This window comes from Oncorhynchus clarkii, chromosome 1 (assembly GCF_045791955.1).
Source record: "Oncorhynchus clarkii lewisi isolate Uvic-CL-2024 chromosome 1, UVic_Ocla_1.0, whole genome shotgun sequence".
Taxonomy (NCBI): Eukaryota; Metazoa; Chordata; class Actinopteri; order Salmoniformes; family Salmonidae; genus Oncorhynchus; species Oncorhynchus clarkii.
In genome coordinates this window covers 65,039,557-65,141,462 of record NC_092147.1, presented here as the reverse complement: position 1 = coordinate 65,141,462, position 101,906 = coordinate 65,039,557, and the positions used below count along the sequence as shown (strand labels likewise).

The 101,906-nt window shown below is 43.6% G+C and overlaps 1 protein-coding gene across 5 annotated transcripts; it reads right to left on the bottom strand.

The window, feature by feature from the left end:
- Positions 1-735: 735 nt before the first annotated feature.
- On the bottom strand, positions 736-100,165 carry LOC139410554 (KH domain-containing RNA-binding protein QKI). Of its 5 annotated transcripts, none has more exons than XM_071155868.1 (8): positions 99,366-100,137; positions 63,364-63,506; positions 50,666-50,782; positions 36,041-36,184; positions 13,556-13,643; positions 12,458-12,745; positions 9,811-9,885; positions 736-784 (listed from the first exon to the last, which is right to left on the bottom strand). In XM_071155868.1, the coding sequence occupies exons 1-8, from the start codon at positions 99,505-99,507 to the stop codon at positions 771-773; spliced, it is 1,011 nt and encodes a 336-aa protein (XP_071011969.1). In that variant the 5' UTR covers positions 99,508-100,137; the 3' UTR covers positions 736-770. The 5 variants fall into 5 exon arrangements, with proteins under 5 accessions (XP_071011969.1, XP_071011955.1, XP_071011977.1 ...); XM_071155854.1 differs by lacking the exon at positions 736-784 and adding an exon at positions 5,164-5,747; XM_071155876.1 differs by lacking the exon at positions 736-784 and having other exon boundaries at positions 6,248-10,878.
- Positions 100,166-101,906: the final 1,741 nt, after the last annotated feature.

Genomic DNA, 101,906 nt, shown 5'->3' with positions numbered 1-101,906 from the left:
CAATGTCAGATAGTGTGAAGGAGGGTATTGATTTGCACTCCACCTCACATCTGTACCACACTGTGTTCCTGTCCGCTTCTACATCAGGGATCGGAGATCATTTTACCCCCCATTCGAAGCCCATTTTATGGTGTCCTTCATTGTATAAGATATATTATAGACTGGGTGGTTCGAGCTCTGAATACTGATTGGCTGACAGCCATGGCATATGACATCAACTCAAATCTAATTTTATTGGTCACATACACATGGTTAGCAGATGTTATTGCGAGTGTAGCGAAATGCATGTGCTTCTAGCTCCGACAGTGCAGTAAATATCTAACAAGCAATCTAACAATTGCACAACAACTACCTAATACACAACCATCTAAGTAAAGGAATGGAATAATATATACATAAAAAATATGCATGAGCAATGACTGAGAGGCATAGGCAAGATGCAATAGATGCTATAAAATACAGTATGCACATTAGATAAGTAATGCAAGATATGTAAACATTATTAAAGTGGCATTATTAAAGGGGCTAGTGATCCATTTATTAAAGTGGCTAGTGATTTCAAGTCTGTATGTAGGCTGCAGCCTCACTGTTAGTGATGGCTGTTTAACAGTCTGATGGCCTTGAGATAGAAGCTATTTTTCAGTCTCTCGGTCCCAGCTTTGATGCACCTGTACTGACCTCGCCTTCTGGATGGTAGCGGGGTTAACAGGCAGTGGCTCGGGTCGTTGTTGTCCTTGATGATCTTTTTGGCCTTCCTGTGACATCAGATGCTATAGGTCTTCTGCTGTAGGTATCAGACCGTATAATACGGGTAGGGCAAAACATGTATTTTTACTGCTCTAATTACATTGGTAACCAGTTTATAATAGCAATAAGGCACCTCGGGGGTTGATAGTATATAGCCAATATACCACGGCTAAGAGCTTTGTCCAGGCACTCTGCGATGAGTCGTGCTAAGAACAACCCTTAGCCGTGGTATATTGGCTATATACCACACCCCTGTGCCTTATTGCTTAATTCACCATTTTGTCAACTCACTAGGCTCATTTCTCATTGTTAGCCAGTGTTGAATATAAAATGTGGTTCTACACTAAGTAGTAGTTCTTGCAGTAATATTTCCTGAAGTTAAATTTGTTTATGACCCTTGACCTACCAAAATTGTTCCACACCCATTTTCCTCCATTTCCATAAACTTTCTAGGCCAATGAGATAGAGCTTCCTTCTCCTGGGATGTCCCTATGTTCTAGGATTCGATATGACTCCTCCATGAAACTTCAGAGTATCCATAACAAACTATGGAAAATCCTTTTGGGTTTTTACCCTGGATGTAGAGGGGAGTAGCAAAGTGAAGTCAACAAAGCCACCCTGAAAAACATTGACCTTAGCATCTCATATTTACTTCCAACTTGGGTATTTTATGGGGGGTTTGAAATGAAACAAAGATTAATACTTTGGCCTAAGAAAATAAATTCATGAGAAGTCATAGCAGGATTTTTCAAAACTATTTCAAGAACTCTGAAATTGAGGGATGTTGCATAAGTTACTATTAAGAGAACAGCATGTTTATAAAATAAGCATCTGCTATGTTTGATTGAATCAAATGGCCAAATGGTCTAAGAGGCTATATTCCTTCATAGATATGCTTCATGTGTCATCTAACATTTCATAGCTGCAAACTACCACTACAGTATACAGATGCATGATAATTAAGCAATGACCAGAGGAGGTGTGGTATATGGCCAATATACCACAGCTAAGGGCTGTTCTTTAAGCACGACGCAACACAGAGTGCCTGGACACAGTCCTTAGCCTTGGTATACTGGCCATATACCACAAACCCCTGAGGTGCCTTATTGCTATTATAAACTGGTTACCTACGTAATTAGAGTAGTACTCATAAATGTTTTGTCGTACCCGTGGTATACCACAGCTGTCAGCCAATCAGCATTCAGTGCTCAAACCACCCAGGTACATAATAACTCCTATAGCCTCTCTTTCTAAAATGATGCAGTGCCCTCAGAATGGTAATAAAACAGAACATCTTCATTAATACGTCTGTTTGGAATCATTTATTAAATAATACTGGCTAAGTCTAACACGTCACAACAAAACACGGGAGGAAAGGAAAAAGTTCAATGATCTGAATCAGTAATAGAGATAAGACTTTGTCAAGGAGTCAATTTAATGCAGTGTTTCTTAATCCTGGTCCTGGGGGCCCGAAGGGGTGCACATATTTGTTTTTGCCCTAGCACTAGACACCTGATTCCACTAATCAAAGGTTTTATGATAAGTTGACCGTTAGAGGAATCAGGTGTGCACCTCTTTGGTTCCCCAGGACCAGGATTAAGGGAGAAGAAAAAAAAAACAGATTTAATAAACTACAAAGAATCTCAAAATCAAACAAATAACGTAGCTGCTGTTGTCGTTTATGTAAGTCATTTAACTTTGTTTTTTCTTTCTTACACACATATAAAACAAGATAGAAAAATACATTATAAACTTGTAACAATGGCTGCAAATACACATATTGTTTTCTCATAGGAAATAATTTGGGTATGGTCGCACACCATCCATGGAGTAAATGCTAACAGGATCAGTTGTTCGACAGCATGGGGTCCTACAGAATAACACGCTTGATTTGCACACTCAGAAGAAGAAAAAAAACACACCAGGTCAAGAATAATGCTGTCAAAATGGCACAGAAAAAAAAAATCTCTGATAATAGCATAACAGTAACATTACTAAGGGATGGGATGCCATTCTATATTGGTTCTGATGTCTCTTCACTCACAACCAAGGAAACCATTTGTTTGCTACCATTCTTTTATCACCAGTACAATTATATGTAAAATATTCATATTCGCCTCGCTTCAAAGTCAATCCATTGTCTTATATAATAATGACTTCTGGTAACAATGATAATAACACGTATCATATTAATGATTGAGAATCCATACGTATTCATCATTTATAATGGATTATAATCATATGCAATTGCACTGCAGAATCATTTCGCAAACATAAATACTGTAACTGAAAAGAAATGGCACACATGAAGACAATCTGAGACACAGAAACTCTTCATACACCACCAGAGGCCATTCTGTTGCATAGTAAATAAAGAGGGGGATGTGGAGCAATCTTTTGGTGCAGACCAGGAAGTACACACAGGCTTTACAGTCAATCACTAGGTACCACAATCACATAAACCCTTCTCCTCCAATTAACACAGCACGTGTCGAGTCAGCAGTAAGACTACAGACCCAATACTCCTTTATAGGAAGTAAATCAGGAGGGCAGAAACAGACACGTCCTCATCTAATGGGATAGGTGGTAGAGAGATACATCATGGTAGAGGGATGTGGGATGTCAGCTCCACGGGTAGTGGGATGTCTATGCCAATGACAACTCCTACATAAGGCAGTCCAGAATGACACTTCTAACACTACTAACTGTAAAGACGATGCATGTCAAGATGTCCTTGTGTGTAAAACCTAGGAACTGGCATGAGTAGCATACTACTGGAAATAATAATTGGGGAACTCTGAGGCCATCCTCAACAGACAAAGACAACCGGAGTCTCAGGAGCGTCACAGTGAAATACTATAAGGCCAATCATTTTCTCAGTTCAGATACGAACTGGACATGTTACAGCTCTCTTTTATCATATATTTGTCCCTTTAGGACAGGGTTACCCAACTGGCGGCCCGCGGGCTGAATTTGGCCCACAGGGGATTTTAATTGGCCCCACAAGACTGTAAAAACAGGCAAATCACCTCCAAGTGATTTTAATTTTGGACATCTCTTCCAAAGTATTACCACGCATAATAGAGTGATATTGTGATCATATATAAATGTGAGCAAGGTTTGAAACTATTATGTTTTAGTCAAATATTATTTCTGTTTGGGCTTCTTGCGGTAGGTACATTTGCAGTCTACAAATTATTTGTATTTATGTCCCAGCCCCCTGACCATCCACTTAAAAATAAATTGTCACGTGGCTGAATCTAGTTGATGATCCCTGCTTTAGGACATTGCACCAAAGGGTCTAATGACCTAGACTCTGACACAATTGGTAGATTACTAATATATAACTGATATTACTACTCTATGGAGCCACCAAAAATAACTTGTGTACCTACCTAGAGTCACACTTAAATGATGGTGGAAGGAGACCTACTGTGTCTGACTAGTGTAGCAACAAGGCTGAGGTGACTGACTCCGTCTAAGGGCATCTCTGTGGCTGACAGACTGTGTGTACTGACCTGGCCTGCAGCTTAAAGGCTGAGGTGACTGACTCCGTCTAAGGGCATCTCTGTGGCTGACAGACTGTGTGTACTGACCTGGCCTGCAGCTTAAAGGCTGAGGATGACACATTCAGATATCAGAAACCATAATAAGGCACTTTGTTGTTTTTCCACTTCAGTTAAATGCTCAACCCCCGAAATCAAATGAAAGGTTGTTTTGGTCTTCACCTCTCCATCCACAGAAAGAAAACAGGATTGTTTTCATGACATAAAGGGTTTAATTTTTAATTTCTCTTTACAATACTTGAAGATATAAAAGACTATGTTTTTGAAAAATAGATATTTCTCTTTGCCATGAGCACCCATGTATAATAAAAGTGTCTATTTTCTTTACATAGGTGTTCTCTCCCCCATTTTTACACATGTATCTACAATTTCAATACATTTGTACAGCAGATAGGCAAGCATGGCTTTAACATCCTAAAAAAAACAGTTGACTGCAAGATCTTCCTTCATGGTAGAAAAACAACAACAATGCCAGGTAACGGGACAGGTACTCCACCTTCTATACGCTTGATACTCTTTTTTGACCCCTAGTCTCTCTTCAAGTCCTGCTAGAATGAACCCCCCCCCCCCAATTTCCATTTCATAACAGAACCAGGATTTCATAGAGAGTCAGTGAAGGGAGAGGGGTAATCAGTTGGCAAGGATATATGGGTGGACAGAGAGAGAGAGAGAGAGAGAGAGAGAGAGACAGAGAGCGACACAGAGAGAGAGAGAGACAGAGACAGAGAGACAGAGAGACAGAGCGACAGAGAGGGAGAGACAGAGAGACAGAGAGCGACAGAGAGAGAGAGAGAGAGACAGAGACAGAGACAGAGAGAGAGAGAGAGAGAGAGAGAGAGAGAGAGAGACAGAGAGCGACAGAGAGCGACAGAGAGAGGGAGAGACAGAGAGAGGTGCATGCACTCTGCTCGGGAAGGCCTCACCGCGCTGCTATACATTCAGAGCCAGCTCCGTTACCATGACAGTGGGAAAGTCACCTGGGCGACATGCGTACGGTGGGTTTGGGCGGTCGGAGGGGTGGGAGGGTGCCGACCTTCTTCATCTTCAGTCCGGATGAGGCGACCAGCCGTTACCAGGGTGTTTTAGAGTATGGTGTGGTGTGTTTGGAAGTTGCCTGGCTGGGGACTCGTTCAGTGATGCTCAGAGGGGGCATTTCAGACCTTATTGCTTAACAATGATTCAGTGCAGGTCTAGAGCCAGGGTCAGTCCCCCTATTAAGCAGACAGGGCAGGCAGAAGTGGCCCGCCAAGCCATTATAGTGTGTCCATTATTCGGCTGATGAGAAGCTGTGCCATGACTGACTGTAACAAGCCAAGGCTGCTTTATGTGTTCTTTCTTTCTACCGGAGAACTGATCTGCGGGCAGGCAATGGCCAGGTCATCATGTGTGAAGAGTTCAGAGGTCAGAAGGTCAGGGGTTAGTTGCCAGTGGCGGCTGGGGGACGGGTTAGGAAACAAACAAACAGAAAGGAGAGAAAAATAATAAAGGAGAGAAACAAAAAGGAAAGGAAAGAACAAAGATTGAGAGGAGATTAGTCTCGGCTAGTGACAGCAGGATGACAATATGATTTAACCAATCAGAGCTATACCTTGCATCCATTCAACCCACCATACGATTTCTCCATAACTGGGACTGACCAACTTACACGTGTCACAATGTGTTTCCATATCTTTCACAACACCTTTGACCAAAGCCAGAGCGCTGGAGCAAGAACGTTGTGTAAAAAAAAGGAGGAAAAAAAAAGGAATGCATTCTTTTGTTAGTATAGATACAGGACAATTCATATGGTGGGTTGATTGAATCCAATAATTCAGGAATAACTCTTCATCTATTTTAATACAGTGTCATAAAATCATGAAAGCATGATTTTACATAATATGAACGACAGCCCCCCCCCCCCCCCCCCATAGCTCAAATGTTAAAAAGGAGGAAATTTAAATAAGACAATAACAGTATGTCTAATTGTTAGTAGCAGTCAAGTGAATAGACAGTAAATCAAGGCAGAAGAAAAGATCAAAATGAGATGGAGGAAGGAATAGTCTTGGACAACAGTCAGTAAAATGATTGTTAACTGACTGTTAAGAGTCATTAGAGCCCTTCAGAGGTTCAAGAGTCAAGCGGCTAGTAGTGATGGAAACGAATATTAATAAGTCTTATTGTTATAGAATAAATGAATTTAGAGAGGATACAATGAGAAATTCAAGAAGACCACATCATTGTGGACAAAATCATTTAGGGCCAAAACAGTGTGTATAGTTTTTTTTTACTCAATATAATTTTTTATTGCCTTTTTAAAGTATGTTTTCTATTTACAACAAACATGAAAATCCTTGCCTTAATGGTACAAAGCAACACTACATGGTATTTTCTAGAATAGCACACTAGCCATGGAAGTTGAAGCCGTGAGCATGCTAAAGCTGTCACTTCAGCCGGTACCCTCAGCTTAGGAGACAATAGACATTTCACAGGACACATAATATAAAATGCACTTGCATATAAACACTGAAAAGGTCCTGTCTTTTGTATAAAGCCCTAAAATATATTCAAAAATATAGGACATTTTCTAAAGTGGTTCTATAAAGCTGCTATGTGTCTTTCCTACAAATAGCCCTCTAGAATAATCCTGGCTATTTCTTTGCAAAATACAAGTAAAATCTGACATTTCATATACATTCCTGCTTTATATTTTTAATATATATATTTATATATATATTTCAAGAAGCCACAAGTATATACTATTTTCTTTGCAACAACAACAAATAAAAAGAAGCTTACAGTAAAACGTTAAAAAAAATGTCTCAAGGTGATTTTTTTTCCCTTCTCAATAAATGCATTCATACTCTGGCAATTTCTCACCCATAAAGTGGAACCCTAGAATTCTCTTTCCACTCCACAGTGGTCCGTTTAAGACTTCTTCAGCTTAGATCATACATGTATTCATTTACTTATTTCATCGTCTGAGGTTTGTCGTAGTTGTCACTTTTTAAACATGTCTGCCCTTCTGACTGGAGCAGAAGAGATTTAAAAAAAAATAAAAATAATGCTTTTAACTTTTTAAAATCATTCAGTGCAAAATAAGTTCTGTGGCGTAAAGTCTCTCTTTTCAAACGAAGCAAAGTGCAACAGATGTAAAGAAAACAGAAAGGTGTGGCTTCTTCACCAGATTGACAAGAGGCTGTAAATCGTACTGTACTGAGAGTTTGAGAAAACATGTGTTTCGTTGAGAGCTGTTGTAAACGCTTTCAAATGCACTGTAAAATGTCCAGAGGAAAATCTAAATCGGAATATACTGTATAAATCTCTAGACCCAATTGATGCACTTATTTGATACTATACTGAGACTGTTCAACATCTTTGCCAACGTGAGCTGATAAAGAAACCCACATTTCAGATGCCATTTTACATCTGCCTCCTCCCCTGCCTCCATCAGAGACAGCCTGCCTCTAAACACACAGGTTTGACTGGTTGGCCTGCATTCAATCCACCTGCCTCATGGTTCACCATCCGAACCGCACTGAATCACAAATGTCAATCATATTATATTGTATTACCTTAATGTTTGGATAAAGTGTTGTCCAAACTCTTAATGTTGTAAAACTGTTAATCAGAGTATGGGGCCAAACCTATGAAGAGGTAGATTAAATACAGGCCTTTGTGCAATTGAATCTGATGTTGGTTTCTCATTAATTATGTCAGTGTTACCTATCCGTTACCATTATCAGATTTTGTTTTACTGTTGATTAAGGTTTGACCTTTTAGTAATAATATGCACTTCTTAAGGAACTCCATGTTACAGTTATTTTTGACATTACTTATTTGTTTTAGGGCAGATTCGGCCTGTAATGTTTTCAGAGGCAATTCACAGTCTGCTCTACAGTGAAATCTGAATATCCTTAGATACAGTCTGTATAATATACTGTGTGTATCTGATCACTGACTCATTACTGTGACGGGTCATGTTGATGATGGGCATAAATACGTTTTCTTTTTAAAAGTATAAGGATTCAAGCAATGTCCAACAACGTATAAAGTGCGACACTATGACTGTACATGATGAACATACAGTGCTATATGTTAAAGGGATAGTTCACCCAAATTACAAAATGGATTACTGTGGACACAGTGTCAGGGAAACTAAACCAAAACATGTGTTGCTGTGTCATACCTTGTCCGACGGCTGACAGGGTAAAGAAACCCATATGTTATTTTGTAATTTGGGTGAACTCTCTCTTTAATTGTTCCATATCATTTAGCAGCAAAAAAAAAAGGTGATTAATTAATTGGTTATTGAACTTTCATTTAATTTCTCTGGATTGTTCTATTTCAATGTATGTACTAAAATGTAGCCGTATTGATAAATACACTGCTTGTCGGCTGTTTTCAATTGGCATTGGCATCAAATCCCCTGGCACATTGCAACCGTTTCCTTGATTAGGTACGAGTAATTATCTGTAATGAAATGTAAATGTGATGATACACAGTGTGTGCATGTACAAGGCACACTTGTTGTTTGAAGCACTGAGGTCTAAGGATGAAAAAAGAGAAGACACTGTAGACTACAGATCCCGCAAATTCCTAGTTGCCTGTGTAACTTCACACATGGTTCCCTCTCCAATAACTTCCTCAATTATTCTCAATTATTCAGTAAGGGTAGTAAAAGTTCTGCATGGACTTAAAAAAAAGGAGGGCAGGAAATGGGTAGACTTCAGAGAGTAAAGGGTTTGGCAGTTGTGTTTGTTTACCTATCTGCAGAAGAAGCTATTTCCAGACTAAAGCCCACCACGTGTCCACCCCTCTCTACTCATAAGGCCGCTGTTGAGACTTTTGACACTAAATAAACAATTGAATTTTGTATCTAAATTACTGTAGTAAAAATGGGAAGCTACTGCAGTCCAATTAGACAGTGAAAACAAAAAACAAATAGGACATGACAGGTTTACACCCACTTTGTGTTGTCTTTGACAATAAAATGGGTCAGATTCTCCAAAAAGTAATTTCCGCAAACAAATAAATACAAATGGACTACTTGATCAATTATAGTGTTACATTATCCACTTAATAAGGAGTTGAAGACTTAAGTGCATAAAATTGCAAACTTCTCGTTCAACAGAGGGGGAAACTAAAACACAGATAATTGCATCTTCTTTCTTTTAGAAGGGGTATAGTCCATTATCTGTCATCAACATCATGTCAGATTCATAAAGTCATCGAAATAATGGAGTGGAGTAGTTTGTTTTATAAATGCAGGTATGCGTGTTTGTGTCTCTACCTAGATAGCAAAAGCATCGTTATCCTACAGTGTTGTGGTCACTATTCCTCAGAATCACCTAAATAAACCTTCTCAGAGGCCAAGAGTAGGAAGGGGGTGCAGTATGTTGCATCACATCACAAACTGGGACGACTAGCTTAACAATTTGTACATATTGCAAAACAGATCAGGACCAACAGTGAGCAGGCATTAGCAATAAAAACACAAAAGCATAGGAGCTAAACTAACCTCGGTCTGCGGTCACTATCCTTTGGTAAGGATGGACCCGCAGTTCGTGCCTTCGAACCTTAGTAGTCACTGCACCTGCTCGGATTGCAACAACATGACCAAAACAAGGATTAGGTCATTTCATCCTTCACCATTTCCATCAATTCAATTCATCATATCATAAAGGCTTATATATATGACCAAACATCTAACAAAATTAGGAAAAATCATTAGAAATACATGTTAAGGCACAAATTATACTTATATATTTTGTTGCAACAAGGAGAAATATTGGACTTAGTAACATCCATGACAATGGAGTAGCAATGACTGTAAGGATCCATTGTTTACTCGAGTCCTTGCTACAGATTCACAGACATTAGGCATTTATGCATTCACACACACACACACACACACACACACACACACACACACACACACACACACACACACACACACACACACACACACACACACACACACACACACACACACACACACACACACACACACACACACACACACACACACACACACACACACACACACAGAGGGGAGCTTTACTAGTCACATAATCTCAGGTTGAGCATCAGGAAGTGCATCTCTCTAGTTATTCGTTTGAAATATAATACTGATCACTCACTCTCTGGTTAAAGCCCAGAGACGAAAGCTTTTAGGCACATTTGCAGTAATAAAAAAAGTAACATCTCTTATTAAAAAAAAAGAAAGAAAAAAGGCAATGAATTAAGTGATTAGTAAAGCGAGACAGTATTTGTAGAGATTCTCAAGCCCAGACATAGCAGTCAGTGGAACAACATATACATGTGTGGCTGCATGTGTACAGGATGCACATACCACCACACACACATCATGCATGGTATAAAGAGCTGTGCCTCTTTGGGGAGGTTGGGCCAGTGTAAACATCAGTAGTGAGGGGGTCTGTCTGTCTGACTGCTATAGGCCTGACTCATGGTTCGATATACTAAGAGGCCGTTGGGGAAACAAAAGTGTCTGTGTGTTAACAGATCGAATGAGGGGCTCAGTAAGGATCCTTGAAATTCTTTTAGCCTTTCGTGGGGAAAGCCACACCTATAGAATAAAGGAAGGGAACCGGGAATTAGTGCCAGGAGTGTCCGGCGGCCCTTTGAGAAGCATCACCAGGCCCTATTCCAAAAGCCATTTTAGGACATTCCTTTTGAGTCGATACAAAAAACCTCGATACAAAAGGGCCATGTTGTTCACTCACTTCCTGTTGTTTCGAGTGGCTACACTTCAGCTGAAATAATAATTTGGTGAATATTATGATAAGAGTGAAGTAAAGACTGTCAGTGTTGGGACAGAAAGTCCTAAAATCCCTTTGTGAATAAAGCCTGTCAAGCCTACAGTAGATGCTTTAACCTCGTCACCAACACAAACCCACCACTCCCTTGGCTCCGTAACCCCTCTGTCCCGACCTCCGCTGACCCCTCACCTCATGTTACCTCTCCCGATGCCCCAGAACCACACCCAAGAGAGAGGGTGACGGGGGACCCCGGCCCAAGGGAGGTCTCCAGCAGTGTGGGGCTCAGTGCTTATTCTCCCTCATCATCATACACAGATATATCATCATCATCATCATCATCATCATCATCAGGACAGGAAATGAAAAAGGGTTGATCAGTAACACACACGTCACTTTGAACAGACGTTCAAAGAGGAAGGGCCGAGGCTTCCCCATGTGGCTTGTGGTTGTTCAGAGAGGGCCGATCCTCGACCAGTCCAACGTGTGGTGGCGGGGAGGGAGAGGGGGGGGGGGGGAGGAGGTGTGTGTGTGTTGTGTGAGGGGATGGAGGGAAGGAGGGAGGGAAGGGGGTGTTTCTTTAAAAGGGAGGCCGGTTGGAGGGCTCTCCTCGCTGCACAGTGATGGGAAAGTGACAGGTCTGAAACCCCAGGTAGAGGGGCAGCTCTTCGGCCTTTGAGGACGCTGTATTGGTTACACAAGAGAGAGAGACAGGGTGAAATCTTCGCCGGGCTCCGCCGCTCCTCGACCTCCACCCCCCGCCCCTCTCCTCACAGTAACACCCCATCTCCCTTCACCCAGACACACAGTTGGAGGCTTGGTCCACTGCACTGGGCAGAAAACTGGCTGCTATGGGCTGACACGGTACAGACGGACTATTTAGAATGTGCTCAACCCAATTGGACAAGCTGCTGTTGGCATTTTGATGCATTGATAGCAGTTCAGGTTTACACTGTGCCTTTGGGAGCATTCTTAATGGAGTCACGTTGTGTTGGTAATATGATATTTCTAATCTGATTTTCTAAAGTGGCTTTTTCAAAGCTATAGGGCCACGTGTGTATGCGGGGACCGGGAGAGAGGAGGGTAAGGACCTTTTCCCAAATAAAACAGCTCCCTCTTATAATTCACATCGAGCCAGTGGAGCACTTAACAGCCTATTTATTTATGCACACATTACTTAAAGGGCTTTTTAGATGAGAGAAGTGTCTCGTGACAGTGAAAAGAAAGATGCAGTAAAGAGCTGGAATGTTTTTTTCTGTTGCTGACTGGGGGGAGGGATTATTTAGGAGGTGTGGCGCAGGATCAGCGTGGGGGCGGGGTTCCACTGGCCGTGGGGGTGGTAGTGTTGGTGGGGGGCTGCGGGGCAATCGCAGGGGCACGCATTCTTACCTAACACCCCGCTGGAGTCGATGGGGTACTCCAGGATGGAGGTGGCAGGGGCCAGCGTGTAGGGGTAATCGTAGGGCGACGCGTATATGAGGCCCGCCTCGGGACCCTGGGTCATGACGCCCGGGTGGGGCGAGCCGTTGGGCATGCAGGTCTGGATCTGTCGGATCAGGGGCATTAGGGTGGGGCCGGCCGGGGTGGGCGTGCGCAGGGCATTCTGGGGCATAGGGGCGGGGCCGGTGATGATGCGGGGCGCCTGGGCGTTCGCTGCAAAAGAGAAGGCAAGGGCAGCTGGAGTGAGCAGGGAAGCACAGGAGGATGAGGTGAAGAGAGGGATGTGTGGAGAGACAGAGAGGGGAAGAGAGGGATGTGTGGAGATACAGAGAGGGGAAGTGACGGATGTGTAGAGAGACAGAGAGGGATGTGTGGAGAGACAGAGAGGGGAAGAGAGGGATGTGTGGAGAGACAGAGAGGGGAAGAGAGGGATGTGTGGAGAGACAGAGAGGGGAAGAGAGGAGGGAGAAAAAGGAGGAGACAAAACAGAAGTTAGCATCTATCACACATGTCATAGGACACAAAGCATATCAGATAAGTCAGAAACAGGAAAACAAGCTACATAAACAAACTGGTAGACACACTGGCCTTAGCATTTAGCACTATGTGAGAGAGCTATTCAAGGCTGGTCTCCATTCATCTCCAGTATTGAGTTAGAATCTGGCACAGCAGTGCTGGCCGGGATTTGTTTAGGACAAACACCATGTGATTGGAATGACGCACGCATCTCCCTCAGCGACACAAAATGGACGCCCAGTCATAGCCAGACCTCCTCTCTTCCCCCCTTCAAAGACCTCGACTCGACCGAGTGCCACCCAATAGGAGAATGCACCGAGGGGAATGCTGAACGTGGCCAAAAGCACCCTCCGTTCAGTTCAGCCACTGTGCATGGCACCACACACAACGCTCTTCACTTGTTGTGAGAGAAAAGGAGCAGCTTGAATTACACCCATGAGCTCCCGGACACACAAAGGGCTGTTCTACTGTGTCAGTCAGAGTCCGCCCCACTCCGGGGACTGGGAAGGGGAGCGGTGATGTCATCCTTACGTGACTTGATGTTGGCGTCTCGGTAGGTGCCGTTGAGGATGGCCAGTTCCATCAGCTGCATCCTCTTCAGGCTGTCCTCTCCCTCCGCCTGCAAAACACAGACAGACAAAACCTGATGAAGGTCTATGGAAACTGAAATGTCAATTTAATGGACAGATTTATTTGGTATGTGAGACATAAAGATCACCAGTGTGCTGGAATTACAGCAACACATATTGAATGGCGACTCACGTCTGAACACACGTGGATCACACTGCATAATCTTCTGACAACCGTACACAGTCACTAAGCACACACACACACACACACACACAGCATCCAAATCTACAGAACAACCCTAAATGGTATCCTCCCAGACTACACCACAGAGAGACAAACTTTCCCACCAATTTGAACTACCCAAATTGTTGAATTGTTTCCTTTGTGCTCCTTTCTGTGTACTGAAGCCATTGATTGGCAGTTTAAAAAGATCCAGCAGCAACCCAGATCTAGATTCAGCAGCAGCAGGGTAATCTGCCATAGCATCTTTAATATTTACAACCACTATAATCGGCTCATCTGCCAGAGTAATGAATTGGAGGAGAAACACTTTGTTCATCAGAGTCCAACTTTTTCACATCAGTGCGATGTTTAATCTCAACGCCTGGAGCAACAATTAACTTTTGAAAATGTAACGCAAAATGTTCCCTTTATCAGAACTTTGATTTGGGAAAATGCGGAAAAGAAGAGAAGATGAGGGGAAGGAAAAGGCTTTGACCTGAGATGGTACATTCTCAAGCCCCGTACTGTGTGTGTGTGCAGTGTCTATAGAATCACAGTAAAAGTACTTTCGGAAAACAATCTGAGCCGAGTCTCAAATCCCCAGGAGCCAAAAACAACAAATAACTCAAAGGCCTCCTGTATCGAAACATCAATACTTTAATAAGTGACGTCTGCAGTGATTAAAAGTCTCTGAAGAAAAGGCACTGCAGGACTAAATCACTCAGACGCTGTATTTAATCAACAGAGTGTACTAGTTCTGTCCTAGAGTGGTAGTGGTGTGTTCGATTCTCTTTGAGCAGCAGCGTAGCATCAATGTGATGTGTGTGTGTGTGTGTGAGTGTGTGTGAGTGTGTGTGAGTGTGCTTTTGGGATTGTTTCAGGACAAAACAGTGGCATACTCCATGCCTCTCCTCTTATATCCCTCAACACATTAGGGAGGTGTGGAGATTTTTCAATCTTGCACAATGGAAACCAGTGTGGATGTGCAAGTACTTTATTATCTAAATATTGAGGGTGTGTGGGGCGACGGAGAGAAACAAAATGGTGCAGTTTGAGGCCATGTGGCGGAGAGTGATGCAGAAGTGATGCAGAAGCTGGAGTTTGGGGTGTGAGCATGTGGGTCTGGGTAGGTGTGATGCAGTTGTGATGTAGTCTCACATACATATAGTATATACAGTATATATATATATATATATATATATACAGTATATATATATACAGTATATATATATATATATATATATATAGAGGAAACTAGAGTATATATATAGAGTATATAATATATATATATAAATAAAGGAAACTAGAGTGAATTACTATTAGTTTCTATTCTGCTTTAAGCTTGTTTTTGCTGGCCTTGGCCAGTGAGTGGTGCTGTGTTATCACTCATATCAGTGAGTCCACGGTGTCCATGGTGAGAGTCTGTTGACCATGACTGTCTGGCCCTCCCCTCTAGCTTTCTGTTTCAATGGCAGTAGCCAGGAATTGCATAATTTTGTACCAGAACAGAGTAAATGGACCGTCCTGGGGTGTTGAAATGAATGCCCAGACCTTCTGGGTCTTCTCCATCAGATACTGAACAGATGGCAAAGAGCAAATTGCAATGAACTTGTAAATCATGACAGTCAGTGAGAGCCTGGGACATGAACCGGACATTCACATCCATCAACAGTCAAAGGACAGAGGGGTACACTTGCTAGAACCTTCTCGCAGATCTGGTAGGGGCAAAGCATAGCTCTGTGCCCAATTCGCAAACACAGTTTTTTGTTGTTTCTCCTGCTGTTAGATGCTAGTGGAAACTAGCTAACGGAAAACTAGCATACCGGTAACAAGGGATTAACACCGAACTGTAGGGGGACCGCTCTTCACATTCCCCAGAATGTTGAATTTTTTTTTTTTAACACAATGTAGCACTAATGCAATTCCACAAAATACCCAACATGCGTAGCAGCAAAAAAATAAAATAGCACATTACCCAAACGGGTTGTCGCATGGAAGCCTTTAGTTTAGTGTATTTACTTCACACAAAGTCACCGTGAATTCAAAGCACACGCCTAAATAACACTGCCGGACTGCGCACGAGACCAGAATGCAGTTTATAGTTCTCATCAGAACTGAAAATTCGATCCCAGTCCGACCCAAGCCCAATGAGCTGAAGTCCGAACCTAGGCCTCATCTGACATCACAGAAATTAAATGTGCCCCAACCCAAAAAAAAGCCAGATTTGTAGAAAGAACACAGTTAACTGTAGTGATTTAAACTGGTATTGAGAACTACGCGGTGGCAGTGGAGTGAGTAGGCGAGGAAACATCCATTGTGCCTAGAATAAACGCAGAGAGAGGAAAACTCACCTTAGTTATGATCAACTGAATTATGAAAATATTGGATTAAAGTCGGCATGTATCAAATTCTTGCCTAAATTGAAACTCCCAAAAACATATCCAACCGTTACACTAATTTAAAGCAATAGTCGTGTGTGTTCACCTAGATTATAATTTCAGCATTTTTTTGATTTGGAAAGTGCCATCGCGCTGTGTTGATACAATCAATATCCGATTTTTGTTTATTCCGGGCAATGTTAGCTAAATTGATGCGAGTGCTAACGATCATCTTTATTTTAGTTTGCTTATACTGTATATTAGCTGATGAGAACATTTTGCTAGCATGTTATAAAAGTGGATATTGCTCTTCAGCCTGTCCTACACCCGACCAAAAGCCCGTGATTTGTCTGATAATCAACCCATATGATTCTGTTTCAATGAATCTCGGTCTATATATTTGGTTAATTGATCTCTGGCTGGACAAGAGGAAGTGGTAGCTCATTTATTCGTTTGCTCATCTATCCCCGATTAGAAACATTTAGCATGCAATAATGTAGCCTAAATCAACTGTATTATCTACCTATTGACTCACATAGTAGCCTTATACACGGAGCGTACAACACATTAAGAACATCTTCCTAATATTGAGTTGCACCCCCCTCCCCCCTTTGCCCTCAGAACAGCCTCAATTCCTCGGAGCATGGACTCTAAAGCTAATCAACAGGGATGGTGGCTCATGTTGACTCCAATGTTTCCCACAGTTGTGTCAAGTTGGCTGGATGTCCTTTGGGTGGTGGACCATTCTTGATACACATGGGAAACTGTTGAGCGTGAAAAACCCCAGCAGAGGTGCAGTTCTTGACACAAACCGGTGCGTCTGGAACCTACTACATTACCCCGTTCAAAGGCACTTCAATCCTTTGTCTTGCCCATTCACCTTCTAAAATGGCACACATACATGCACAATCCATGACTCAATTGTCTCAAGACTTAAAAATCCTTCTTTAACCCGTCTCCTCCCCTTCATCTAAGTGACATCAATAAGGGATCATAGCTTTCAACTGGATTCACCTGGTTCGTCAATGTCATGGAAAGAGCAGGTGTCCATAATGTTTTGCATAGCCTTTATATAAAGGCTATTTTCCTATCGTCCCAATCCTGACTCCTGTCTCGCATGAAAATCCCTAACTTCATTCTATAATCCATAGGCTGCATTATCAAAGCACCTCTGGCCTATGCACATCAACATACTTTTAACATATTACATCCATAACATTTCTCCTGCTTCTCTGAGCTGTCTCGTATTGCTGCACGCGAGAGCTTCGGTAGAGAATGTGTGCTCAACAAAAGGTATGAGAGTAGATATGGATATTTTTTTGGTCCCTGTTAAGATACCTTGATATTTAAACAATTTCCTCTCCTCATCTCCCCTGTTATTCATGAGCTGATCCGCTATCTGTATAATCATCAACTAGATTTTGCCAAATCTGAGATATTCTGTCATTCGTTGGAGGTCATCTAGCAATGGTAGCAACCTTTGGTCATTTGACTTTAGTTTGACTGGCGTTACAACGTTTGTATGATTCAGCAACGCTATAGCCTACAGTGTGCTTTGTGCGTTCTGAGCGTGCTCTGCGTTGAGATAGCCTATGCCTACAGCTGAAATGCGCTGAATTAAGTGAGGAACACAAAATTATGAACAGCCTGTTTCGCAATTCATAACAATGTCTTTGGCGATCAAAGTTACTCTGTCATTACTAAATATCAGTTTCACTTGCTGTGAAATCTTTACATAGTGGCACAGCCAAGCCAGCAATGTGGCACAGCAACAGTCTTAGCTGGGAGAAAACTGCCATAGTGACCATTATCTTGGTTTTAAACGCTTTAAATGGGAACTTCCGATTTTTGCATTATTTCCCGGCACTCTCTGAATAAATATGAATTATTCCCAGTATTGAAACTTGGTAGATTTTGGGGGAAATATTCATCCCTACCAGTAGCCAGCTTGCTAGCTCGCATGCCAATCAAGTCTAACTAAAGCTACTGGCGAGTTTATCATGCTTGTGACATTATGCTAACTAGCTATCCGCAGATCATTTGTTTTCACTTGTCACATTTGTGCTCGTTGCGTTTTCCCTGTGCTCGTGTCATCGATGGCACTTGTGAGTAGGCTGTGCACCACTCTGTGTGTCTCTTCCTAAATCGTCCTTGTACAGAGCCAGAGAACTAGCCACATGTATCACAAGGCACCAACAGAGTCAGGTAGACAAGTTGATTAGATTTCTCTTTCTGCCCAACATCCTCTTCTGGAATATATTACACTGCTACCGCTTCCTTATAAGTTGTTTCCCTCCCTCTGCTTTACTTTCTTTTGTTTCTCTATCTCTCTACTGCACTTCCTCTCTGCCTCCTGCTGTGACAGTGCTGCCATGGGCCCTTTCTGATCCTACAGCTAAACCCTGCCAAGCACAGACACAAATGCCCACTCTCTGTCTCTCTCTGCACAACTCGCACAGTAGCGCAGCAGCCAGCCACAGTGTGTGTGTTCCAGTGTGTGTGTGTTGTATGCTTCAATGTGTGTGTATGTGTGTTTGTATTTCTTTTTAAGCATTGTGTGTACGAGTGTGTGTGCGTGTGCGTATGATTGTGAGTAAACGGTTGTGCTTCAACGTGTGTGTATGTGTTTGTGTGTGCATGTGTTCGGTGTGTGTGTGTTTGTGTGTGCATGTGTTTGTGTGTGCATGTGTTCAGTGTGTATGTGTTTGTGTGTGTATGTGTTTGTGTGTGCATTTGTTCGGTGTGTGTGTGTTTGTGTGTGTGTGTGTTTGTGTGTGTGTGTTTGGTGTGTGTGTGTTTGAGTGTGCTTTTACAGTTTACACTTGCTCAGTTTCTCGTAGCTTGCAGCACACATCAATAAGGTCAATTTCAGTCAAATGCATCTGCTCCAGACGATAAACCCTTTTAATCTGGTTCTTGGTTTTGCAGTATTGCTTCCTATCCGTCCCTATCAGCACCTGCAGTGAGCCTACGGTTTGGAGTGCTTTGCATTATCCAATGTGGCGGGAAGGTAGAACCCATGAATTCAGATCCAGCTTATCCCATGGCCATGCTAACATGCCTAGCCGTGCAACAGTGCACACCTACAGTAGCATTTAACTCTCAAAAGCCGCTTTCAACAGATCCCTTATGTCTTTGCTCAAAATGGTTTCACCACTTTAGTTCGACTGATTTATGCTAAATGCAGATGCCACTTCCATTGGTTTTGGTCCTCGTCAGGCGTTCTGAGTGGTGAACGCATGTTCAGATGTGATTCCGTCTAGATTGTGAAAAGCATGCCAGACGGAAACATCTAAAAGGATGATGCTGGGGATTCAAAAGGGGAAACGATTCAATCATCATGCCTTGTTCTGATGTGGAAGAGAGATACAACTCTCGCTTGTCATGCATAACTGAACCTTCCATTTCTGGTTTAGTCGAGGGAACACTACAACAGGTACATGTGCTTTACAGTCAGAACACCCCAGACGACTGGGCTGACTCTATCCCTATAGTTACTGAACAGAACACAATTACAACATGAAAATGTTACTGCAGAAAAGATGTCACTTCACAGCCATTCAGAGGTAATGTCAAACCCAGTGCTGTCTAACTATCTCTGTGTGTGTGTGTGTGTGTGTGTGTGTGTGTGTGTGTGTACACGCTATACAATCTTCATTGCCATCGGAAATCTGGTTCGGGATCAAATACCATCCTGTACCCAATCAGAATGAATCATCAGGTGTATTGGTTGAAGAGGTCTCAGAGTTGTGGGGTTGATATCCTTCGTCTCAGTGTCGGCCACTGATTTCCTTCCCACTGCTGCGGAGGGAGACCGTGAGCGTTGAGCTGTCGACGTGATGAAGCAGAATACCTGTGTGTGTGTGTGTGTCTGTCTGTCTGTGTGTGTGTGTGTGTCCAGTGGCACAGCCCTCTTTTGTGAGCCTGCTCAGGTCAGGTCGTGCAGAATGCTTTTTATGTCAGCTTGCATAAAGAGGAATAATTCCGCTGCTATTCATCAACGATCACTTTGACTGCCAGGCCACCCCTTTCCCCTTAGACTGGATCTCTCTCTCTCTCTCTCTGAATGTTGTAAAATAGGATCAGCAACAACTATCGCTTCCTCCTATTTTACAGAACAAATTCCAATAAACATTTAGGGTCACAATTCTAATTCAATTGTGTCTCTTGTCCATGTGTATATTTCAGGTAAATGACATAAAACAAATGCAAAGTTGGGTGATGATGGTGATATAACACAGTGTTAAAAGCGAGTCTGGCTATCTAGAACCAAAAAGGGTTCTTCGGCTGTCCTCATAAAAGAACCCTTTGAAGAACCCTCTTTTGGTTCTTAGGAACCAAAACACTCACTCTCTCCCTCTCCAGGCACGCATCCCGCTCCCAGAGTACAGCTGCCGCCTCTGAGCATCCCCCTCCCCTCCTTCCTCGGTCCTGGCAGCCAGCCATCCTCTCATGTCTTTCCTGTCTCTCCCCAATCACACGGACACTCCGACCAGTTTCCCAACAACCAGTTTCTCCCCAAACTTTAAATCCAGTTATGACACATCTCTACTTGCACCAGATCCAAGAGAGGGGGAGTCACTGGAGCTAATGGGATCAGCCATTTGAGAGGCTCTGATGAGGGACAGAGAAGAGGGATAGTTGGGCCGGGAGTTTAGTCAACTGCAGGCCAAGGGTTTTCCTTTCCAGAGACACAGTCCCACTGAGGGACTTGCATTAATTAGTGCGCAGCTGTAGACAGGCAGGAGTGTAGAGCTGACCATTGCACTGCACCACGCCCACCCTCCCTTCTAGCTGAGACAGAAACAGGACCCAGAGACGCTGTACAGAGAAAAGACTCTGTGGAAAGGCCCAGTTTCCTGTTTGTTTTCACGCGCACACACACACACACACACACACACACACACACACACACACACACACACACACACACACACACACACACACACACACACACACACACACACACACACACACACACACACACACACACACACACACACACACACACACACACAGAGAGACGCATGTGGATACACACACGTACGTACAGGCACGCAACATCAAAACGCACATCCGCACGCGTGCGCGCACGAGAGATAAAGACTTGTGCGCAGATACGCAAATGCAACCACACACACACACACAGACACACACAGTACGCCTCAGAGATTACCTCAGCATTACAGCTTCATGAGTGTAATTGGCTCTTGATCCAATATATATGTTAATTAGAGTTGCAGCACCCCTTTTAATTGTCCTAGCTGGGTAATTAGATGAACACTCGTTAAAATGCACATTGTAATGTTTACCGCAACAGTCCCACTGTTGCCACCATGGAGACCAGACACCGCGGTGGCAAAAGCAACCATGTTAAACAACTATATTTGCACTACACAATATATGAAGGATCTGACTTATGCAACCCAGAGGATATGGGGGATTTTAGGGTCAACAAGTTGTTACACAATTGAATGTCCAAACAGCAACAAAAGTCTGTTTGATTATGTAAGGTTCAAACAACATACCTTGGCTGTCTCTCCTTTGTCTCCGGGCTAACACAATGGAGAGATGAGGAGGGTAAAATTAGACCACAGGTTATTCTGAGAACAGTCTGGGGTTGGGCGGGGAAAAAGTATTTCCTGGTTGGACAGGACATGGCTGAGGGTCACAGGGAAAAAGGTGTGTGTGTGTGGTTGTGCCTTCAAATGACAGATTTTGTTTAAACTATCACAACAAAGCTGAAGTATTGGCAAGTGTTTGCATATGTACATGATATGTACAGTGCAATCAGAAAGTATTCAGACCCCTTGACTTTTTCCACATTTTGTTACCTTACAGCCTTATTCTATAAGGGATTCAATTGATGTTTTTCCTCGTCAATTTACGCACAATACCCCATAATGACAAAGCAAAAAAACAGGTTTTTAGAAATGTTTACAAATAGAAAAATGAAATACGACATTTACATGAAGTATTCAGTCCCTTTACTCAGTACTTTGTTGAAGCACCTTTGGCAGCGATTACAGCCTCGAGTCTTCTTGGGTATGACGCTACAAGCTTGGCACACCTCTATGCATATTCACTTTACAAATGACCTCGACTAACCTGTACCCCTGCACATTGACTCAGTACCCCCTGTATAGAACCTCGTTATTGTTATGTAATTTTCTTATGTTACTTTAGTTTATTTAGTCAATATTTTCTTGACTCTATTTCTTGAACTACATTGTTGGTTAAGGGGCTTGTAAGTAAGCATTTCACGGTAAGGTCTACTACACCTGTTGTATTTGGCACTTGTGATAAATAACATTTAATTTAATTTGTATTTGGGGAGTTTCTCCCATTCTTCTCTGCCGATCCTTTCAAGCTATTTCAGGTTGGATGGGGAGTGTTGCTGCACAGCTATTCTCAGGTCTCTCCAGAGATGTTCGATCGGATTCAAGTCCAAGCTCTGGCTGTCATTGTCATTGTCCTGTTGGTAGGTGAACCTTCGCCCCAGTCTGAGGTCCTGAGCGCTCTGGAGCAGGTTTTCATCAAGGATCTCTCTGTACTTTGCTCCGTTCATCGTTCCCTCGATCCTGACTAGCTTCCCAGTCCCTGCCGCTGAAAAACATCCCCACAGCATGATGCTGCCACCACCATGCTTCACCGTAGGGATGGTGCCAGGTTTCCTCCAGACATGATGTTTGGCATTCAGGCCAAAGAGTTCAATCTTGGTTTCGTCAGACCAAAGAATTTTGTTTTTCATGGTGTGAGAGTCCTTTAGGTGCCTTTTGGCAAACTCCAAGCAGGCAATTATGTGCCTTTTACTGAGGAGTGGCTTCCGTCTGGCCACTACCATAAAGGCCAGATTGGTGGAGTGCTGCAGAGATGGTTGTCCTTCTGGAAGGTTCTCCCATCTCCACAGATGAACTCTGGAACTCTGTCAGCGTGCCCATCAGGTTCTTGGCCACCTCCTTAACCAAGGCCCTTCTCCCCCGATTGCTCAGTTTGGCCGGGCGGCCAGGTCTAGGAAGAGTCTTGGTGGTTCCAAACTTGTAAAATTTTTTGGTACCCTTCTTCAGATCTGTGCCTTAACACAATCCTGTCTCAGAGCTCTACGGACAATTCCTTCGAACTCATGAATTAGCTTTTGCTCTGACATGCACTGTCAACTGTGGGACCTTATATAGACAGGTGTGCGCCTTTCCAAATCATGTCCAGTCAATTGAACTTACCATGGGTAGACGTCAATCAAGTTGTAGAAACATCAAGGATGATCAATGGAAACAGGATGCACCTGACCTCAATTTCAAGTCTCATAGCAAAGGGTCTGAATACTTATGTAAATAAGGTATTTCTGTTGTTTGTTTTTTTAATACATTTGCAAACATAAAACAAAAAAAAACGTTTTCGCTTTGTCATTATAGGTTATTGTTTGTAGATTGATGAGGATTTTTATTTTTAAATCCATTTTAGAATAAGGCTGTAACGTAACGAAATGTGGAAAAAGGGAAGGGGTCTGAATAGTTTCCGAATGCGCTGTACGTGGGTAGTGTGTACTTACTGACAGATGAGGACTAGCTAAGTATATCTGTCCACCTTGTGTGTATTGTGTGTATGGTAACTAGCCACTGTGTGCTCTCTCTTGCACACACTTATTTGAAACTGGGAGAGAATTCAAAGTCATGGTTGGTCACAGGAAGTGAAGGGGAGCCGGGGAAACTTAAGGAAGCATTCGGCATCTCGCCTGATAATCTCTGAGAGTTCCCTGCGCTACTCGGGGCGCATGGAGCTTTCATGTTGATTGGCTTTGGAGAAGAAGAAAAAAAGAGAGCGGGAGAGAGAGCGGCGTGGTGTCCCCAGTGCATGAGGTTACTGTGTGTGATCTCTGCATGTTAATAGGCTGCTCTGGTGGAATGCTTCGACACGACTGCATCACTGATGACTGTGAGACACTTGTCTGGGACATGGAATGAAGGACATGCTAGTGTTGAGATGCTAACGTGGTTTGATAAGGTTAATAGCACAATCAATCAATATCAATTCATCCGTTTTATGAAAGGTACGTCATCAGCAAAGTTACATGTGTGATTTCTTCTTGCTTTCTTGTGGATACAGGAGGCCTGTTGGGGCGTTTTTATATGAGTTGCTGTATAAACACAAGCCTGATAATATAATAAAGCTGTTATTTACCTAACTTTGTCTAACATGCCTGTAGTGAATGCTATAGCATCTGTAATAGCTGTAAGATTGTGTAATTTCAGCGGTAAGGTCGTTTACTATGATAAGGTTGTTATTAAGGTTGGCTCGCGTCTAAAATAGGACAGTATTAATGTGCCCCTTTCCCTCTCATAACTATGGTGTTAGGTCATTGAAATGGGACATACTTCTCCTTGTCCCCAAGGTTAGAAGGATGTACACACAAGTCCAGTAAGGTTGGGGTTTTATGACTTCTGTGAATGACAATTGATGTTTTGGGTGAAGAGCAAGAGCAAAGGAGAGAGTAATCTACATTCACATGAGCTGGGTACATTAGGAACGAATGGTGCACGGATGGACACACCCACACGCGCACGGATGGACACACACACCCACAAATAAACACTCACACACACATGCACACCTACGATCAGAGGCACACAGTGCAGGCAAACACACTGGCTTACTTACGCAGGGCACCTCTTCCCATCAGAATACAGATCAGAAGTGGGAGAACAAACTCCTTAACTGAACAAATCAAAGTTTATTGGTCGCGTACACAGATTTTCAGATGTTATCACAGGAGCTGTGAAATGCTTATGTTTCTAGCTCCAATAGTGCAGTAATAGCTAGCAATATAATAACAATACATACATAATCCAAAAAGTTAAACAAATTTATGAGAAATGAAGGACTATCAGAGTGAGCAATATCAGCACGAGCAATGTCAGAGTCCGAAATATACAGTGCATTCGGAAAGTATTCAGACCCCTTGACTTTTTCCACATTTTGTTACATGACAGCCTTATTCTAAAATGGATAAAACACATTTTTCCCTCATCAATCTACACACAATACCCCATAATGACAAAGCAAAAAACAGGGTTTAAGAATAAAAAAAAACAGAAATACCTTATTTACATAAGTATTCAGACCTTTTTGCTATGAGACTCGAAATTGAGATCAGATGCATCCTGTTTCCATTGATCATCCTTGAGATGTTTCTACAACTTGATTGGAGTCCACCTGTGATAAATTCAATTGATTTGACATAATTTGGAAAGAAACACACCTGTCTATAAAAGGTCCACACAGTTAACAGTACATGTCAGAGCAATTGTCCGTAGAGCTCCGAGACAGGCTTGTGTCGAGGCAGAGATCTGGGGAAGGGTACCAAAAGATTTCTGCAGCATTGAAGATCCCCAAGAACACAGTGGCCTCCATCATTCTTAAATGGAAGAAGTTTGGAACCACCAATACTCTTCCTAGAGCTGGCCGTCTTGCTAAACTGAGCAATCAGGGGAGAAGGGCCTTGGTCAGGGAGGTGAACAAGAACCCGATGGTCACTCTGGCAGAGCTCCAGAGTTTCTCTGTGGAGATGGAAGAACCTTCCAGAAGGACAACCATCTCTGCAGCACTCCACCAATCAGGCCTTTATGGTAGAGTGACCAGATGGAAGCCACTCCTCAGTAAAAGGCACATTAAATTATGCTTGGAGTTTGCCAAAAGGCACCTAAAGGACTCTCAGACCATGAAAAACAAGATTCTCTGGTCGGATGAAACCAAGATTTAACTGTTTGGCCTGAATGCCAAACATCACGTCTGGAGGGAACCTGGCACTATCCCTACGGTGAAGCAGGGTGGTGACAGCATCATGCTGTGCTGATATTTTTCAGCGGCAGGGAGTGGGAGACTAGTCAGGATTGAGGAAAAAATGAACGGAGCAAAGTACAGAAATATCCTTGATGAAAACCTGCTCCAGAGCGCTCAAGACCTTAGACTGGGACAAAGGTTCACCTTCCAACAGGACAACAACTCTAAGCACACAGCCAAGACAATGCAGGAGTGGCTTCGGAACAAGTCTCTGAATGTCCTTGAATGTCCCAGCCAGAGTCCGGACTTGAGCCCGATCGAACATCTCTGGAGGTACTTGAGAATAGCTGTGCAGCAACGGCCCCCATCGAACTTGACCAAGCTTGAGAGGATCTGCAGAGAAGAATGGGAGAAACTCCCAAAATACATGTGTGCCAAGCTTGTAGCTTCATAGCCAAGAAGACATGATGCTGTAGTAAAGGGTCTGAATACTAGAACTATAATAATAATACTAGAAATTAGCAAAAATGTCTAAAAAACCTGGTTTTGATTTGTCATTATGGGGTATTGTTTGTAGATTGATGAGGGTAAAAAAACGACTTAATCCATTTTAGAATAAAGCTGTAACGTAACAAAATGTGGAAAAACCCAGCAGCGTTGCAGTTCTTGACACAAACCGGTACGCCTGGCACATACTACCATACCCCATTCAAAGGCACTTAAATCCTTTGTATTGCACATTCACCTTCTGAATGACACACCACACATACGCAATCCATTTTCTCATGGCTTAAAAATCCTTCTTTAACTGGTCTCCTCCCCTTCATCTACACTGATTTGAAGTGGATTTAACAAGTGACATCAATAACCTTTCACCTGGATTCGGGACTCTAACCCGGAAGCTTAAAATAAATCCCGCTATGCCCTCTGTCGAACCATCAAAAAGGCAAAGTGCCAATACAGGACTAAGATTGAATCGTACTACACCGGCTCCGTTGCTTGTCGGACGTGGCAAGGCTTTCAAACTATTACAGACTACAAAGGGAAGCACAGCCGAGAGCTGCCCAGCGACACGAGCCTACCAGACGAGCTAAATAACTTCTATGCTCACTTCGAGGAAAGTAACATTGAAACATGCATGAGAGCATCAGCTGTTCTGGACGACTGTGTGATCACGCTCTGCACAGCCGATGTGAATAAAACCTTTAAACAGGTCAACATTCACAAGGCTGCAGGGCCAGACGGATTACTAGGACGTGTACTCCGAGCATGCGCTGAACAACTGGCAAGTGTCCTCATGGACATTTTCAACCTTTCCATGTCTGAGTCTGTAAGAACAACATGTTTCAAGCAGACCATCATAGTCCCTGTGCCCAAGAACACTAAGGTAACCTACCTAAATGACTACTGACCCGTAGCACTCACATCTCACACCTTTGTTCCATTCATCCTGACCACACGATGAACGGAGAACCCTGCTGGCTGTATGGATTGGGACAATATGTCTGGAAAGAGAGCCATGATTCCATAAAACAGAGTATGTTACAGTCCCTTATGTCTCTCTGAAAGGAGATCCTCGCCCTGAGCTACGTGTACTTTGTTGTCCATGAGTAATACATATGTACTTGAAACTGATGGATGGTTTGCTTGCCATCTGAGCCTGACTACAACCCCACCTCTCCTCCCTCTACTCCGGCATCAACGTTTTGGAGTAGCACCCGGGATGAATTGGGCTACCTCGGGAAGTCGAAATAAAGGATTCAGGTCAGAGAAGTCACTTTTCTGGTCAAATTGTTGGTGTCCAAAAGTGATTTTCCGATATAGGAAATAATACTACAAACGTTCTGAACAAATAATAAAATAAGAATAAAATAATTGCGCAAAATACTAAAAAGTTGGCTAGGAGATAAAAACAGGGCGACCGTGTCTGTCGACGCCATCTTATCAAGTCTTTGAAAATAATGGAAGTTTCAGAAACCCAAAACAGTCTTCCTTTAAACTCAGTTGACTGTTTGGCACAGACAGAAGGGCCAGCTCTCTCTACAGTGAATTGTTTACCCACTATTAACCCATGCAGTTAAACAATGGGCACGGCGGGCATCATTTGGGCATCATTCCCCGGCACCCTTATCTTCCTTTAGAAGCTCAGCCTTCACAACACGCTAAAAGAGCGCCACAGCGATGTCACTTCCTCCCCAATCTGTCTGTCTGTCTCCACATCTCTTAAAATCTTCCAAAAGAGGCTGTCCGTCTCCCTTTTCAAAAACAGATGAGGAGATTTGGGTGTAAAAAATGCATGTCCTTGTCCATTATTCATCTTAAAGGTTGCATTCTAATTGGTGGTCTGGCGGAGGACTGGAATTGCTATCCGCTCTCAAAAAAGCGTCTCATCTCTATCCTTTTCAGAGCCAAACAGTCTGGAATGTAATAGTGAAGAAATGTGTTGATATAGAGATTGCTGTGATAAGTGTTGGAATTACCTATTGTAATGGTGATATTACTGTGTCTGTTATGTATTCATAAGGATTCATGGATCATGTTGAACTGTATTTGAGTGTGTGTCAGAGAAAATGAATTTGGTATTAGAGCTTTTAGGCAACCGTGAAAGGCTTCTGTGCATAGGGTCATTTTGAATTGTTTTGCAAATAACAGTCTTTTTTCTGCTATTGATCAAGCCCTTGAAAAAGAGTCTGCTAAATGACTAAAATGTCATATGGATAGATCTCTAACAAAATACATAGAAGTCAAATAATTCACTCTTAATTCATTTGTGAAACATTTTTGAGTGCTGTTGTATGATCCACTCCATTTCAGTCTCGCAGAGTTCAACAAACACATCCGTCTTCATTTCTCACACATACAAAAATACACTGTTGACATTTTACAAAGGTCTGTAATAGGTATCATTGAAGTCAAGTGCTCCATTACACAGTAACCGCCCTGTATGTGTGAAATTAGACGTTTTCTTGACAGAAGGTAAATTCTCAGAACTGGCCTTTATTTCAGAGGTGACATTATGTTTCACACAAGCCCCAGGATGGCAGTCAGGCAGCTGGTGAAATGCTATATCTACGCAAAACAGCACAGCGGCACTAGATTCATTTCTCTGTCTGTCGACTCTCAAAACAGTTTCTTTTTTACAGGCCTAATCACTCACTACCAGAGGGGAGGAGGTGAAGGAGGAAGAGGGGTGCAAGAGCCGTCACTACAGTCCCTGGTTCGAATCCAGGCTGCGTCACATCCGGCCGCGATTGGGAGTCCCATAGGGCGGCGCAAAATTGGCCCAGCGTCGTCCGGGTTTGGTCGGGGTAGGCCGTCGTTGTAAATAAGAATTTGTTAAATAGTTATCCTTAAATAAAGGTAAAAAATATTTCTAAACAACGTAGGCGATAGGGTGAGGATGGAGATGGACAGCTTGTTTCCCAGAGCTTGGGGGGTCCTTGCTCGCCCATCGCTGTCTGAATGCAGGGGCAGTCAGGGAGGAATTCAAGCCTTTCTTTTTACAGTCACATGGCTTGGGCTCTTTTGAAGGCCCGGGACGAGAGCCATTCAACAGGTTGCCACGGAGACACATTTTCTAAACCCCCTTCACCCCATTCCCCCATTTTTTTTCTGCCAGATACCCAATGTAAGGGAGGGGAGGAGAGAGGAAGAGAGAGGGAGCCGTTGGGTGCGAGGACAGAGGGGGTCATGTACTGGATTGATTCAGTGAGAAATACTTAACTCTCCAAAATGATTTAACAGAGAGGGAAAGAGAGGGGGAGAGAATGTGTTATAGTCTTTGTGTTTGAGAGAGAATGAGACAGAGAGGGAGAGACAGGGGAGACAGCGAGAGGGAGAGAGAGAGACAGAGAGAGAGAGGGAGACAGAGAGAGAAAGGGAGCCAGAGAGAAATGGGGAGAGATGACCTCTGAAGCCCAGAGCGGAGAAGGGAAGGAAAGGGGAGAGGAAAGCCCCACAGAGAGCATTATCCAGCCCCAAAGGAGCAGAAAGCCCAGTTCAAGATTTCCACACTCCAGTTGTAAACAAAGGCTCTTTTGATGGTCTTTCTGCCTCAAAGACCTAGATGACTACTCAATCATGTGACCAGAGAAGAGGTCCCTGCTGTTCACACATATAAGCACCAGAGCCACACACGGAGACACACAGTTACCAACGCACATACACGCACACACTCCCTCTCTCTCTCTCACAGACACACTCTCACAACTTCACATAGCTGCAGATCAGTCACATGCATAAGCTGACATGAATCAGAATCATACACCTCTTCATGCATCCATGCACACACACACACATCCACCCCACCTAAACGCACACACCGGCCGAGTCTCACGCACATCTGAACTCTATTCAGCTGGGTTGACCCTCCCTCATGGGTCCTGGGCTGGGGCCCTGCATTCTCAGAAACAGTGAGCAGCAGAAAAACATGTCATGCAAGAGAGGGTCTATTGTGCTGCACAGGGAACAGATGGGAACTCCCACAAACCAGTGGGCTTTTGTTCAGCCATTCTGCACTGCTCTCTCTTCACTCATAATACAAGTCTGTAGAAATGTCGAGTACAAATGCCGATGCTTCCCTCTGCTTCCCTCGCCTCTCTTACCTAACACATGGCTGATTCTCCCTGGCTTGTACACCCAATTGATCTTAATCAAGTTCCCAACCCCCTAAGGATGTGCGGGAATTGCAGAGGCATATCCAGCCCCTTTAAAGTATCTGCTAGTGAGAGTGTATTTGATCCTGTCTACAATGTGTCAGCTGTCTGTGACTAACCCCCATTGAACGGAACATGCTGGAAAATCCCTCCACTGGAAACTTGCCGATGTAGACTCTAAGTAAAATTCACAAGTGGCCAGGAATTTGTAGCAATGCACCTAGTCTCCTAAAATCTCAGGAGAACTCAAGGGCGTCTCAAGACAAGAGGACATGTTGTACAGATGTGTGTGCGCAATATTATAGCACCAGTTCAAGCTTGTAGTATCAGTGTGTAAAATGTTGAGACGACAGTGAGAGTTTACGGACAGATTGTGTGGAGCAAATGAGTCTGAGAATGAGCATGGCAGTGAGAGAGCGAGAAACAGAGAGCAAGTGAGACGGAAAGAAACAAAAGCTGACAAACCCAAGAAATGGAGTGAACCGCTGAGTGTTTCCCTCGAGACAGCAAGTGTTTAATAAAAACTGTCAATTGTAGATGTGTCCTCCTCCGCTAAGGGCTAAGGAGGAGACTTGACTGACAGGCTGGGCTGGGTTGCAGGAGGTTTGAGTCCCAGACGCAGTGTGTTCTGTTTACTCAGGTTTGCCTCGCTCAAACACTACACTGGCACAGCTGGCCAAGCCTACGGGGTGGGATGAGGGACACACACACACACACACAAATCCTCCACCATTTGAATTCCACTTGATCTTTGAGCCCGGACAATTAGAGCCTGCATCTGTCTGTCAGAGTGGTGGGGGCCAGGAGCCATTGCGAGGCCCTGCTGATAGACAGGACTTTAATTAAAGCTGGTCCCATCAGCGCCGGCCGTTTAGGCTCTGAGTCTGTTTGCTACTGCTGCTACTACTGTCTACTGGGGAGGCACAGAGTAAAGACAGGCAGCAGAGAGAGCCTCCACTGCTATCAATGACAGCATTACGCAGTCCTTCCAGGATTTTGCCATTCTGCAATCGCATTTTTTTGTGTGCAAAATCAACAATTCCTTGCATATTATGCGAGGGCTTGCAAAATTTGACGAATCAGTGCACTATTACGGCATAAAAAACTGTTAAATCGTCGCAATATTACTGTATAAAACTTTCGACCACCTCGTTCAAAAAGAGGGCTCGCAATTTAAACCGATCACCGTACTTTTACTGCATAAAATGGTTCAATCAAGCTACACGTCAACAAACTTCTCCCCCGTCACAGATTTGATGGTAAAAATGGGATCAACATTTTCGCTAATTGCCATGCAAAAGGCCAGAATTGCTGCAGCAAATCAGCACATTTTTCTCACAAATATCACAACCAAAAAAATCCTGCAGGGACTGATTACATCAGGTGGCTGTTGGCATGGGTGCTTTTGATGTCTACTTTTTTCTTATTTCTTTATATGTTTCTTACATGTATTACACACACACACACACACACACACACACACACACACACACACACACACACACACACACACACACACACACACACACACACACACACACACACACACACACACACACACACACACACACACACACACACACACACACACACACACACACACACACACACCCTAGTGCTGAAGTTCCACGTCTTCCTATTTACTGTACTAGGAATTGACACGAGAGTCTTTTTGATACGCTGGTGTAGGGAAGGAGGTTTAAGGGTTAAAGGCATGAATGTGACAGGGATGATTCAACATGGTTAAGGTCAGTGTAAAGGTTCATTCAACCAGTGGACAGACAGAGGGGTCTCACAGGCTAACATCAGCTGACTGACTTACCACCACGTTCTCCGGCTGGAGGACAGTCTTAAGAGTACCTAGAAAATCATATGTACGACCGTAAACACTTTATGAGTACAGTACATTTAGATCAGAGTTTCTTTGATTACAGATCATTTGACTTTACATTAAGACTTGACAGGAATTTCTTATTTGCAACAATCTGAAATTGCATTTTTGTCCCGCCCCAGTTTTATCATTGGAATGTGATACAAAATGAGGCAACAGTCAGGTAGGCTGTTTGGAGTGTTTATCAGACTGGATTGTTTTTTTTAAAGAAGAAAAAAAAGAAAACAAATCTTAATGTCCCCCTCACTTCTAAAACCAAAGTTGCACCCCTGCAGATAAGTAAGTCAGGGAGTTACGCACACTCCTGCTAGAGTGCACGCACACATTTACACACGCAAATGATTATCCCCCTCATTTTGTATGGTTCAGTGGCAAACTGACGATTGCAGAGGGAGTAGTACAGCCAGACAGTCGGCATAGTCACACAGGGGACTGGTCTTACTCATGCTACAATGCCAGTGATGATAATTGCTTTTGGCACAGTTGCTGGTCACTGAACGCTGCAAGCACACAGGCACTGCTACCGCTGATGATAAAGATTATGATAATGTTCTCAGCGTAGAGATTTCCAGTTTATATGGTTCTTAGTAGGTTATGTGATTGCTATGTAGGTGATGTGATTGCTATGTAGGTGATGTGATTGCTATGTAGGTGATGTGATTGCTATGTAGGTGATGTGATTGCTATGTAGGTGATGTGATTGCTATGTAGGTAATGTGATTGCTATGTAGGTGATGTGATGGCTATGTAGGTGATGTGATTGCTATGTAGGTGATGTGATTGCTATGTAGGTGATGTGATTGCAAGCTATTTGCAGCTGGATGTCGTTCATGAGTGTATGCATCACGTATGCATCTGAACCTTGAAGGTACTAAATGTGAACCACAACTGACAGCTCACCCGATTCATACAACTGTACCACCAACCAGCGTGCTAATGTCATTCTATCCTATACGTGCATTGCTATGCACCACGGCAGGCATCTATCCTATATGCCTAGAGATAGAAAACTCCCAGCAACCTGTGTCACTCCACTGCCCAACCGACGACGGAGCAGAACTGGCAGATTGAACGGCAACCGACGCGTTCAATCTGTATGTAAATTTCTGCGGGGATTAAGGAGCTCTTTAGGAGAGTTGGAGAGGAAAAGCTGCCGGCTGTTATCTTTACACAAACAGTGGGGAAAAACACATCCCCTTCTTTATTTTCTTTGTTTGCGACAAGCCCCTGGAGGCAAACGCCGGTCCCGTTAATGGATTGTATACACAGGGTTGTTGGGTTCACTCCTTCACTCACACACGCTGCCTCCCGGCCAGGACCTATCCATAGGATCACACTGGCCACTCTGAGAGGGGGGTTAGGGGGAGAGGATGGGAGTGTGGGAGAGAGGAGATGCTCGAGGGGAGAGGAGGTGTGGAAGGGTGGGGGGGGGGGCTAGATGAGAGCAGAGAGGAGAGGGTAGAGGAGAAAGGGGAGAGAGGAGATGGTAGAGGGAGAGGGAAGGAGAGAGAGATACTGTCATGTGGGTGGGTTTTGGAGCAGTGGGGACAACAGAGACTGTTGTTTTACAGTGGTTTTACCTTTAGGATGCTGGTATCTCTACTCTGATAGCCGGAACATTAACGTCTGTTGTTGGTGGAAGCTTGAGGCCCAAGGGAGAGTGGCATCCCTTTATTAGCTAATAAAGCTGGCGAAGCCCTAGCTTTATTTCTGCAGTACCAAGGCAAAGCAGCAGATATGCCTCATCACTTCACAGTCTTTTAAAACATTTGCCATCAAACAAATGTCAATATGTTGCTTATCCTCGTCAGAGCAACGCCTGGAACAGCGCTTGAAGGCTTCCTGTTCTTGAGAAACAAACATCCTGAAATCTGTGGTTTCAAAACTTTCACTGACAAGCAACAACACACTTAAAACTACAAATCAAAACTTTCCTAGCAGTTGTAGTCCTATATCTACCATTAACAGGGTGTGTACACGTGTGACTGCTATGGTCCTGTGGTGGGATGCTGATCACGTCATTTCCTAATCTGTTCCTCGTTAGCCAGTGAGTGAGTCATTCCCACCCAAAACAGCCCTGCTTCCAACTAACATCTACAGCTCAAACCTACGTACAGTAAATACAAAATCACACTCCCACCTACCTTGACTCCCATCCAGGTTCCTCAGATGCCTGACCTACCCGTCTTGTGTTCGTCATTCATTTATGAGCGGTAATTTGATCAATGAGGACCAGCTACACTGGTCATGCTTTCTGTGTTAGCAGCCTGTCAGAGTCTGTGTATGACAGCATAACCTAGAGAGCACCTATGACCCCATAGGACCTAGCCAGCCAATCACATGATCTTACGGAGGCCCTCCAATGTCACGCTGTCCCAAATAGACTCCTGACAGACACAGAAGAGGAACCAACTTTTTACTTCCCAGAAACATCATCAACAGATGGGTTGGGAGACATGGGCCGGCTAAACTCGGCGACATCATGCTAACTGTAGGCTAACACATGGAAACCCAGCACGGCCATTCATCTATGGTGGGGTGTAATGTATCAAGGAAGGACACATGTAATATGATACAAAGATTCCTCCCAAGAGTGAACGGCTTATTCACCCACGATCCTCTTTCAACACTATTTCATCGTCATTCCCTCACACACCCGTCCTGTAGGTCATTTCAGTCTGTGCGTACACACACATAACTAGAGTGCATCGGTGGTGAATCTCATGTGCCATTTCAACCCTTAGTCCTTTGGGTTTATTTGACCAAAAGGCAGTTTTTATCCTTTAAGTCGACAATGCTTTAAGAACTGAAAATAGTCCCTCCAGCAGACTGAGACGATGACACCATCCTGCAGGTTCCTTCCTAAACTTCCCCTTTCTCACTATGATGGAAACTCTCACTTCCTGTTCAGTGACACCAAGGAAATGAAAGGGAGAACATGTGGAGGATCAGCAAAAACATCTCTCTCTCGCCCGCCCCACATGCAAGCCCCCGTGCATGCACGCACACACAAACACATGGACGTCTTTGGTATTGATTTCTCTATCAAAGAAACCGCTGTATGTTTTTTTGGAGGATATAAATATAGTCGTATAGCTTTAGCCACTGACATAAAAGCTGACTACTTGAATGTGCAATCAGCGGTAATTCGTTTTAAAGGGCAATTGCGTTTGTGCTGATTCTATAACGCTCAGCTCATTTGAATGAAATTCAAATATTAAGCTGTTGGCTAATACATAATTTCACTGCAAGAGTGATGACCATTTTTGCATGCGCACACACGCACATTATGGCACATCATCTTGCACGTGACTCTTTTAGCACAGAAATACAATCTAGAGTGAACTACAACCAATCCATTTTCACCACTTGATATTTGCTTCCTCAATATAATAATACACATGACATCAATTTCAGCTCTTTAAATAAACACATCTGATTGGTGACATTTCTGAGAGCTTTCTTCTGAGCCATGCATCACAGGCCCTCGGCAACAGGAAGTGACACGGGGCCACTGACTCACCGCAGGCACCAGTAGTTTGTTGACCTCCTCCACGGCCCTCTTCAGCTTGATCTCAGCGCGGTTCTGAGCGTCCTCCACCGTGATCAGGACATGCAGGTCCTCATTGAGGTGCTCCCAGTTGGGCTTTCCTCGGTTCTGCTCCTCCTGAAGAAGGGGGGGGTGGAAGAGAGAAAATAAGTTAAAAACAAGTCCAAAGAATGTACTTCATGGGCCGGTTACCCAGACACAGATTAAGCCTAGTCAAGGACTAAAAACATTCTCAATGGAGTAGAGCTTTTTAGTTCAGGAGTGTCTGGGAAATATACGGAATAAAAATATAAACGCTACATGTAAAGTGTTGGTCCCATGTTTCATGTGTTGAAATAAAAGATTCCAGAATTTTTGTGCACAAATTTGTTAACATCCCTGTTAGTGAGCATTTCTCCTTTGCCAAGATAATCAATCCACTTGACAGATTTGGCAAATCAAGAAGCTGGTTAAACAGCATGATCATTACTCAGGTGCACCTTGTGCTATGGACAATAAAAGGCCACTCTAAAATGTGCAGTTTTGCACCTACTTTTTTTTTTAAAGGTATCTGAGATCCACAAATGCATATTTGTATTCCCAGTCATGTGAAATCCATAGATTAGGGACTTATTCATGTATTTAAATTGACTGATGTCCTTATATGAACTGTAACTCAGTAAAAAAAACTATAATTGTTGTATGTTCCGTTTATATTTCTGTTCAGTGTGGCATGCCCTGAGTGTACAAAACATTAGGAGCACCTTCCTAATATTAAGTTGCACCCCCCTTTTCCCTCAGAACAGCCTCAATTCATCAGGGCATGGACTCTACAAGGTGTCGAAAGCGTTCTACAGGGATGCTGGCCCATGTTGACACCAGTGCTTCCCACAGTTGTGTCAAGTTGGCTGGATAGGGCCTCCTGAGTGGCGCTGCGGTCTAAGGCACTACAGTGCTTGAGGCGTCACTACAGAACCGGGTTCAATCCCGGGCTGTGTCACAGCCGGCCGCGACCGGGAGACCATGAGGCACTGCACAATTGGCCCAGCGTCGTCCGGGTTAGGGAGGGTTTGGCCTGCCAGGATGTCCTTGTCCCATCGCGCTCTAGCGCGTCCACGCTGACACGGTCGCCAGTTGGACGGTGTTTCTTCCGACACATTAGTGCGACTGGCTTCCGGGTTAAGCAGGCAGTGCGACTGGCTTCCGGGTTAAGCAGGCAGTGCGACTGGCTTCCGGGTTAAGCAGGCAGTGCGACTGGCTTCCGGGTTAAGCAGGCAGTGCGACGGGCTTCTGGGTTAAGCAGGCAGTGCGACTGGCTTCCGGGTTAAGCAGGCAGTGCGACTGGCTTCCGGGTTAAGCAGGCAGTGCGACTGGCTCCCGGGTTAAGCAGGCAGTGCGGCTTGGAAGGGTAGTGTTTCAGAGGACGCATGGCTCTCGACCTTCGCCTCTCCAGAGTCCGTATGGGAGTTGCAGCAATAGGACAAAACTGTAACTACCAATTGGATAACAGGAAATAGGGGAGAAAAAAAGGGTAAAAAATAATAATAATACAAACATGTTTTCTGGATGTCCTTTGAATGGTTGATCATTCTTGATATACACGGGAAAACTGTTGAGAGTGAAAAACCCAGCAGTTCTTGACAAACTCAAACCGGTGCGCCTGGTACCTACTACCACACCACGTTCAAAGGCACTTCAATCTTTTGTCTTGCCCATTCACCTTCTGAATGACACACACACAATCCATGTCTCAATTGTCTCAAGGCATAAAAATCATTCTTTAACCTGTCTCCTCCCCTTCATCTACACTCATTGAAGTGGTTTTAACAGGTGACATCAATAAGGGATCATTGCTTTCACCTAGATTCACCTGGTTAGTCTATGTCATGGAAAGAGCAGGTGTTCCTATTGTTTTGTACACTCAGTATATGTGTTTTGATGACGATCAATGGTAAAATATAGCTCCCGAGTGGCGCAGCGGTCTAAGGCACTGCATCTCACTGCTAGAGGCGTCACTACAGACCCTGGTTCGATCCCGGGCTGTATCACAACCGGCTGTAATCGGGAGTATATATATATATATATATATATATATATATATATTTTTTTTTAATATGATCAACAATAAATGGTTAATGTATGTGTAATTTGCCCCCTTCAAATGATAACATAATACAAAATTGGGTAACACTTCACTTAACACACAGCATCATAACCCTTTATGACACGGTCATAATATGTCATAACACTGTCATGACATATTTACACCTGTTGTGACATATATTGTGTTATTTTAAGGCTGCTATGACACCTACATAAGAGAGTGTCAAAACCCACAAAACAAGGCAAAATATTCCATTACACCATAGCCTACTTGTCAACAATATGTTTATGTTATTTAAAACATTTCTGACATTGACCATATTCAATTATCATTGTTATCATTATCATTATCACTGCCCCAATGCTCTGTTTCGGATGGCTGGGATGAGTGCAGGAGCATATTTAGCAGCAGGACAAGACACCATCTTTGTGACTGATGACCGACATAAGGGCATGTACGTGATTGGTCTATCTGGCTTATATGATTATGATGTCATGATGCTTCTCGACACTGTCATAAAGTGTATGTTCTACAAGTTCTTTAAAATATTATATAACAAAAAACATGACTGTAAAGAATTCATTACAACAACATAGGACTTAAGAAAAAACACATTTCAATAAATGTGGGTTTTGACACTCTTATGTAGGTGTCATAACCAGCCATAAAATAACACAATATATGTGGCAACAGGTCTAAATGTATGGTTCAGTGTTATGGGACAGGGGCTGGGATTAAAAATAAATAAATAAATGACATAAATATCGGACAAAACACACATCATGACAAGAGAGATAACACTACACTACATAAAGAGAGACCTAAGACAACAACATAGCAAGGCAGCAACACATGACAACACAGCATGGTAGCAACACCACATGACAACAACATGGTAGCAGCACAACATGGTAGCAGCACAAGACATGGTACAAACGTTATCGGGCACAGTCAACAGCACAACGGGCAAGAAGGTAGAGACAACAACACATCACACAAAGCAGCCACAACTGTCAGTAAGAGTGTCCGTGACAAGTTCGGTGAGTTGTTATGACATATTATGACACGGCTATGACCGTGTTATGACACTGCGTGTCAAGTAAAGTGTTACTCCAAAAACATGTTCTCTATAGGTGTGGTCAACGTGCCACTGCCAGAAGAGAAGAGCTCTCAAAGGGAGCCATGTCAAGCTCTAATGACTTGTTGAAATCCCCACATTCCTCAGACCTCACTGAGAGCGTAACGGTTTCCTTCTTTCACTTATTCAATATGCCGTAGCTAATCTGTTCAAAATGAGGCAAAAAAAAAAATAGCCCGCGTTACTTCAGTGCCTCCACGTGAGAGTCGAAACGTGGCTGTCTAGGTCAAACAATGGTGTAAACTATAGACAGACAGGAGGTTAAGCAAAGTGCCCTGGTGCCTTTGACGTTGCTTCTCTCCACTCTCTAACAGACCTACAGCACCGCTGAGTCTCAGGGCTCGACACGATACAACCTGAATTGTGGTTAATAACGCAGCAGCTCTTTTCCTCTGGTCAACGAAAACCACACCGTTGTTTTATTACCGCCAGTACTAACTAGGTAGACTCCCATCACATAAACATGCTTCCAGATTTTAGAATGACAAGTGTGTGAGTGGGTTTCATTCCATTCCAGCCTCAATATTAGCATGGAACGTGTGGAGAGTGATGGGAATAAGAGAGCCGACATGTCGTTCTCTGCTTCCTCACCAACCCAGAACTACAGAACAAACAACAATCCCCCATTACTGAACAACGGAGAGAGAGAGAGAGAGAAAAACACGGCAAACAAACAAAAACACAGCATATCCGAACAGACTCCACTTTGATCTGCCTAAACCCATGACACCGCAGCGGAAGACAGGACGCACACTACATGACATCAAAGGTGGCGTTCCTCTACAAAGAGGCTTGTATACCTATCCCAGAGAGAGAGAGAGAGAGAAGAGAGAAGAGAGAGAGAGAGAGAGCGAGAGAGAAAGAGAGAACAGAGAAGAGAGGAGAAGAGAGAGAGAGAGAGAGAGAGAGAAGAGAGAAGAGAGAGAGAGAGAAGAAGAGAGAAGAAGAGAGAAGAGAGAAGAGAGAGAGGAGAGAAGAGAGAAGAGAGAGAGATTGCGTACGGGCAACCTCAGATCAGGGTTGTTTCTGTTGAACTGGAATGAAGCCTTTAGCCTGAAACAGACAGCGTGTCTGGTGTGTGAGACTCACCGTGCACAGTGTGTGAGCTGGCGGGAACAACAAAAAATAGATGTGGTTTGTTAATCAGATTGTCTAGATTGTTAATTGATTTTAAGATCTGATCTAGTTAGTAAAGAAGTGATTGATGTTCAGGAAAGTGGAATTTGGACTCCATTATTTGGACTAGGATATTTTGGAGTCACAGGAGGCTGGTGAGAGGAGGACAGCTCATAATAATGTCTGGAATGGAGTGTATGGAATGGCATCAAACACCTGGAAATCATGTGTTTGATGAGTTGGATTAACATTCCACCTATTCTGTTCCAGCCATTACTATGAGCCCGTCCTCCCCAATTAAGGCGCCACCAACCTCCTGTGTTTGGAGTACGGAATTGCGGTGAAAGCACATGAACAAGTCACTTGTGTTTCGATAACATTTTTAGATAAAATAACGAGTGTGAACCTGACACCCCCTAGTTTCTTTTCAAGTGTCAACAGCCTCAACAGTGCTATTGTGCATGCTACAAATCTCCATATTATTTGAATAAATGCCGGAATGCTTTGCTTTACATGACATGTGAATCAAAGATGACCCCATTTAAATAAGGGAGTTTTGTTCAGGCAGGGGTGGGGCTGCGCGGCAATAAAAGCCATTCTCCTTTCATCTGCCACCTTTTAAACAGGGGAATAAAGTGATATGGAGGAGAAAAGATGAAAGACACATCCTCTAATTGACTTTGTCACAAGAAAAAGAAGCCTGGTAAAATATTCACTCATGTCCTCCTCCTCCCTTCTCATATTTGGTGTTTTCCTCCTCATGGCTCCCCAAATGAAAAATCTAAATCTGATTAAGACAACAAAGGTATACATAAACAAATCTTTTTTCTCACTCTAGTTGCAAATGGGAAATTGATGGCTTGCGGTCTGTGATTGTTCTCCCACTGTCCCCATATTTTCAGCAGAGCAGTGATTTAGGATTCCAATGCCTTTTACTGAAAAGCACTTATTTTAAATTGTCTGTTTATTTGAGTTCGTCTGATCATTTGATGACGGGGATAAGGTGTTGTCAGAGAGACCATGGGGAGGTGAGCTTTCTTTCACTGGTGTCCGGCCGCTACTGCCATTTGTAGTCATTTCCAATGCACTCCAAAGATAACGACAGCTCGTATGATCACAGTTCCAAACACCAGCACGAACACCCAACTAAACATCAATCACAGATAATATATGACATTATCTAGGAATCCATCTCAACCACGAGCAAATACACAGTACAAACAACGATATTAATATGACTTCTCTCTACTTTCTTCCTGACTTGATTTATCTTGCGTTACCTTTTTCATGACAAACACAAAAATTGGATCCCCTGCATCTAGCTGTCAAAGACCAGCCAGCCCACCCACTGACACACCATCAATAACACCCAGGAAAAGACAGAGCAACACGCCCCGGAAGAGGTTCAGAGGGGTGGACGGATGTGTGTGTGTGGATGTGGATGTGTGTGTGTGGAAGTGTGCTGGGGTTGGCTCTGACACAGGCTACATCTGGAGTCATCTGAAGATTCAGCTAAACACACACACACACAAATGCAAGTACACACACCCACTACCACTGCCCACTGCCCTTCAGTACGGAACAACATGACATGTCGGGAGTCAAGGTTATGTTCCCTCGGCCCTTTTAAATGACTGCTTGTCCAGCTGTGTGACCCTTCCATGTTTATCTCTCTCTGACCCCTCTATCTCTTTCTCACTCTCTCCCCCTTCCTGTCTCTCGCTCTCATTCGCCACTGCCACAGACCTGGGCCATAATCAACCACCATAAATCCATGGGCCAGCTCTTTTGTAATCCTCACTCAGGCAATAACGCCTCTCTGAAGAAGAGTCAGTCGGCCCCACAAAGGAAGAGTGCGGGAGAACACAGGAGCCGGGCCAATATGACAGCACACAGCAAGACTAATTGGGTAGAGCAGAGACAGAGGGAACTGAGGAGGGAGGTGAGAGTGGGACTATGGAAACTTAAAGAGAGTTGTACAGGGTCCTTAGGATGGTCGGTTGGAAGGTATATCAAACCTATTAGTCCTAGTTCTAGAAAGGCAGTTTGTGTGTGTGTGTGTGTGTGCATATTTGTATGCTAATGCCTGTGTGTGCGTGCACCTGTGTGAGTCTGCATTATGACCTTATACGTGTGTGCATGTGGGCACTGGCATGTGAACAGCAAAACGTCATTCCATTCCTTATCTCTTCTTGGCACCGTTCCTAATAACTTCTTTCCCTCTGTGAGCCACTGTGGAGTAATGAGATGTAAAGGAGGTCTCGGGCCGTACCACCTGTAGTATCAGAGCGGGGATGGGGGAGTTTACTCTACAGAAAGGTTTATCAAGGTGAACACCTCCACTCGGGATCAAAGTTGGGAGATATTGTAGTGACTGACAGCTTCTGTAATAGTCAGTGAAAGTGGGGGCAGAGAAGAGAGAAGAGAGATCAACAGTGAGTGGGTTCATCATGTCAGTGTCAATGGATTAAAGGCAGGGGATTTAAAGTCCAAAAGCAGGGGAATGTATCCAGCTAGAGCATTTGGTTCCTTGGGAGTTGTGGGAACGTATGTTTTTGGTTTCACATTGGTTGTGGAAACGAAGCCATACGTTTTCCGACCGTTAAAACAGAACGTTTTTTTAAACGTTCTGAGATAAGTGAACATTTCACCTGTTCTAGGAACATTTCTTTTTAGGTTGCAGGGAGGTTCTGAGAATGTTTAACTCTGGATCCTGGAAGGTTTCCTGCAAGGTTTTATTAACGCTCTGGAGACGGGAATGATGGGTTATTTGAAACTTTCATTTCACTGATTGTTTCAATAAGACTTTTAATAACACTGCTATCTTATTTTGGGTAAACTTTTTTTTTACTCCAAGCACAGATAGGACACATGGGAATTCATTTCCTTAGGCATTAATCATGCAGACACAGCATCACTGAGATTCAAACCGATAATCTTCTCTCTCTCTCTCTCTCTCTCTCTCTCTCTGTGGTTGTGTGTCACTTTCTAGGAATGATGCAGGATATTTGCTTGGCTTTTTATTTTTTTTTAGGGAACGTTTTCTTAACGTTCTGAGAATGGATGGAGAATGAACGTTCTGAGAAAAAAATGAAATAATTTTAAGGAAACGTTATGCTGAAGTACTGAAATTCTCACAGAAGAACATTGTTTCTTAAAGTTCTCTCAACTATTTAAGAACATTCCCAATGCCAAACCAGTTGGAGAACGTTCAAAGAACAAATTAAATGTAACCATGTTTGAAATACCAAGACATTTTTATTTGTCAAGTTCCTTAAATGTGCTGAGATTGTTCCAAAGCCAAGCAACTATCCTGCACCATTCCCAGAAAGGTGTGGGAAGGTTGTAGGCAAAATAACCATAGGACAACCACACTCTCACTAAGCTCTAAGAAACATATGGTTTTCAGAACGTTATGTGCTAACTGGGTACCCTCAGGATACATGGTTCAGTCAGGCTGGTTCAATCCGCTACTGTTGAAAGCCTTTAAAGGCTGAACATATTTCTGCACATGATACACTATACACTGGCCATGGTATGAAGAAGATTTTGAGACCAACTGCTCTCTCTTTCTCGTTCTCCCTGACAAACACACACACACACACACAACACACACACACATGCACACACACACGCACACACACACAGTTGGAGGTTATAGAGCTAGAATACTTTTTGATTGTGTAAAAGCCCCGTCACATCAAGGCTCCTTGTTAAAAGATTTAGGGGGAACCAGATATTAGGGTTAGGCTATTTCTTTTGTTACAGCACTCTCCTTTGCAACATCCCAGCACAGAATCAGAATTCTGTCCACAATAAGGATTATACACCACCCACCCTTCCCCAACACACTCACATACTGTATGATACCCACACATGCACGCACCCACACACAGAACGTACACAAACACACACACACACATACAGAATGTACACCAACGCAAACACACATTAGCAGTTGGCTCATTCAAATTTTGTTGACAGATAAAGGTTAGTGCACATTTTAGGAAGTGTACACAGCAGGGTACTTCTCTAAGGAAAGGCAAACCACACAAAGCATGTCTTTTCATCCTCACTAAGCTCAAACAAACTCGGCTTGTGTCCCCTGTGAGCCACTGTACTGATGCATGGCAGAATATCTGCTAAGAGGAGACAGTAATTAAGGAGACTTTAAAGATAAACTGAACGTACCGATTCCATGTTTCTCTGTTGCTCACTAAGAAAAAAAGATGTCGGTCTTGGGGGTGTGGTTCAAGGTGGCATTTACTGCTGTTTGTCCCCCATGAGACACCATAGGAACAAAGCTAGTGTTACATCCTCAAAATTGTCTGAATGAATCTAAGCTAACTCAAGAAAACTGTAATAAATGTTGATGTTTTTGCTGAGGGGGTTTAATTGAAAAAAGGCGCGATGTGTTGTATTATGTAAACAGAGTTACAGTGAAATGATCTTGATTGGTGATCTCAACTGGTGTTGGTTAAAGCCGGTGTCTGATGATTTAAAAATGTTTTGTAATTCTATGAATCTTACCCAGTTGATTAACTCACCCACTCGCCCAAATCTTAAATGCCCAGAGAAATCTACCCTGATTGATTTGATATTGACAAATGTTCCACATAAATATTCTGCCGTTGGTGTTTTTTTGTAATGATGTAAGTGACCATTGTGCTGTTGTTGCTGTTCGAAATACTAAGGTTCCTAAGACAAACCCACATTTTATTCGTAAGAGAAATTTGAAGTGTTTAATGAGCAGGCTTTCTTTCATGATGTGTTTTATTTTGACTGGAGCAAGATTGAGCTTATCCCTGATGTGGAAACTTCCTGGAAATTCTTTCATGATGGTTTTTCTCAAATAGTAAACAAACATGCCCCATTCCGCAGGTTCAAGGTTAAAGGGCGGGATAATCCATGGTTTTCTTCTGAGCTGTCTTGTATTATTCACGACCGTAATCTAGCCTGGGCTAAAGCAAGGAAATCATGTTCGGATGCTGATTGGCTTATTTTTAGGCAGTTACGAAACAAGTGTTCTTTTCTTCTCAGGAAGGCCAAGTCTGAATATTTTATGTCTGTTACCACTGATAACCTGAATGACCCTAGAAGGTTTTGAAAGGCTATTAAGTCTATGTCTGGTAACAGTAATGTTAATTAATTACCGTCATGTGTTTTGAAGGACTCTGTTGCTCTAAATGACAAAACTGAAATGCTGAATTGTTTCAATTAGCACTTTGCATCATCTGGTAGGCTGTTTGATTCAGTGTCCTCTGTCTCTGTACAACACTGTGTGGATGAACCAGTGAGAGCTGGTCAAACTTTTAGCTTTTTGCCATTCTCAGTGCAGGTGGTACATAAAGCCCCGAAATCCTTAGATCAGAGAAAGCCTGCAGGTCCTGATCTTTTGGATCCCTGCTTTTTAAATCTGGCAGCTGATTTCATAGCTGAACCACTTACATATCTGTTCAATCTAACCCTGGAATGTAATGAAATTCAGAAAATCTGGAAATCAGCATTTGTCCTACCACTTTTAAAAGGGGGAGATCCAACTCTTTAAAATAATTATAGGCCAATCTCAAAGCTGTCACCCCTGGTGAAAATACTTGAAACCCTTGTGAGTGAACAGCTAAAAGAGTTTTTATTTACTAACTCTATTTGATCAATGTACCAATCGGGCTTCAGGAAGAAGCATAGCACAATTACAGCAGCCATGAAGGTTTTAAATGATATCACTGAAGCCCTTGACAAAAAACAGCACTGTGTCTCACTTTTTATTGATCTCTCTAAGGCTTTTGATACAGTTGATCATGCTATACTAAGGCAGAGATTGTCGAGTGTAGGTCTTTCAGAGCATGCAGTTGCATGGTTTGCTAACTATCTGTCTGATAGAACTCAGTGCACTCAATTTGATGGGGTTATGTCTGTTAAATTGTCTGTCTTTAATGGTGTGCCCCAAGGCTCTGTACTTGGTCCTCTCTTATTCACTATTTATATAAATGATTTAGACAAAAATGTCCAAAATGCGCAACTTCATTTTTTTGCTGATGATACTGTTATTTACTGTTGTGCCTCGTCTCTTACAAAAGCTTTCCAGAACTTGCAAACTGCTTTTTATACTGTTCAACATACCTTGTGTCAATTGAAGCTTATCCTCAATACTGACAAAAACTAAACTAAACTAATGATGTTTTCCAAAGCAAGAAATAGACCTCTGAACCTTTCACCTGTCAGGGCAAGGAGATTGAGGTTGTAACCTCATTGTCACGCCCTGACCTTAGAGAGCCTTTTTATGCCTCTATTTGGTTTGGTCAGGGTGTGATTTGGGGTGGGCATTCTATGTTTTTGTTTTCTATGAATTTGTATTTCTATGTTTTGGCCGGGTATGGTTCTCAATCAGGGACAGCTGTCTACCGTTGTCTCTGATTGGGAACCATACTTAGGCAGCCCCTTTTCCCACCTGAGATTGTGGGTAGTTAACTTTGTTTGTGGCACATAGCCCTTAAGCTTCAAGGTTGTTTTTGTATTGTTTATTGTTTTTGTCGGCGTCATCCTAATAAAAATGAATATGTATGCTCACCACGCTGCGCTTTGGTCTACTTCTTTTAACGACCGTGACACTCATATAAATATCTTGGAATTTTAATTGATGACGGCGTCTCTTTTAAATTGCATATTCAACAACTTACAAAAAAATTGAAACTGAAATTGGGATTTTATTTTAGGAATAAGGCCTGTTTTTCTTTTGAAGCCAGGAGGCTAGTATCAGCTACATTTATGCCTTTACTAGACTATGGGGATATTTTATTGATGAATGCTTCCGCTCAGTGTTTGAGATCAATTGACACCCTTTACCATGGCACTTTGAGATTTATTTTAAACTGCAAAACCCTTACTGCACCACTGCACTTTGTATACCAGGGTTGGCTGGCCTTCTCTAGTCACTCGTAGGCTCAGGCACTGGTATACTTTTATTTACAAAGCCATTTTGGGTTTACTACCTTTTTATTTGGCCATTTTTATTGTTCAGAAATGTGTTGGGTACTCTCTTCGTTTGCTGGACTTTATCCTGCTAACTCTTCCAAATGTCCGAACTGAATTTGGTAAAAGGGCTTTTATGTACTCTGCGCCATCGTCTTGGAATGCCTTACAAAATACTTTTAAACTGGAAGAACTTGTCCCGATTGGTGTTTTTAAATCACTGATGAATGATTTTGATACTGATTCCCTGACCCGTCAATGTTTATGATTTTGTTATACTCTTGTGAATTCTATGGTTTTTACTAGATTACTTGTAGTTTTTCATGTTGTTTGTCTGTAATTTTTGTAATGACTTGGCCAGGACACTCTTGAAAAAGAGATTTTAAATCTCAATGAGTCCTTCCTGGTTAAATAAAAAATGTTTTTTAAAGAGTCAGATGCGCTGTGCTTATGGGCAGCTCTGTTTCCCTGTCTGTTTTCTGTGGTAAGATTGGACAGAGTGCAATCACCTCAGCTGTGTATCCCGTGTTAATGGGCAAGTGAGCATTGTCAAAATCAATACCCAACCCTCAAGTAAGTCATAAACTCACGTACAAAACTCTGTTTTGGACGAGACAGACATTATAGAACAAATGTGTCTGACTAATGCCGATGCCATATAGGCTGTTTTCTATCAGAGAAGTTGTTTACCGCTCGCTAAACCCACAGGTCATTCAAACCGCTAAGCAGTGAGCTTCCGGTAAGCTTGATGCCTGCACGGTTAGTTACTGGGTTAGTTACTGTAGTGTCGCTTGAAGACACATGGCAATACTAATGCAACAAACAACAACACTGATATGTATACAAACCAGTGAATGCTGGTGGGAGGAGCTATGGGAGGAGGGGCTCAGTGTAATGGCTGGAGTGGAATTAATGGAACGGGGTCAAACATGTGGCTTCCATACGCTCGATGTGTTTGATACCATTCCATTTATTCCGTTCCCACCATTACAATGTGCCCGTCCTCCTATAGCTCCACCCACCAGCCTCCTCTGACGCAAACTATGCACAGCGTTGCTTTAACAGAGCAACTTGCAAAGTAATTCCCAGACTCATATGAACTCAGAAAGAGGGAGAGAGAGGCAGGGAGAGAGAGAGCGTGACTGAGAGTAAATGAGAGAGAGAGAGAGAGATGCGCACACACGGGCGCTGTGTCTCAAAGAAGGGGAGCTGTAAGCTACGCGTGAGTAGAGTAGGCTGTGTGGTCCTGGGACTAGAGTACAGTAGATCTGTGTGAGGCCAGTCGGACCGTCATAGTAACTGTAATAGCCAGCAGACCTCGAGCAGAGCAGGGACACTGGAAGACAAGAGTCCGGCTGACAGCTATTGTCAGGACAATGAGGATGTCAACCAGAGGGAGGCAGAAACTGTCAGCACTCCATCCTCTCACCTCACAACACCTAGCTAGTTTCCTCACCATGCTGCTTCACGGACAGTGTCTGAGCGAATGTTAATGTGCGTGTATAGTGGAAAAGTGTATTTTGGCCCGTTTGTGTGTTTTTGTGTGTGTGCGGGGGGACAACAGCCACAGAGGAGTCAGAGGCAGGCTAATGTGTGTTACACTGCTGTGGCGGACACACTGAGAGACAGTGAGGCGCTATCTCGTCCAATCCCAGCCCAGCGCTGCTGAGACCCCGGCCAACTCTAAGGCTATAGACAGTGACACCATTTAACTCAAACATACCCCCACCCCTTTCAGGGCTAACCTCTCCAACGATAGCTAGATGTCTACTCCTCAGAATTAAAACGTCTGTATTTGCAGGTTTTGCCCGTCGTAACTGAGGAAGCCCCTGGTGGATCCATTTGTGTGGTGTGGTTTTGAGTAGCCATGGTATAATAGGAGTCCTAACACACATCCTGTGGTTATCATCAGGCCCTGTTTGAGTGTGAGTTAGTGTGGGAGAGCGGCTTCTCACTGGTTATCTATTGGCTGGCTGCTGTGGTGGTGCTGTGTTTCCACTACCTCCTGCATTCCACAAGACCCCATCTGTGTCGGCAGGCATTTGTTTCACTTAAGGAGTGTATATGCGGCATGAGACATTACGCAGAGGACAAGGGCACCGGCCTCTGTGCTGCTCGGAAACCTAATAAATTGCGTGCAGGTGGCATGGAACCCAATCACCGCTGCAACAACAATGCCCACAGAGGAGAGAGGGAGGGAAAGGGAGGGAGAGAGAGGGAAAGGGAGGGAGAGAGAGGGAAAGGGAGGGAGAGAGAGAGAGAGAGAGAGAGAGCGCGCAACAGAGAAAGGATAGAGGGGGCCATTGACTGTGTTTTACGACGTGAGAAAGACCAGTAGTTTGACTTACCCTGTAATACATTTCATCACCAACAACATAGTGGTTAGACTAGAGAGAGAGCCTCTCTCCAGCTCTGTTATGGTGAGATAGCTGGAGCAGCTGGGTTTCTGCAGGATGCTGAGCTGAAGCAGATGTGGAGGAGTGCAGGAGACCACAACAGGGATATCAGAGACACTTGTTTTATTTTTTTCTGCCAGTGCCCCCCACTGGGACTCTGTGGAACAGCTCAGATCACCATCTCCACTAACACCACTTGTCCAAATAGAGGGACGGACCCTGCTTATACATTGGAAACACAAACAGACCTTTCTCTGAAAAGAGCGAGATGGGAAATAAATAACTGTCCATGTGTGTGTGTATGCGCACACGTGTGTGCATTTGTCCATGTGTCGGTGCGCAAGTGTGTGTGTGTGTGTGTGTGGATGACCCCCTCCAAGTGCTCCTCTCACATCCTACAGGGGCCAGGGTTAGGAGATCACGCCGCCCCAGCATGGTCACGTTTCAGGGACCGGATCAGGCTGGACTGAGGGCCCCTCTAGCCCCAATGCTGCTGGGCCCAACAGATCTGAGGTCAAGGACAATGTTTGAACACCTGCCCAGCCCCTCTCAGAGCCACGGTGCAGCTTGGGGGAAGGATTGTTGTTTCCCAATAGGAGGAAATATCTGAGTCTTCAGATGGCCTTGCACACTAGTGGACACACCAATAGAGGATGCAGTGCTGTTTACACAAACTGTATGTACACTATCAGTGTTACACAACTATTAGAGCCAATGGCATCTGAGAGAAGACGAATAGATTAAAGTGGTCAATTGCTGACATGATCAATAATGAGAGGAAACCAAATAAGATGTTATCTTGTAAATTGCAATCGTTGTGTGAGGGGGGAGCTTATAATACCTGAGAGTGTGTGTGTGTGTGTGTGTGTGTGTGTGTGTGTTTGTGCTCGCCTCACCTTCTTCTTGTCCCTCATGGAGCCCTTCCCGCGCACCATGATTTTACATCCTGTCTCTGCCTCCAGCTGCTTGGCTGTCAGCCCCCGTGGTCCCAGGATCCGGCCCACAAAGTTAAACTGCCAGAGAAACACAAACGCACACACGCATTAGAACCAGCGCTTAAAACCAGAGCAGTTCTTCAATGCAGACAACAGGTCATTTTATCATTGATATGTATGTATGAGGACATAGTAGACATCTGAAAGATATCTGTAATGGAAATGTTAGTGGGTTTTCTCCAGTCTTGACATGTTGAGAAGAGAGAGGAATCAGATACAAAGATATGAAAACACAGAGAGAAAGAACGAGAAAACAAGGTGAGGAGGTCTCTCAAGGGAGCCCCTTGTTTGACCCCTCCATTTCGCTGTAATCTCACGGCCTTATCACCTGCCCGGTGCTCTGACACAACGGCGCTCGGCGGCGACATCCGGGAGTGCCTTGCGACCAGCACAATGTTAAGTACAAAATGTGATGTGTAAAAGCCTAAAAACATTGTAGAATCTCCAGTTTCATCGTCCATAGCTCTAAATGTGGAGCTCTAATACCTATTTTGTACTCTAATAACTATTTTTTTACTTAACAATTGCAATGTTGGTTAGGGCCTGTAAGTAAGCACTTCCCTGTAAGGTCTACCTACACCTGTTGCATTCGGCGCACATGACAAATAAACTTTGATTTGATTTGTGAGAGATGGACATGGTAAACAAAGCCCATGCTGTCTTGCCTTGTATTTCTGCCCTTGCTGAAAGCCCAGTTGTTTGCACCTGGCATGGTTGAAAAGGGCACATTCTGCTGCTTTGCCATGAACTATGCCTTCATACACAACACACACAACACACACCACTCCCAACGAGAAAGACACCAACAAAGGCCATATCTCAGCATAGGGATACAGAGTAACTCCATAGAACAAAGCCTTCTGCATAATTATCAATGCCTTACCATTTAAAATCATTCTGTTGACTTCACTTTGCAATCTCACTTTGATTGGGCATCACAGCGGCATGGCCCCGCCCCCTTTAGTAGGGAGCGCGGACCAATCTAAAACCATTTTTATTTTTTTGTTGCTTACTGTTGAGTGTTAAAATAACAATACACAACGTGGAATTTCAAATTTGGTTGTGAACCAGCCGTCACTCAATTGGCCGATGTGAACAAAAATGTTTTAGATTAGTAAGTTAGTTTACCAGCCAGCTATCTAAACTTGTAGTAAGCATGGTCCAATTACCGACTGGTATGGGGCCCACTGATCATCAGCTATCATTTCAAATTCAGCAAACATTTGCCTACACCCTACAGTATGTGTAGAACTGCATGAAATAAGTTATACAGTTGCAAAATCTTCTCTCCGCCCCATGGAACAATCTGTAGATTTGCAGCGAACTTGCTTTAAAATGGCAATATTTTCTCTACACCTCATGGCAAAATGTGTAGAATTGCAGGAAATTGCAAGTACATTTTTTTCTCTTCTCTGTTTTGCTCACAAGGTGGGGGTATGGATGTGGGTACGCAGACCCACGAGCCACTGCAGTCCCTCATGATGAGTTCCGTTTTTTTGTGGCCCTCGCCCCCCATCAAAGTTGCCAATCCCTGCTCTAGTCAATCACGCTTTCTTGTCTCCTGGAGAAAATATGTTCCAAGGTGCCCTTTGGGTCTGGACAATCAGAGAAACCACAGGACTTTCTAATTTTCATAAGTACAGCTCAGCTCACATTCACAAAGAACAAAAATCACATAGCTAGGCTACAGTACTTATCTCCATTCTCAGGTAGGGCTGTTGCGGTCATGAAATTTCAAGCAAATAACTTCCAGTCTCACAGTAATTGACCGTAATCAACATAAACACGTAGCAACTCCTGGCTTCCACTCACAGCCTACAAGCCACTGATGCAGACCTTTGGAACATCTACATTTGAAAAAGCCTAACAAATCCATGTAATATAGGCTACACCTTCACAATCAATTCAGAATTTATTTTAGACAGGTCAAAACAGGAAATGAAGAAAATGTAGACTATTTCAGAAGAACAGAATAGCATACTATGAGTTGTCCTTATGTATGTTAGGCCCTGATCTGGCTATGCCATATGGCTGTGGGCTACACTAGTTCATTTAGTAGACAGGATTTGCTTAAAATTCTGTAGCATTATTTTATAGTATGAAGAATACAACTGAACATAGCTGAATAAAATAAAAAATTATATTTTCTCCAAACGATTTGAGGTAGTGATCACATACGGCTATTCTGTGTTGAGTGGTTAACAAAGAAACAGGTCCTCCTATATGCTATATTTACAGCTATTTATGTAACTTTAGTTGTGATACAAATGTTGGGCTATATGTTTTGATGCGACTCTCATGCAACTTTTTTCAAACCATCATTAAAGGCATGAGCTCTGCTTTGTTTTTTAGGCAGTCTGCACACACTTCATCAGTCTCTCATTCCCAATTTGACAAGCACTTGATAATGCCTAGAATTTCCCGGCAACATCCCCTTTGTGTGGTCATAATGCCCCCTAAAAAATCCATGCATTTTGTAGCCAGTGGCTGTTGTGCCCTTGGGCTGAATATAATAATTATAATTCCCTTCTCCCGGCTGCGTGCTGAAGCACCTCTCGCTCACATGGCTCTCCGAAGCACCTCTCACTCACATGGCTCTCCGTGGTCTTTCTCACAGGCTACAAGTGAAGACAGACACATCGGGGATGCAACTGCGTGCGTCCTTATCCAATTCCGAGGCGAATATTGAAGATATTGGAAGAACTGTCCACATTTACTTTTCGTCACACAACAAGATGAGTAGGCCTAACGAACAGCAAAAGCAGTAGCCTCTGTCAATATACTATCCCCCGTAGTGCAAAAGTTGACCTATTGTATACGCAATGCGTATGTATGCCAGTTAGGCTCTACACCCCTTGTAAAGCGGATTAATGTGCTTCATTTTAAGAAGTTATCTGGCCACTTTAGTTGTGATGCAAACTATACCAAAACATATAGGCCTATGGGCTAGGCTGCATGAGGTGTGTGACTAGGATTATAAAAAGACGCAAAAAAGCATGCTCTGTTTCTTGCCTTATGCTGGACATCACTCACAAGTGATAATATCATTCACAAGTGATAGGCTACTATTGTCACCCATCACACTATTCTTGATTTAATCTTGTCTTTACATATACTAAATAATATAAGTGTGAAATTAGTTTTGATCTAGAATGAATCATTATCATGCACCTGTCTCGAAACAGGGGCAGTGGAAAAATGTCATCTATAAACTTGAATGGACAACGCTTTTCCCGTGGTTCATTTTCATGCCAGCCAGGTAAGAAATACTGCTGTTGAAAAGAGAAGCAATGTGCTTATTATTAGGAAAGTTGAGAAATAAATATTGTAGGCCTAGCCTATAGAAAGCTGGTGGGATCCTCCTATTTTTAATAGAGGCCATCACTCTGTTCTCACGCAATTGCATAGCCTATAGAAATGTTGTGCAACATGAGCTCATGGGCTCTCATGAAATGTTTGATTCGATTTTTGATTACATTTGCATTGATATCAGAGTGATTAGAGGGATTATGAGCTGTCCTCCCCTCAGCAGCCTCCTGTGATACAAAGCCACCAGCCATCAAACGACCATCACTTTCAGCCTACAATTCAGGAGACAAGGTCAAGGCAGCTGCCAAGAGATTTAGGATATGGCTCTGTCTATTACACACTGTCATGATGATGATGATGATGATGATGATGAGCATCCTCTTGTTGACCATGACCATGACCATGTACTGTAAATGTAATTTTCCTACCTACCACATTTCAACAAAATACCTGAGCCATCAATTCAGATACCTGAACCCTTTTAGTATTCCAAAGCATGAGAAGACAAAAGGCATTATCATAGTCAAACATCCCCTCCTCCGTAAATTGGGTCATAAAAGAGCATCTGTGAATTCTGTGAGCGGCGACGCCAGGGCTCTTTTACACACGCTGCCTTATTCATGTGACACAACTCTGACGCAACAAAGCGCAAGTGACAGCGCGGAAGTAAAAGGGGACTCAAAGCAACACTTCTTAGCGCCTCTCCGGTCTTCCTCCGGTCCTTCGGCGGTCTTCCTCTGTCACCTGCATTTTGATATCCCTCCTTCAGGAGCATCCTTCTCTCCTCGATATCCGGGAGCGCCTTGCAACCAGCCCTGAGGCGCCACTGACAAGATAAGGCTCAGCGATCGTTACCCCATCGATCAGCAGCCTAGGCTCCTCTCTGTTCTTCTCTCTTCTCTGGCCCTCACACTGCCTGTCAGTCAGGATTCATGAGGGCTGCCTATCGATGAGCTGGGACTGATACTGACACACAGACAGGTCCTGAGCTTTGATGGACAAGAGAGACATACTAACTGATTGACAGACTGGCAGACTGACAGACTGGCAGACTAACTGACTGACTGACAGACAGTCTGGCAAACTGGCTGACTAACTGACTGGCAAACTGACTGACTGACTGGCAGACTAACTGATTGACATACAGACTAACTGATTGACATACAGACTAACTGACTGAATGACTGACTGAATGACTGAATGACTGAATAACTGAGTTACTGAATGACTGACTGCTGGCAGTCACTATCAAAGTGTAGAAAGTTTATAGCAACAATACCCAGTGAATACAAGCAAAACAGAACAACAACAGTTAAAGGTTTTACAGATTGGCATTCGCCATTATCTCCACTGATCACTTCAGAGTCATATCAAGGCAGCTGCCTTGATATGTACAAGCCTAAAAACATTGTAGAATCTCCAGTTTCTTCGTCCATAGCTCTAAATGTGGAGCTCTAATACCAATTTTTTTTACTCTAATACCTATTTTGTACTCTAATACCCATTTTGTACTCGAATACCTATTTTGTACTCGAATAACTATTTTGTAGTCGAATACCTATTTTTTTACTTAACAATTGCACTGTTGGTTAGGGCCTGTAAGTAAGGACTTCCCTGTAAGGTAAACTTTGATTTGATTTGTGAGAGATGGACATGGTAAACAAAGCCCATGCTGTCTTGCCTTGTATTTCTTCCCTTGCTGAAAGCCCAGTTGTTTGCACCTGGCATGGTTGAAAAGGGCACATTCTGCTGCTTTACCATGAACGATGCCTTCATACACAACACACACAACACACACCGCTCCCAATGAGAAAGAAACCAACAAAGGCCGTATCTCAGCATAGGGATACAGAGTACTCCATAGAACCAGCCTTCTGCATAATTATCAATGCCTTACCATTTAAAATCATTCTGTTGACTTCACTTTGCAATCGCACTTTGATTGGGCATCACAGAGGTATACAGGTTTTCACAATAGCGCTTAAGAGCTCAATCAGTGGTGTCACTCTAGTCAATCACACTTTCTTTGCTCCAGGAGAAAATATGCTCCAAGGTGCCCTTTGGGTCTGGACAATCAGAGAAACCACAGGACTTCCTAATTTTCATAAGTACAGCTCAGCTCCCATTCACAGGGAACACAAATCACATAGCTAGGCTGCAGGGGGTGCGAAGGGGGGTGCTGTGGGATTATTTAAGATGAAGAGGCAGGATTTCAGATGTTTTCGGAAGATGGGGAGTGACTCTGCTGTCCTAGCTTCAGGGTGATACTGGTTCCACCCCTGAGGTGCCAGGACAGAGAAGAGCTTCGACTGGACTGAGAGGGAGGTCCAAGAGACCAAAGGTGGCAGAACAGAGAGATCTTGGGGTGTAGGGTTTGAGCATATCCTGAAGGTAGGGAGGGGCAGTTCCTCTTGCTGTTCCGTAGGTAAGCACTATGGTCTTGTAGTGGATGCGAGCTTAGACTGGAAGCCAGTGGAGTGTGCGGAGGAGCGGGGTGACATGAGAGAACTTGGGAAGGTTGATCACCAGACGTGCTGCAGCGTTCTGGATAAGTTGCAGTGGTTTGATGGCACAAGCAGGGAGCCATAGTCAAACATCCCCTCCTCCGTAAATTGGGTCATAAAAAAGCATCTGTGAATTCTGTGAGCGGCGTCGCCAGGGCTCTTTTACACACGCTGCCTTATTCATGTGACACAACTTCGAGGCAACAAAGCGCAAGTGACAGCGCGGAAGTCATACTTCTCAGGGCCCCTTCGGTCTCCCTCCAGTCTCCCTCCAGTCTTCCTCCAGTCTTCCTCCAGTCTTCCTCCAGTCTCCCTCCAGTCTCCCTCCAGTCTCCCTCCAGTCTCCCTCCAGTCTCCCTCCAGTCTCCCTCTGTCAACTGTATTTTGATATTCCTCCTTCAGGAGCATTTGTCTCTCTCTCCTACTCTACTCGGCTTTGTGTTCCCTCTCTACTCTCCCATCACACAAAGTTCAGTACTTTGATGCATTTGGCAGTGATGAATGCCTCCGAGTAGGGGTATCGGGCATATTGAGGATGTGTGTGTACTGAGAGGACAGGTGTGTGTTAGGGCTGCATGATATGGGCCAGAAAAATAGAATTGTGATTTTCTATTTTATCAAATATTGCGATTGCGATTTCACTTGCGATATAGATCAAAACACTTGGATGAACTGTTGGATTCATAGAGGTAGAATGTTTTCCATTAAGAACCAAAGTGTAAAGCAGCATCGTTCCTGTTCGGAAACAATCTGTTGACTGCATTTGACCTAACAGAACAGCGTGCAAACTTCTAGTGAATCTAACAGCGGGGAGGAGGAACTGTGCTGCTTGATTGGCAGGGGGCGGGGCTTGGTGTGTGTGGGAAGCAGCTGCAACGAAAGAGAGGGAGAGAGACGACAGAGTAAACTATAAAAATTGACTTTACACACGGCTGAGTGGCATTTCAAAATAAAGCGAAATCTCTTGCCATATGGACATTGCACATGTTAATATCGCCATATTTGGTGTGTGTGTGTGTCCTTGCGCGTGCGTGTGTTTCGAGAGGAGGACAAAAAGGACAGAATTATAATCCCATTTCCCATCTTGTCAGGCTAAATCTGTGCGAGTGACTGTCAATGTGAGAGAGGGAATTTGTGTGGAGGTTATCAGCGGTGGCAGGTGAGTGTGCTTCAGACCGGAATATTGTCTTTGTGGAGGGTGCCCCCTACCACCTGACCCTCCCTCACATCCCTCTTCCAGTGTTTAACCTTATCCGTCAGGCCATTGAGTGATCCACACGGCAGCTGCAGCTCACACAGGATCACGATGGGCATTCTCTTTCTTGTAAAGAACCAACACAGGCTCACAGCAGGTGCGCTGGGGTCAAACACAAATGTACGCGTGTCCACTGTCCATGTATTTATAAAGCAAGTGAGTCTCCCACAATCTCGGCCCAACAGCACGATTTCCACCATGGGATGTGGATGGGTGGACACTGAAACGGGTGGATGGAATGGTTCAAATCATTGGAGTGAAAATGGTGGATCCAAATCCCATCCATAGTATTGATCAGAGAGGGAGAGCAGTATAACTGCAGCAACCAGCCGGAGACACCAACAGGACAGAGACAGATTGACTTAGTGGACCCTGCAGTCCCGACTCAACCCACCACACCCCCACTCCCCGCTGCTCCCCCGAAACTGAGAGAGAGAGAGAGAGAGAGAGAGAGAGAGAGAGCAGGAAAGCAAGAAAATCCATTGAAGCTAATGGAATGTCTAATACCTGCTTTTAAAGGACTCCCCCTATTTACCCAATCTGGACAGTGAAGATGAAGTGTGTTTTCCATCAGCTACAATAAAACGGGGGAGCTGAACATAATTAGGGCCATTTAAGACTGGGAGCACGATGGTCCAACCGCCAGACACTCACACTGATCTTATTATCTTATGAAGATAAACGAGCTGGCCGCTGTAATAGGCAAATTAATTATTGCATGGCTTCTAAATCGCACTCTGCTCCAATTCCCTTTTGCAGGACGTCTTTTGTTTGCATTATTATGGAGGACAAGAGGCTGAGCGTGGACGAAGATAGGCCAGAGAGCTCCTTCAGGAGAGGGTGTGTGCGTGCGTGTGTGCACTGTACGTGTGCGCGTTCTTCTTGTGAGTGATTATTGACCTTATCATAATTGACCTAATGATAAATACCAATGGACATTCACGTATCTTTTAAAGTACGCATGAACGTGAAACCCGGGAGAGCAGGGCCTTGAAAATAGTACGAGACATTCCTTTTGGCTCGTAGTAACAGTAATCAGAAAATGGCATCTATCTTCTTCCTATTTGGAATCATATATAATCCCACTTTTCATTTCCGGCGTAAATGATTTCCCTTCCCATCGGTTTAGTAGACTGACATTGGTGTTGCGTCATCTGTTTGATCTGTGTGTGGTGAATGACAGAATGAGGTGAGCCTTATCCCGGCCTCAGCCCCTCCTGGGTGATGATGCTGTGTGTTGTCAGAGCGGTCCTAATGTCCTAATGAACCCTAATTAACCTTCATTAGCCAAGCAGTGATCCACAACGCCTGTGTTGCTGTGTTGCTGGCACCTTCCTCTCTCCCCTGCGTCTAGCGCTGTTTATAATCATCGCATTAATGAGGGGGCTAATTTATATGCCATAGCTCACCTAATCACAGACACAGACAGCCCTGTCTCCTCTCCTTCTATACACCCCTTCACTCAATCTTCTCTGCACCTCAAGTGGACCTCCAGCAGCAGGGATGGGAGGGAGGGCTGCCCTCCTAAAACCAAAGTCACTCCCCCCTGCCCTCACCTCTCTCTCTCTCTCAAACACACACACACACAAACAAACACCTATGCAAGGACGTGCACCAAACACACACGCGTCCCTACTCTCCTTTCTTTCTTTCTTTCCTCCCTCCCTCCCTCCCTCTTTGACGTTTGTGAAGGATGGCCAAGGCCAAATGAGAAGACCGAGGGAGAATCAATCCAGCCGCACATGCTTCTAATTAATTAATAATCAGTTGCAGTCTCTCTCGCTCATCTCCACTGTGGACAAGCATGACCCAGAAAAGGACACGCAGCAGCCAAATGATGGATGACGACAGCTCATTCACATTGCCTGTCCCCCTCCCTCCACCCTCTTCCCTCCAACTCATACTGTTGTATTCACCACAACCCCCAGAAATAGACTAGAATACCATCCATGAACCACTTCCTAGCCACACTATTCCCTTTCTTTTTCACACACACACACACACCCACACACGAGGTCGACCGATTAATCGGAATGGCCGATTAATTAGGGCCGATTTCAAGTTTTCACAACAATCAACAATATTAAACAATATTTAACTAGGCAAGTCAGTTAAGAACACATTCTTATTTTCAATGACGGCCTAGGAATGGTGGGTTAACTGCCTTGTTCAGGAGCAGAACGACAGATATTCACCTTGACAGCTCGGGGGATCCAATCTTGCAACCTTACAGTTAACTCGTCCAACGCAATACCGACCTGCCTCTCTCTCGTTGCACTCCACAAGGAGACTGCCTGTTACACGAATGCAGTAAGCCAAGGTATGTTGCTAGCCAGCATTAAACTTATCTTAGAAAAAACAATAAATCATAATCACTAGTTAACTACACATGGTTGATGATATTACCTAGCGTGTCCTGCGTTGCATATAATCTGACAGCATACACGTATCTAAGTATCTGACTGAGCGGTGGTAGGCAGAAGCAGGCGCGTAAACATTCATTCAAACAGCACTTTCGTGCGTTTTGCCAGCAGCTCTTCATTGTGCGTCAAGCATTGCTCTGTTTATGACTTCAAGCCTATCAACTTCCGAGATGAGGCTAGTGTAACCGAAGTGAAATGGCTAGCTAGTTAGCGCAAGCTAATTGTTGTTGTGTTGCTGGTTCGAGCCCAGGGAGGAGCGAGGAGAGGGACGGAAGCTATACTGTTACACTGTCAATACTAAAGTGCCTATAAGAACATCCAATAGTCAAAGATTAATGAAATACAAATGGTATAGAGGGAAATAGTCCTATAATTCCTATACTAACTATAACCTAAAACTTCTTACCTGGGAATATTGAAGACTCATGTTAAAAGGAACCACCAGCTTTCATATGTTCTCATGTTCTGAGCAAGGAACTTAAACGTTAGCTTTCTTACATAGCACATATTGCACTTTTACTTTCTTCTCCAACACTTTGTTTTTGCATTATTTAAACTAAATTGAACATGTTTCATTATTTACTTGAGGATAAATTGATTTTATTGATGTATTATATTAAGTTAAAATAAGTGTTCATTCAGTATTGTTGTAAATGTCTTTATTAGAAAGAAATAAAAAAATTGTCCAATTAATCGGTATCGGCTTTTTGGTCCTCCAATAATCGGTATCGGACATCGACTCTAAGGGGTTAACTACTCCAACCTGTGGAAAACACGTCACTATCAGCCATGATAACTGTATGCAAAACCACACACACACACACACACACACACACACACACACACACACACACACACACACCCTTACGTTTTGGGGACCAACAATATATTCCCATTCAAAATGACATTTTCCCAAACTCCTAGCCCTAAATCTAACCCCTGATCCTAATCCTAACTCTAATTCTTATATTTTTTTTTGAGCCCCTTTTTCTCCCCAATTTGGCGATATCCAATTACGATCTTGTCTCATCGCTGCAACTCCACAACGGGCTAAGGAGATGTGAAGGTCGAGTCATGCGTTCTCTGAAACATGACCCGCCAAACCGCGCTTCTTAACACCCGCTCTCTTAACCCGGAAGCCAGCTGCACCAATGTGCCGGAGGAAACACTGTTCAACTGACGACCGTGGTCAGCCTGCAGGCACCCGGCCCGCCACAAGGAATCGCTAGAGTGCGATTAGCCAACTAAAGCTTCCCCCGGCCAAACCCTCCCCTAACCCGGACGACGCTGGGCCAATTCTGAGCAGCCCTATGGGACTCCCGGTCCAACCCCAGGCTGTAGTTACGCAGCAACACTGCGATGCGCCACTCGAAAGGCCCTAACCCATAAGACTAAAATAGCCTTTTTACAAGTGAGGACCGGCAAAATGTCCTCACTTCTCTGAGTTGGTTTAATATTCTTATGAGGGCTTTTGGTCCTGACAAGTGTAGTAAAAATTACACACACACACACACACACACACACACACACACACACACACACACACACACACACACACACACACACACACACACACACACACACACACACACACACACACACACACACACACACACACACACACACACACACACACACACAGGGCTCCAGCACTCTCAGGTGGGGGCTACTTGAAGTCCTGGCATTTCATCTCCCAGTGTTCCTAATGAACCCATCCTCAGTAATAATGATCCCCTCTGTCCTTCAGAGCAGCAAGGACAGCCAGCATCGACACTCAGTCACTCTTCTGCTGCTGCTGGCCTTTCCTGGAGATTAGTAGAGCAGACAAACACACAAGGACGGATATGGAAACTAAAAGACCCATAAACGTAGCTCACACTATCACAGCAAACACAGGTAGACAGACTGCAGAGACAGTACCCTTCAATTCCTAAAGGAATGTCACCAAAGCTAAATCAATTCATACATCAACTACATTTACCACAATATCCATATTCACAATTTGTTACAAATTCATAACATGCAACATGAAAATGGCTCTTCTGGGGGAAGGAATCCAATATTTCCAGATACACTGGTCAATAGGAAACTCAACTGACTCAACCGCCCTGGGGAAATATGGTGGCATAAACAACCTTTTTTATAGCCTTAAAACTTCAGCAGAAATACAGCGGACTAATCTGGACTGGAGCGGTGTGTTTAAACCTCCAAGGATTCACCTCCACTAATGCTGCCCACGCAAGAATCTGCCACTCAGAGAAACAAGTTCATTGGGATCAATCAGCTCGGAACTCGACTCGCTCCTTCTGGGCCAGGAGGGTTAGGCGAGCAGGATCCGAGGGCGATTGCTTAAAAGATTTGTTAACTGCTAGGCGGGTTCAGGTGCGAGTTAGAATCAACATACGGTTGAGGGGAGTCCAATGTGAGGACTTCTACAGAGTATTTCAGGTGCATACTGCATCTTCTGCCTAGTACCCACTATCTAATGTATTTGTGTTTTTTTTTATGATATAATATGTTTACATGACTAATAATACTGAGATAAAGAAACAGCACAGCTGTTCAGAAATGATATAGTAGATATGATACCGGACCGTAAATTACAGAATTTTCTGTTTTCAGAATCTTTCAACAATGTAGTGGTGATTGTACAGTACTGGTATGATTCAGATTAAGGGAATTCGTTGAGGGACATGATTCAAGACCATGTCAATAAATATAGGGAAGGTGAGACTATTCTGCACATAGGACAATCAGTCCAATAACAGTAGCTATCCCTCAGGTTTACATGCCCAGACAGGATCCCCCTCCGCCCACCTCCTATCCTAATCAATAACTGTGACAAGGGCCCATCTTCTAATGCAGAGGAAACTAGATTACCTGGATTTGTAAAAACCTGGTAATCCAATAAACCTTATACTGAATAGAGCTGCGCCCAGTTTACCAGAAATGATATTATTCAGATGAATCTAGGAAAGTGCCTTGACGCAAACATCCATTTTTCATTGGAAACTTGGTGGTGGTCCTTCAGGTGCATGTGTGTGTGTGTGGGGGGAGATGACGTGTGTGAGCGCGTGCGTGCGTGATCGCCCGACAGGTTGTACTCACATCGGGGTACTCTTTTACAGGGACAAAGAGCTTCTCCTGGAGCTGCACGATGGGGCCCACTGCGTCAGGGAGCTCGCTGCTCCGCTTCTCTGTGCTGCCGTTTAGCGTGTCGTTGTACATGTCCTTCCGCACCCGGCTGATCTCTGGAGGAGAGGAGGAGAAACAAACACGTCAGTCGGGTGATCGTCAGAACAACATCGGTACTGGTAAAAAAATAAAAAGTGTGAGACAGATTGGTAAGGATACCAGTCACGCCATAACGAATAAAGACCAACACGGGTTCATAGACCCGCTCATACAACCACATATGAGTGACAGTGAGGAAATATACAGTAGACCCTATATAGTAGTTGAAGAATCAGGACATCCCGTATGACAGGTATGACAAGCTACCTCCAACTGGTCTACCTCCAACTGGTCTACCTCCAACTGGTCTACCTCCACCTGTTCTATAGATGTAAGTCCTTACCACACCTGTCTCCTTTAGCTACCTCCACCTGGTCTACAGATGTAAGTCCTTACCACACCTGTCTCCTTTAGCTACCTCCACCTGGTCTACAGATGTAAGTCCTTACCACACCTGTCTCCTTTAGCTACCTCCAACTGTTCTACAGATGTAAGTCCTTACCACACCTGTCTCCTTTAGCTACCTCCAACTGGTCTACAGATGTAAGACCTTACCACACCTGTCTCCTTTAGCTACCTCCACCTGGTCTACAGATGTAAGACCTTACCACACCTGTCTCCTTTAGCTACCTCCAACTGGTCTACCTCCACCTGGTCTACAGATGTAAGTCCTTAAAACACCTGTCTCCTTTAGCTACCTCCAACTGGTCTACAGATGTAAGTCCTTACCACACCTGTCTCCTTTAGCTACCTCCAACTGGTCTACAGATGTAAGACCGTACCACACCTGTCTCCTTTAGCTACCTCCAACTGGTCTACCTCCACCTGGTCTACAGATGTAAGTCCTTAAAACACCTGTCTCCTTTAGCTACCTCCAACTGGTCTACAGATGTAAGTCCTTACCACACCTGTCTCCTTTAGCTACCTCCAACTGGTCTACAGATGTAAGATCTTACCACACCTGTCTCCTTTAGCTACCTCCAACTGGTCTACCTCCACCTGGTCTACAGATGTAAGTCCTTAAAACACCTGTCTCCTTTAGCTACCTATTCATGAAAGCTGTCAACTGTAAAGCCTGCCAGCTGTGCCCCTATTACTGATAATGCATATATATGTAAACAATCTCACACAGACAGACACTCATTCAGACATGAGCCAAACATTACACGTACACATTACACGTACACATACATGGAAAAGATAACTTAATCCACCACATTAATTCAGCCAACACACACACACACACACACACACACACACACACACACACACACACACACACACACACACACACACACACACACACACACACACACACACACACACACACACACACACACACACACACACCACACACACACAGGGTGGCTATGGTATGCCAACAACAGCTGAAGGCATGAAAATAACAGATATACAGACATTTGAGAAGCTTAATTCAAAGGCTACAGAGCGACAGACAACTCAGACTGGGGAGTCATGTAACCTCAGGCATAACCTCAATAAACAAGTCGAACTGCTGGGCCTGTGGGCCTCCTCTCAAACTCTCTCAGCGGCAGAAAAAAAGACACCAGTAAGTCAACACTGTAGTATTGATGACAGAGAGGAGTGAGAGAGAAAGGGAAAGAGAGAGATGAGCAGAGAGAAATAAACAGACAGACGGACGGATGGACGGACAGAGGGAGGGAGGGAGGGAGGGAGGGAGGGAGGGAGGGAGGGAGGGAGGGAGGGAGGAAATGAGACAGATTAAATTAAAGAGAGGGAGAACTTGAGGCACGCCTGCCTTGAACAAACCGTGGAGACTATACGTCATTCACATGGCCTGTGTGCACCGCAGAGGAGAAGCAGGGAGATGGAGGACCGGTAATCATGGTAAATTACTTTTAGAGACAATCGGCCCTTTTAACGAAGGGGGTTCTAACTCTCCCGTTCTGTAGTTAAACCAGTGGATGTTATCCCCGAGGCGAGAAAGAAGGGAAGAAGTGGGGAGGAACGAGAGAGAGAGAAAGCGAGAGAGGGAGAGAGAGAAGAAAAGGAAGAGGGAGAGAAAGAAGGAAAGGGAGAAAGAAGGCGATGGAGAGATGGAGAGAGAGAAAGAGAGCGTTCTAAAAGGTGGAGAGGATAATTAAAACCACCACCTCTGTTAATATTTCATCAAATACATGAAATATCCCCGTCCCTAGCTGCCCCGGCACACATGGGGAGGGACGGACTCCTGATATGATATTCTCTGGGGCAAACCAAGAAGGATGGAGAGGTGTAATTAAAATGGAGATGGTTTCCTGACATACTGCCATGCATTCATCATATACATAAAGTACACTGATACGCCCACAACATTGATGACTTAATTGGCTTCTTCACACGCAGGGAGGGTCCACCGAGACCTGCAAACACACACGACCAATGTGGCACACACACACAGAGAGAGGTACAAATGCCTCCTCCAGTAACCTCAGCCTTGACCAGCGTGGAAGTATGGTCATTATACAGACGTCCATCATCATCACATTGATCCTGTATGTCGGGGAGCCCAGTGTGATGGCAGAGTGAGGCTGCAGCTGGTGGATGGCTTTATGGGCCTATTGTAATGGTAGGTGATTTACAGCCCCCTGTGGGATGGTCAAGGCTGGCACTGTGGGAAAAAAACATCCCTCAGAGAAAAACTTCCTTCAAGAGGAGCCAGAGGAGTAAAATAAACAAGACAAACTGTTAGCCACTCTGGATAAGGGATAAGAGCATCTGCTGAATTACTCAAATGTAAATGTGATGGAGGAAAAAAAAACAGCACTGAAACCCTTCTCTGCTCTACACCACACCAGACAAAGCACTGGCTCTAGTGGTATCGACAAGCTGGCACAAGCTACTGCTGCCAAATAATGGAATCATCTGTATTTCAGTTCCCATGAATGCAGATGGAATGGCTCCAGTTGCTATTGTTGCAATAATCTACAGTAGTGCAGCATCTTCATTTTGTAATGTGTGGGAGCAACAGTAACAGCTAGGTACATAGAAGAAAGAAAGCTCATTTAGATGTGCTGTGGTGTATGGGCTATTGTCGAAACATGAGGTACATAGGGAAAGGAAACCGCCTTGAGAGCATTCCAACGAAAATCAAATCCAAGGGGATTTGGGACCGAGCCTGGGGGAATTCCAACCTGAATTATCTTAGTAAATCATCCAGCGTCGTTATACATATAGCTTAGTCTTACATGTGAAATGTCTGCTACGTACATAAATAACAATCGTGTTTTTCTCCCAAGCGTCTGGCATGCCACTTCTGCCTTTAAAACACATGAGATATGTGAAGGGATTAGGGCTGAAACATGCAGAGAGGCGATATATTGAGGCCCTTTGTTGGGCGTGACGGCGGCCAATTCAGCGTTCATTTTCCCCCTCCCCGGGATGCCATACATTTCAGTTATTACTCTGAGTCGTGAACACTGCTGCTGTTTCAAGCTCGCTGATAAAATAGACAACCCCAGCTAATGCAAGAGGAAGGGAAGTGCAGGGATAAAATACTGCCAAGTTAATTTAATGCATGATTTCAGGGAAACGGTGTGATCTTATAAAATCATGCTGGGTAATTTAATTAAATTGTCAGATTAAATATTTGATCATGTGCAGATGTTTATTGATGCTGGGAATTAGAGGCTGACACGGGAACAAGACTCCCGCGGGTCTTGCAGGTCCCGCGGGATTCTGGTAGGAATGGGAGTCAAGTTCTAGAGTCAAGTTCAGGACAGGACAGGATCAACAGTCCACAGGAACAGTTATAAACATGATTTTTTGGTGTGGAAATACGTCATGTGAGGAGCATTTCATAAAAAACAACGACTGTGTAGGCTAGGCCTAATATAGTTTACTTAATAAAAATACATTTAACAAAGGGTAATCCCCCCCCCCCCCCCCCCTCCTCCCCCGGGTCACTCGCTTCAGTTGTAGCCATAGGTTACCTCAGATGCCAAACTACCTCAGTAGGCTAAATGATGAAGCCTTCAATAGAGGAATTGCAACGTCTTGTTGCAGACAAAGGACCTATCACTAACATTATCATTAGAGCCAAGGAAAGAGCAATGTTTTAGCTCAATTTGATGGAGTTGTCTTTGGCAATGAAGGAACCGAGCACATGGCTTGTAAAAAAAAAAAGAAGAAGAAGAAATGGTGCTGTTTAATCAAATAGGATACCAACCGGAGAGCTGGACAAGCGGCCTAAAACGGCAGAGCTGCTCTACTCCCAACAACTTACCATCAAGCCCAATCGTTTGCGTATTTTACTAAACCCATGCCATCTGAGGTGAAAAGTGAAAGGAAAACAGATTGACTTATGCAGTATTGCCACTCAGTAAAGCAAACAATGTTGTACATGTTCATGTACTGTAAATGTTGATATGTACACAGTGCTCAGCTGGAGGCTACAGTTTTATGCCAGTGCTGTGCAGAGATAGACCATCCGGCTGGGGTCTCTTGTCCTCATCCTCCAGCTTAATCCATCTACCTTTCGGTCATTTAGAATATGCTGTTATCCAGAGTGACGTAGGCCTACAGTCAGTGCATTTAACTAAGATGCGGTAGGTAAGACAACCACATATCACAGTCGCATATTGCATTATTTTCATCATTTTCAATACTTCCGAAACAAAACACAATACGCTACATATTTCTGGGTGCAGAAAATGAGCACAGGGCAGGAGTGATTTTTACTGGGAAAAGACAGGAATGTTCCGGGGTTAGAGAACTGTTGCGGGATCAGGACAGTACAGGGAAATAATTGACAGGACAAGACGGGACAGGAATGAATTTTCACTAGGAATGTCTCGATTATGAGACGGAAATCAGTGTGAACGAATTGTGTATGTCGGGTTCTTGTCCAGTGGTCCGACTGGAACCCCAGTCCCGAGGACGATTAAACTGTCCACGGTCATTTATGGACAGCGTTATTACAGCATTTTTTGGGGTGATTTGTCAGCTTTCTGAACCCCTCTGAATTCAATAAATGTCCTGCTCTGGCCTGAAGGGCTAATCCTTCTGCACTACTGAGCACACACTGCTGCCACCTGTGTATGCGAGGACACACACTTTCACTCGTGCCCACACACACACGCGCCCACACACACACACACACACCTGTGCCCCCCCATACAAGTATACATTTAGTGCAAAAGGTAACGTAACAGTTGCTCTATTGTAAAGGAACAGTGACAATCTGACAAGCGTATGATGACATTTGTGATGCTCATCCAAGTGATCCTGAGAGAGAGATTCAATACACACAGGTTCATTCAACCGACAATTGAACATAGTCTGCCGCATGTATCTGCGGCAACGGAGCCTCTGCTTTCCTGAACATCGCACACTGTTAGCCTGAGAGCAAATGACCCTCACAGACACACGCTTGCATCCACAGACCCTTAACCATCGCATCAAAACCTTAAACAGTTAGTTGCTCATTCAATAATCAGAATGAAGCAGGGTTGTGGTGAAAATCAAAGTAAAGATCACGAGCAACTAGTCTCTGTTCAATCAACAGCCTGGAGGAGATGTGACACTGGTGCCATAAGATTGACTTATTGCTGAAAAAGCAGCTGATGAGTTGCAGTTTCTCAGCTGATCCCCAGAATGTGCCCATATAAGAAAATACAATATTATACTATGGTCTAAATACTGTAGTATTACTGTATGTATATACTGTAGTATTTACTGCAGTGTTTTTGTTTTATTATCTTTGACATAGAAGTGGAGGCTTTCTCCTTCAGGAAACCGACGGGAGAAATACTGACAGAGCATGTTTTCCAGAACCTGTAAGTAGGTAGGACTGGGGTCTGAACGGAGAGCTCACAGCATCTGCTCTTTTCTGTAATCTGTATGGAACACAATATGGTCTATACTTGGCATGTAGGTTTCTCACTTGGGCTATGGGGGAGGGGAATGGGCAGGGTATATGCAAATTAAATACTGTAGTATTTACAATAGTAAAAAAAGTGTTTTTGCGGACATTACTGTAGTATTTATTATAGTACTCTACTACATTCTGTAGTAAGAAATACACATGATCGAGGAACTCTACATTGTGTAGTATAGTATTCTACAGTTTATTACAGAATTCCATAGTAAGCATTGTAGTATTCTATAGCAAGCTGTGTTATTTTTTTATGTGGGTGAGATCAGTGTATCTATCAGATGCAGTGTGTGTGTGTGTGAATGTGGGTGTGTGTGGGGGTGCGTGTGTCCGCGTGTGTGTGTGGGGCTGTGATCAGCTGGCGCCCTAAGCAGGCCGCGTTCTTCACCAGACTGACATGATATGATATCACCTTCCTTTATGGTAAGGGCAGCACACACAGAGAGGAAGATTGAGACATGCGGACAGAAATGACAAAAAGTTAGAGAATGAAAGCGAGCAAGAGACCGAGATAGAGAGAAAAAACGAGAGCATGAGCACATGAGACAAAGAGAGAGAGACAGAGAGCGAGAGACAGAGAGAGAGAGACAGAGAGAGAGAGAGAGAGAGAGAGAGAGAGAGACAAAGAGAGAGAGAGAGACAGAGAGAAACAGAGACCTAAAAAAAACAAATATAGTGATATTCCAAAAAAGGTCTGGAAATAAGGATGACAAATATAAATTCTATTTGGACACAGTTCTATTAGAACACACCAAAAACTACACATATCTGGGACTAGATATCAGCAACACAGGTAGCTTTCACATGGCTGTGAATGAGCTGAGAGACAAAGCAAGAAGAGCATTCTATGCCATTAAAAGGAACATCAAAATCGAAATTCCAATTAGAATCTGGCTCCAAATTTTTCAATCAGTTATAGAACCAATTGCTCTATATGGCAGTGAAGTATGGGGTCCAATCTCTAATAGTGAATTTACCAAATGGGACAAACATCCAATTGAAATGCTGCATGCAGAGTTTTGCAAGACTATTGCAAGTGCAAAGAAAAACTCCAGATAACATGTAGAGCAGAATTGGGCCAATAACCCCTCCTCATTCGAATTAAAAAAGAGCCATACAATTTTACAACCATCTAAAAACAAGTGACCCCAAAACATTCCATCACACAGCTCTACAATGTCAAGAGATGAAACAAGAGAAGAGTCCCCTCAGCCAGCTGGTTCTGTGGCTCAGTTCACCAACCCAAACCAACCCCATAGAGCCTCAGGACAGCACTCTGGCCCAACCAAATCATCACAAAACAAAAAGAAAAATATATCACCTATTGGAAAGACACCACAAAAAATCAAAGTAAACTTCAATGCTATTTGGCTCTAAACAGACAGTACATGGTGGCAGACTATCTGACCACTGTGACTGATAGAAAACTGAGGAAAACATTGACTAGGTACAGACTCAGTGAGCACAGTCTGGCTATGGAGACCGGTCGTCACAGGCAAACCTGGCTGCCCAGAGAGGACAGGCTGTGCTCACTCTGCTCCAGGGGAGAGGTAGAGACAGAGCTGCATTTCCTATTACACTGTGACAAATACTCAGACCTAAGAGAATATGTCTTTCCCAAAAATCTAACTCAATACAAAGAATTTGAAACTATAAAAGATCAAATATTTATTGGGTGAAAAGCCTAAATGTGTCATTTTGGCAGCCAAATATGTGTCCTCCTGCCACAACCTGAGGGACAGCCAGTGAAAAGTGCAAAGTTTATCTTTCATACCATGTCATGTGTCTTCTCGGTCATGGGAGAGAGACTGTCTTTTCAGTCATGTTGACACTGGTCCACTACCATTGCTTTAATGTATTGTTGTTCTCATTAATATTGTTGTTGTAGTTGTTGTTAATGGTAATCCCATGTCCACTACTACTATTATTATTGCTGTTGGTCCCACCATTTATTTATATATAAATATATTTTATAAATCAATATATATTTTCATTTTATTTATATATTTTCGATATGTATACTTTGACAATGTAAGTAATAATGAACTTTCCATGTCAATAAAGTCAATTGAATTGAATTGAGAGACAGAGAGACATAGAGAGAGACAGAGAGAGAGAGATAGAGAGAGACAGAGAGAGAGAGAGAGAGAGAGACAGAGAGAGAGAGAGAGAGACAGAGAGAGAGAGAGAGAGACAGAGAGACAGAAAGAGTGAGAGACGGAGAGAGAGACAGAGAGAGAGAGAGAGAGAGAGAGAGAGAGAGAGAGAGAGAGGGAGACAGAGAGTATCGTCCTGACACCCTCCTGTGTTTGTAATTACGGGGCTCTGTGAGTGGCGACCACATCGAGAGTGACGGTTCAGTCAGGACGGGGGGATGAGGGTGAGTGCTCAAACAGAGATGCCATCTGGACCTGTGCTTTCTTCAGAATGATAATAATCATCCTTCGCCCCCTCCCTCTCTCTACAGTGTACCTGCTTTGTGTCCACCTATGAATACAGAGCTCCGATCCCAGCTAAATCAATCCATCACAAGACGGACTTCAGCTCTAGTAATTAGTGATGATTCCATTTTGGGGGGCAAATAGGGAGATACATCTCTGTGTACGGTCCAGTTGCCTCATTCTCCTCTATGAAAATATATACTGCTCTAGTTTAGACCCCAAATGGCTGGGGATTCTCTCTAGAGAATACATGGAGAGGAACTAGGAAGACCAGTTCAAAGGTCAGATAATAGGGGACCAGCAAGCACCCTTCAGATGACGGTCTTCAGATGACTAGGAGGCTGTGTCATTGGGGGACAGGGTGCCATATATAAATGCCCAGCTGGCAGGCCGCAGCTCATATCCCACTGCCATTATTGACTCAGGGGCCCGGTGGGCACAAACCAGCTGTGGCCTAAAGAAAGTCTCCTGAAACCTCTCGCTCTGACAAAAATGAGCAGGGACACTCCCTGTCAAGAAGAAGAGAAGAGAGGGAGTAGAAAAGAGGAGGAGGGGGGGATGCGCACCCTGCACTGCCTGCTCTGGCACAGACTCACTTCAATTAGCTTAGTGTTGCGGAGTGGTGTGAGCTAGCAGAGCCTAGTAGCAGAGACTAGTAGCAGAGCCTAGTAGCAGAGCCTAGCAGCAGAGCCTAGCAGCAGAGCCTAGCAGCAGAGCCTAGTAGCAGAGCCTAGCAGCAATGCCTAGCAGCAGAGCCTAGTAGCAGAGCCTAGCAGCAGAGCCTAGTAGCAGATCCTAGCAGCAGAGTCTAGTAGCAGAGCCTAGTAGCAGAGCCTTGTAGCAGATCCTAGTAGCAGAGCCTAGTAGCAGAGCCTAGTAGCAGAGCCTAGTAGCAGAGCCTCGTAGCAGAGACTAGCAGCAGAGCCTACTGTAGCAGCAGAGCATAGTAACAGAGCCTACTGTAGTAGCAGAGCCTAGCAGCAGAGCCTACTGTCGTAGCAGAGCCTAGCAGCAGAGCATAGTAACAGAGCCTACTGTAGTAGCAGAGCCTAGCAGCAGAGCCTACTGTCGTAGCAGAGCCTAGCAGCAGAGCATAGTAGCAGAGCCTACTGTAGTAGCAGAGCCTAGCAGCAGAGCCTACTGTCGTAGCAGAGCCTAGCAGCAAGGCCTACTGTCGTAGCAGAGCCTAGCAGCAGAGCATAGTAGCAGAGGCTACTGTAGTAGCAGAGCCTAGCAGCAGAGCCTACTGTCGTAGCAGATCCTAGTAGCAGAGCATAGTAGCAGAGCCTAGCAGCAGAGCCTACTGTCGTAGCAGATCCTAGTAGCAGAGCATAGTAGCAGAGCAGAGCATAGTAGCAGAGCATAGTAGCAGAGCCTACTGTAGTAGCAGATCCTAGTAGCAGAGCATAGTAGCAGAGCATAGTAGCAGAGCCTACTGTAGTAGCAGATCCTAGTAGCAGAGCATAGTAGCAGAGCCTAGCATCAGAGCCAGTTGAGTATTTTAGTCAAAATGGCACCGAAGCAGAAGGGAGATGCTTTACGGGTTCGTTTATCTGCGTTGTTTGTAACTTTTTTTGTTTAACTATTTTTGTTCATAATGTTGCTGCTACCGTCTCTTATGACCGAAAATAACTTCTAGACATCAGGACTGCGATTACTCACCACGGACTAGCAGAATCCTTTTTCTTCTTTCACGACTCTGATGAGCCCAAGGCAGAGGATATACAGCTCCCTCGGGAACAGGCCCCGACCCCAGTGATCTGCGTGAAGAGGAGGCGGAGAAAGAGAGGCCGGAGGGCGGGCTGCCTTCTGAGGAGTAGGAGGCGATCGAATAAATCCCCACTCCCCTCAATTCTGCTCGCAAACATGCAATCTTTGGACAATAAAATGGACGAGTTATTGGGAAGATTAAACTACCAACGGGACATTAAAAACTGTAACATCTTATGCTTCACGGATGCGTGGCTGAACGACGACAATATCAACTGGCTGGTTATACGATGTACCGGCAGGATAGAACAGCGGCGTCTGGTAAGGCAAGGGGCGGCGGTCTATGTATTTTTGTAAACAACAGCTGGTGCACAATATCTAAGGAAGTCTCGAGCCATTGGGCGCCTGAGGTCGAATTTCTCATGATAAGCTGCAGACAACATTACCTACCGAGAGAGTTTTCATCTATATTCTTTGTAGCTGTTTACATACCACCACAGTCAGAGGCCGGCACCAAGATAGCATTGAATGAGCTGTATTCCGCCATAAGCAAACAAGAAAACACTCACCCAGAGGCGGCGTTCCTAGTAGCCGGGGACTTTAATGCAGGGAAACTTAAATCAGTTTTACCTCATTTCTATCAACATGCTCTCCCTCGCCCTCCATTTTGCATATCTGACCATAATTCTATCCTCCTGATACCTGTATACAAGCTAAAATTAAAGCAGGAAGCACGAGTGACTAGATCAATAAAAGAAGTGGTCAGATGAAGAAGATGCTAAGCTACAGGACTGTTTTGCTAGCACAGACTGGAATTTGTTCCAGGATTCCTCCAATGGCATTGAGGAGTACACCACATCAGTCATTGGCTTCATCAATAAATGCATCAATGACGTCGTCCCCACAGTACGTACATACCTCAACCAGAAACCATGGATTACAGGCAGCATCCGCACTGAGCTAAAGGTTAGGGCTGCCACTTTCAAGGATTGGGACTCTAACCCGAAAGCTTATAATAAATCCCGCTATGACCTCAGAAGAACCATCAAATATGCAAAGCATCAATACAGGACTAAGATCGAGTCGTACTACACTGGCTCTGATGCTCGTCGGATGTGGCAGGGCCTGCAAACCACTACAGACTACAAAGGGAAGCACAGTCGAGAGCTGCCCAGTGACACGAACCTACCGGACAAGCTAAACTACTTCTATGCTCGCTTCGAGGCAAATAGCACTGAAACACGCATGCGAGCAACAGCTGTACCGCAGCCGATGTGGGTAAGATCTTTAGACAGATCAACATTTACAAGGCCGCAGGGCCAGACGGATTACCAGGACGGGTACTGCGAGCATGCGCTGACCAACTAGCAAGTGTCTTCACTGAAATGTTCAATCTCTCCCATGTTTTAAGCAGACCACCATAGTGCCTGTGCCAAAGAACACTAAGGTAACCTGCCAAAATGATTACCGACCCGTAGCACTCACATCTGTAGCCATGAGTGCTTTGAAAGGCTGGTCATGGCTCACATCAACACCGTCATCCCAGAAACTCTAGGGCCACTCCAATTTGCATACCGCCCCAACAGATCCACAGATGATACAGTCTATATTCCACTCCACACTGCCCTTTCCCACCTGGACAAAAGGAACACCTACGTGAGAATGCTATTCATTGACCACAGCTCAGCGTTCAACACCACAGTGCCCTCAAAGCTCATCAATAAGCTAAGGACCCTGGGACTAAACACCTCCCTCTGGACTTTCTGACGGGCCACCCCCAGGTGATAAGGGTAGGTAACAACACATCCGCTATGCTGATCCTCAACAACTGGATCCTGGACTTTCTGAAGGGCCGCCCCAGGTGGTAAGGGTAGGTAACAACACATCCGCTACACTGATCCTCAACACAGGGGCCCCTCAGGGGTGCGTGCTCAGTCCCCTCCTGTACTCCCTGTTCACTCATGACTGCACGGCCAGGCACGACTCCAACACCATCATTAAATTTGCCGATGACACAACAGTGGTAGGCCTGATCACCGACAACAATGAGACAGCCTATAGGGAGGAGGTCAGAGACCTGGCCGTGTGGTGCCAGGAGTACAACCTCTCCCTCAACATGACAAAGGAGATGATTGTGGACTACAGGAAAAAGAGGACAGAGCACGCCCATGTTCTCATCGACAGGGCTGTAGTGGAATAGGTTGAGAGCTTCAAGTTCCTTGGTGTCCACATCACCAACAAACTAACATGGTCCAAGCACACCATGACAGTCGTGAAGCGGGCACGACAAACCCTATTCCCCCTCAGGAGACTGAAAAAGATTTGGCATGGGTCCTCAGAAGGTTCTACAGCTGCACCATCGAGAGCATCACTGCCTGGTATGGCCTCCGACTGCAAGGCACTACAGAGGGTAATGCGAACGGCCCAGTACATCACTGGGGCCAAGCTTCCTGCCATCCAGGACCTCTATACCAGGCAGTGTCAGAGGAAGGCCCTGAAAATTGTCAAAGACTCCAGCCACCCTAGTCATAGACTGTTTTCTCTGCTGCCGCATGGCAAGCAATACCAGAGCGCCAAGTCTAGGTCCAACAGGCTACTAAACAGCTTCTACCCACAAGCCATAAGAATCCTGAACATCTAGTCAAGTGGCTACCCGGACTATTCACATTTGCCCTCCCATCCACACCACTGCCACTCTCTGTTGTCATCTATGCATAGTCACTTTAATTAACTCTACCTACATGTACATACTACCTCAACTAACTGGTGCCCCCGCACATCGACTCTGTACCGACACCCCCCTGTATATATTGTTATTTTTTACTGCTGCTCTTTAATTACTTGTTACTTTTATCTCTTATTCTTATCCGTATTTTTTTAAACTGCACTGTCGGTTATGTGCTCGTAAGTAAGCATTTCACTGTCAGGTCTACAACTGTTGTATTTGGCGCATGTGACTAATAACATTTGATTTGATTCGATTTTTGAAAACCACTGCATGCTGGTGCAGACGGCCGCCTGATCAGGAAGACAGGGCTGACCGTCCTCATTATCCACCGTGCTACCTAATCACATACCGCAGCGACTGTACCCACACACAGCAACACACAGGCAGATATACACACAGACACATACATAGACAGATACACACACAGACAAAGACAACAATAGCAATACTCGGAGAGAGAGAGAGAGAGAGCATGTATGCACCAGAGGAGGCTGGTGGGAGCAGCTACAGGAGGACGGGCTCATTGTAATGGCTGGAATGGAATCAATGCAACGGTACCAAACACATCAAACATATGGAAACAATGTTTACCGGTAACCCTAAAACTTGTCCATGAGTTTAAAATAGCCTTTGTCCTCATGGGGACGTGGGAAAGGGGGATACGAGGGATACTTTTTTTCCTATCCTTGTGGGGACTTCAGGTCCCCGTGAGGACAGAAGAACAAGACCACACACACTAGAGGTTGACCAATTATGATTTTTTTCAACGCCGATACCGATTATTGGAGGACCAAAAAAGCCGATACCGATTAATCGGCCAATTGTTATTTATTTATTTGTAATAATGACAATTACAACAATACTGAATGAACACTTATTTTAACTTAATATAATACATCAATAAAATCAATTTAGCCTCAAGTAAATAATGAAACATGTTCAATTTGGTTTAAATAATGCAAAAACAAAGTGTTGGAGAAGAAAGTAAAAGTGCAATATGTGCTATGTAAGAAAGCTAACGTTTAAGTTCCTTGCTCAGAACATGAGAACATATGAAAGCTGGTGGTTCCTTTTAACATGAGTCTTCAATATTCCCAGGTAAGAAGTTTTAAGTTGTAGTTATTATAGGAATTATAGGACTATTTCCCTCTATACCATTTGTATTTCATTAACCTTTGACTATTGGATGTTCTTATAGGCACTTTAGTATTTCCAGTGTAACAGTATAGCTTCCGTCCCTCTCCTCGCTCCTCCCTGGGCTCGATCCAGCAACGCAATGACAACAGCCACCATCGAAGCAGCGTTACCCATGCAGAGCAAGGGGAACAACTACTAGAAGGCTCAGAGCGAGTGACATTTGAAACGCTATTAGCGCACGCTAACTAGCTAGCCATTTCACTTCGGTTACACCAGCCTCATCTCGGGAGTTGATAGGCTTGAAGTCATAAACAGCGCAATGCTTGACGCACAGCGAAGAGCTGCTGGCAAAACACACAAAAGTGCTGTTTGAATGAATGTTTACGCGCCTGCTTCTGCCTATCACCGCTCAGTCAGATACTTAGATACTTGTATGCTTGTATGCTCAGTCAGATTATATGCAACGCAGGACACGCTAGATAATATCTAGTAATATCATCAACCATGTGTAGTTAACTAGTGATTATGATTGATTGTTTTTTATAAGATAAGTTTAATGCTAGCTAGCAACTTACCTTGCCTTACTGCATTCGCGTAACAGGCAGGCTCCTTGTGGAGTGCAACGAGAGAGAGGCAGGTCGTTATTGCGTTGAACTAGTTAACTGCAAGATCGGTTCCCTGAGCTGACAAGGTGAAAATCTGTCGTTCTGCCCCTGAACAAGGCAGTTAACCCACCGTTCCTAGGCCGTCATTGAAAATAAGACTGTGTTTCTTAACTGACTTGCCTAGTTAAATAAAGGTATAAAAATAAATAAATAAATAGAAATCGGCGCCCAAAAATACAGATTTCCGATTGTTCTGAAAACTTGAAATCGGCCCTAATTAATCAGCCATTCCGATTAATCGGTCGACCTCTAACACACACACACACACACACACGCACATGCTCGCACAATGCAGTGATTTCTGCACTATATACAGTAAAAGAGCAAGGCTGTACCTTTTGTGATACGCTGTACTGTGGTTAGGGCAGAAGCTCAGCCAATCACCTCAAGTCAGCTTGTGGACCGGTACATGCTGTACGTCACAGGAGGTTGGTGGCTCCTTCATTGGGGAGGACAGGCTCGTGGGAACGACTGGAGCGGAACCAGTGGAATGGTATCAAATACATCAAACACATGGTTTCCAAGTGCTTGATGCCATTCCATTTGCTCCGTCCCAGACATTACTACGAGCCGTCCTCCTCTCAGCAGCCTCGTGCTGTACGTATGTAAAGGGCAGTATTAAATGTGTTTGTACGCGTGTATGTGCATGGCTATACCGTGAGTGTACGGAGCTGCTTTTGAGCAGCTGCTGCCTCAGGAGGTGCTGACACAAAGGAAATTATGAATCTCAGTGGTGATGGCTAAAAATGGTCCAGGAGTAAGGATGGTGCTGGGCTGAGCAGGGAGACCAGCATATGGTCACAGTGTCACAGTGACATGGACGCTACGTGCCCCGGGGCTGGCCTGATGGCCGCAAGGCTCACTCGGCTCACTAGCACTTCTCAACAGACCTGGGCAAGGATAAACTGGAGGGAAGACAGGCAGCAGAGAGACACTGAACTAGAGTGAGACAACGTGAGAGAATGAGAGACACTGAACTAGAGTGAGACAACGTGAGACAATGAGAGACACTGAACTAGAGTGAGACAACGTGAGACAATGAAAGACACTGAACTAGAGTGAGACAACGTGAGACAATGAGAGACACTGAACTAGAGTGAGACAACGTGAGACACTGCACTAGAGTGAGACAACGTGAGACACTGAACTATAGTGAGACAACGTGAGACAATGAACTAGAGTGAGACAACGTGAGAGAATGAGAGACACTGAACTAGAGTGAGACAACGTGAGACAATGAGAGACACTGAACTAGAGTGAGACAACGTGAGACAATGAGAGACACTGAACTAGAGTGAGACAACGTGAGAGAATGAGAGACACTGAACTAGAGTGAGACAACGTGAGAGAATGAGAGACACTGAACTAGAGTGAGACAGCGTGAGACAATGAGAGACACTGAACTAGAGTGAGACAACGTGAGACAATGAGAGACACTGAACTAGAGTGAGACAACGTGAGAGAATGAGAGACACTGAACTAGAGTGAGACAACGTGAGAGAATGAGAGACACTGAACTAGAGTGAGACAGCGTGAGACAATGAGAGACACTGAACTAGAGTGAGACAACGTGAGACAATGAGAGACACTGAACTAGAGTGAGACAACGTGAGACAATGAGAGACACTGAACTAGAGTGAGACAACGTGAGACAATGAGAGACCCTGAACTAGAGTGAGACAATGTGAGACAATGAACTAGAGTGAGACAACGTGAGACAATGAGAGACACTGAACTAGAGTGAGACAACGTGAGAGAATGAGAGACACTGAACTAGAGTGAGACAACGTGAGACAATGAACTAGAGTGAGACAACGTGAGACAATGAGAGACACTGAACTAGAGTGAGACAACGTGAGAGAATGAGAGACACTGAACTATAGTGAGACAACGTGAGAGAATGAGAGACACTGAACTAGAGTGAGACAACATGAGAGAATGAGAGACACTGAACTAGAGTGAGAGAACGTGAGAGAATGAGAGACACTGAACTAGAGTGAGACAACGTGAGACAATGAGAGACACTGAACTAGAGTGAGACAATGTGAGACAATGAACTAGAGTGAGACAACGTGAGACAATGAGAGACACTGAACTAGAGTGAGACAACGTGAGAGAATGAGAGACACTGAACTAGAGTGAGACAGCGTGAGACAATGAGAGACACTGAACTAGAGTGAGACAACGTGAGACAATGATAGACACTGAACTAGAGTGAGACAACGTGAGAGAATGAGAGACACTGAACTAGAGTGAGACAACGTGAGAGAATGAGAGACACTGAACTAGAGTGAGACAGCGTGAGACAATGAGAGACACTGAACTAGAGTGAGACAACGTGAGACAATGAGAGACACTGAACTAGAGTGAGACAACGTGAGACAATGAGAGACACTGAACTAGAGTGAGACAACGTGAGACAATGAGAGACCCTGAACTAGAGTGAGACAATGTGAGACAATGAACTAGAGTGAGACAACGTGAGACAATGAGAGACACTGAACTAGAGTGAGACAACGTGAGAGAATGAGAGACACTGAACTAGAGTGAGACAACGTGAGACAATGAACTAGAGTGAGACAATGAGAGACACTGAACTAGAGTGAGACAACGTGAGAGAATGAGAGACACTGAACTATAGTGAGACAACGTGAGAGAATGAGAGACACTGAACTAGAGTGAGACAACATGAGAGAATGAGAGACACTGAACTAGAGTGAGAGAACGTGAGAGAATGAGAGGCACTGAACTAGAGTGAGACAACGTGAGACAATGAGAGACACTGAACTAGAGTGAGACAATGTGAGACAATGAACTAGAGTGAGACAACGTGAGACAATGAGAGACACTGAACTAGAGTGAGACAACGTGAGAGAATGAGAGACACTGAACTATAGTGAGACAACGTGAGAGAATGAGAGACACTGAACTAGAGTGAGACAACATGAGAGAATGAGAGACACTGAACTAGAGTGAGAGAACGTGAGAGAATGAGAGACACTGAACTAGAGTGAGACAACGTGAGACAATGAGAGACACTGAACTAGAGTGAAACAACGTGAGAGAATGAGAGACACTGAATTAGAGTGAGACAACGTGAGAGAATGAGAGACACTGAACTAGAGTGAGACAACGTGAGACAATGAGAGACACTGAACTAGAGTGAGACAATGTGAGACAATGAGAGACACTGAATTAGAGTGAGACAACGTGAGACAATGAGAGACACTGAACTAGAGTGAGACAACATGAGACAATGAGAGACACTGAACTAGAGTGAGACAATGTGAGACAATGAGAGACACTGAACTAGAGTGAGACAACGTGAGACAATGAGAGACACTGAACTAGAGTGAGACAACGTGAGACACTGAACTAGAGTTAGACAACGTGAGAGAATGAGAGACACTGAACTAGAGTGAGACAGCATGAGACAATGAGAGACACTGAACTAGAGTGAGACAACGTGAGACAATGAGAGACACTGAACTAGAGTGAGACAACGTGAGACAATGAGAGACACTGAACTAGAGTGAGACAACGTGAGAGAATGAGAGACACTGAACTAGAGTGAGACAACGTGAGAGAATGAGAGACACTGAACTAGAGTGAGACAGCGTGAGACAATGAGAGACACTGAACTAGAGTGAGACAACGTGAGACAATGAGAGACACTGAACTAGAGTGAGACAACGTGAGACAATGAGAGACACTGAACTAGAGTGAGACAACGTGAGAGAATGAGAGACACTGAACTAGAGTGAGACAGCGTGAGACAATGAGAGACACTGAACTAGAGTGAGACAACGTGAGACAATGAGAGACACTGAACTAGAGTGCGACAACGTGAGACAATGAGAGACACTGAACTAGAGTGAGACAACGTGAGACAATGAGAGACACTGAACTAGAGTGAGACAATGTGAGACAATGAACTAGAGTGAGACAACATGAGACAATGAGAGACACTGAACTAGAGTGAGACAACGTGAGGGAATGAGAGACACTGAACTAGAGTGAGACAACGTGAGACAATGAACTAGAGTGAGACAACGTGAGACAATGAGAGACACTGAACTAGAGTGAGACAACGTGAGAGAATGAGAGACACTGAACTATAGTGAGACAACGTGAGAGAATGAGAGACACTGAACTAGAGTGAGACAACATGAGAGAATGAGAGACACTGAACTAGAGTGAGAGAACGTGAGAGAATGAGAGACACTGAACTAGAGTGAGACAACGTGAGACAATGAGAGACACTGAACTAGAGTGAGACAATGTGAGACAATGAACTAGAGTGAGACAACGTGAGACAATGAGAGACACTGAACTAGAGTGAGACAACGTGAGAGAATGAGAGACACTGAACTATAGTGAGACAACGTGAGAGAATGAGAGACACTGAACTAGAGTGAGACAACATGAGAGAATGAGAGACACTGAACTAGAGTGAGAGAACGTGAGAGAATGAGAGACACTGAACTAGAGTGAGACAACGTGAGACAATGAGAGACACTGAACTAGAGTGAAACAACGTGAGAGAATGAGAGACACTGAATTAGAGTGAGACAACGTGAGAGAATGAGAGACACTGAACTAGAGTGAGACAACGTGAGACAATGAGAGACACTGAACTAGAGTGAGACAATGTGAGACAATGAGAGACACTGAATTAGAGTGAGACAACGTGAGACAATGAGAGACACTGAACTAGAGTGAGACAACATGAGACAATGAGAGACACTGAACTAGTGTGAGACAATGTGAGACAATGAGAGACACTGAACTAGAGTGAGACAACGTGAGACAATGAGAGACACTGAACTAGAGTGAGACAACATGAGAGAATGAGAGACACTGAACTAGAGTGAGAGAACGTGAGAGAATGAGAGGCACTGAACTAGAGTGAGACAACGTGAGACAATGAGAGACACTGAACTAGAGTGAGACAATGTGAGACAATGAACTAGAGTGAGACAACGTGAGACAATGAGAGACACTGAACTAGAGTGAAACAACGTGAGAGAATGAGAGACACTGAATTAGAGTGAGACAACGTGAGAGAATGAGAGACACTGAACTAGAGTGAGACAACGTGAGACAATGAGAGACACTGAACTAGAGTGAGACAATGTGAGACAATGAGAGACACTGAATTAGAGTGAGACAACGTGAGACAATGAGAGACACTGAACTAGAGTGAGACAACATGAGACAATGAGAGACACTGAACTAGTGTGAGACAATGTGAGACAATGAGAGACACTGAACTAGAGTGAGACAACGTGAGACAATGAGAGACACTGAACTAGAGTGAGACAACGTGAGACACTGAACTAGAGTTAGACAACGTGAGAGAATGAGAGACACTGAACTAGAGTGAGACAGCATGAGACAATGAGAGACACTGAACTAGAGTGAGACAACGTGAGACAATGAGAGACACTGAACTAGAGTGAGACAATGTGAGAGAATGAGAGACACTGAACTAGAGTGAGACAACGTGAGACAATGAGAGGCACTGCGATAGAGTGAGACAACGTGATGATATGAGACATGGATAAACACTGATCTAATGTGAGACACTTAAGAGACACAGATACTGAGCTAATGCAAGTCACAGAGATACTGAACATGCGACTGAGGTACTGAACCAAATTTGGTAAATGTACAACTATGGCTGTATAGGACTGGACAAACATTAGTAGGCAGTTATGCTGACCCTTGGTCACATTTAGCTAGGACACTGTGAAACACTATGAGACAAGGAGAGACTGATAGCTTTGTTTCAGCGTATTTTAGTCTAAGACAAAACATGACGTACAAACTGCACTCAGTGATTTCATTTCTGGAAGAACAGCAAAACACTGATGGAACATTCCTGTGCTGCTCTGCATGCTTTGGTTTGGGTTGACATAATTGGGTTGTGCCGTCACAAGACATACGGTTAAAGAGTTAATGGTTTAATGCTTGTGAATGCGTGGCTGCAGATGTCACATGTTTAGGGCAAGGGAGGTCGGACGGAGGATTGCAGCTCCGAAAATGATTGACAAAACATTTTCAGCCCTCAGAAAGCAAAACCACAAAAAAAAATTCTGAGCCAAAATAAAACGTTTTAGTGTAGGACGAATAACATTTTGGAGCACAGAAATCCCATGTTGCAAGCAGTATCATAACTCATCTTAACTAATCCAAAGATATATTTCACACGTCTCAACCTCAATATTTCAACTAAAGATAGGCCTACAGTATTTCAACTAAAGATAGACCTACAGTATTTCAACTAATCTGACATCTCGCAGCTGAAACATAAAACATTTATAATCCACCTTCAGAAGAGGAGTAGAGAATACTCCATCGGTCCTTTGAGCCGTTAGTGAGCCGGGATAATTGAGGTCAAAGATTGCTCATTTTTCACAGCCGGGTCTCGATTCTCTTTATCAGCATTAAACCGGGGGGGTCGAATAGATGGTTCATTAGGTGAATACCTTTGAATGTCCTTTAGGGCGAGGCTTGGGCACCGGCCCAGAACATTTGAAAATCGCCTCAGCTCAGAACATTTGAAAATCGCCTCAGAAAGAGGTTAGATTCCATTATAAAAGGTATCTCCTACTACACCTTGAACTTGGAGCTGCTGACAGAGGGAAAACACATCAATCGTTTAGGTTACCCAAGCAAACAACAATCCCAGAAAGTGTTGAAGCGTTAACTTTGTACTGAGAAGTGGAAGAAAAATAGCCTGTGGTCAGAGAGACTGACATAGCAGACATGCCCTCTTGAAGGTTTGAAGCATTCACAGTTGTACAGGACGCTAAAAGCTTTCACTGCAGCGCTGTACTTTGTTAGCTTTTTAAATTAATTACAGTGGGGTAATTAACATTGCAGTATCTAAACAGGTGGTCCAATCCAACATATGTGCTGTGATTTGAGAGAAAGGGTAGACGCGAGCCCTAATTTGGCTAAAGCAGACCCAGAGGGCACACAAGAGCACTCACACACACAATATAATATGATTTACAGATTAAGATGTCAACCTTAAACCTCTAGGACAGTGGTATTCGAAGTCGTGGGGGAGGGGGTACTGAGGATTTCAACTGAATATATATACAGTGCCTTGCGAAAGTATTCGGCCCCCTTGAACTTTGCGACCTTTTGCCACATTTCAGGCTTCAAACATAAAGATATAAAACTGTATTTTTTTGTGAAGAATCAACAACAAGTGGGACACAATCATGAAGTGGAACGACATTTATTGGATATTTCAAACTTTTTTAACAAATCAAAAACTGAAAAATTGGGCGTGCAAAATTATTCAGCCCCTTTACTTTCAGTGCAGCAAACTCTCTCCAGAAGTTCAGTGAGGATCTCTGAATGATCCAATGTTGACCTAAATGACTAATGATGATAAATACAATCCACCTGTGTGTAATCAAGTCTCCGTATAAATGCACCTGCACTGTGATAGTCTCAGAGGTCCGTTAAAAGCGCAGAGAGCATCATGAAGAACAAGGAACACACCAGGCAGGTCCGAGATACTGTTGTGAAGAAGTCTAACGCCGGATTTGGATACAAAAAGATTTCCCAAGCTTTAAACATCCCAAGGAGCACTGTGCAAGCGATAATATTGAAATGGAAGGAGTATCAGACCACTGCAAATCTACCAAGACCTGGCCGTCCCTCTAAACTTTTAGCTCATACAAGGAGAAGACTGATCAGAGATGCAGCCAAGAGGCCCATGATCACTCTGGATGAACTGCAGACATCTACAGCTGAGGTGGGAGACTCTGTCCATAGGACAACAATCAGTCGTATATTGCACAAATCTGGCCTTTATGGAAGAGTGGCAAGAAGAAAGCCATTTCTTAAAGATATCCATAAAAAGTGTTGTTTAAAGTTTGCCACAAGCCACCTGGGAGACACACCAAACATGTGGAAGAAGGTGCTCTGGTCAGATGAAACCAAAATTGAACTTTTTGGCAACAATGCAAAACGTTATGTTTGGCGTAAAAGCAACACAGCTGAACACACCATCCCCACTGTCAAACATGGTGGTGGTAGCATCATGGTTTGGGCCTGCTTTTCTTCAGCAGCGACAGGGAAGATGGTTAAAATTGATGGTAAGATGGATGGAGCCAAATACAGGACCATTCTGGAAGAAAACCTGATGGAGTCTGCAAAAGACCTGAGACTGGGACGGAGATTTGTCTTCCAACAAGACAATGATCCAAAACATAAAGCAAAATCTACAATGGAATGGTTCAAAAATAAACATATCCAGGTGTTAGAATGGCCAAGTCAAAGTCCAGACCTGAATCCAATCGAGAATCTGTGGAAAGAACTGAAAACTGCTGTTCACAAATGCTCTCCATCCAACCTCACTGAGCTCGAGCTGTTTTGCAAGGAGGAATGGGAAAAAATGTCAGTCTCTCGATGTGCAAAACTGATAGAGACATACCCCAAGCGACTTACAGCTGTAATCGCAGCAAAAGGTGGCGCTACAAAGTATTAACTTAAGGGGGCTGAATAATTTTGCACGCCCAATTTTTCAGTTTTTGATTTGTTAAAAAAGTTTGAAATATTCAATAAATGTCGTTCCACTTCATGATTGTGTCCCACTTGTTGTTGATTCTTCACAAAAAAATACAGTTTTATATCTTTATGTTTGAAGCCTGAAATGTGGCAAAAGGTCGCAAAGTTCAAGGGGGCCGAATACTTTCGCAAGGCACTGTATATATTGTTGAAGTCGGAAGTTTACATACACCTTAGCCAAATACATTTAAACTCAGTTTTTTCACAATTCCTGACATTTTTCCTAGTAAAAATGCCCTGTCTTAGGTCAGTACTTTATCAGCACTTTATTTTAAGAATGCGAAAAGTCAGAATAATAGCAGAGAGAATGATTTATTTCAGCTTTTATTTCTTTCATCACATTCCCAGCTGGTCTGAAGTTTACATACACTCAATTAGTATTTGGTAGCGTTGCCTTTAAATTGTTTAACTTATGTCAAACGTTTCAGGTAGCCTTCCACCAGCTTCCCACAATAAGTTGGGTGCATTTTGGCCCATTCCTCCTGACAGAGCTGGTGTAACTGAGTCAGGTTTGTAGGCCTCCTTGCTTGCACACGCTTTTTCAGTTCTGCCCACAAATTTTCTATGGGATTGAGGTCGGGGCTTTGTGATGGCCACTCCAAAACCGTGACTTTATTGTCCTTAAGCCATTTTGCCACAACTTTGGAAGCCTGCTTGGGGTCATTGTAGATTTGGAAGACCCATTTGCGACCAAGCTTATTATATATATATATAATAATATATATATTAATTATTTTAGGAACAAAAAAATGAAGAGTACAGATTATTGTATGGGTTTTTGAAAAATATCATTCAAAAAATACAACCTTATTGATATAATGTATTTTATTGGTTTCATTTTGATGAATGAATTGAAGGTTAGGTTGTTAAATGGGGTCCCAAGAAATTCTGTCAGAAAAAAATGGGGTCCCCACTGAAAAAATGTGAATACCACTGCCCTAAGATGTGACTTCCTTGAGAATAATGACCTGAATGGCTTCAATACATCTGAGGGGAAGCAGAAGCAGCAAGAGGATGATAAACGATGTGAGAGCAAAACCTATTGATAAAAATTAGGTCACTCGTTGCCTGGGCATTTCAGCTTTTTCATGTCTCAATCAATAGGTTTCATCCATTCTCTTCACATGCTTTTATTCGTGCCTACCCCTCAACCTCAACCTCCCCCCCCCTCCCCCCCACACAGCCGTAATACTGTAACCCTGCCAATGACTTACTTACTCAGCGTTCTGTGGCGGAAAAGGGTTTCAATTACAGAGAGTGCTTTTAAAATGAGAAATGTGAATGCATTATAGAAGTAGACACTGATGTATTCACTCATAATGGTGCTATCGCAGGAAGCACAGCGAAATGATACGGAATAATAAAGAGCGTGGTTAATAGAGCCGTCGCGGTCGACTCTAAAGAATAGAGTGAATAAAAACCGTGATTGATTGTCTCGTGAGGTTGACTGTTTACTCTCTTGACTAAGCTAATAGCACGTTGACCCCGTGACCTTTGGCTGTTGTGGATACATCTCAGTCCAAGGTGCTAAGGGGGGCAATGGGTGGTTGGAGTGGGGGTTGGCGGGGTTAGGGAGAGAGCCTCTTAGCTCATTTCCTTTTGAATGTCAGCCCTCTTCAGTTGGCCTCAGACAGAAGAGAAGGATCATATTAAAAGGATGAGGGAAAGCCTCTATCGCTTCACTTGACGGAGCGTCTATGACGGGCCGTTATTATACATTGTTAACATACATAGCTATCGTGCATTCTCATAGATCACATTAACATATATAGGGCTCTATTTTCGGCCTGGAAAATGTGACTTTGTTAAGGCGGCGGCGCTAGGGTCAAATGCGCGGTCTTACGCAATTTTGTCTTGTAAAAGCGAGCGCTTTGTAATTGACCTGCCTTACATCAGCTCGCTTGAGGTGAGGTGGGAGGGGTGGAAATATTTGAGGTGTGTCCTTAAAAAGGTGTACCAACGTGCCAATGACAGGCAGCGCTGCTGGTGATATTTAAGACTCACCAAAAGCGGATCTTAGCGGCAACGCAATCGGTTACGGAATCGATTTAGCCAGCAGAGCAGCCTAATCAGTAACATATGACCAATGTTTCATTCAAATATCACGAGCAGCAAAACAGTCAACTGACATTCCATTTTTTTCTTTTTATTGGACAATATTTTTGTCCATGCAGCTTCTGTGAAAGGTTTGGACTAATTAGATCCATGTGGAAGTCTGTTTAGGAACATACAGTTATTATAAGACTGTTTATTGGTTCTCCTTGATCCATTATTTTGTTGATAGATTACACCTTCCACTTTCATCAGTTGGACCTAACTGTCAAATTGCCTGAATTCCGATCTCTGTCCTTGGTGCTGAATCCGCTTGTAGCCTAGCTCTTTCGTTTGTTTACCTTTTACGTGGCAAAGTCACTAATAGGCCATATCAGGCGATGGTAGGCTAATCTAATTATAGCTCTTGGGCAATGTCCAATTGTCCATGGCTTGAACATGCAGTACATTTTCAAAATGTGAATGCAATGTGTGTAGACGAATATTTCCAAGTTGAAGCCAATAAAAAAATAACTAGATTGGCTACAGGTATTTTATAACTAAGCCTTTTGTAGGGTTAGTGTAGGGTTAGTGTATACTTAAGCAATAAGGCAAGAGGGGGTGTCTGGATACAGCCCTTAGCTGTGGTATATTGGCCATATACCACAAACATCCGAGGTGCTATTATAAACTGGTTACCAACGTAATTAGAGCCGTCAAAATAAATGCTTTGTCATACCCGTGGTATACGGTCAGCCAATCAGCATTCAGGGCTTGAACCACCCAGTTTATAATATTAAATTAACTCTATTCAATGGATAGGACAAGCATTCATGCCTCCTGCTGAAGAGCCCTTAGGACTAAGTGTGCACACATTGCCTTATGCTCATGGAACGAGAGATGCAATTTATGACATCATGCTTCTGACCCGGTCCTATTTAGAAATATTGTTGTTGGTTTAAAAATCAGATTGATTGTTTGTCGTTTAATTTGATTAAAAAAACTAACTTAGGAGAAAGATTCACCGTCCATGGGTTTATGGTGAGAACGTACATGGCTTGAATGTATTGTGATTTCTCCTGCTATTTCTGGAGAAGTGTAAATATGATCTGTCAGATGGTTCCATGATGATTATAAAACATGACATTTGCGAGCTGTATAACGGTGAGTGGACATGCCTCCTTTCTCTTTATATTGGATCTTTATCCAGCTCCTGTCAAAAGTTTGGATGTGCGTAAAACTCTACATAGTCTAAGTTGCCTTGTCTGTATTATACACCCAAGGGGAGCAATTATGGTACCTGTAACTGTATATAGACATTGCCTATTTAAAACAAGTTGTTGTTAAGTTTTTATTATGATTTGATTAGAATTAATCATTCTTTTTGGGCCTTAACGACGGGGCTGTAGTGGAGCGGGTCGAGAGCTTCATGTTCCTTGGTGTCCACATCACTAACAAACTATCATGGTAGAAACACACCAAGAAAGTCGTGAAGAGGTCACGACAACACCTTATCCCCCTCAGGAGACTAAAAAGATTAGGCATGGGTCCCCAGATCCTCAAAAAGTTATACAGCTGCACCTTTGAGAGCATCCTGATCAGTTGCATCCCCGCCTGGTATGGCAACTGCTCGGCATCTGACCGTAAGGCGCTACAGAGGGTAGTGCGTACGACCCAGTACATCACTGGGGCCAAGTTTCCTCCCATCCAGGACCTATATACTAAGCGTTGTCAGACGAAGGCCCAAATAATTGTCTAAGACTCCAGTCAAAGTCCTCATCCACGCTAGTCATAGACTGTTCTCTCTGCTACCGCACGGCAAGCAGCACCGGAGCACCAAGTCTAGGTGCAAAAGGCTCCTGAACAGCTTCTACCCCCAAGCCATAAGACGGCTGAACAATTAATCAAATGGCCACCTGGACTATTTGCATTGTTTTTACACTGCTGCTACTCGCCGTTTATTATCTATGCATAGTCACTTTACCCCTACCTACATGGATAAATTACCTCGACTAACCTGTACCCTCGCACATTGACCCCCTGTATATAGCCTCATTATTTTTATTTTAATGTGTTACTTATTTAACATTTCAATTTTTTTCTTAACTCTATTTCCTTAAAACTGCATTGTTGGTTAAGGACTTGTAAGTAAGCATTTCACAGTAAGGTCTATCTATACCTGTTGTATTCAGCGCATGTGACAAATATCATTTTATTAGATTTGATTCATCAATAGCCTAGTGAATTTAATCTTGCTTATTGACTACGTTTGGCATGTCCATGTCCAGACTGCAATTTACAGTAGGCCTAGCCCCTATATCAGTATTAATTCTATAGCCTATGTTTAACAATGCATTTCCATATTGAAACAATGCATTTACAAAACAAATACAAGTTTATTTGTCACGTGCCACAAATACAACAGGTGTACCTTACAGTGAAATGCTTACTTACAGGCTTTAACCAATGGTGCGAAAAAAAAAGGTATGTGTATGTGTGTGTGTGTGTGTGCGTGTCTTGGTGTGTTTGGACCGATCTAGTTTGTTGTTGACGTGGACACCAAGGAATTTGAAGCTCTCAACCTGCTCCACTACAGCCCCGTCGATGAGAATGGGGACGTGCTCGGTGCTCCACAATCATCTCCTTAGTCTTGGTTACGTTGAGGGATAGGTTGTTATTCTGGCACCACCCGGCCAGGTCTCTGACCTCCTCCCTATAGGCTTTCTCGTCGTTGTCAGTGATCAGGCCTGCCACTGTTGTGTCGTCAGCAAACGTAATGATGGTGTTGGAGTAGTGCCTGGCCATGCAGTCGTGGGTGAACAGGGAGTACAGGAGGGGACTGAGCACGCACCCCTGGTGAGCAACAGTGTTGAGGATCAGTGTGGCAGATGTGTTGCTACCTACCCTCACCACCTGGGGGCGGCCTGTCAGGAAGTCCAGCATCCAGTTGCAGAGGGAGGTGTTTAGTTCCAGGATCCTTCGCTTAGTGATGAGCTTTGAGGGTAACTATGGTGTTGAACACTGAGCTGTAGTCAATGAACAGCATTCTCACATAGGTGTTCCTTTTGTCCAGGTGGGAAAGGGAGGTGTGGAGTGCAATAGAGATTGAATCATCTGTGGATCTGTTTGGGCAATATGCAAATTGGAGTGGGTCTAGTGTTTCTGGGATAATGGTGTTGATGTGAGCCATGACCAGCCTTTCAAAGCACTTCATGGTTACGGACGTGAGTGCTACGGGTCTGTAGTCATTTAGGCAGTTTGCCTTTGTGTTCTTGGGCACAGGGTCTATGGTGTTCTGCTTGAAGCATGTTGGTATTACAGACTCAATCAGGGACATGTTGAAAATGTCAATGAAGACACCTGCCAGTTGGTCAGCACATGCCCGGAGCACACATCCTGGTAATCCGTCTGGCCCCGCAGCCTTGTGTATGTTGACCTGTTTAAAGGTCTTGCTCATGTCGGCTACGGAGAGCGTGATCACACAGTCGTCCGGAACAGCTGATGCTCTCATGCATGCCTCAGTGTTGCTTGCATAGAAGTGATTTAGCTCGTCTGGTAGGCTCATGTCACTGGGCAGCTCGTGGCTGTGCTTCCCTTTGTAGTCTGTAATAGTTTGCAAGCCCTGCCACATAAGACGAGCGTCGGAGCCGGTGTCAATCTTAGCCCTGTATTGATGCTTTGCCTGTTTGATGGTTCGTCGCAGGGCATAGCGTGATTTCTTGTAAGCTTCCGGGTTAGAGTCCCGCACCTTGAAAGTGGCAGCTCTACCCTTTAGCTCAGTGCGAATGTTGCCTGTAATCCATGGCTTCTGGTTGGGGTATGTACGTACTGTCACTGTGGGGACGACGTCCTCAATGCACAACAATGTGGACTATAAACATGTTCAACATATTTAGCAAATATGGGGCGAACTAGGCTATAACGGACTAACGTTCAAGCTGATGAGAACGCAAATAGGATAAAAGACTGTAAATACACAACTTGAAGCAACCACCTAGCCATGGAGCATGTTCTGATTGGCCGGTAAGGGGCCAAGTCTTGACACACCCACAACTTGTTTATTCATCAAAACCCAGCCTTTTTGCGCCACCGCCGGTTCATTCCTGTGGTGAAAATACACACCCCTGAACCTAGAACGCTACTGTCAAAGCTAAGATCTATCATTGCATGAGGTTTGTTTAAATAAAGTTGATAGTCTATCTACCCCAGCACTTGGGTTCAGGTACTCATACTAACCTGTTGATACCTACAGACTCAATACTCACGTAATACGTAAGATGTGCTTTTTAAACACACACAAGGGATATCACAGGTTTTGCTGCTGCATAGACAACAACACACCATATCAAATAACCAGGTCAAAATTCACCATCATCTTCACCATACTTATCCCTAAGTGAACTTTCCCCCGTTCATCCTAATGCTGCAGTGCATGTCGTAAGTAAGAGGCGGGATCTTTACTCCACAACACAGGGACAGGATCCAAGTTAATTCTGAATAAATTAACTTTGATCCCGCCCCCACAACCAACTCCACTTCACTTCTGAAATAATGAATTACTCCAATTATGTGATGAATAGGACCACTTTGTCTAATTGTGAGAGGAGCTGGAAGGATTCTCTTGTCTCTCTGGGACTCCTTAATGCAAGAGAGAGAACGAGAGCGAGCGAGCGAGCAAGAGAGAGAGGTCAAGGCAGACAGACAGAGAGACATAGAAGAGTGAAAGAGACAGTGAGAGACAGTGAAGCAGAGGCAGACACAGAGAGCTACAATTATGGAGAGATATAGAGAGTGCCCTGAGATCAAACTGCATCCTTCCACAACTTTTAATGGCGAAAAGGAGACCTTGGAATCATCCCTCTGTGTGTGATTACCATTCGCTGACATCAGTCTGCTTCTGTCTGCCTAAGACTCTGAGTACATTTGATGAACTCTAGTTAGTCTTCTTCTTGTCTGGCTAGAGAAACATTAACTACCCAGGGGAAGTCAACTTCCCACTGGACACACACTGGTTGAATCAATGTTGTTTCCACGTAAATTCAACAAAATGACATTGAATCAACATGGAATAGACATTGAATTGACGTCTGTGCCAAGTGGGTTGTTTCTTGTTAACCGTCATTCTAGTAAAAGCATGTTCACTCTTCAATGTGATTTCCCAGGGTGCTAGTGGTCTGTACCAACAGAAAAGACAATAACACTTAGCTACTAACTCAATGAGGATAAATTAGTTTTCACAAGTGGTGGAAAAAGTACCCAATTGTCATACTCGAGTAAAAGTAAAGATACCTTGATATGCTTATAATAGAAATCGTCTCAGGTTAAAGTGAAAGTCAACTAGTAAAACATTATTGAGTTAAAGTCTGAAAGTATTTGGTTTCAAATAAAGGTAGAAAACATTTTAATATTCTTTATATGAAGCAAAACAGATGGCACAATAATAAAATGTTTAAAAAATGATGGATAGCCAGGGGCACACTCCAACACTCAGACATAATTTACAAATGAAGCATTTATGTTTAGTGAGTCTGCCAGATCAGAGGCAGTAGGGATGACCAGGGACTTTCTCTTGATAAATGCATGAATTTGATCATTTTCCTGTCCTGCTAGGCATTTGAAATGTAACGAGTACTTTTGGGTGTCAGAAAAAAAGATAAAAAGTACATTATTTTCTATAGTGATGTAGTGAAGTAAAAGTCGTCAAAAATATAAATAGTAGAGGAAAGTACAGATACAGGCGGCAGGGTAGCCTAGTGGTTAGAGTGTTGGACTAGTAACCGGAAGGTTGCAAGTTCAAACCCCTGAGCTGACAAAGTACAAATCTGTCGTTCTGCCCCTGAACAGGCAGTTAACCCACTGTTCCTAGGCCATCATTGAAAATAAGAATTTGTTCTTAACTGACTTGCCTAGTTAAAAAAATAAAAAATGACTTAAATAGTACGTTCAAGTATTTTTCCTTAAGTACTTTACACCGCTGGCTTTCACACACTTTATAGACAGTTAATGTGTGCAAATCATTTTGGTTTAACAACAAATACAGTAGCAGTACCCAGTGGGAGGAGAACACACACACCAAAAAAGTACTTCATCAGTGCCTTGACCTTACTGTGCTCTCTCACATCTGTATCTCTGCAACACTCCTCTCCTCCCCTCCATTTGAGTGTGTATTGGACTTTCAGGGGCTGGGACAAACATACTAGAGTACCTGAGTACCTCTAGCAGTGATTCAATTCATCACCTTTGTTACAGAGCAGAGCAGCCCTGCATGGCTGGCTGCATTGACTGTCCATTGAGAGCATTCATCTGCACTAACAACGGCCTGGGTTTGTGCATTCAGTACTCAGCGGCGTCGTCTGCCCCGGGCCACTGCACAGGAACATCACTCACAGGTGACAGCTCAGGGTTCAGTGCTCAGATGAGGGGACTCATCTCACACACCCGAACAGTACCGACCGGGACAACTTTTACCTCAGTCATATGGTCACTGATACGTTCTGACCATGAACATCTAGACACGGTTCGGTAGTAACGTCACTGAAACGGACGTAATCGCCTGCCTAGGACACCCTATGATTAATAATGGGGGTACGGTGATGAGTTACCTTGCTGGACACCTGTGTTCCCCGAGCTAATGCCTAGGCTATAGCTCAGAGGGCTAACATAGTCTTGTGGCACAGAGATTACCCGGATTCAAACCCAGTCAGTCACACTGACACAGACGACAATGTAATTCCCTAACCCAGAGTGAGCTCATGGAGTGACATTGAATTGCAGAGATTCCTCATCAGCATTCTAAAACCATGACTCACAAGCAGGCATTTACACTTGAACGTCACTGGAGAAAAACACCAACTAATAGCGAATTCACGCTGAATAGCTTTTATTATGACACGTGTGAGACCTAAATTACACTGAAAAAATATATAATCTCAACATGTAAAGTGTTGGTCCCATGTTTCAAGAGCAGAAATAAAAAAAATCCCTGAAATCCCAGAACTGTGTGCACAAACTTGTTTATATCCCTGTTAGTGAGCATTTCTCCTTTACCAAGATAATCCATTCAGTTGACAGGTGTGGCATATCAAGAAGCTGAATAAACAGCATTATCATTACACATGTGCACCTTGTTCTGGGGACAATAAAAGGCCACTTTAAAATGTGCAGTTTTGTCACACAACACCACAGATGTCTCAAGTTTTGAGGGAGTGTGTAATTGGCATGTTGACTGCAGGAATGTCCACCAGAGCTGTTGCCAGAGAATTGAATGTTAATTTATCTACCATAAGCCACCTCCAATGTTGTTTTAGAGAATTTGGTAATACATCCAACCGGCCTCACAGCCGCAGACCATGTGTAACCTAGCCAGCCCAGGACCTCCACATCCGGCTTCGTCACCTGCAGGATCGTCGGGGGGAGGGGGGTTGCTGAGGAGTCAATTGATTGATTGACTGATTTCCTTATATGAACTGTAACTCTATATTTTTGTTCAGTATAGAAAATCATAACAGGAGGCTGTTAAAGGCGACAGATTATACACACATATGTAAGTACATACACACAGGCACACACTCCCTTCCCCAGACAGACTTCCTCTATTATCACTTGCCACTCGCAGCCGATACACACAGGTGGACTGGGGCTATCAGACAACTATCTCCTATAAAGCGTGTCCTCTGTGGGCTTGAGATATAGCCCTCCATCACCATACCCATTTATATTGTTTCATTCTTCAGCGCACACTACAGCAGATCACAACGGAGGGGAGAAGAAAACACCGACCTGGAGCGTCACGTATGATCAATGTTGAGGCCAAGCACAAGCTGCAGACGATATTTTATGCGCCAGCCCCAACTTTAGAAGGCGGAATAGCGCTGACGTCTGCAGAAGCCAGTGGTTTAGCGTTGCCCGGGTGATACTGGCAACAGAAAAGCACAGCTGCAGACTAGTGCAATGAGGATATTGTATATGTGAATTCGCCCTACCTATTCAAAATCAGATTGTATGTTGTTGTACATTACCCGACACTCAGACACATACGTGTAGTCAGATCACACAAACAGAATCAAACCCACTGTTTCACTGCAACACTGTAATGTCCCTTACTAAACCAGTATGCATGCAGTGGATGCACGTGGCATATAGGCTAAATCAATGACTGATTTGAAGAATAACTATCTGTTATTTCTATTGATCAGATAAAACACACACACACACATAAAGAGCTAAGGGGAATGGGCAGGGGCTGATTCCACTATATTTAACTACATGTCGTCTGTGGTATTATTGGAAGTCAGGGCTGAGTTCGATAGAGGAAGTGAAACCAGTGTCTCCCTCCTCCCTCTGATCAGAAGGTATATGTACTGACTTAGACATCTCTCTGTCTGTCTGCACGTCACAGCACTCATAATGACCTACCTTATCAGTCACATACAGAACAGACTAACAGGAAGACACAAACAAACAGACAGCAACACTTACAAATTATACTTTTTCTGCATTGCAGGAAATGCACATGTGTAGTGTATTCAAGGTTTAACAAGGCTTCTAAAGGGTGTAATTTCCACTCTAAAATTTGCCCAAATGACACACGTAGTATCAACTCCTACAAAGAAAATGTCCATTAACTATAAACCATTTCCTGTTACTCCAGGAGTATTTTCATGCTGTGGCAAACTGGCTCAAATGAAGATCCTACATCTGTATGGTCTCTGGGAATGTATTCACATGATGTTCCTTTTTCTAGTCTGTCCTGTGACTTAGTGTGGAATAAATACGCAAGGCTTTCCAGATGAGTGGGAGTGCTGTGCAAAGGGATCGTCTTGCTTCACACACAGCTGTGTTCCAGCACCACCCAAATCCAGCATCCTTCGACCCGCCCCTCACTCACACCAGCGCAGCCTGCAGCTCCATCAAGCACTGATGCCTCAGACCAAGACCAACGCGAAAAGCAAAAACTCGTGAGAGAGTGCGTCTGCGATTAACCGGCACATTCAGACAGGTTAGACCCCGCAAGAACGTGGGTTGAGGCCGTGGGTCTCTCGTCTGAGCTGATCATCGAATGGTAAGGATGAAGATTCATGAACATATGACATGTCAGATTGACAATAATATGCACAGACTTCTATTTAACTTTGGCTACATTCGGTGTTGTTTCTCCTGTCACGGCCTAGCCCCAAATCAGCTGCAGCATATAGGCCTAACCTTCCACTGACCGGATGAATATGCCAGACAGCAAAAACCTACAGAAAGCACTTGTTTTCCTCACCCGTTGATTTGATATGGGCAGCTAGAAGTCCTTCATTAAGTGTTCTTAAAAATTTTCATGTGATAAGATGACACTTTCCCCCCAACCAATCGTCTAATAGAACAGCCTAAAGAAACTAAATGATCAAATTCTCTTTACATGCATACTAAAGAAACCGTACTCCGAAATCACCAAAACATTTCTGAAATTGCTGGTATATAGCCTATGGAGGCGAAGCAAGGCGGTTACCACAGTGAACGGCATTACATGCTCTGGAGATGAACTGAAAAGCATAAAACCCTGTCCTAATCTCAGAAGGCTCCCCGCTTCCAATAAAACCTCGCTCTAATGAGCCCATTCAAAAGTTTGATGTCTATAAACTAGTCTAGTAAGCCTAAATAATTTAAATGGTGAAACATAGCAGCAGAATGTGGGGGGGTGGGGGAGACGTTGGCTACCCAAAGAGATGGAAGATAGAAGAAGATGAAGGATAAACCCAGTGGGAGCCATCCCCCTGGCGCCTAATCCACCAAATTCCCCAATAGTCTCTCTAGTACTCTAACTCCCACACATTATTGTCTATATCATCTAGATTCTAGAATATACACTTCATGATGATGATTGTTGACACAGAAGTACAGGAAACACAGAAATATACTTTGGCCTATTAGCATGCGCCAAAGACGGTTTGGATGCGCTGAGTGAGAAATGTTTCTTCACTTCATCGTGCTGTGAGGGTAACAGTGCAACTGCTTCAAATATTAGCTGTGTAGGGACAAAGTACCATATCAGATAGAGATTTAAACATTTCTTCAAAAAACTATTTTCCACATGTAAAAAGATGTCATTTTTTCCTGCCACCTCATGCATTACTGACTTATTAACTTGAATTTGAGTCCAAATGCTACATCCAGTTTAGGTTAACTCTAGAATAACTCTTTGGAGAATATGTGAATCACCAATCAGATTATATATTTATATTTTTAATGTATTTATATTTAGGTAGGCTAAATGGTTTCACCTTTTTAATCCTCTTTTTAATGGCAACATAAAATAATAAAAGTATCAGTGTACTTTTCAAGTGAAACGCCTCAAGGTTAGGAGGCTTGAGTAAAACGAATGCAAACCAGGGTATTTGCAACAATTCAGAACTGTAAACTAGCCTACTGTTGTGTCTGCATTGCTATAACTATGTTTCCAATTATGTCAACACATTCACGCCTCTGTAAAATGTATGGCTCATGATTCCAGTCCACAGAAAGCAACAAATACTCCCAACGCCGTCCTATGTAAAAACAAAACAAAAAAAGGAAGGGAGACTGCGCTTTCACTATGAGAAACTCGGTCTGTAGGATCCATGCGCATACCCTACCATATGTGTAACCTCAATTTAGAGTGCTTGTCTATTCACACACATTGATCCCAAGTTTACCTTCATCAAGCAGCCGTTCGAGGTGGTTAAAAATCCCGCAGAAGTTGGGAAGGCTGCTCATCAGTTTCTTATCATTCATGAGCTGCATGAGATAGTCTGGGGTGGGCTTAGGTTTCTCCTTCGATTCCATTTCCCCAACCATATTCCAAAAAATGAAGAAGAAAAAAAATCTGACCCAAACAGAACCAACAATTGGAAAAAATAAATATGTTCGCGTAGGCTATAAATTAATAAATATGATATAAAAAATACAAGAATACAAAAAAAATCAGTCTGTCTCTCGCTCACTCCTCCTCACTGTCTCTTGTTGGTAAACGCAGTGAGCTGTTCCGTCTCCTGGTGCTGCGTTCAGTTTCTTTACGCACTGCACTGCAATTCTACTACACCGTCTGGCTGTCAGCTCTTCAGAGGACAGGTGATAAAATACAATTAAAAAGAAAAGAAAAGGAACAATTTACTACAAATATGAAATGGCGGAGAGGTAGTTTTTTAATTTTTTTGTTACCCTTATAATTCCACAAGTTATCGGAATGAATAATCAACTCCCGCGTGTCCACTGCCCTTGATTTATATTTGAAACGATTGGTCTTCTTTCTGCTTTCTCCTACCGAAGTTCTTGAGGCTGTGAAAATGTCCTTTTCCCCGAGTTCCCCAGAGCTTTCTGTGTATTGTTATGTGTGTGTCTGCACACTGGAAACGTCTGTCCCTCCTGTCTCTATTCTCGATAACCGAGCTTTTTCAATGAAGCTGGCATTTGGTCTCCTGAAACCGTCTGGCTGTGTTTTGCGAGCCGGTCACATGACCACACTTCACAGCGGAGTCTCTCAGCCGAGATCGGGGACGCGCGCACCGCCGGGACCGAGTGTGGGAGGACAAATGCGCTTGCACATACACACGCGCGCACACGCACGAACAGTGATGTAAAGTACAAACTTCTTCAGGATTGGTGGGTCCCCTGCGGGACCGTTGAGCTAACATAGGCTAATGCGATTAGCATGAGGTAGTAAGTAACAAGAACATTTCCCAGGACATAGACATATCTGATATTGGCAGAAAGCTTAAATTCTTGTTAATCTAACTGCACTGTCCAATTTACAGTAGCTATTGCAGTGAAATAATACCATGCTGTTGTTTGAGGAGAGTACACAGTTTTGAACATGAAAAGTTATTAATAAACAAATTTGGCACATTTGGGCAGTCTTGATACAAAATTTTGAACAGAAATGCAATGGTTCATTTGATCAGACAAAAGCTTTGCACACACACTGCTGCCATCTATTGGCCAATATCTAAATTGCACCTGGGCTGGAATAATACATTATGGCCTTTCTCTTGCATTTCAAAGATGATGGTACAAAAAAATACATAAAAACAATTGTTTTTTTCTTTGTTTTATCTTTTACCAGATCTAATGTGCTATATTCTCCTACATTCATTTCTCATTTCCACAAACGTCAAAGTGTTTCCTTTCAAATGGTACCAAGAAAATGCATATCCTTGCTTCAGGGCCGATCCTTATTTAAGTCAAATACTTTAAAGTACTACTTAAGTAGTTTTTTTGTAACTATTTTTATTTTTGATTACTGTTACTTCACTACATTCCTAAACAAAAGAAAGTACTTTTTACTCCATACATTTTCCCTGACACCCAAAAGTACTTGTTACAATTTGAATGGTTAGCAGGACAGGAAAATGGTCCAATTCACACATTTATCAAGAGAACATCCCTGGTCATACCTACTACTTGATCTGGCGGATTCACTAAACACAAATGCTTTCTTTGTAAATTATGTCTGATTGTTGGAATGTGCCCCGGTTATCTGTAAATTTAAAAAACAAGAAAATCGTGCTGGAATTTTAAATGGTTTATACTTTTACTTTTGATACTTAAGTACATTTTATCAATTACATTTACTTTTGATACTTAAGAATATTTAAAACCAAATACCTTTTAGACTTTTACTCAAGTATTATTGTACATTTGTGACTTTCACTTTTTCTTGAGTAATTTTCTATTAAGTTATCTTTACTTTTACTCAAGTATGACAGTTGGGAACTTTTTCCACCACTGCACACACACGCCTTCGGACAAGCACACAGACAAGACAGACACCTGCACAGCATCTTAAAAATAAAAAATAAAAGATAAATATGAAAGATTATGCACATTATGGTGATCAGAATATTTGGGCTTAGCTAAATGGTTATGCAACAGGTCTAAAAATATAAATATTTCAGATCTATCCTCCATTGGCAGGCTGTGCAGGAATGCCAGTGGTTTTCACCGTGAGAGAGTGATTGACTAAATGCCAGGACACATCAGAGTGAATCGCAGTTAAACTGAGAAGAAAATCTATAATTTATATCATGGTTGTGTTTTCTTAAAAAGCTGTGAAACTGAAGGAGATGTTATAGGTGATATGCTGAACATGAAGTCTACAATTGAACTATTGGGGATTTTGTGAATGAACACCTCATCGGAGGTAGTGTATGCGATCTAGCATAGTTTGTGGGAAAGTCTCATTTTAAATAGAAAGGCGA

What these genes read in the sequence shown, in the direction of transcription:
- LOC139410554 (XM_071155847.1), bottom strand. Translation starts at nt 99,507, where the DNA reads ATGGTTGGGGAAATGGAATCGAAGGAGAAACCTAAGCCCACCCCAGAC. An exon ending in CTGTAAAAGAGTACCCCGAT is followed by an intron (nt 50,783 to 63,363) that starts GTGAGTACAACC and finishes TTTCTCTGGCAG; the next exon opens with TTTAACTTTGTGGGCCGGAT. An exon ending in CCATGAGGGACAAGAAGAAG is followed by an intron (nt 36,185 to 50,665) that starts GTGAGGCGAGCA and finishes CCCCTTCTTCAG; the next exon opens with GAGGAGCAGAACCGAGGAAA.